Source organism: Nelumbo nucifera, chromosome 4 (assembly GCF_055504915.1).
Source record: "Nelumbo nucifera cultivar China Antique chromosome 4, China Antique-T2T, whole genome shotgun sequence".
NCBI lineage: Eukaryota > Viridiplantae > Streptophyta > Magnoliopsida > Proteales > Nelumbonaceae > Nelumbo > Nelumbo nucifera.
The window spans coordinates 23,882,130-24,026,308 of NC_142652.1; the positions used below are offsets into that span (position 1 = coordinate 23,882,130).

At 37.1% G+C, this 144,179-nt stretch overlaps 4 protein-coding genes, 1 long non-coding RNA gene and 1 pseudogene across 10 annotated transcripts; 2 read left to right on the forward strand and 4 right to left on the reverse strand.

Moving 5' to 3' along the window:
- Positions 1 to 611: 611 nt before the first annotated feature.
- On the forward strand, positions 612 to 13,517 carry LOC104603088 (putative isoprenylcysteine alpha-carbonyl methylesterase ICMEL2). Of its 2 annotated transcripts, none has more exons than XM_010267034.3 (11): positions 612 to 1,152; positions 3,129 to 3,205; positions 3,407 to 3,476; positions 3,594 to 3,674; positions 4,819 to 4,893; positions 6,078 to 6,179; positions 6,258 to 6,395; positions 10,482 to 10,547; positions 10,653 to 10,796; positions 11,447 to 11,537; positions 13,057 to 13,517. In XM_010267034.3, the coding sequence occupies exons 1-11, from the start codon at positions 749 to 751 to the stop codon at positions 13,216 to 13,218; spliced, it is 1,410 nt and encodes a 469-aa protein (XP_010265336.1). In that variant the 5' UTR covers positions 612 to 748; the 3' UTR covers positions 13,219 to 13,517. The 2 variants fall into 2 exon arrangements, with proteins under 2 accessions (XP_010265336.1, XP_010265337.1); XM_010267035.3 differs by having other exon boundaries at positions 687 to 1,152; positions 3,134 to 3,205.
- Positions 13,518 to 18,053: 4,536 nt separating this feature from the next.
- LOC148792091 (uncharacterized) lies at positions 18,054 to 20,531 on the forward strand. Its single transcript, XM_088886579.1, has 2 exons — positions 18,054 to 18,180; positions 18,360 to 20,531. Exon 2 carries the CDS (start codon positions 19,562 to 19,564, stop codon positions 20,252 to 20,254), a length of 693 nt encoding a protein of 230 aa, XP_088742705.1. The 5' UTR covers positions 18,054 to 18,180; positions 18,360 to 19,561; the 3' UTR covers positions 20,255 to 20,531.
- Positions 20,532 to 27,590: 7,059 nt separating this feature from the next.
- On the reverse strand, positions 27,591 to 62,903 carry LOC104603087 (uncharacterized). Of its 5 annotated transcripts, none has more exons than XM_010267030.3 (8): positions 62,668 to 62,903; positions 61,157 to 61,346; positions 60,942 to 61,037; positions 57,430 to 57,517; positions 38,371 to 38,455; positions 38,161 to 38,224; positions 37,968 to 38,057; positions 27,591 to 27,916 (listed from the first exon to the last, which is right to left on the reverse strand). In XM_010267030.3, the coding sequence occupies exons 2-8, from the start codon at positions 61,265 to 61,267 to the stop codon at positions 27,869 to 27,871; spliced, it is 582 nt and encodes a 193-aa protein (XP_010265332.1). In that variant the 5' UTR covers positions 61,268 to 61,346; positions 62,668 to 62,903; the 3' UTR covers positions 27,591 to 27,868. The 5 variants fall into 5 exon arrangements, with proteins under 5 accessions (XP_010265332.1, XP_010265333.1, XP_010265334.1 ...); XM_010267031.3 differs by lacking the exon at positions 62,668 to 62,903 and adding an exon at positions 62,493 to 62,630; XM_010267032.3 differs by lacking the exon at positions 62,668 to 62,903 and adding an exon at positions 62,237 to 62,370.
- Positions 62,904 to 66,071: 3,168 nt separating this feature from the next.
- Positions 66,072 to 67,583, reverse strand: LOC148792092 (interactor of constitutive active ROPs 4-like; annotated as a pseudogene).
- A 33,493-nt stretch (positions 67,584 to 101,076) lies between these two features.
- Positions 101,077 to 102,080, reverse strand: LOC104603086 (uncharacterized). The gene is made up of 2 exons (XR_736150.3): positions 101,848 to 102,080; positions 101,077 to 101,335 (listed from the first exon to the last, which is right to left on the reverse strand). It is a non-coding gene; the product is annotated as an uncharacterized LOC104603086 (long non-coding RNA).
- Positions 102,081 to 105,978: 3,898 nt separating this feature from the next.
- Positions 105,979 to 111,319, reverse strand: LOC104603085 (ABC transporter G family member 21-like). Its single transcript, XM_010267029.3, has 5 exons — positions 110,802 to 111,319; positions 109,859 to 110,657; positions 108,759 to 108,950; positions 107,537 to 107,715; positions 105,979 to 107,015 (listed from the first exon to the last, which is right to left on the reverse strand). The coding sequence occupies exons 1-5, from the start codon at positions 110,979 to 110,981 to the stop codon at positions 106,365 to 106,367; spliced, it is 2,001 nt and encodes a 666-aa protein (XP_010265331.1). The 5' UTR covers positions 110,982 to 111,319; the 3' UTR covers positions 105,979 to 106,364.
- Between the last annotated feature and the right edge of the window lie 32,860 nt (positions 111,320 to 144,179).

Here is a 144,179-nt window from a genome sequence, read left to right on the forward strand (position 1 = left end):
GTGTATGGAGCAGATCCCCAATTTTAGCGAATGGACCAGAACATAATAAAAAGGAAAAGCTGAAAGCCTGAAACCACCGATCCATGATTCTGTGTGGCGCTGCACCACTAGCCGATAGGTCACCTTCATGTCCCACTTCCAAATCCAATCAAATCATTCTTTTACTTTCTCTGTCACATAAAATTCCCTTTTTTAGATATATTTTCTCTCTCATAAATCGCTTTGGCATAATTACAAGACCCTGCAATCCATCGCTGCAATTGCTAACCGTTGAACCAATAATAACGTCCCACGTCATTCATCTACGCGAATCGAGAGAAAAATTGATGATAAGTTTTGTACTTATGTTAAACCTTGTTATTGGTTAAACAGCACTTAACATAGCCATCAAGTGCACGAAAATGATGAGAAGAGACGTGCTCCTTTTGTATAATAATAAGACCCACAAAACAAGGAAAAAATAGGAAAAAAGAAAATAAAATAATTAACAGGCAAAACAAACCTCCCAAAATGAAAATAAAATAAAAACAAGCAAAGCAAAGCAAAGCAAATCAGCAAGCAACACCACATAGTAATACAAAAAGAAGCCAGAGAATTCTCGCTGGTTTTTTTTCACTTTTTCATCAATCAACAGAACAGCTCTCCTACTCAAAAAAAGAAAAAAAACAACAGGACAGCTCATTCATGCTCGCATCGATCTCTGCGTACTCCTCTAACCCATATCCGCGCCTATTTCATCCATCTCCATATGCAACCTCAGATCCTTCCTATATCTTCTTCTTCCTCCTCCTCTTCCTCTTCTTCGTTAGTTTCTGTAACGATGCCCGCGGCGACGGCCACGACGGCAACCATGGTGTTAAGAGGGGAGGAAGATCAAAGACGTCTTTCCTTCCTCTCTTCTTCGTCATTTGAAGATGAGAAGAATGTTGAAAAGAGACCCTTTCTTTTTCGGAATTCTAGTTATACAACTAACGGCACCGTTAACCAACTACACCAACAGCAGCAAAGGAGGCGGAGAGTTGGAAGCGACACTTCTCTTCCTTCTCTTTCAACAACCAGGCGACAACACTCTTTTAGAGACGACGTCACCCACGCCGCTTCCGAGACATTTTTGCTTACTCGCCTTACTTTCATTCTCTTGCGTTATCTGGGGTACTACCGCCTTCCTTCCCCTGTTCCTCTGTTTTCTTTCGCTCTCTTGTTCTTTCTTCTTTCTCTGTTGGCTTTTTTCTTTGAATGCTAACCTCCAATATCGGTGGTTCGATTCCTCGATCTGATAGAATTTATGTTTGGATTGGCATATGGTATGTTGCCAAATGCTCTGCTTTAATGGTTTTGATTGATTGGAGAAATGGTTCTCATTGAAGGAGAGTGAACAGGCAATTGATTTACAATTAGAGTAGGCAAATCAAAATTATAAATGGGCTTGTGATTATACTTCTTCCACTTGGCTTGAATCTAGATAACTGTTTTACACCTTCCTGTTGATTCAACGATTCAAGGATTCTCAGTTTTAGAAAACTTGCATCGAGTGTTTAGACTTGACAGCATTGATGAAATACGTGGGTACAACAGTCTGGAGTTTGATGGAGAAATTTGTGTACGACAAACTGATTTTATTGTAATATTAATGCAACAAATATCTTCTGGTTTGCAATTTGAGGCACTTGCAATTTTATTTGCATTTTCTTTTTGCTACTAGATTCAAAGGGCTCTAGAAGACAACTTATCGAAACAATGTTGGAAGTTCCGTGGTGGAAATGCTTGCGGCTATAGAGTCTCCCTTCCTAAGTTCTTCTACAGTAAACTTATGCCTGTATATGTCGGTGTTGATCACAGTGGCTGGCATGGCTCAGCTCCGGTACAAATTATTTGAACCCATGGGGTTCCAGTGACAACCTAATAGGAATTTTTTAGTTGTCTTGACCTAACCTTATGCAAGGCTTACATAGGTCTGGGGAAAGAGAGTACTTGATATTTTAAAACAAAAAATGGTCATTGGGCAGCTCGTATGTGCTGAGAACTGGTGACTTTTATGATGGCTGTTGATGTGCCACTTGCCTGTGGAAGATTGTTAATCGTTGGTTAACACGACTTCCTCCTCATCTTTTAGCAAGTTGTTCATGGCAGACGTTTCTGAGATATATGTGTGGGTAATATCTATTTGGGAAGTATTGACTCCTAATGTAAGAAAATCTGGTGATCCACTTAGCTCATTTTTTCTGCCACGAACCCAATGCCCATGTACGACTGTCCAAGAAATATGATGCTTGGTTGCTAAGGTCATGAAGAATATTACAGGGATATCCTAAAAACAATTGAAGGGGGTCAGTGGGATCTCAATTGGTGTTTCTCCTCAATCACCTTCACCTGAGTTTTCTTTGGACTCTGTGGTTGTGTTGCTGATCCACAAAAAAAAAAAAAATGCCAACCTGCAGCTCCTGTTGCAATCTGTTTCTTTTTCATGTTCTCTGACAAGTGACTTGGGACTTATGGCCCTAGGAAGGAAGATTTATAATTTGTATTTGATGATTGAACAAAAGTCTCAGTTCCTGTGACTTAACTTTGTCTTGTTGATTGATAGGAGTTTCTTAATACTATCAAAAACCTTGTGTTAGCCTTTTATGCTTTTATCTGCTCATCATATGGGACCACCACTAAATCTGCCTGGCCTCAATGTATCATTTAGTTATTTACCTAGGAAGCTACAATTTCCAAGGAAAAAGATACAAGAACAAGTACTTGTGTTAACTGCAGAAGTTCCCACTTGCATTGCTTTTGGAGATGCTTATTCTTTAGAGAAGGAACGAATTTAACACATAATGATATAGTCATGTTTGTCATATTGATAGTACAAAAGACAATTTTTTTTTTTATGGTTTTTATTAGTATTCAAGTAAGATTATCATATGATTATGGCAGCTAAATTGGCTAGGGCTGTCCCTAAGCTGTATCCAAAGCAGGATAACAGATTGACTTCTGTAGTTGAATTTCTTAAAACAATTAAATCATGAAGTATACTATTCTTTTTTGTTGACATTAGATAAGTAGTTCCCATAACTGATATTTCAGATCTGTGATTTGTAATTGTTGTTTGATAGATTTTCTGATCATTTGTTTTTATTCAGGGTAGGCTACAGGTGGATCACAAGATTTCTTGCCCTTAGTTGTTATGCTATGCTGCTTATGCCGGGTTTTATTCAAGGTGTGTTTTTGGGAGGCTCAATTGCCCAAAATGTTTTTGATGCATTAGTGATTGCTCACACCAACTTTTCTAATATTTATGACTGATCATTACATTTATTTCTCTGATGAATATTAGATCTTGTATAGGCCATAATTATTGCCTTTCTTTTTTTCTTTTTTTACTTTTTGTGGCATAACTAACCTGCTTAGACATTCACAGTTGGATATTACTATTTCTTCTCAAGTCAGGTTCGCAGGAGTATAGTTTATGGAGATCAACCAAGAAATAGGTATAGTTTCCTTTCTCTGTAGCCATTTGTTGACATTCATCAGATGCAATTACTTGCATGTCTTTTTGTTTCTTAGAGTGCTGTAGTGTATAGCTTATGGGGTTGTTCTTTTGGCAGGCTTGATCTATATTTACCCAAAAATACAAATCGGCCAAAGCCAGTTGTAGCATTTGTTACAGGTGGAGCCTGGATTATTGGGTGAGCAATTAACTAGTGATTGTTTTAAGCATATAGATTCTTTTTTTTTTTTTTTTTCTGGGTGGTGGTGGTGATGGTGGTGGTTGGATTAATGATTATGAAGGTAGTATTTAGAACTTAAAAACAAAACAATGGGATGGAGTTCCAGTGTAAAGTAGAATTGAGTCATTACAGTGCTAAAGTTGAAAACTCCAAAGTTTTGGAGCATCACTTAAGCTTGTGCTAACATGTCTATAAATATACATAAGCAATTATATGTACTTTGTAATTGATTGATTGACTTTTTACAAGAAGATAGGACATAAGTGAAAAGTATAATTACTTGGAAGGATATACTAGTCGTTTAGACTTTTAATTTATGTTTACTTCTTTCTTTCGAAGCTTATTTTCATTTTAAATATTTAAAAGCTTTAGTAGCATGGTTGAAAGCATTACGTAATTTGAAGATTTATTTCATGCAAAAGAGCTTTCTTTATATATATATTTTTTCTTTTCTTTTGAAATTTTAGCTCAATCATAAGATGGAAGTGTAAAAATATAACATCAGACATGAAGTACATAAATGCTGTATCGGGTAGTATAAATTCCATATCAGGTAGGAGAGAAACATTCATGTTCCCAAATTTGTAAACATTCTTATGTATAATTTAGAAACTAAGAAGCCATATTTCCCATTTACTACATGTGGAGCAATAGACCAATAGGGAGTAAGGCCTTTCGATGGTTCTGATAGCTAAAATTGAGCTGACAGATGCATCTGTGATAGATGATTCGAAAATGAGGAAAAAACATCATCTTCAGGTAGTGCCTTAGGGTTTAGTAGGAAAAAAAAGGAGTTGAGGGAAGCATGGAAGGATGTTGTTGACTGATGACTTGAGATTGAGGTGCTACTAAAGATCATGGTTGGAGGGGAGAGGGAGAGAAAGAGAGAGGGGCCATGACTGGGCGGATTTGTTTGGAGTGAACAAATTTTCAAGGGGGTTTGTATTAATTTGAAAGAGTTAATAGAGAAAACTTGATTGTTGTGAGACAAAAATGAATTCGTATATGTCTCTGTCTTTGCTGGTCCTGTAACATTATTTTGCATCATCTCAAGTTGTTCGTTTTCCATCATTAAGTTGTTGCACTGTTTTTATTGATGCAGGTACAAAGCATGGGGCTCTCTTTTAGGAAAGCAGTTAGCAGAAAGAGACATTATAGTGGCATGTATAGATTACAGGTAATATATCCTAATTGAAGCTATTAGTTGAAATGCATGTTACCCTGTTTTGGATGAAGCATCTAAATTGGAAAGACGGCTTATTGGCCCATATAGTAGCAAAGGTCCAAGTGAAACTGAAGCTAATAAAAATACCATCTATAGAAATATAATGGAGAGCATGAAAAAAATCTGTCTGAGTTGGTTTTCTCTGTAAGTGTGCCATTATCCCAAAACACCAAAAGTATTAACAGTTTTCCATCCTAGTCTTTATTCTGCCATCTCCTGGCCATATTTTATAATGTATCCTATATTGTTTAATGTATCTCAAAATGATCAGTTTGTGGATGGTGTGGCCAACTAGCTGCAATCTCCATTCTCAACATGGCTTTTTACTCCAGAATGTAGATGGGGAGCATCTGGGGCCTTTCGTTCATAAGGGCCACTGCTTCTTGTCAAAAAGAACATGCAAATTATACTTTTTATTAAATTAACGTTAATATCTTCATTATGGCTGTTATGGAAGGTGTGCAATGTGCAAGGAATATGAATTTTAAGAAGATAGTCATTGAGGGTGATTCAAGGTTGGTAACAGGATGTCTGCAGCTTAGAGAGGCTGCATTATGGCAATATAGTAATGAATTAAAAAATTCAAGTGGCTGACTCAAGACATTGAAGTGAGAATTAGCTGGGTAAAGAGGGTTGCTAACAGCATGCAGAAGCAAGGGGTGGGGAGAGAACAAATGTTTTGGGTGCAATTATAACTGAAAAAGAGCAGAGGTAGCAGTTTCCATCTCTCTAAAAGGAATGTTGTACATATGTACCTTTTTGTACGCTCGTATGTTTCTCATCTAAACATGAGAAGACTTAGGAAAATGATTTGTTTCCTATTGAAGATTATTTTCCAAGGGAATCATTTGTTTTCCTTTGTTATACATGCTATCAAATGCAGCCAACATGAAATGTTAGCATCCATGTATAAGAACCTCTTAACATATTCAATGAACACATTGAAATTAAAAAGTGATGGGGATATGTATCGTCCACTGCATTTTCTTTGGTGGTTGGTGCATGTATTTGTCCCTTGTCATTTTCTGCATCCATGCAAATAACTTTGTAAGGTTACTTAATGAGACATATGCATAAAAGTAACCTACCCATATTATGGCATATGCACACCTCTCATGCATTATACTTGTGCCTAGGAATTTTCCTCAGGGGACTATTAGTGACATGGTGAAAGATACTTCTCAAGGGATCTCATTTATATGCAACAATATTGCTGAATATGGAGGTGACCCTGATAGGTAAAAATTTTCTCATTCTTTATCATGTCAGTTTATTTTCACTGGATATGACATTGTTGTTCATGTTTCTTCTTGTAGGATTTATCTAATGGGGCAATCAGCTGGTGCACACATTGCTGCCTGTGCTCTATTGGAACAAGCAATTAAAGAAGCTGGAGGAGAGAGAATTTCCTGGAGTGTTTCCCAAATAAAAGCTTATTTTGGTTTGTCTGGAGGGTAAATAGTTTTGATATTCCTGATGTTCTTTTTTTTTGATCAATAACACTTTCATTAACTCATCAATAGAATATTTACAATAGGAAGACAAACACGCTTATCTTCCAAGAGCAACAAAGAACCTCAAGAAAAGGAAAAAAAGAAAGAAAGAAAACACACTATAGTTACAGCTTAGCCCAAAACAGTGAGTCCCTTTCTGCCCCTTGTTTAGCTAAACCGTCAGCTAGGGAGTTAGCCAATCTTTTAACCCAACATATCTTAACTTCCATCTCCCGCACCAGCCACTTGAATTTCCTCCTCTCATTATTGTACTTCCATAAGCCATTGTGATCTTTAATCAGCCACCCTATCATCACCTTTATAACCCCTTCAATTAAGAGTTTCCTGATGTTCAACTCCTTAGCTTTTTGGACTCCTTCCATAACTGCAAAGATCTCAGCTCTAAGGGAGTCACCCACTCCAATTGGGCCTGAGAACATGGCAGAAATGACCCCATTTTCATCCCTAAAAACACCCACAATCCTCTATTGTCCCGGATTTCCCCTGCTACACCCATCAAAGTTTAGTTTCACGAATCCACCAGGTGGAGGGGTCCAAGCCACACTCATAACTGACTTGGGCTATGTGCAACTTGCAATTTCACCCCACTTCCTCAACATGTCATCCACAGTGTAATCTATGAAAAGCTCCAAAGATTTCAGCCACTGTACCGCCCTAATATGAATGAAAGCCCTCAGATCTGTTGCTCATCTCTGAGCTCTTGAGAATATCCTGGAGTTTCTTTCTTCCCAAAGTGTCCAACATACTGCAGTCCTTAGTCCTCTCCACATTGTCCTTCCCCTTTTTATCCGCCACCTGAAAAAAGAAGGGGAAAAAAGGCCCTGCAAGTCTGATGGGGGATTCCAGCCACATCCAAATAGGGACAAAGCTCATTCCCAAATTGACCTCGCAAAATGGCAAGACACCAGTAGGTGAAAACCAGTCTCCCCATCCGCTTTACAAAGAACACACCATTGGGGTGACAAACAAGTATTGGGTCTCTTCTTTTGGAGTAGATCACCAGTGTTGATTCTTTCTAGATAAGCTTCCCAACAAAAACTACCAACCCTAGGAGGTATTGCTCTGCACCAAACCTCATCAACAGGAAAAGGGGGGAAGGTAGGACTGGTGGACTGACTTAAGACTTTGAAGAAAGAAGCACAAGAAAAGATGCCGTTGGGGGTAGGTGTCCAAATTCTAGAATCCGCCCTAGTGGGGTCTAAGACAACGTTATCAAGAAGTGCTAAAAGGCTCAAAATATTGTCAAAGTCTGAGTCCCTCAAATCCCTTCTTAGACCCAAGTTCCACCCAATCCCAAAAGTGGAAGAGGACGGGGTGGTGAAAGACGAGATTGGCTCATTTTTCAAATCAGAAAGAGCATACAAAGACGGAAACTGATCCTTTAGAGGGGCACTCCCCACCCAGGTTTGTTCCCAAAAATTTATAGAGTTACCGAAATTCAAATCATACCTGATATTAGGGGAGAAAACTGGTAACAGGTCATGAATGGCTTTCCAAGGAGAATTGCTTGTGGTCCTAGCTCTGATTCCAGCGTCCCATCCATTATGCTCCAGCCCATGTATACTTGCCACTATTCTAGCCCATAGCTTCTCCTTCTCCAAAGGGAATTTCCACAACCACTTTCCCAACAGAGTCATATTCCTTCTCCTAATATTCCCAAGTCCCACACCACCACAGGTCTTACTCCTACAAACTATCTCCCAGCTAACTCTATGATCTCTTTTTTCCTCTCTCGGTTCCCACAGGAAATCTCTCATTATCTTCTCCAATCTATTAACAACCTTCACTGGGATTTTAAACACGACAGGAAAAAGATAGGTAAATTAGCAAGCGTGGCCTTAATAAGTGTAATTCTCTCACCAAGAGAGAGGTAGTTCTTTTTCCATGAAACTAGTCTTTTTTCAAACCTTTCCACCACTGGGTTCCAAAAGCTCTCTCATGGGATTATCACCTAAAGGCAACCCTTAGTAGTTCAAAGGCCACCCCGAGACTTCACACCTCAGCATTTCAGCACTCTCCCTGATCTCTCCCTCCTCCAAATTCACCCCCACAACACAGCTTTTCCCAAGGTTAACCTTCAAGTTGGACATTTTCTCAAACAATTGTATCACTGACTTCAAATTCCTAATAAAACTCGCATTACCGCCTTCACAAAACAGAATCGTGTCGTCAGCAAACTGTAAGTGAGTAAGGGGGTTTCCATCCTCCCGACTCTCCAGCCTCTAATGAGCCCCCTAGAATCTGCTCTATGAATCAGTTTCCCCAAAACCTCCGCAATTAGAATGAACAAGAAAGGAGAAAGGGGGTCTCCTTGTCTTATACCCCTACTGGCTAGAAAGAAATCTACCACTGTCCCGTTCACTAGCACTGAGTAATGTCTGTGCTAGTGAATAAGGGGGGTTTCTTGATGTTGATCTTTTGACTCCCCTCTCTCTTTCTCTGTGTGTGTGTCTGTGCCTGCATGTATCTAGTTGTTAATGTTCTTTCCATTAATCTCTTGACTTTTTCTTCTCTTTCTCTCTCTCTCTCTCTGTGTCTGTCTGCTGTGCAACCTTGTCAACTTTCTTTTGATCCATTTGCCTCGTTTATCATTGCATGTGACCAATGACACCTGAATTTGGCATTCTCGTACTTAAATCTGTTATATGGCCCTATCACTTTAAACAATTTTTTTGTTGGAGAAGACACAAAATGGGTATGCGTAAGGGATAGTTCTGACTCAACAAGTTGGTATCTGTTTTCTAAATCTAAGTTTTGATGGATTCTACTTAATTGGGCATGCCCCGAACAGAAATTATTAACTTGCTAATAAAGAAATGGTTTCCATTAACAGTTGAAATTTAAATTATATGCAATACCCAATAAATGCCCCTTGACAATTAATGAAATGTGGATTTTCAATATGTTATTATGTTGAGGAATTTTAATTAACATTTTAGACAAGTTTTTTTTTTTTTGCATTTCTTTGTTGTTCATATTTTTTCCTAGATATCAGTAACTCAATGCATCTAAATGGTAAGCATAACATTTAGATTATTGAAGAATTAAATGTTTATTGTCCAATAGATAATGTTCCCGAATATTCATACCAATTGGAAGATCAATCCCATCTGAGTCTTTGTATCCCGAGATTTTTGAGTTTAGACAGTTCTGATTCCTAAACTTGCATCTGCACACTTTACCTTGTACTTAGAATCCATGAAGTATAAGGCTATTGCTCCTTTCTTGAATTGTTTGGACAAACATTGGATGCGATCGTGCCTGTTCAAGAGGGTTGATTTGCAATTTCCCAACTAGGATACATTGGAATGTAGATTGTGCCCCATCTGCATGTGCACCAGTATATGGCACACAATGGACTGAAGGACTTCCAAAATTTTTCCTTCCTTGCCTAAATGCTCATTTACAAGTATTTGTCTTTCAGGTTGTAACTTGATTCTAGTTTGCAGGGTAGATCATTTGACAATGGTCTGTTCCAATGTTGTTAGACTTGGATGAGACAGAAAACTAGAAAGCTCACTGGCTCATGGTTTTACTGGTTAACTGGCTAGTTGGACCATTTAGATGAGAAAACCATCAAATAACTGGGAGTTAGCAAGGCCACTGGGTGACCAGATCAACTATCTGGTCTGGTCTGAGTCTGACAGCTCTGGGTCTGTCCTTTGGTTATGATTTTGTGGTTTTATTGACAATTATACTACTGCAGTCCAAATAATGATGCTTTGAAGTAATATTACTTTTTGAGCTGCACTATCTCTATTGATTCTGGTAAAGTAAAAGCATATAACTTGTCCACTTTTAATTGAGGAAGCATGGTCTAGTTATTAGAAAATGTTACTGCAGTGCATAAACCTGGATAAACTGAAGAATACTATGTTATCCTTGTAACTTCATTTCTTTTTCTGCTGTACAATTCATGCTGAATTTTGTGAATCTTGTCAATAATTTTGTGCTGTTGCTATCCTTTCTTTGGTCATCATTTGCTTATGTGTATTTAATAGTTTCTTTCTTCCTCGTTTTTAACAGCTACAACTTGTTTGATCTCATTGATCACTTCCATAGACGAGGCCTATACCGTTCCATCTTTCTCAGGTACCCACCATTCCATTTTTTTAATTGAAATTTGTGGTTTCTTGTATGTTAATACTTGTCATGCCTTAATCTCATGGAAATAATGGTTTTGAAATGTCATTACAGCATAATGGAAGGGGAGCAATACCTGCGGCGAGTTTCTCCTGAAGTAATGGTGCAGGACCCAAATCTTAAAACTGCAGTTTCTCTCCTTCCTCGTGTTATTCTTTTCCATGGAACTGCAGATTATTCCATACCATCGAATTTCAGGTTTGAATCTCCTTAATGAACTTCTTGAATTTTGTGTTAATTGCAAATATAGCTACTTATGCCAGTTAGAAAGTTGTATTCCTGCCTGCAGTTTCTCGTAAGGTATCCCCCACTAAAAAGGGAAAAAAAAAGAAATCTTGTTGCTACTGAAAAGCCTTTTACTTGTAACTTATTTATCTTTGATGACTATGCCTTATAAGAATAATTAACAGCATTGCTTTGCATAAATGATCATTTAATCAATTGAAGGGACAAAATGAGTTGGGGTCTCACAATTTGACAAAAGATAGTTTGGTCAAGCAGGGAACACTTGTATTGGGCACAGCTGTAATCTGTTTTTGGTTTTGATTGTGTGGGGAGGTCACAGCTCACTTTTCTCCTTGAGACTCTTGTACCTGATTTCATCCACTTTCTAATCAAATTACTTCATTTTATCAAAAAAAAAAAGGCAAAGGATGTGGCCTATTATAGAGTGGAGTGGCAAAAACCCATGTGTTGGTTGACTGTTTTGAGGGGTAGTTGATTGTCATCTTTTTTTTTTTTTTTTTTTTTTACTTCGTTTAGTATTTTCATTGTAATGTTTGCCTTTTGTACATGATATATAATGGATTCACAGTGATTTCCAGATAATCACATTTTTCTTTATGCAGCAAAACCTTTGTGGAGACTCTTCAGATAGTTGGAGGTCAAGCTGAACTAATTTTGTATGAAGGAAAAACACACACAGATTTGTTTCTTCAGGTTAAGATCAATTTCAATTTTTATCCTGTCTTTCTCCATTGCACTTTCAGTTAGGAAATGTTATTATAGCACTCTGATCTCTTGTGATGACCTTAATATTGTAATAGGGAAAATAGATGCTATATGAAGATAGGGATAATGGTATGGGAGGACGAGATGAATCTTTGGAACTGCAGTTGTAAAAAAATATTTTCCATCACTTGATCATGTTTAGGAGTCTGGAATTGCTTGAAATCTACCTGCTTTCAGTTTTTTTTTTTTTTCAGTAATATATTTACTTGTTCTTTTGTATGTTCAAGCATATTCTTTTTTGCTCTTCAATAACTTGAGTTAGTCTGAATGAACCCATGGTCATGCCTACTATGACTGTCAGAACTCAGAAATTTCATGGTCTTAACATCATAAATCTTGCAACATTACCATAACTTGCTTGTTTCATTCCCCTCCCTACACGTTAAGATTGACGTGTCTTAATTCTCATCCAGCTTTCCTGGCTATAACGTACAAGGGGCAGTTATGAGATTCCAATTGGATAGCCAAATTGACAACAATTTCATTGATTCTCTTGATTTGTCTCTTCCTGGTGTGCTTGGTAGGACTACAACTTGGGTAGTGCCAGCGTAAGCCCAGTCCGCCCTAATCTGAGTTTTTACATGGGTTGGGCTTGAGTTTTTGGTCTCCAGACTGGGGCTGGGCCAGAAAAGTTGGGCCTTGCTAAATTTAGCTTGAACCTGGCCTGAACCTATCATCATCATCATCATCTGAGCTTTATCCCAACTATATGGGGTTGGCTACATGAATCCTGTTTTGCCAACCAGTTCTGTTTAATGCCATATCCATTGTTAAATTATAAGCTTAATCACAATTGTGCCAGATCTCATTTTCTCATGGGTGCTGTAGTGGTCTTTATGTTTGCGACCAAACCATCTTATTCTATTTTCCCTCATTTTGTTACCTAATTGAGCTATTCATAGGTTTCTTCAAATGGCTTCATTTCTGACCTTATCTTTTTTAGTTTTTTCGCTCATCCATCTTAGCATATGCATTTTTGCTCATTTTTAACATGTTTTTCAACTGCCCAACACTAACCATGCACAAACATGTTCAAATACATACATATTATGCTTGTTAGTTTATATAAAAGTATTTTTTTTCTAATTATATATATGCATGTAAAATATGTATACACACCAGTCGGTTTGATTAACCATCGGTTTTTCATATTGGTTGATTGAAACGGATCCAGTACCTTCAGTTTTTCTAAAACACTGAACCGACTGATTCGGTTAACTGGATTTTTTCGGTTTGGTTTGGTTTCATCATCTCAGTTTTTTGGTTTTTGATGAGCACTCCTACCCCTGATGTCTGATAGTAGTTAGATATAGATGCAAACCTTTATTTGCACTATAGTATGTAGATGCCCCTATGCGGTTAGATGCTTGATACATGGGGCTGTCACTCTTTCTTTGCAAAGGCTGTTCATGGCAAGATTTTGCTAAATTTTCACTTGCTGCTGCAGGATCCTATGAGAGGTGGGAAAGACGAGTTGCTCGAAAATATAATTGCTGTTATTCACGCGGGTGATGCAGATACCCTGGCTAAAGATGCAGCTGCACCTCCAAGTAGACGCCTTGTTCCTGAATGCATGTTGCAGTTGGCTCGTAGAATCAGCCCCTTTTAGGTTTTGGCATTTCGATTTCAAGGGTTATTGCAGACTGCCTACTCAAAAGCACTTAGTGATATTGTTACCAGGAAGTAAACAACAAGTTTATGCAAGTCTTTGGTACCTCAAGAAATGTGAGATGGATGCCTAATTTTGTTTTTTTAGTGGTATTTTCATGAGTCTCATCATGTTTTGCATGATATATGATATATCCAAGAGTTGCATAAACTCCTTGTTTGCTTAAACTCCTCTATTGTTGTATATAATGCTAGATGATACATTCTATATATATAAATTTTCATTCTTAGGTGTCTTCAGTTTTTCTTGGAGTTCATTTAATGTTACACACATGTAGAAGAGAGGGAGAGAGAGGTTATGTCAAGAAACGATATGTTTTTTTTTTTTTTTGAATTTTGGTGAAATATTTGGACAAATTATTATTATTATTATTATTAAAGGTTTCTTATTATTCTGTCGGTTTAAATTTATGTCATTTATTTAATTATCTTTTTATACTATATCTAAAGTTTTGAACGGAATAAGAGGCCAAATCATGACATCTTGGTATATTCAGCAAAAAAATTATTTAATTTAATTCTATTTGTTATATACAGCATATTCATTCAAAACACACAAAACATACATGCATAGCCAATCTGGGGTGATGGTTTTTTTTTTTTGAAGGATAAAAGTTCTATATTAAACAACAATTATATCTACAAAGTCCTGAGCCACCGGTATCCCAGTGGGATAATCATCAAAACAAAAGGAGTACTGTGGATGAGACCGGATCTTCTCTTCACACCTGGCGCCTCACAGGTGTCTCACACGCACATCCTATCAAGCATTGAGAACATCTCCCGTACTTTATTATCATGGGAGATGTTCCTAATGCACGTGGATGTGCCTATGAAGCACCAATTTGCGTGGAGCAGATCCCGCTTCTCTGTGGGTGATATTTATAGCCAACTGGGCCACAGCATGGGCTGACATTATATTTTTTATTTACATAACAGTATGAAACATTGCTAAGTTTAATAGCAAGAGTCCTAGTCTCATCAAAAGCCAACAACAGTAACTTCTCTTGAAGTGCGCACACCACCCTTTGTGAATCAGAACACAACCACACTCCTATGATTTCATTGCTGCACCCATTCAAAAACCTGCAAAACAGCAAAGAGATCAGCTTGATATAGAATCAAAATTATCTATCCTAGCCCCATAAATTTTCAAACATGATAGATTTCTTGATAAAATAATGACCCCCAAAAGAGAATAAATATCAGTAATTGTCCAAGCATCAATAAAGACAATAATCTATTGTATGTTTAACTTGAAGCACAAATTTTAGCCGAAAGTCTGGTGTACAACAGAGATCAGATTGGGGCCGTCTAGAATTTCGTAATGGCTGGTTAGTAATACTTAAAAGATTCTGGGGCATAATTTAGTGGTTCCTAAAACATTTCTCATTCCGAACAAACTAAATATAATAACAAGCAATAGCTATTCAACCTAAAACATCCGAGAATAATCTGGGTGATGGTTGAGCTATACGTATAGGTGTAAGGTTGGTACAGCCCACAAACTTTTGTGGGTCGTTACACTGTAGCAGTTCGTGCCGATATTGGCCCGATTCTTCATATTGTGCTGTGTTGGCCCATGGTTCTCAAAACTCCCAGCCCAATATAGGGGTTTGGGCCGGGTTGGGTCTGAAACGGCCCATTTGTTACAGTTAGGAGGTTATGCCTGTCATGGCCCAGCCCACTTTACAGCTCTAAAGATAGATTCATTAATACTCTTTTGTAGCCAATGTATAAAAAATATAATTATCTTTTTTTTTTTCGTCTTTCTAAACTGTAACCAGCAAGATTGGCTTCAGTCAGTGCAAGACCCATTCGAACAGCCTTTACAGCCTTGCACTGCCACCTAAAATGAACATAGGAAGATATTCCCAATGCAAGACTATAATGGCTGTTGGAACAGATTCTGCACTGACTGAATCTGATTTCGTAACCAGCACTTGTGATTTCTAAGTACGCCAACAAAATGAACTTTGCATCTCTCGGGCTAAAATATACATACAACTCTTGACAGTAACGGTAATGCAAAGAAATGAAGCATTTCTTGCATTAAAAAAATGGGATATTTTTTTAAATATGATATTTCTTTAAGGGCGTTCTTTTTTTGGATTTTGAGAGGGAGGAAATCTGGTCAATGGATTTTGGTTCCCATTGATTAAGGATCCCATGTTCTTTTTGCAGATTAATGTGGGGACTAGGGAAAGTTTATTTTCCTAGGTATCACTTACCCAAGTAAGTAATACCTATCTCTTAGGTGGATAAATAACTTTCCCACTTGGGGGAAAGTCTCCAACATTTGAATGGGACAAAAATGCCCCTTTTAATAATGAATTTTAATGGTTAAAATGGTCATTTCCTTTTTTACTTGAAAAATAAAAGAACATAGATAAACACACTTACTTGGATAAGTGTTTTCCAAGAAAAACTTACCCAGATAATTACATTTATCTGAGTAAGTAACTTACCAAAAAGCGAATGGGGCCTAAATTTGATTGAAATTTAAACAATGATGTTAACTTTTTTCTTTTTGATAATAAGACAATGATGTTAATTAGACTTGAACTAATCCGACTCAATAATAAAAGCTTTGGTCCCGGTCAAAAAGATCAAAGTGCGTGGACTATAAAAACCCCTTCTTTTTTGCTGCCATAATCAGATTATTTTCAAATTGCTGCATGCTTTAAGGGAGTTTACATCTCCGCCCCACAGCTCATCCCCGCCGTATATTGGGAACATCTCCCAATGATAGTACTACTTCTAATGATGTCATCATCAGGAGATATTCCTACGGCGGGAATGTGCTGTGGGGCATTGTGGGGCGGCTCCTTGTGGGGTGGAGATGTGATCTCGCTTTAAGGCACCAAAATGAGTAACAAACACGATATGCGGATTCTCATGTCATGTGCGTGCGATTGCTCAACGAAATCCTCCGTTGCTTTCCTTGTTGCCGACCAAGGTTCAATTTTCAAGGCATTTTATTTTTGATAGGGGTTTTCAACCGAAAAACCGAACTAAGCCTAAAAATCTAATTAAGCAAATTGATCAGTTTGGTATTTTTTCAAAAAACCACTGGTTCGGTTTTGGTTAAATAAAAGAAAATCAGCGATTAATCAAACTAATCGGTATGTATATATTATTTATAATATAATATATCATATATATATATTGTATTTATTTATAATATATTATAAATATAAAAACCAAAGAATTGAACTGATCAAATTCAAAACAGAAATAATCAATTAGTTAACCGATTGATTTCAATTCAATTTTCGTTCAAGATTTTACAAAAACCAAAGAACCAATTCGATTTCGAAAAAAGCTTTGATACTTATTTTTTAGTTGTTCTGTTCATAATTTGTCTGCATATACAATAACGTGATTATTATAATTTAAATCTATTAAATAGATTTAGTTCTAATATGAATTATTATAACTGGATTTTCGGTCCTGACAATTCCCAAGTTTTGCCAAAAAAACTATTTTTGCACTTTTATAATCCAAGGGGCCAATTTAAATCTCAGATTAAGTTGAAAATGCCATTGTTAGCCCCAAAACGTAAGTATTAATAACATTATTATATTAAAAAAACTGAGAATTATAAGTGGATCCCATTGAATAAAATAAAAATTATTTAATATATAAATTAATAAATATTGAAAATAATATATAACTGAGTCCCATTTCAAATTTCCTCTTTTAAGAGAAAAGTAAATAGGTGGAATATGAGCCCACTTGAGATTACTTCTCCTTCTTCCTCCTCCCATACTCTCTCCTTCACCACCATTGTTGTCTCCGCCGCTCCAGCTTGAGCCCTCCCCAAGCTCATGGATCGTATCAGATAGGGCCACCGTTTAGCCATCCATATCTCAAGGATCGTATCTGAGATACCGAGTCTATGGTTCGTGATGGGGATAACGATACGATGTTTACCCCATGGAATCTAGTTAGGCTTCTTTCGAAATACAACTACAATCAGTTCTATTACATGTGAGGTGGTTGTGACCCGTTGCTGCACTTGCAAAATTTTCATTTATTGTTCAAAAGGACTCTAGAGAGAGAGCCACCTATTAAAGATGAAATCTTAAGTGGGGCCCACATATAATCTCAAGTGGGTCCCACTTATATATTATATATTTTTAAATACTTATTAACTTATATATTATATATTTTTTATTTTATTCTTGTGAGTGGGTCTCACCTATTATTTATTATTTTTTTTTTTCTTAAAATAGGAATTTCAAGTGAGTCCCAACTATTTATTTTTCTCTTAAAAGAAGAAATTTCAAGTGGAACCCGTTAATATATTATGTTCAATATTTATTAATGTATACATTAAATAGCTTTTATTTTATTCAGTAAAATCCACTTACAATTTTCAATTTTTTTAAGTTTAATTATAGGAAACGTCAATATTTCTTATTATTTCATTGATTATTAGCTGGAAGCATGCCCGATAGTACTCAAATCAACTGACCTGTTTTGACATTCAAGAGTCGTTGTTTCATTAATTTTCTAACACCACCACCCACCATAACCAACTATATATATAACTTGGGGAGACTTGACTGGTGACTACTAATTTTCAATTTAAGTCGTGTTTAGCTATATATCGTATTTGTTGACTCCCGGTCGCTTCATAATTGATATTCTTCCACACCCATTGAAAGTCCAGACGACGTGAAGGACGGTTAACATGGACTCCAACTAGCAATAGCCTATAAGTAAGGGTGAGGGGTGGCAAAAGAAAATAGTTTATCAGAAGGATGCTTTCAGACTTTGCATCGTTCTAATTTCAGTTGTTTTCGTCCCATGGGAGGTGGCAGCAGCCCGCCGGGCATAAGCTGGAGCACCGATGGTGACGGTGGCCAGTCAGTCCATGCATCATCTATCCACTCCAGTGAGTAGGAGTGATTATGTCAAATTCATCATTTGCTAATTAATGGTTGGTTGCTTGTATTCATTTAATTTATATATATATATATATAGATATATTATATATTTAATTTTGATAATCAACCTTAATTAGATTGATGCATATTTGATCATCTATTAATTGTATATATATTGTTGTTGCAGAAGAAAAGAGCCACAATAATCAGCACCGCCATGCTGGGCAATTAACCACCCAGTCTCCTCCTCCTCCTCCAGAAATGGTTTATGGGCACTATATATGATCCCATCACCCGTCGCAGAATGTAAAGGATTAATGTCATGGGTTCTGTAACCATCGACATTCCCGGATATCAGACTCATGTGATGTGAGACCATATATAGTAGGGAGATCGATCATGCATGATGGCCAGCATATCTTTATTATGGATCGTTATAATTGAGTTTTTTCTTTTTTTTGGTAAAAAAATCTATATTGAGTTTGTATTTGAACAAGATGTAGATCAAACGCACTGATATATAAATATAATGCATAAAAAGTTTCATCTCTCTTATTATAAAAAATAAATAAATAAATAAACTTTAACACACTCTCTTTTACTCTAGAAGCCTATGGACCTTGTTTGTCTTATTATTTTCCATTTCCTACACTGTCTTTTTGTCCATCCATTCATTTCTTTACAAGGGCTATAATAATAATAAGGGTAAAATACAAAAATCTTCCTTGAAGTTTCTGACAATCATAAAAACTTTCCCTATAGTTTTATTTTAGCAAAAACCTCCCTTTTATTTTTGAAAAAATCAATAAATACCTCCCTTCCGTCAATGACCAAGACAAAAAACGTTAAAGAGATGATATTTTTTCAAAATACCTATTTTACCCTTTTATGGATTAATGTACATCTATTTTTACTAAAATAACCCTGTCTCAGCTCAAACACTATTCATCTTCTTCCTTACGACACCTAGCGGCAGAATAGTGGTGCACTCCATAATCCGTTCAAGAAATCTGTAGGTTCTCACGGAAAAGTAGCAGAAAAGGTCATCCCTTCCTCTTTAAAACCCTTGTAGACCCTTCTCGTCAAACCATAGTTCCCTGCCTTCCTGGATTTCTCTTATCTCTTATCTCTTTGTTTTTTCAGAGATGGAGATGATGAAGAGCTTTGGAGGATCTGCAGCCTTTGGCTCTCTGCTTGAACGTTCTCTTGTGTTGGCTCTAACAGTGCTCAGCTTTCAGCTCTTCACCTACTTGAACGTTCTCTTGTGCCAAATTCGTCGACTGATGGAAGCCGAGACCCCACCTGCCTGCCGTTGGTAATGAGTGGGGTGGTAGGATTTTTGAAAGATCCATTAGGTGCCAAGCCTACAACAAAAGTTTTGTTGGCATTATGCCTGACAGAATGCAATGGCAATGTGGTCGTGGAGGCGGGAGTGGTTACAAAGGTGGTGGAGACAGTGGCAGAGCTAGAAGGATCGATGGCAAAGGCGGGAGCGGTTGCAGAGGTGGTGGAGACAGTGGCCGAGCTAGAAGGATCAGTGGCAGAGATGGTAATGAGATCGGTGGTAGAGGCGGGAGCGGTTGCAGAGGTGGTGGAGACAGTGGCAGAGCTAGAAGGATTGGCGGAAAAGGCGGGAGCAGTTGCAGAGGTGGTGGAGACAGTGGCGGAGCTAGAAGGATCGGCGGTAGAGACGGGAGCGGTTGTAGAGGTGGTGGAGACAGTGGCAGAGCTAGAAGGATCGGCGACAGAGGCGGGAGCAGTTGTAGAGGTGGTGGAGACAGTGGCGGAGCTAGAAGGATCGACGGAAGAGGTGGAAGCGATTGTAGAGGTGGTGAAGATAGTGGCGGAGCTAGAATGATTGGCGGCAGAGATGTAATGAGATGGTACCGAGATCGACGCAGAGGTGGGAGCAGTTGCAAAGATGGCAGGAAGAGGGAAAGAGCATGGGAAGTGATTTTTGGAGGGAGTGGCTCTACTGGAGGAGGTTGGTCGAGCAGTGGTGCTAGCACTATAGGGAGAGTGCAGCGCAAGGGCGAGGAGGAAGGGGGCCCAGATTCGGTGCTTCAAGAGAACGGACGGTAGGATCTGACAGAGGACGAGCACTGATGAATGTTGATGGACTTTTGCTTCTTTTGGCATAGGCAGACCGTAGATGTAGAGTAGAGAGAGAGAGAGAGAGAGAGAGAGAGAGAGAGAGAGAGAGAGAGAGAGAGAGAAAAGGAGGGAGTGGAGAGAAGAAAAAGAAAAGAAAACCCCTTATTTTTTGGGTAAAATACAAAAATAGATGTATAAATTCGTAAAAGGGTAAATAGATATTTAAAAAAAAATGATCATTTCTTTAATGTTTTCCATCATGGTTATTGACCAAAGGAAGATATTTGTTGATTTTTTCAAAAATAAAGGGAAGGTTTTTATTAAAATAAAACTATATGAGAGATTTTTATGGTTGTCAGAATCTTCGGGGAAGATTTTTATAGTTTACCCTAATAATAATTCTAGCTTTCAATAATCCATCCATGTTCAAATGATACATTTTTATCTTTGAATGGGGTCCAACGGTTGAAAAAATGAAGGATGGTAAAGTCATTGACCGCTGATATGCTGATTCCTGATTGGGTTGTGTATCATGCCAACACATCTTTGATTGTACGTAGCAGATCTTTATTGTGCCTTTTATGGTGGGTATGGGTCTCATGCAGTGACTCAAAGCATCAACAAAAACTCTTTTTGTTATATCTAATCTATAAATGTTCGCTAGCTAAAATAGGTCTGATATTTTTCAGGTATTGAATCCCATTGTTAACATTTGAATCATACATTAAAAGGTAATAATATGTCTAATTTAGTAATTAGAGTTAGAGATGGTCCATTGGTCCATGCTTCATTTTTAGACATGTTTCATATGGCTCATCTATACTATATTTTAAAATTTATAAAAGAATTATAAAAGAAAATTAATTATGGGATTCTTTAAACTGGCCTTTAATTCAATTAAGAAACCGAGGCCCTGTTTGGCATGTCTTTCTACATGGGCTGTGGGTTTTTTAGAAGTTTAGTAGCTTGTTTTTTGGATTTTTGGTTTTTTTTTTTGTTTGGTTGGGCAAGATCTTTTTGTTGAAAGACTGTCCCAAAAAGACGCAAGAAGCTCGATTTGAATTTATTTTGGGAAATTAGAAATGAAGCTTCTTACATTTTTTGGTCTTGTCAGAGACGCACAAAAAAAGCCTATCTCCAACCAAATGATCTTTAGACTGTCAAAATCGTTATGTAAAAGTTCACCATCTTTTGACTGTCAAATTTTCCGGAAGATCGTTATGTAAAAAGACTTTCCAAACGATACCTAAATGCAATGTAACATGGGCATCTTTTTAAAACCATCTCATCGCACAAATTCCTTCTTTTTTCTTTTTAATATCACAGAGGCTCCGGAAAGCACGAAAGCAAACTTATTGTTTACGGATATCAACTTTATAAAAACTGTTTCCTAATTTTTTGATATCAGAACTCAGTTTTGTCAAACACCACCTACAATAAGTGGCGAAAGCTGACTGCGATTTGATGATGAGGAGATGCATGCATGGCTTTCTATATATGTATAATTTGCCAGATTAATTGGAATCTACTTATTGATACCTAAAAAGTCTCATCAGCCATCAGGGCCGCAGTTCTGAAGAAAAGAGTCGTATATATCCACGGAAAACATATATTAATTCTCTTGTCTTCTCAATTCTCATACAAACAAACCAGTAGAAGCACTTCTTATTATATATATAATATAAGCCTGCTGGCTTTAACTAACCCATAAACTTGGGCTTGACAGAGGTTGGAGGGCGACCAAAGTAGTGTCCATGAGTACGTTGTTTGTACATCGGTTCAAGATTGATAAACTTGTTAGTACGTGGACTATACATCGGCGGTGGTAGCATCTCTACCTTCGGAGGTTTGTAAATAGGTGGTGTCGCCGGCGGCGGTGGACTACGAGTTCTGTAGATAGGATCGTTCACCCTGACTAATGGCGACGGCGGTGGATTACGAGTTCTGTAGATAGGATCGTTCACCTTGACTAATGGCGATGGTGATGGCGATGGCGATGGCGGCATGGGCATGTATGAAGGAGGTATGCTCTGTTGGGGTGGCTTCTTTCCAATCAGAGGATGAAGAGGATCGAGATATTCAAAGAAATGATCGGAGGAGGAGGAGGAGGAGGGAGAGGCCAGAACCACCACTCCGACGAACAGCACTAGTAAGTGCATAAGGAGGGCCATCCTTGGGGAAGTAAGGTAGTGTTTAGTGTGGTGCATGAAATACAAGATAAAGGCGTGGCCCTTTATAGTGGGCATGGGCCTCTATCCCTTTGCCACGTGTCAAGAGTTGAGATGTTTATTTGTTGACTTCTTGGTCCTTCTAGGGTTCTCTATATAGTTAAATTAAAATGGGGCCACTCCACTCCTATTGAATGAGCAGTTGGATTGAATAAGCCCTCTTCTATGTCTGTCTAGGGATGGCAGGGGATGTGAATGGATCGGGTTTGAAATTTCGAACCCAACCTTAATGCTATTTCTAGAAATGATTTAATGTTTTAAGGTAAACAGGTTGGTTTTCACACATTTGACCCTAACCCAAACTCGACCCATACCCCAATTAAACCTGATCTGATCTTAGGGTCGGGTCAGTGCGGTTTACTACTTAACCTGACCTCAGCCGCACATCCCTATATCTGTCTATTGGAAAAGTTTTCGCCTCGAGTCCTTGACTACTAGTGGATGCAATGCCTATTATGTACACTATCATCCTGGATCCCTTCTTATGGTCATGCATATACAGTTGTATATACCGAATTTATTGGAAATTTCCTTTTGCGATAGATATAGAGATAAGAAGATTAATATCCTCTACTAGAGGTGTAAATCGGGCCGCTCAGCCCGCCCTGACCCAACACAAAATTGGACCGACACAGCCCAGCACAGCATGAAGGCCCATGGGCCGTGCTAGGCCCGATACAAAGGTTCGTGCCGTGTTGGGCCGGGGGTTTGAGGTCCATAGGCCGGCACAACATGACAATTATTCGTGTTGTGCCGCCCGCGGTCTACGTGCCGTCACGGCCTATGGGGCCCGTAATGGGCCGAGCACGGCCCACCCGGAATATAGCCGTTGGGCTCCCCCGTTTCAGCTTCCTGGGAAGTCCTCATGTTGCACCCCCAATTAAAAAACAGAAATACCCCCCCCCCCCCCCCCAATAGTTATAAATTGCCATATTAGGAGGGTATTTGCGTATTTTGCTTATGGGGGGTTAAAAAAATGACATAAATGCCCCCCAATAGCTATATAACAACTAGTTTAGGGGGACATTTAGGGTAAAGTTATAAATAACTTTACAATGACCAAAATACCCCTCCTAACAACTAAATAATAAGTAGTTTTTTGGGCAATTGAATTATGTTCAATTCCTATAAATAGCCCTATCCTCCACCATTCTCATCACACCAATTCAACAATTCTCTCTCTCTCTCTCTCATACTCATACATTCTCAATTCTCTACAATTTGAGTAACTCTGATTAGTTGATTCTTTGATTGTGCATTCTCCAATTCTCAATAAATATTTTCTATTAGTTTTGATAATGCCAACAATAATGATTCTGCAATAAATATTTTAAAATCTCAATTAAGACCATGCTTAAATGGTAAATTATTTCATATAGATGTGCATGTCACATCTTAAATTTATGCATTCAAAATCCTTGAATATTATTTTCTACTCATATTTCAAAAATTAGAAATTGTAGTGTATATATATATATATAAGTTCAAGGGCAAGAAAATAAGAATTTAAATATTTATGTCAAAATTATGGTTTAAAATATAAACATTTTATATTAGATGTAAAGCACAAGTGGAGTTCTATCTATGCTATGTTAGAAAGTTGTATTTCTCATAAACAAATTCTTATTGATTTTTATAATTCAAAAATGCCTAATGATATGATATTTGAGGAAGACTGGGAAATGACAGTCTGTATAAGAGATTTTTTAAATCATTTTTATGATACAACTAATGAATTATCTGGAATTTATTATCCAACTAGTTGTAATTTACCTTATCAATTAATGGTAATTAATGATTGTTGAAATAATGGAAAATAAATTTAAAAAATATTGGGAAAACATTTCTCCCCTTTATTGTTTAGCTACAATATTAGACCCTAGGATTAGGAAAGATGGTTTATATATTTTACTTAATCATTTGTGAAAATATGAATATTGATATAGTAAATAAAAAAGAAGAAATTAATAATTTATTATTTAAAATGTACAGTTTATATGAATCTGGAGTTATGGGAAATATTCCTACAACTTGTACATCTTCTACTTCTGACCTTGAGCCCAGTAGTAGAAGAGAAAAACTTTTTTATTTAATAAGTATAAGGCAGAAATCTACTACTTCTACAACAAGTTCATTTACTGAACTTAATTTTTATTTACAAGCAATTTTTTCTAATTTAGGTGAATAATCAAATAATTTTGATATTTTAACTTGGTGGAGTGAACATTCAAAAAATTATCCAGTTCTCGCCGCCATGGCATGTGATCTACTAACCCCACCAGTATTTACAGTCCATCGGAGTCTTGTTTTAGTGCAAGATAACAAAAGAAATTGCATAAATGATGAAAGCATAGAGATTTGCATCTGCTTCAAGGATTGGTAAGATGCAGAAGATAGATTACAAGACAAAGGAGGGCATGATACTACACCAGATATTTCACCTGAAGCAAAAGATGAAAGCCATGAATTGATTCATGAATTTGACTACTTGTATAGATTTTTTTTAAATTATTGTAAATTTTTTTAATTTTATTTAATTTATTTGATTTTTTTTTAATTTTTTAACAATGCTATTTTGTATTTTCAATTTGTAACTATATTATATTTTTTATATTTCATTAATTTATTCCATTTTCATATTTCATTCATTCAAGTATCCAATGATCCAATCATTATATTTGTAATTTGTACCATTCAAAATTAAATGAAATAAATCATTGTATTTATGTGGAGTGAACATTCATCAAAGTATCCAATGATACAATGTCCTAGGTCTACCACTTTTCATTTTTGTGTTCCAGCCAAATCCGGATCACCTACCAAGAAAATTTGTTCCAACACCCTATCAACAACATCTGACACCTCATATCTTATACATGGCAGGTCTCATTTTTACGGTGGGCCCCAGTTTTATAGCAAGTCGTATGGTGTCAGACCAAGTTGGTAAGGTGTTGGAGCTTGTTTTATTGGCAGGTGATCACAACTCATCCCAGGTGGCGCATGTTTTCTTAATTATTGGTTATGGAGCATTTGAGGATGCAGAGGTCCAACCCAATTTACCAAATAGTCGATGTAAAATAGATTGGACTTAATCTCTAAGGCTGCAAATACGTTGAAATTAACCCAATCATTTGCAAGAATTTGAATTTAGGCTACGTTTGGAAATGATGCAAATAAGTGTGAATGCAAATATGTAGTGTAAAACGGTTCATATAAATTGTAAAGTTGGGTTAATTTTGCATTGACAAATTTATCTTCTTACCAAACAGGCTTTTAGTTGTAATGGATACAAACACGAATTTCACTAAAGCATATGCCTTTTTTATCAAAAGCCCAATTGAATACAAATTTACTTCTTTTTTATTGATGTATTTTTACATCTTATTATCAATGTAAAATTGCATCAGAAAATGTGTTTTCTGTAATTTGTCAATACATAAATGAAATGTTGCCAAACACAGGCAAAAATGAACCAGAATGCAAATTTACCCTGAACCGAGATTTACACTCCATTTGCATCATTTTCAAACGCAGCCTTATGGTTCTTCATATTAAGTGGAATAAACTGATATGTTACAAGTTGAGAGTATAGAAGAAAGAGATAGGGATAGAGATGGGTTAAAATAATTAGAAATGATTTAGGGGTCTACCATTTAAAAATGAATATGACATTGAATAGAGTGGAATGGTGGAAAAGGATTTATGTAACCGACCCATAAATCCTTTGAGATTCGGATAAGTACATGTTTCAAAAATTCATCATAAATGAGATAAATGTATAAGATAGATATGGTGGTAGACCTAGGACATTGTCTTGAGACAATAAATCGTGTCCATCGCAGTACATTATTTTGATTCAGAGCCCATTACAATACAATTGGGATATTCATTGAGACATATGATTTATCTTTTTTACACAACCTCATTTAGACACGTTGGATAGTCAAGGTGGCTTAAGTGAACTCTCTCTCTCTCTCCTTTTTCGCTTCAAACTTGCCTCTGAAGGTTAATTTAATCATTAAAGATAACTAAAAAGTCAGATGAGAAGCTTGAGTTAGTGGGCACTAATGGTGACCTAACATAAGGTAAGTTTTAGATAATAAAAATATCTGACAGAGGGCCTGTGGGGGTTTTGAAAAGTCAGGGTATGTCTAAGAAAATGTGAAAAGGTGACGGGGAACTTAGATAATAACCCCAAAAAGGAAAATTCAAGTTTTTGTATAATGCTGATTAAGAGCCCATCTGGGAGGGTTTCTGCATTGACTCAGCCACTTTGAAGAAATTACTTGAGATAGCTTCACCCGAAAGCCAATTTTGCAGTTCATAAAAGCCTATTTTGACTTTCTGGAATTCTACAAAATACCATGATGTTCCTGGTTTCTAAGCTCATGTAATGCTAGAAGTTAATGCATGAAAGTCTTCTCAAATGGGCACTACGTATCCACCACTGAAGTAATCGGGACTTCGGGAGTGAAGATCTAGTGTAACCTGTGAACACAAGTGTGTGAAACGAGCTCCGTAACCTATCAACAGTGAACACGCCAATGTCCTTAGAATAACAGTTGTGTCCATTCAAGAAGCAAAATAATCTTCATTTGTTATATAACCTGTACACACCAGTTTTTGCAGTGGACCCCATTTGTCCTCATCTAAGGAGTGAATTTTTTTTTTTTTTTTTTTTGGTTTGGCCTGTGGAGATGGATGAGTTGGTGGAAGACTGAAAGTAGGGATGCTTGAATAGGCCCACTGGCATTTACTAGGTGGAGAACCTGGATCAGGATCTGCCCATCATCCTTTAGTGAGATTGTTAGAGCGTATAAAAATAGACCGCATAATTGGACCGAATCCCGCCTGCACCTGGGTTGCGGGGGTTTACGGGTTTGGGGATGGGCTACCAAGAAAGAAAAAATTGTGTTCGTCTGGTTCTTATATGCTGGAAGGTGCATACCCATTAGAGATCCAACAGGCAACAGGGTATCCTGCCTTAGGTAAATATAGTAGAACCTGCCCTTCCACGGATTCAAACCCATGCCCCCTCAAAGGGACATCCCTCTCAATCAAATGGCCATTTGCCCTGCAAATATGCAGGGTTAAAATAAGCAAGAAATATCATAATTGTAAGATAAATAAATTCCAATATACACTCAAATCCAGATTATACATTTCTCTTTCAAAAATCTTATGAGAAGAAATAAGGTTAGAATATGGGTAAATAATGAGAAAATCAGAGCAGAAAAAGCCTCTTGACATTATATGTTACATTCAATATAGCCAAGGAGAAATTACTCGTGACAAAAGGCATCACCCTGACTTTCTTCGGAGTTACACAATCAGCTTGGAAAACCACAATCCGTTCAAGATTTTCAAGGTTCTCCTATACCCACCATGAAATAGGACCCAAACCATCATAATCAAGTGATCCCTGCCAACGAATTGAAGATTAATGATTTAAAACACCATTTTTATAGCAATGTAGTCTTGACTCTTGTGCCAAACCACCATTGAAGAAGAAAAATAATTTCCATTCATCTATTATACACAGCATAGTGTAATTTTGTAAAATCCTAAATTCCTGCTATATATACAAATTCATAGGTCTTTAAACCAGATAATCTAAATGACCTGGAATCCAAATGGCAACCTAGGGCCCCAAGGATTTTTGTACTCAGGTCCAATTGGTGGAGTAATTAGGGATGAGAAAGGAATTATACTCTCATTGTACTCAGGTCCAATTGGACAAGGTGGTATACTCAGATCAGAATTTTTGGCAGCAGTTTGTGGGGTGGAGAAAGCAAAAGAATTGGGTATTGAAAGACTGATTATTGAAAGGCACTCGAGAACAATTGTGAGTTGGCTGAAAAGGGGAGAAGGAATAACTTGGAATCTAAGGAATGATTATAAAAGGTTCAAATAGCTATGTAAAGAAATGATGATTCAAGTCAATTGGGTTAGAAGATCTTCAAACCATTTGGCAGATGGTCTAGCTAAGCAAGGGGTTCAGAGACAGCCTATGTATTGGGCTCATTTGTAATTTTGTTTTGTTCTTAACTCAGGAAATCAATTTCATTAGAATTAGAAAAACAGTACAACCAGAAGTTGTGAAGGAAACAAAGAGGACACCAGATTTCCAAACCCCCAAAAATTACATATAGGCCCAAAACATTGACTATCTTTGTACCCCTTGTTTAGCCAAACTGTGGGGCTCATTTGTAATTTTCCGGGTTAAATTTGTCTTCTTGGGTCTGTTATATCTTTTCAAAACTTCTTGTTGTACCTCTTTTATCTAATTTTAATGAAATCTTTTCTGTGTTACTAATGAAAAAAAAAAAAACCCTAGGGCCCCAAGGACTCCTCTCTTCCATTCCATACTCTAAAATCATGTTATAAATCTCAGCCAGAGAAACTAGCCATGTTCTCCAAATAACCCTTTTTATGGGCATTTGTTGAACTAAAAATGAAGGGTCCTCTATATGATGTACAGTCTGGATTAGCCACAGCATTTTTCCTTAAAAAAATAAATAAGAAACTTTATTTCATAAGAAATAGAAGGTTACAAGGGTGGGGATAAGAAATCACCCGAGATAGAAAACAGAAAAGAGAATAGACCCACATCACTAAACCATCCCCCCTCCTATTGAACCTTGGAATGTCCAATAGAGGAGCAAACCAACCCTATGAAAAACAGAACTTGTTTCATCCCAGATATTCAACTCTCCAAACCCAAATAACATTCTACCCTTTGACCCAAAATCGACAAACCCTACCACAAAATACCCTTAATCCCATAAAACCACAAGACCAAAAATACCCAGTTACTTTTCTTGATTATCTTCTTTGATTTCTTCACCTCTTACCAGGACCCATCCCGAATAAACCCCCTTCAACCTGGCAAAAACTTTTGACACCTGGACTGTTCTCTGATTCTTTTGACTTCTGAATCTTCCAACTGTGTTAGGTATCCTGATGCTGGAGAGTCAAAATTGGGATTTTATGAAATTTTATGTATTTCTGTGTTTTTGGACAGAGGGGTATTTTTGTTATTTTTACAATTTTATGTAGGGAACAATGATAGGGTTTAATTTGTCCAGTTATAGTTTGTTTATGTTTAAAATTCCAAAGTCATTGCATACGTAGGATTATAGTTATCGAGTCTTCTTTGAATTGAAATAGGATATGACAGCTTAGTTTGAGTCCTACTAGGATTATCAAGTCTAAAAGTTTGACTCCTAAAAGACTATTATGAGTTTAACAGTTTGACTCCTAGGGTTATTACGAGTTTAGAGTCTATAAATATGTATGGGCATTTTGCACAAAGGCAATGAATTATATTGAGCTTTCTTCAGCTTATGCTATCTATGGTGAGTGATTCCCATGCCCTAGAGTGATTCTAGGCACCCTGTGAGTGATTCCAGGTATTTTCTCTCTTCTTTCTCTCCCTATTTTCTCTCTTATTCCTTCAAGAACCCATTACAGCCATCAACGGCCATAAAATTCTGATCCAAGAAGACCATTCACATTCTCTAAGGACAAGAACTGAGCTGGTCCTACATCATATCCTCTCCTCGACTCCTCCCCAGGCAAATCCAACTCTTTAGCATTTATCCTTTACAATTCCAAGATCACATTTTTCTCAAAAATATACTCTGCTTTCACATCACTGTCCTTGCAACCACCTGCACCCTTCTCTTGAACATCAGTATTCTTTGCAAAAGAAACTTCCGCATCAGACTTCATAATGTTGTCCTCTTTACCTGTCACCATCTGGTGAGATTTTATTCCAGTTTTCTAAAGATTTTCTAGCAAAATCCTCTCCTCCAATAAAGTACAGACCCTAAATTTTACTTGCCTTCACTTCTGTGCTCACCACTGTCTTCAGATCAATGGACCTCCCAATTTCATGTGTTTCATCCATGATAATATCTTCCTTATCAATCTCACTAGCGATATCATCCTCATTTTGAATCACCCCATCTGCACCTTTGTTTTCGCTTTCTTCCTCTCCTGTGATTGGTCTTGTTCTATACTTCCTTTTCCTTCCATAAACCTTAGCCCCATGATCCTTTCATTCTTCTTTCTATACACAACCCTTCCCTCCTCCGTCAACCCCTCCTTTCTCCAATTCTTCCTGACAATCCCATCCCTTCCCCGCATCGGCCTTCTCAGAAAAATTGTCTGTAGTAACAACAAGGCCTCTTTCAACATTCTCAATCTTATCTCCTAACCCTCTTTCCGTCTCCTTCCTATGTGTTTTCCTTATTAATCCCTCCTCTTTCCCATAAATTTCAACTGCTCTCTCACTCGATCTTTCCCCCACCACTAGGATTTCCACCCCTTCTCCCTTCTCCTCAAGATTCCCCCTTTCTACCACTTCTTTAGACCCTCCTTGATTAGCCACAGGATTTCTCTACATGGCAGAAATTTGTGGAGTTGTTTAGGGACCTGCCTACTTGATCCGGTCAGCAAGACCTTCTTCCTCACACGCAGATACAAAAATAAAACAAATTTATTTTGATAGGTTTTAAATAACAATATTTAGTGTTTGATTTGCCTAGATGGATGTTATAAAACAAAATTAAATGGGATGGGGAAAGTTGCCCTCAAGAAATATCAGACACGACTAATTGCTTCATCCACCTTGCTGTGTGCATGCATACAATTACCAACTATTTACTTTCTGTTGCTCCCTTATTAGATTTTAAATGGAAATGTGGCTGGAGGTAGTAAACTTAATTGTAGTAAAAGAAGTGATAGATTTATACCATGCTGCTTAATTGACACACACATTATACATGCACTGTCATAAATGAAAGCATACTAAGCTAATTGAGATTGCAATTTCACAGGAAATTAAAGCATCTTAAATAGAACCAATATAATACAGTATGATGTCATGTATTAAAGATAATTACTCAAGGGTTTTTTTTTTCTTTTGAGTACAAAGTAGACACTAACAAAAACAGAACAGAAATATAAAGATAAGTAACAATTGTGGGCTATGGGCCATTCGGCCCATCTTCTCTACACTCCCCCTCAAGCTGAGCATACATGTCAATCATGCCCAGCTTGCCTGTATCATGTTGTAGCTTGACATACTTTGGAGACTCCCTTGGTAAGAATGCCAGCTAACTGTTCTTCAGATGGGATGAAAGATAGGCAAACTTTTCCAGAAGCCACTCTTTCTCTAATGAAATGTCTGTTAACTTCAATGTGTTTAGTTCTATCGTGTTGCACAGGATTGTGGTGGGCAATGTTAATGGCGGCCCGATTATCACAATACAGCATCAATGGTCTATCATACTCAACACCTAATTCCTCCATTAGGGATCAAAGCCAAAGCAACTCAGAAACTCCATGAGCCATAGCTCTATATTCTGCCTCAGCTGAAAAATCTAGCAACCATAGATTGTTTCTTGTTTCTCCAAGAAATAGTATTACCTACCACCATACTACAGTATCCCGAAGTTGACCTCCTATCATCAATGTTGCCTGCCCAGCCAACATCTGTATAGGCCTCCAGTTTCATATGACCATGTTTAGCAAAAAGAATACCCGTCCTTGGAGTACTCTTCAAGTAACATAAAATCCTCTTTGCTGCTACCATATGTGTATCTCTGGGAGCATGCATGAACTGGCTATGGCTAATGCAGCTAACAGCATATGCAATGTCAGGGCGAGACATACAACGATATAGCAGTTTCCCTAGTAACCTTTGAAACACTCCCTTATCCTTCAACAGTTCTCCATCAGAGGCAAAAAGCTTGTGACTCGTATCAATAGGGGTAGCCACTGGTCTTGCACCCATTTTTCATGTTTCAGTAAGCAAGTCTAGCGCATACTTGCGTTGAGAAACAAAGGTTTCATCTTTAGACCGAGCCACTTCAATACCTAGGAAATACCTCAATTCCCCTAGGTCTTTGATCTCAAACTCTGTATGAAGTAAGGATTTAAGATTATCAATCCCTGTCACATCAATGCCAGTCACTACAATGTCATCCACATAGAATATAAGATATACCACCAATGAACCTCTCTTCACAAAGAAGGTATGGTTAGATCGAGTCTGTGTAACCAAAGTTAACAAGAGCAGCTCTAAACCTTTCAAACCAGGCTCTAGGTGACTGTTTGAGCCCATAGAAAGACTTCTTCAGCTTGCACAACTTATCCTCCATGTTTGTGCCATACATCCTTGGTGGAAGGGACATATAAACCTCTTCATGTAATTCTCCATTCAAGAAGGCATTTTTCACATCTAGCTGATAAAGGGGCCAATCTGAATGAGCTACCAAAGATAGTAGGACTCTCACAGAGGTCATCTTTGCAACAAGGGCAAAAGTCTCCAAGTAGTCAATCCCATAAGTTTGTGTATAGCCTTTTGCAACCAATCAAGCTTTGTACCTCACAATAGAGCCATCAACATGATATTTGATGGTATACACCCACTTACAGCCTACTGGCTCCTTCCCTTCAAGCAAATCAACCACTTCCCATGTGTGATTCTTGTGTAGAGCCTCTATCTCGGTTCTCATATCATCCCTCCATTCTGGAATAGAAAGAGCTTCTAATACAAACCTAGGTATAGGGTTAGAAGCAATAGAGGAATAAAATGAATAATATGAAGGAGAAAGAAGGCCATGGGAAAGATGTTTAGAAATGCAATGTGCAGTACACTTTTGTTTACCTTTCCTAATGGCAATGGGAACATCAAGGTCTGGGAAGGAAGGATGCAAGGGTGTGACGTTAGTACCTGTTGTCTCTTCAGCAATTGGAAGTGTAGGAGGCTCATGTGGCATAGAGGAAACAATCTGCTCACTCCTAGTCTTTTGCCACCAGTATCACTTGTGAATAGGAGGAGGATGAGGAGGCAATGGAGGAGAAACAGGAATAGTGAAGGGGTCCAGAGATGATTGTTCCCTCCTGGACTCAACAGAAGGAAACTCAAGTGAAGAAGACTCAACAGGAACAAGAAGGGGGAGTGCAAACAACTGTGACAAATACTCCCCCTATGAGCGATGCTCCCCCTGAGATGAACCATAGAAAGGAGTGAACTCAGCAAAAGTGACATCCATTGAAACATAACGAGTCCCACTACTAGGATCGAAACAACAATAACCCTTCTGTGTGGAGGCATAACCAAGAAAAATGCACTTATGGGCCTTTGGTTCAAATTTATGTCTTTGGGTACTAGAAATGTGTATATAACAAGTGTACCCAAAGACACGAAGGGGAAGAGAAAAAAGGTCCTTATCTGGATAAAGAAAGTCAAAAGGAGACTTAAAGCCCAAAACTTTGGATAGCATGCAATTGATTAGGTATGTTGCAGTGAGAACAACATCCCCCCAAAACCTTGTAGGAACATGTGAGGTAAACAAAATGCTTATTGCAACTTCAACTATGTGATGATTCTTCCTCTCAGCTACTCCATTTTGTTCCGGAGTACAAACACAGGAGCTCTAGTGGATGACCCCAAATTTAGTGAGATAAGAGGTGAGGTTTTTCTCAAAGTATTCTTTTGCATTATCAGACCTAAATATTTTGATTCTTGTATCAAATTGGGTAAGAACAAATTCATGGAATTGTCTTACAAGCTTGGAAACTTCATCACGAGATCTCATAAAAAATAACCAAATATACTGAGAAAAATCGTCAATGAACAAGATAAAATATCGATAACCACCCATAGAAGGCAAGTGGTATGGCCCCCACACATCAAAGTGCACAATATGAAAAGGAAAAGTGGATCTCTTATTACTTAAAGGATAAGTGCTTCTACAATGTTTTGATAACTCAGAAGACTCATAATGAAGACTAGACAAGTTAATTCCCTTAAACAACTCTAGGAATAAATGGCTCAAAGCAGAAAAAGGATAAATGACCCAAACGAAAATGACATAATATGACACGACTAAAAAACTCTAAAGAAGTAAACCCAAAAGCAACTCTTTCAGGTTGTCCTTGGCTTTGTCCAAGAGTATCTAGTAGATATATTCCATTCGCTTCATGGCCACTCCCAATCACTTTCTAAGACTTTAGGTCCTAAAAAACACAATAAGAAGGGAAGAAGGTTACACTGCAATTTAAGGATTTAGTTAGGCTACTCACTAACATCAAATTGGTATGTAGTCTAGGGACATGAAGGACAGAAGCAAGGGAAAGGGAGTTTGTGGCCTTGATGACTCCCTTGCCAGAGATTGGAGCAAGAGAGCCATCAGCTAGGGTAATCTTATCATGGCCAGAAAGTAAGTCATAAGAGCTAAACAGAGAGGAAACGCTGGTCATATGATCAGAAGCACCAGAATCAATAATCCAAGGGATCCTACGATTACCTAAGATGGCTGCATGGTTGGAAGTAGCACGTATACGTGAATGAGCAAATGTAGACGTAGTTGGGTCGCCTGAAGAGTTCGAGGAGGTGGCTACACTCTCAAGGTGGCTGATCATCCTCCCATATTTCTCATACTTTGCCTTCATAACAGCTAACTGCTCACTAGCAGCCTCCTCATCTGTGGCACTCCTGTCATTATCTGAAACTGTGACTATATTGGCACTCCCAGTCTTCCCATTTTCGATCTTCTTTTGAAAACGAGGTGGAATAAGATCTGGATGTAGCTTACAACATTTATCCTTTGTATGTTTTGGTTTCTTATAGTATTCACATATAACCTCCTTCTTCCTTGTACCACCTGTAGTCATCTTAGATTTCAACCCCATATTAGCAAAATGGTCAACTAGAATAGTTCCTTGAACCTGAACCAGCCTTCTGCTCTCTTCACTATTCACCATGGCATAAGCTTGAGACAAAGATACATTGTCTTTAGCTAGGATATTCTATCTGATAATATCGAACTCTGGATTCAGCCATGTCAAGAATTCAAAAACCCTATTCCTCTCAACTAATTTTCTATTTCTCCGCATCATTTGTACTTTCCCAGACAACTGTTTCCATGAGATCTATCTCTTGCCACAAGGATTTCAGCATTGAAAAGTAGGCTGCTAAAGGTCTCTCCCCCCTGCCTCAGATTATTCATTAATTCACATCACTTCTTAACTTATATGCCCTGGCCACATTTAGTTTCTGTGAATAGGTTTCAGCAACACTATCCCATATTTCCTTAGCAGAATTCATCCACAAATAGTGCTGACTAATTTGTAGTTGCATCGAATTCACTAACCACCCAATAACAGTGTAATTCTCTTGCAACCATTTCTCATAAGATGGGTTATCTTCCTTTAGTGCTTTCTTGCTCTCGGAAATATACCCCCACTTGCCTCTACTACAAACATGTTTCTTTACTGATTGTGATCATGCTAGATAGTTAGTCCTATCAAGCTTGATTATGGTCACAGCCAATAAAGAGTTTACAAGTTCTCCCGAAACCTGTCCGAACTCTAAACCCAACTTACTTTCAACTCCAGAGACATCCATCTTCCTCAAACAACTCTAAAAACAATTTTTGGTGACAAATAAGGAAGACAGGAAATAGCAAACAGCAAGTACAACCTTTACAAATCCCTAACAGCCAACTGTGTCTCACCCAGAACCTGGGAGAAATAGAAAAAAGGCAGCCGCTCCCTGTAGGCTTCACAGAACTGCACAAGCTTGGATTGATCTTCAAGGTAAACAAAAAAACCACTACCAATTGGGCTGAATATCTTCTTCAATCAATCATTTGATTCGGCTCTCCATACACACTGTGTATGGGAAGAAAAAATGAAAAAAGGGCAAAGAAAGAAAAAGGACCTACTCTGATACCAAGAAGAAAACAATCTCAAAAGAATAAGAGAACTGATTAAAAAAGGGGAAAACAGAGGAGACAGCAGCAGCAAGAAGAAGAAGAAGAAGAGAGAAGAAGAAGAGTTCGGTTGTGAGAAAGGTGAGGAGAAGAGTTGTTCGTACAGCCCCTCCTTTCCTTAATCTTTTCATTAAGGATTAATCACTAATTTCTGAAATTACAAGTAGGCCCTTAATTGGGCGGCCAGCTAATTAAACAAAATAAAAAAGTTTAACAGGCCCGTAAGAGAAGGCCCATTAACAATAATAGAACAGAAATATAAAGATAAGTAACAACTGTGGGCTATGGGCCATTCGGCCCATCTTCTCTATACTTCGTAAGGACAACAAAACTGTTTCATAAGGGATAAAGACCTATGGAGGTGACCAAATACAAGAGCAACTGAAGATCATTTTGGCTTAGCACAAAGACAAAATGGCTGAAACAGAAAACTTTTGGTTTTTTATGTAAACTAGAGAAACATGTTAAAGGCCATTTGTAAATCTGTTATATTTTACCATTACACCAAGTAATGCTACCAATTACTCTTCTTGCCAGCCCAAGATGAATAATTGGCAACGTTTCTGTGCTGTTTTAAGTTGAAGATTAGTAGTTTATTAAGTTGTAGGGAGGCATCAGTTATTTGAGGTTTTGAGTTTTGATGAGTAATTGTTGATCACTCTTGGCTGATTCTCTAGCTAAGCAAGGGGTAACTAGGGATCAGATGTACTGGGCCCATTTGCAAATCTGTTATATTTTTTTATTAAAGAGTGAGGCTGCACCTCGCACCTCACACTGGGATAGATGTTATCCTTTGATTATAATGAAATTAATGAAATTCATTTAGGCTCCATTTGGAAGGAGTACAAATACAAATATGTAGAGCGCAAAACCTTATATTTTATACTATTTTTTATGTATTTGTACTGTACATATTTGTATTTGTACTCCTAAACTGAGCCCTATCAAAAAATTGTTGATTACTCTTCTCTGTTTGGATGGGGTAAGAATGTTCCGAGTGTGAGGGAGAGGGTTTTGGGAGTTTTTATCGTTTTTAAGGGGTGACTTTTTATCGCCTTTCTTGCACTCTTTCTCCTTTCTCCTAATAAATTTCCTTTTTCTATCTACTTCCAAAAAAAATGGCCCCTTAAAATAGAGAAACATGGCACCTGGATCAACTTCAGCCCTTTATGCATGTTAAATGGACTCCTTCAATGAAGAATTTGTAGGCTGTTATGGCTGTAATAGCTGCATGCAGTACTAGAGAGATGGAGAAAAACCTAAAAATCATTTAACAAGGGCCTCAAATCATTCCAGAGCATGGGAATTAACCGGACATTCCTTAAATTATTGATGCTTAAAACTCCTTACATGTTTATAGACTCTAGACCAATAAAAAACCTCATAAAATTAAGGAACTTTAAATTATACAATTGCTACCTTCCTACTTTAATTCAAAGAGAACAACTCAATAACTCCTTAACTACTTGTGCAACAATTCTTCCTTCTAGAGTCTTCAGGGGTGCTGATTGATACCTATTAGGGCAATATCCTTCTAGAAGTATTAAGGCATCATTCAAGATTACACCAAATATTTAGCTTAGATTTTGGTATCTCTTAGCAGTCACCTTTAATTTTAGAACACAAATTAATGGCACATGGAGCAAGAATCATCAGAATATGAGTTCAACAAGATCAACTTACAGTGATCACCATAGGAGCAAATGGCTTTGCTTCTTTTTCTTGCTCAATTGGGATTGGAGGATAACTAATACTATGAACTCGGAATCGAATCTGCAATTAATTGCAAAAGCTAAGTTAAATCATTATCCAAAGACTTGAAATTTTGAACCAGATTAAATTAAGACAAAAGGACTGCCAACACAGCAATGCAAACCTCATCTTTTCCATCTATTGGGTATTGTTCATCTTGAAATTCCCATGTCCATATGCCTTCATGCCTGTATCCCCATTACCAGATGAGTAGTTTACTTGTATTATTAAAAGCAAAGATATGGAAGGATAAAAATGAAATGATCTTACCAAAGATCATACTGCAGGATTAATAAAGGCCTAAACAGCATTAGTTGTAATACAACATTCTTACTTGTTCTCTGGGTCGAGTGTAAGACTGGATGGATTAGGCAGAAGATGGACAGGTATATGGATGTCATCAAAGAAACCAACAGACACTGCCATGATAAGATTGAATATCAGGTCATAGGTACATGAAATAGACTGGCTGATGCAAGTCAACAATGAGAATTGTTTCATCACAAATGAAGTTATGTAACAAAACGAAATATATTTTCAGGGAAGAAACTTGAAAGAAGCATATATAATACAACCAAAAATAAGAATTGCAAACCAAATTTTACAAAAATGACAACCAATTCAGGATCTTTTAGTGGCATGGATTTTTTTATCTTACATGCTATTTTTAATTAAAGATCTATTTATTTTGCAAATAAGAAGGGAAATGCATGTAGAAACAAATAGGTCCCATGGCATAACAAAATAAAAGGCTCTACCAATTTATTTATTAGTGTCGAATATGTAGGGGTAGTTCTGTCTTTATACTTATGTTTATGTGCTGATGTGTAAGAATATGTTAGATTTAGTGTCCCTTACTTAAGTAGGGGCATGTTATGGTCCCGCGCGTAGGATCCCGTCACGGGTCGGTCCACGGTGCGAAAGCCCTGCTTTTCCTTGCGCCTTTCCTTGCGTGCAGACCCTATTGCGGCAATCGCGTGGGTGATTTGTCCAAGAGATCACCCGAACTCTCCTAATGGGTGATTTGTCCAAGAGATCACCTGAACTCTCCTTACTCTCTTTCTTGACTGCGAAAACTCCTAATTTCCTACTCAAACTAAAACTCATAACTCTTACTTAAGAAGATAAAATAAGATAAGGATAAGATAAGGGATAAGGGATAAGATAGGGATAAGGGATAAGATAAGCTGGCGGCGAGTTGGCTTGACGTGTCCAGATAAGGGTGGGCCCACCCCTATGAGCTGTCGTGTGGGCCCCGCTCTGCTGCTGCTGCCGAGTGCGTGCGCGCGGCTCATGGTGCCGCTGCCGTGCGGTGCCGGGCGTGTGCGCGGTGCGTGCTGCCATGCAGTGCGTGCGCTGCGCGCTGCTGCCTGGCGGAGCGTGTTGCACGCCATGGTGCCGCTGTCGTGCGGTGCCGGGCATGTGCGCGGTGCACGCTGCTGCCTGGCGGTGCGTGCTGCTGTGCGGCGCTGCCAGGCGGTGCCTGCTGCTGTGCGTGCTGCTGCCTATGACTGCGCCGCAGTGCGCTGCCGGATGGTGTGACCATAACATTACACCCCTCCCGGACTACGAACTTGTCCTCAAGCTCATATTCCGGATACATGGCTTGGGACTCTACGAATGGATCAAACGGCTGCACACTATTTCTCAGTCCACCAACAGTATGAACAACAGGGACTGCCCCGTATCTCAGTGCATAAAGTTGGATTATTTGATGCAGACCCCAGCCACCTTCTTTAGTTTCCAGCTCCCAGGCGTAACCATGGCTTACAGTGACTATACGATCTGCTGCACTCAGTCCAGCCGCAAGGACATTGAAGTATTCCCCACCTCCTGGGTCATATAGTTTGAAGTAGTTTTTTGGAAGATCCACATAACAAAAATCGCGTACTAGACCACGGCGCCGGTGTGCTTTGTCGTGGATCACAGGAACGCACCGGGTATACTTATAGAAGAGTACCTCAAGAGAAGCCTTACAGAAGCGAACCACGCGTTTTAAGCTTGAGAGGAAGTTACCTCTATATTGCGGAACATAGGGTTGTCTATGAACACAAAATCCATGCCATTAATATAAGCTTGAGAGGAAGTTACCTCTATATCCTGCCCCTCCACCTTACATCTCTTGCGCACTCCTGTTTCTTGGATTTCTGCATAGTTACCATACTGTGGTGCTGCAACCATAACTCTATGTCCACGCCGAGCCAAGGCCTTCGGTAAAGCCCCAGCAACATCGCCAAGCCCACCTGTCTTCGTCAAAGGAGCGCATTCTGCAGGTTCTATTATAATGTTCGTGACATTGTCCCCGGCCAAAGGAGGAGACTTTACGGTTTCATCCTCCGTGCGCTGATCCTTGGAAATAACTATGGCTGTAGGGGCAGTGATCTGTGGTTCTGCTAGCCTATGTTCCAGTTCGTTGATCTTGACTGATAGCTGCTCCATATCGCCCATGACGTTTGGCTCTGATACCAAATGTTATGGTCCCGCACGTAGGATCCCGTCATGGGTCGGTCCACGGTGCGAAAGCCCTGCTTTTCCTTGCACCTTCCCTTGCATGCAGACCCTATTGCGGCAATTGCGTGGGTGATTTGTCCAAGAGATCACCCGAACTCTCCTAATGGGTGATTTGTCCAAGAGATCACCCGAACTCTCCTTACTCTCTTTCTTGACTGCGAAAACTCCTAATTTCCTACTCAAACTAAAACTCATAACTCTTACTTAAGAAGATAAAATAAGATAAGGATAAGATAAGATAAGGGATAAGGGATAAGATAAGCTGGCGGCGAGTTGGCTTGACGTGTCCAGATAAGGGTAAGCCCACCCATATGAGCTGTCGTGTGGGCCCTGCTCTGCTGCTACTGCCGAGTGCGTGCATGCGGCTCATGGTGCCGCTGTCGCGCAGTGCTGCTGCCGCACAGTGCGTGCGCACGGCTCATGGTGCCACTGCCGTGCGGTGTCGGGCGTGTGCGCGGTGCGTGCTGCCGTGCAGTGCGTGCGCTGCGCGCTGCTGCCTGGCGGTGCGTGCTGCGCACTATCAGCGGTGCGTGCTACTGTGCGGCGCTGCCAGGCGGTGCTTGCTGCTGTGCGGCCTGCTGTGCATGCTGCTGCCTATGACTGTGCCGCAGTGTGCTGCCGGATGGTGTGACCATAACAGGGCACATGTGTCTTTTCCACAATATAAGTAATATAAATTAATTCTGGCCGGATGGGAGAGTGATCTCTTTCTCTCATTCGAACCAGCTCTCTCTCTCTTTCTTCTCTTCTCTTCTTCTTTCTCTCTCTCTCTCTCTCTCTCTCTCTCTCTCTCTCTCTCTCTCTTTCTCTTCCTTCTTCTTGACTGTTATCAGCTTAATAGGATTCAAGGGCAGGCCGAATCCTAATATGGTATCAGAGCCAAACTGAGTAAATCAGACCTGCCCAGAATTCTGTTCTCTATGCACCCAGCCTAGGGTTTTCTCTTGGTTTCTTCGCCATCTGTTGGAGATAAGGGAAAGGGCTGAAATAGTGCCTAGGGTTTTTTCTTGGTTTCTTCGCCATCTATTGGTGGTGTACGTAGATGATATTGTTATTACCGGAAATGATAAAATAGGCATTGACAGGTTGAAGACTTTTCTACAGGAACATTTTCAAACAAAGGACCTTGGTAAATTGAAATATTTCTTGGGGATAGAAGTAGCAAGGTCTAAGCATGGTATTAACTTGTGTCAGAGGAAATATGTCCTTGATTTGCTGGAAGAAACAGGTTTGTTAGGTGCTAAACCAGCTGAAACACCTATGGAAACTAACACTAAGTTGAGCAGCGATATGGGTGAAGTGTTTAAAGACCCTGGCAGATACCAGCGACTTGTAGGTAAACTGAGCTATCTAACCATTACTCGGCGAGATATTTCATTTGCAGTTAGTGTGGTAAGTGAGTTCATGCAGAATCCTCTGGTTCCACATTGGGATGCGATTCTAAGAATTGTGAGGTATTTAAAGGGAGCTCCTGGTCGTGGTTTGATATGCAAGAGTGGTGGAAAACTTGAAATAGAAGGATATACTGATGCCGACTGGGCCGGTTCTATGTCTAATAGGAGATCTACCACAGGCTATTGCACTTTTCTTGGGGGTAATCCGGTGACATGGAAAAGTAAGAAGCAGATAGTTGTGGCAAGAAGCAGTGTAGAGGTAGAATATAGAGCTATGGCACATACTACTTGTGAATTAGTGTGGCTGAAGAACCTCCTACAGGAGATGGGATACACTGTTGACACTCCAATGAAGCTCTACTGTGACAATCAGGCTGCAGTTCATATTTCTTCTAATCCAGTGTTTCATGAGAGAACCAAGCACATAGAGGTTGACTGTCACTTTGTGAAAGAGAAGGTGCTGAGTGTAGTGATAGATACTGCATATGTTAACACAGGGAACCAGTGGGCAGACTTGTTTACTAAAGGGTTGAGTCGGGGAAGAGTGGACTACATATGTAACAAGCTGGGATTATATGATATATATTCTCCAGCTTGAGGGGGAGTGTTAGTGTCGAATACGTAGGGGTAGTTCTATCTTTATACTTATGTTTATGTGTTGATGTGTAAGATTATGTTAGATTTAGTGTCCCTTACTTAAGTAGGGGCACATGTGTCTTTTCCACAATATAAGTAATATAAATCAATTCTGGCCGAATGGGAGAGTGATCTCTTTCTCTCATTCGAACCAGTTCTTTCTCTCTCTCTCTCTCTCTCTTCCTTCTTCTTGACTATTATCAGCTTAATAGGATTCAAGGGCAGGCCGAATCCTAATACAATTGAGTTGAATCAACCTATTTGCAACTTGCTCAGAATCAGAATTCTAGTATGAACCAACATGAGAAGAATACATAATTTTAATCCTCCTATTTTTAGATTGTCATCCAAAATTCTTGTTTACCATGACCTTGTTCTTCTGATACTAATTTGAAACCATGATCAGCACCACCTAAAGGTGCTCATATATACAAGTTAGTGGTTTCTTCTACATCAAAAAATAAGGTGATACATCTTCCTCATTGTTCTGTTTTCTCTGAAGGTTTAGGTGAAGCACTAGTTTATCTACTCTTCCGTCATTCATGAAGGCTGACATACATCTCTAGCTTTGGCTAAAGTCATCCATTTATGCTGTTGGACTTCTCAGACCAGAGGTCTAATTTGTCCTAAGAGGCAAAGTAGATAAGTAGTTGATCAAGACTACAGTCAGTCTTGAATTCCAACAGATTTCGGATTGAGAAAAGTAGAAGAAAGAGGAGAAGAAAGGAGAAGCAGAAGTGCACAAGGGTTTTGAAAAGAGGGACAGATCAAATGAATCTGCCGCCGCCACTCTCTCAATATTTATAGTTTATGTTCACTAAATGTAGGAAAGGACAAAATTGCCCTTAATGCTTACATGGCAATTAAAACAAATAAATAACTGAGATAACAAGCTGTCTAAGATAACTGCCAACTAACACTGACAAACTAATCAAATGTTACATGTGCCGTCATACAAACATAGTGGGGACCACAGCCGTGGGGCCCACATCAGTGTTCCCTACACTCCCCCTCAAGTTGGGAATAGATATTTGTCATTCCCAACTTGAATAGGTCTGCCTCTAACTTCTTCCTTGGAACGGCCTTGGTGAGAAGATCTGCGAGCTGCATGTTGGAGGTAATATACGGGAGACACTTCTTGTGATGAAACCCTTTCTCTGACAAAGTGTCGATCAACTTCGATATGTTTAGTTCTGTCATGCTGCACCGGATTGTGAGTATATTAATAGCCGCCTGATTATCACAATACAACATCAAGGGCTTCTCATAATCAATACCCAACTCTTCAAGTAGTGACTTCAGCCATAGGATTTCAGCCACTCTGTTAGCCATTGACCTGTATTCAGCTTCGGCACTAGAGTGGGAAACAACACTTTGTTTCTTACTCCTCCAAGAGACAAGGTTACCTCCTACAAGGGCACAATATCCAGAGGTAGACCTCCTGTCATCAGCACTCCCAACCCAATCAGCATCTGTATAGACCTCCACCTTCATGTGATTATTGTTCTTGAATAGTATACCTCTACCTGGGCATCTCTTCAAGTATGCTAATATTCTCTCAGCTACAAGAAGATGTGTAGTTCTAGAGGAATGCATGTACTAGCTGACAACACTGACTGCATAGCTGATGTCTGGCCATGTGAGGCAGAGATATAGGAGCTTTCCAACCAACGGTTGGAACATAACTTTGTCTTCGAGAGGCTCTCCACCCTCTGCACTGATCTTGTGATTCTGTTCAATGGGTGTATTGGCAGGCTTGACACCTAACTTTCCAGTTTCCTCCAACAGATCTAGAACATACTTCCTTTGAGAAATAAAGATCCCATGTTTAGATCTAGCAACCTCAATACCCAAAAAATATCGTAGTGCACCAAGATCTTTCACCTCAAACTCTTGATGAAGGAGCTGTTTGAGGGACTCAATCTCACTATTATTATTCCCTGTCACTACAATATCATCCACATATACAGCAAGCAAGGTCAAAGAAGAGTTCACTCTTTTAACGAACAGTGTATGATCTGACTGGGCCTGTACATAGCCGAATTTTCCAAGGGCTAGTCTGAATCTATCAAACCAAGCTCTAGGGGATTGCTTTAATCCATACAATGCCTTATTCAATCGGCAAACCTTCTTACCTGTCTCTGTATGATAGAATCCAGGGGGCAACTGCATGTAGACCTCTTCCTGTAAGTCTCCATTCAGAAAAGGCATTTTTAACGTCCATCTAGAACAAGGGCCAAGAGTAACTTGCTGCAAGGGCTAATAGAACTCGAATAGTGGTCATCTTTGCTACTGGAGCAAAAGTCTCCAAGTAGTCTATACCATAAGTCTGAGTAAACCCTTTTGCAACCAACCGGGCTTTGTACCTTTCAATGGAGCCATCAGCATTATGTTTCACAGTAAATACCCATCTACATCCAACCGGTTTCTTTCCTCTGGGTAGGTCAACTAGCTCCCAAGTATTATTTTTCAAAAGGGCATCCATCTCAACTTTTATTGCATCTTTCCACTCTGGAACTGATAAGACTTCTTGCACTGTCCTGGCGATAGGGATATCGGCAATGGAAGTGAGATAGGACCTGTAAGAGGGAGACAGGCGATCATAGGATAGAAACTGGGAAATGCAGTGAGTTGTGGATGTGGTGCACCGCCGTTTCCCTTTACGGACCGCAATAAGGAGGTCAAGGTCATTTGAAGGGGGGGAAGAAGCAACAGTGGAAGGTATCTCAGTGGGCCCTGAGACTGTAGTACCTGGATCTGGATCCGTAGAAGGAACTGGAGCTGGCCTGGACTGCCGATGACCGAGATCAACCTGCCTGCATCGCCTGTGATAGACTTTCAACTCCTGATCCCTCTGACAACCATCACCATTACAGCCTTCATTCAATGGAATGGGTAAAGGAACAACCTCAGATGAGTTAACCCCACTCTCACTGCGCTCCCCCTGAGGAAAAAGACCAAAATTCTCACTACTCTCCCCCTGAGGAGAAACCCTAGGATAATAGGGTGCCTCCTCAAAGAAGGTGATATCCATCGAGACAAATCTCTTCCCTGAAACAGGATCATAGCAGCAATAACCCTTTTGAGTTTGTGCATAACCGAGAAAAATGCATTTGGAGGCCTTAGGGTCAAATTTGGAATGATGAGGTCCAAGAAGTTGAACAAAACAGGTACAACCAAAGGTTTTAGGAGGAGCAGTAAACAACTCCTCTTCTGGGTATAGAAGGGCAAACGGAGGCTTCATATTCAAGAACCCAGGAAGGAACCCGATTAATGAGATACACTGTCGTGAGGATAGCATCACCCCAGAAACGGATAGGCACATTGGAGGTAAACATGATGCTTCTAGCCACCTCCAAAATGTGCCTATTCTTCCTCTCAGCAACCCCATTCTACTGTGGTGTATGAGGACAAGTGCTCTGGTAAATAACCCCATGATCAAGTAGATAAGAGACCAGTGGCTTAGCAAAGTATTCTTTTGCATTATCAGATCTGAGGACTTTGATTTTGACCCCAAACTAGGTTAAAATCATCTGATGAAAGTTTTGGGTCAGAGCGAGAACCTCATCTCGAGAACGCATAAGGTAGACCCAAGAAAAACGGGTATGGTCATCAACAAACAACAGAAAATATCTGTACCCACCCATAGAAGGGATGTGATATGGCCCACAAACATCGGTATGCACAATATCAAAAGAATTATTACTTCTTTTATTACTCAAGGAATAAGATGTTCTACAATGTTTGGCAAGCTCACAACTCTCACATCTCAACAGACTCAAATAAAGTAGGAAACAGACTCTTCAAAGACCGAAAAGATAAATGACCTAATCGATTATGCCAAAGCATAACCGGACTCACAAACTGAGAAACAAAAGACTTCTTATCCACTAGCTCTTTCCAATGAAAACTCTCTCCAAGCAGATAGATCCCATTCGTCTCACAGCCAGTCCCAATCACCTTCCTCGTCTCCAAGTCCTAAAAAACACATCGGTCAGGGAAAAAGGTTACTAAACAGTTCTGATGTTTGGTAATACTACTGACTGAAAATAAATTAGCATCAAGTTTAGGAACATGCAAGACTGAGGATAAAGAGATAGTATCAGATAACTTGATGTCACCCTTGCCAGAAATGGGAACAAGGAGCCATCAGCAATGGATATTTTATCTCTACCAGAAGATAAGTGATAAGTAGTGAACAATGATGGCAAGCTGGTCATATGGTCAGATGCACCTGAGTCTATTACCCAACAGTGTTCAGTGTTACCTGAAGCTGAAGCATGGTAGGCTGAGGCCTGAGTACCTGAATGAGCAAATGCAGATGTGGCAGTGGCTAATGGTGACTGAGATGACTGAGCTGAATTCCCAACCTCCTTTTCCAACTGTATTAGGGCAGCCCGAACAGCAGCTAAGGTATCTAGGGGCGTGCCTTTTGTGCCTGACAAGGATGCAGAATCAGTATTCACAGCCATATGAGCATTACCCCTTTTATTCCTCAGTTTTGCTGGGACTAAATGAGGGTGGAGCTTTCAACATGTATCTTTCGTATGCTTGGGTTTCTTGCAATGTTCACATACCAGATCCCGTTTATCTTCCTTCTTCATGTCCCTTTCTGTATCACCCCCAGACTTAGGTTTAACTGCTGCCAGGGCTGGGGGAAAGGGTTGATGTTGCATCATAACCTTCCTCCTGGTCTCTTCACTATGCACCAGGGAGTATGCTTGAGAGAGGGTCACACTATCTCTTGTCAGTATCTGCTGTCTCACGATGTCATAATCTGAATTCAGGCCAGCCAGAAATTCAAGCACCCTATTGGTCTCGACTTGCTTTCTATGGGTCTGTGCATCTTTTGGACTTTCCCACTCAAGAGTCTCCAGATGGTCAATTTCATGCCATAGGGATTTCAAGGTAGAAAAATAAACAGAGACTGGTTTCTTTCCTTGTTTAAGATTATTCACCTCACACTTCAGTTCATAGGCTCTAACAACATTAAGGGGTTGGGAGTAGGTCTCTTTCATGACATCCCATATCTCCTTGGCTGTCTTTGCCCACAAGTAATTTCGGCTAATATGTGGTTGCATAGATTTGCACAGCCATGTCATAACCAAGTAGTTCTCCTGAACCCACTTGGTATACATTGGGTCCTCATTGGAAGATTCTTTCACATCTCCCAATAGGTAGCTAAGTTTTCCCCTTCCCCCAATAGCCATCATGGCTGATTGGGCCCATTCCAAGTAATTGGATCCGTCAAATCTCACAGTTGTAATCTGAAACGCAGTCTCAGACATACTACCAGAACTGCTGTTCCCAAAATCACCTCCCTGATTTTTGAACTCCATTCTTGGTCAAGAATCAGTAGTTAAGAACTATCAAGGTTACTACAATAGAAAACAGCACTTAAACAATCGATCACAATCAGAAATCTATATGAAATAGTTCAGATCTGCTCTAAAACCAATCGGCAATCAGAATATATGCAGTCCGATAACAGTTCTCACCCCCAAAACAGGCTCGGAAGCCAAAAACAGGTCTGAAACCAACTTAGAAAGCAATCTGTAATGCTGAAGCAGAATTAGGGTTTTAATCGTAGGGTTAGGAAGACCTTTGTGAGAACATAAACAGTGCTCAACCGCACTTTCCAAAAGAATTCACAGTCAAGTCTAGCCGTAGGGTTAATGACAAACCCTAAAAAAAAACTGCTCACCTCTGAGAGAAAATAGGAGAGTTCGGCCGCTCCTCCTAGATAGGTCCAACCTATCTTGACTGACAGCAATCTCAAGGGAAAAATAAAGACTTACCCAGACAACTCTGATCGCTACCTTCAATCGTGGCCTGAACCCTAACCTTCTTTGATTCTTCCTGATTACCAAAACACTCTGCAAGCCTCGACAAGTCTTCGAACAGCTGCTAAACTTTTCTGGTAACCTCCAAGAATCAGCCAACGAACAGTCCTTTGTAAGCTTCCAGCCCTAAACAGTTCTCATGTGGTTGGCTGGACTAGACTCACATGAGAAACCCTAGATAGGCTCTGATACCAAATAGTCGATCAAGACTATAGTCAGTCTTGAATTCCAACAGATTTCGGATTGAGAAAAGTAGAAGAAAGAGGGAGAAGAAAGGAGAAGCAGAAGTACACAAGGGTTTTGAAAGGAGGGATAGATCGAATGAATCTGCCGCCGCCACTCTCTCAATATTTATAGTTTATATTCACTAAATGTAGGAAAGGACAGAATTGCCCTTAATGCTTACATGGCAAATAAAACAAATAAATAACTGAGATAACAAGCTGTCTAAGATAACTACCAACTAACACTGACAAACTAATCAAGGTTACATGTGCTGTCATACGAACACAGTGGGGACCACAGCCGTGGGGCCCACATCAGTGTTCTCTACAAGATATAAATTCCTAGTAAATTGCATTGTCTCTTGTGCCTAAGACACCATTTTTCTGATTCGTGCTCAAGTGCTCAACATTTCCCAGTACACCAACTTCTATGGATTCATTATTTCCCATCTCCTTCAGAAAATAACATCCCACGACTCTTTTGAACTTTAACAAGAAGTTTCAATTCTTTGGCATAATCCATGTCATCATTGGAAGAAGATGTTTGCCATCTGCCTTCCCATTTGAAAAATGATTTGCATACATGGACAACCTTTTCTTTTCCCTCAAAAACTAGGAACAATATGAAGCCTTTTTTTAATAAAAAAGTAACATTAATATGCATAGACATTGTTACATGTTGACACATCAATGTTTCCATAATGGGAGGATGCTTTAGATCTCATTTTTGTCATTTATAAGACTGCTTAAAAGAAGCAGCCTTGAATTCTTCATCTGCAATGGACAATAAGTAGTTTTCTTTTCTTTTATGAATTCATTGTTCATTATTGGATACTTTATTAAAAAAAGTTAGAGCCTTTCTTGGACTGTTTTCCATGCATTGGCTAATTTAGGAGCTTTGTTGAGGATTAATTTTTACAAAAATTGAGTTTTCCACATTGATTTGTGTTGTACAACTAATTATCAAAGAAAATTAAGGAGAATCTAGGAAAGCTCACAACTCAACAACCACTTGTTGAAATCCCCAAGTCATATTTCTTTATAAAACAAAATTAGCAAACTAGTAGCTGAAGAAAATGAAGAAAATTAGCAAATCTGACTCAAGTGGAATTAAAAGGGGCTGTTGGGCCGAATAGGCCTGGCCCATTAAGTTTGTTTCAAGGGGACTTAAAAAGGAAGTTGTGTGATCACTTAACTAATCACGTGACTACAACAAGAGGTCGAGAGTTGGGGGACCAATGTTTGGGTGTATCGTCGTCCCAAACCAAAGTTGTAGCAGCATTTTCTTCCTCCAAACGCAAATCTCCAGTGGCAGGCTCGATGAGAAGCTCCAGTTTGGGGCTTGCTTGGGTGCCAAGACTGGTTTCCTACTCTACCAGTCCAGGGAAGCTAAATCCAAGGTACAATAGAACAAAGAACAGGGATGAAACAAAAGATTCAGGGTGGATACGTTTAGAGGACAGTACGGAAGAAGAGAACTCTGAAGGTTTTAGCTTCGGAAGTGTTCAAAGTAAGTCCCATTCTTGGCATAGGGAAGAAGTGGAAAATGGCTTGAGACTACTGTTTGATGACGAGCTCTCTACCACACTTCCTAGACTCTTGATCCAGCCTGACAAAGAGGAAGATTAGGCTCCACCACGAAGTAAAATCTAAGACAAAGAACAGCAGAGATCTTTGTTCAAAACAAGACCAAATACAGGGTATTAGTAGGAGCTGTAAAGTCAACCCAGAACCTCTTCGTAGAGCTACAAACTGCCCTGTTCCCACGGCTAACTATCTAGAGGGTGGTTCTAAAGGTAACACCTCCGGCTTTAGCCCCAATCATTGGGGTTAAGGGGTCGCCAAATCCTGCAGTAAATCCTACCTGTTTACAAAAGTCTCTTTTGAACCCGGTTTTTCTTGCTACTAATTTCTTCTAGTCCTATGTATATTGTGCCTACAGGGGAGACTAACCCAACCTTGCAGTCTGCCAATCAGAATGATCAAACACAGGAAACAGAGGTGATTGTGTTTTCGGAAATTGTAGACATGGAGATCGGGGATAGAATTTGGGAGCTGATTATGGAACTGTTTAGAATTCAAGTGGAGGAAGAGATGGCTGAACAGATTGAAAGGGATGAGGAGGGTGACACTCCTAGTCCTATTGTTGAAAAGGAAGTAAAGGGTTATGGCAGATTAAATGCAGAAGCTGACTCAAGAGAAAGAGAGAGAGAGAGAGAGAGAAGGGGAAAACAAAAAGGGTTCCAATAGAAAGAAAAAGGGGAAACAGAAGCTAAAGGAGCCTAGGTCTTAAGGAGATGATGTAAAAAAGCAGAGAAAAAAAAAGTTAAGTGAGGTGGATTATGATAAAGGGAGTGTTGGAAGGAAGGAGAGGAAGAAGTGGTGAGTGGTTTGTTTGTTTAGGGAGTATTTTGTCGCGGTCTCCATGAAATTGATAAGCTGGACTGTAAGAGGATTAGGAAGCTCAAGAAAAAGAGGAGTGACTAGGGATCTGTTGAGAAGAGAAAAACCAGACATTGTGTCGATTCAAGAATCTAAGTTGCCTGAGTTAGATAGGACATGGGTAAGAAGTATATGTTCAGCTAGAGACATAAGTTGGGCATATACACAATCTTGGGGAGCTTCAGGGGGAATTATAACTTTGTAGAAAAATGCAGAGTTGGAGTGTACTGAGGAGTTAATTGGGAAGTATTCAGTGTCCATAAAGTTGAAGAGGAGGGTGGATGACTGGGAATGGGTTTTAACTAATGTGTATGGACCCACCTCTTATAAGTAAAGAGAGGGACTTTGGGAGGAATTAGCAACAGTGAGAGGTCTATGGGAGGGTCCCTGGTGTTTGGGGGAAGATTTTAATGTCATAAGATTTTTGAGTGAATCAAACAACCCAAATCACTGGATTACAATGAGTATGAGGAAGTTTAACCTCTTCATAGAGACCTTTGAGTTGCGGGACTTACCTATTCAAAGGGTAAATTATACTTGGTCAAATTTTCAGGAGGTTCCCACTTGCTGTAAGTTAGACAAATTCCTATTCACAACTGATTGGGAAGTGGCATGGCAGAGATTAGTAGTTACAGCACTACCAAGACCTATTTCAGACCATTGCCCAATAAGTCCAACCCAAGAGAGGTTGGGGGTGGCCCCTACCCTTTCAGATTTAAGAATATGTGGCTACTGCACCTTGAGTTCTTGCCAAAAGTGAAGAAGTGGTGGGAAGAAGATCAAGTGGGTTTCAGATGGAAGGGTTCTAGATTCTATAAGAAATTGCAATTGCTGAAAGCAAGAATTAAGGTGTGGAATAAAGAGATTTTTGGAAAGATTGAAAAAAAGAAAACAGGAAATTCTCAATAGAATAGAGGGGCTAGATGGTGAGGAAGCTGAGAGAAGTTTGAGTTCAGAAGAGAGGAAAGAGAGATGGGGGTTGAAAAAGGATCTAGAAGACATTCTAAGAAAAGAGGAGGTTAATTGGAGAGAAAAATCTAGATGTCAATGGCTTAGGGAAGGGGATGGCAATACCAACTTTTTCCATATGTTGGAAAATGTGAGAAAGAGGAAAAACTCGGTGTTGAAATTGGAATGGAATGGGCAAGTATTGACAAGAGATAAGGACATAGCCCAAGCCTTTGTGAATCATTTCAAAACACTCTATGAGGGCCCGAGGAGTTCAAGAGAAAATTTAGAGGGCCAGGATTGAAGGGTTGGAAACAGAGAGTTGTTGGATTCCCTGGAAAAGAAATTTGAGGTTTAGGAAGTGAAAAATGCAATCTTCTCAATGGAGAGATCTAAAGCCCCAGGACCTGATGGTTTTACAATGGCTTTCTATCAAGATTGTGGGAGATAATTGGGGGTGACTTGATGGAACTTTCATCGCTTTGATACCAAGGAAAGTGGATGTAATCCAGCCAAAGGACTTTAGGCCCATAAGTCTGATAGGAAGCATGTACAAAATCATTTCCAAGGTTTTAGCCCTAAGAATAAAATATGTACTTCCGTCGATGATTTCTCCAAATCAAGGGGCTTTTGTGTTTGGGATACAAACGATGGATCAAATTCTCATCGCCAATGAATGTGTAGAGTTTAGAAGAAGGAAAATGCAAAAGGGACTGGTTTGCAAGTTGAACTTAGAAAAGGCTTATGACATGGTGGACTGGGAGTTTTTGTTGAACATTCTTAAGTGTAGGGGTTTCGGAGAAAGATGGTGTAAATGGATGAAGGGATAAATTTCTTCATATCACTTTTCAATTTTTCTAAATGGAGTAGCAAGAGATTTTTTTCCAACCAAAAGGGGCCTTAGACAAGGAGATCCTCTATCCTCTTTCCTTTTTACTCTGGTAACTAATGTATTGAGTGAATTGATCATAAGGGCAAATGCCAACAATATGATTAGAGGCTGGAGAGTTGGAAGGGACTAGTTTGGTGGTTATACACCTACAATTTGCAGATGATATTATCCTGTTTTGTGAAGGGAAAGCAGAAGAAATTATGAACCTAAAAAGGATAGTCCATAAATTTGAATGGATCTCCAACCTTAAGATTAATTGGAGCAAAAGTTGTGTGGCAGGAGTAAATTTAGGGAGTGAAGAGGTGATTCTACTAGCTAGACTATTGGGGTGTGAAGTAGGGGATTGGCCATTACAATATTTGGGACTACCATTGGGAGGAAATCCTAATATAGATAGTTTCTGGTACCCAATGATTGGGAGGTTTACAAAGAGACTTGCGAACTGGAAGAGAAACTACATTTCTTTAGGAGGTAGGATAACCCTAATAAAGTCAACTTTGGCTAACTTACCAATGTACTTCCTATCTTCCTTTAGGATACCGATGAAAGTGGCAAACCAGCTAGAGAAGATCATGAGGGACTTCCCTTGGGAACCAAGAGACACCAAAAAAGACCATCTAGTGAAGTGGGAGGTGGTTTCTAGAAGTAGAGATGAAGGGTTCTAGGAATAGGAAATATTAGGCTAAGAAACACAACATTATTGGAGAAATGGTTTTGGAGATTGCCATTGGAACAGGGCAGGCTTTGACATAGAGTGATTATTAGCATTCATGGATTGGTAAACAATGGCTGGGATGCAGGAGTCGACCCTAGGGCTTCTCGATGCTCTCCATGGAAAGCTATTCATAGTATTTTACCTTCGTCCTTCCTTACTTCAAATTTGATGCTTGTGCAGAAAATAAAGTGTTGTTTTGGGAAGATGTTTGGATTGGAGACATTCCCCTTAGTGAAAAGTTCCCTTCTATTTATTCACTGTCAAAAAATAAAAGAAAAGTGATCTCAATTTTTACTAATAATTCTTGGGACTTGGGTTTGAGGAGAGGTCTAAGGGAATTGGAAATGGCAATGGTGGACGAATTAATTAACCTTTTAGGGTCAATCTATCTAGATCAATCTTGTTTGGAGAGTAGAATTTGGAAACCTTCCCCATCTAATGCTGATCAAAAAAAAAAACTTCCCCATCTGGCATGTTAACTTGTTCCTCCTTCTTTGATGTCCTCATTCAATCATCAAACCCTACAAGGAGCTTTCCTTCAAAGGAGACTTGTAGCCTCTGCTTGGGCTCTAGTCAGATAGTCAGACGACCACACACCTATTAATTTCTTGTCCATTCGTGTGCTTTATTTGGGTTTGGTTCTCTTCTATCTTTGGTTACAGGTGGACACCTCCCCCGGACATGGCAAGACTTTTTGTCCCAAGCTTTTTCAGGCAACCGAAGAGATGTGGAAGATTAATGTGGAGATCCCACAAGAGAAGCTATCTTATGGTCAGTTTGGGAAGAAATGAACAATAAAATCTTTAAAGGAGTGGAGAAATCCAAGGAGGAAATTGTAGAAAGGAAAATTATTGACTATTCAATGGTTGAAAACTTTGGATTTGTTTAAAGACTTCTCAACTGAAGACATTTATAGGAATTAGTGGTGGCATCTACAATTTCCATAAAACCTATTGTGCAGGAATTGTGGTCCCCACCAATACAACAAAGAGTAAAACTGAACTTTGGCAGGAGTTCTAGAGGTAACCCGAGCCCTTCAAGTATAGGAGGAGTATTTAGAGATGAAAATGGCAAAATTGTGGCTATGTTTTCAGGACCAATAGGAGTGGGGGACTCATTGAGAGTAGAGGTGATGGCCTTGCTTCAAGGTATAAGATATGCCAAACAGTTGGGGTTACACCAAATTGACATAAAGGGAGACTCTAAATTGTTGATTGAGTGGCTGCAATCTGATAAGTTGGGAGCCTGGATTTATAGACAGCCCATAAGGGAAATCCTCAACACAACAAGGGAGATTGGTGCATGCTTCAAATGGACAAGGAGATCAGCTAATGGTTTAGCTGACACGTTGGCTAAACAAGGGATTGTGAGGGAGAGAATGTTCTGGGAGTTTTGTAAGAAAGATTACTGGGGGCTCAACACCTGTTTAGGGGTTGACAGCTGTACTTAACCTTGGAAAGTTATACTTAAGTTGTATTAATGAAGTTACCATTTCCAATAAAAAATTAATGAAAAGAAAATCTACATAGTAAGATCCTTGCTAATTTATAACCACTATTCATCTTTTTAACTAACTTGTATTCAATTTTTCCATACAGAAGATTGCTATACTATAAAATAATAGAAAACAGTAGCTATTCTCAAGATTACAAGATGTCTTGTGGTTTAATTGAAGTTATAGAAAACCATGTGAGATAAGACATGTACAGAAAAGAAATAAATCCACCGAGGTTTATATTGCTGAATGTCTAGCTAGGATCCAAGGTTCAAAATATCACAACGTATAAATGTGTATTGTACAATAGGTATTGGTTTTTTAACCCACCGAAACGCTGAATACAGGGATTTAGGGGGGGGGGGGGGGGGGGGGGGGGGGGGGGGGGGGGGTCCTCTTTGTGTTTAAACATTAGAACTCCTCCTAACATGTTTATTGTAAAAACTCAGACTGAAGAGCTAAAAAAAGGAATATATATGATCATCCCTTTGAATTGCATTGTGTATCACATGCATTGATACTTTGAACCAGTCTTGGATCACTCGCTAGAAGGCCCAACTGTTAGTCCTTCAGTTTACAATTTGTCTTCAACAATGACCAAAGACATTGAATTAGATATGTATCTCTGTTCAATTAAGTATCACAAGATTTTTTTTTTTTTGGGGGGAAGCCTAAGGTTCAACAAGATCCTAATTGACCTTAGACATGCACAGATACTACAGCCATACAGTGAACATGGATAATGTCCCCATCAATAATGAGTCAATTCTCAGTTTTAACTTAAGGCAAGTATTGATGGAATGGGGGAAAAACTTAAGAATTTCTACTGGTTATTGCATCTAGCTCACCAGTTTTAAGTTTGAACAGCAAGTTAGTGGTCTAACAAACTAATTACTGCTAAAACAGAGAATGCATTTTTGGGGTGATATCGATGCCAGACTAAAGAGCAGGGACAATCATTCCAAGACCTGGCCCAGCCTGAACCCTGGACCTGAAATATAAGCCTGGGCCTGGCCCTATATGAGCCTTGGCTTTCTGAGCATACATGCATAGGCCTAGACCCAAAAATTTGCTTACCAAGCCAGGACTGCTAATCCCTACTAAAGACAACAAGAATTGGATTCACATGGAAGTTATAGTTCAAGTACAACAATTCTAGGCTAATACAGAACAGTAAATAATATCTGAATAAAACAATTAAGCAATGAAGAATTCAGTTTCTGAGAAAACTGTAATCATAAAATCTAGTCAAGGCAGATCAGTTCAGGAGACTCAATCAGAGCATAGATCATGGTTCTTCTTCATGGAGTAAAGATGATTTATCTTAGGATTTCACCAGGATGGAAATTGAAGAGGACTCATAGGTAATTTAATGGATCAATGAGGGAGGGAATTAAGGAATTATGGCATTTGTGAAATTTTACTAGGGAAGCTAAATTGGCTTCCTGAGTGAACCCAGATCAGTTAAAACCAGATGTTAGTGTGATTAGTGAGGTTTCACAAGATCTAAAGACTTTTTGGGGCTTAGCTCTAGCAGGATAGTATTTTGGGCCATACATAAGCTTCTCTACTTTTCTTTTCTTTGGATATAGATGATGAGCTAATTAAGGCCAGTATTGGTTCTTGTTCATTGCTGGAACTTTCTTTCCAGGTACTTTTCTCACTATGAATGTAACTCACTGTTACTGATCAATATAAATATATAAATACACAAAGGTATACATTAATACATATCTATATAGACATATACACCTATATAGACATACATATCTGTGTGTGTGGGCCCAGGAGTGTGTTTCTGCCAATCAGGTTGTTTAGTAAGCTTCCCTGAATGACCCATTAATTTTCCATGTGGCAATCCAATTGGAAGCCTAAAAAGGGCTCAACATGTTTGTCTTGCTGGACTAGACTCATGGGGTAAATTTCAGCCTGAAAGTACTTGCCACATGTCAATAATAAATCTTCTTTTCTGGACAAGTTTACAATAAAAAATTGTAAATTCAAACTGCTAATATTTGTTTGGGAAATTGATAACAAAAATGTTTGGGAAACCACCAATACAAGGTGGAATATAGGGCTGCTATGTCCTGGAGAGTTGAACACTTGGCCAATCCAAAGGATCCTTGACACTCTGGACTGTTTGAATATGTCAATCATCCCTCCACATGGAAAAAATAGGGTGAATTGCGTAGGGAAGTACCTACTTAATCGTTTTTTTTTTTTTTGTTAATAAAGAAGAAATCAATAAACTGAGGCAGACTCAAATAGAAAGAATATTAATTAAACCACCTACAATTTAAACCATTAGCATCAGATGATTTTAACTTTCCAACAATAATCTCTCCCACAAATGGCCGAAACATAATCAATCTGAACTGCACCTGCCAAGATATAATGACATGATGAGTCATATGAAAATGGAAAAAAAATAAGCAAAATATTAATTGTTTCTTGATTCTATCAGGGTAAAATGAGAGATCCAATCCTTTTTCTAACAAGTGCAGTATTACCCTTCTAAAATGAATTACAAACCCCTTGGTTGTTATTTTTTCATGCAAACTTGCATTCTGCCACAAAGAGTATTACAATAAGACTACAAAGTAGAATTTTTGTCCTTCTTAACTAATGAAAGATTCTTAGAAAATACATGAACATGATGCACATATTCCTCAATGAGCACCACCAGCACTATGTGAAGTATAAGAGATAGTTTCCACGACATATTTCCATTTCCACTTCCAAGGATAGCAACATGAAATTTATTGGAATCAACATATTCCCCAATGAACACTACCAGCACTATGTAGAGTACAAGAGATAGTATTATAACATAAGTTGGTAACAATATTGTATATATGTAGAATAACAATGCTATTGCCCGCCTAACTTGATTACCACTTTGAGCTAGCTCAATATTCATTACATGAAGTTAAATATTAGTTTTTATTTGTGTAATAGATTATTTGGTTGATCTATTACAACCATTTACACTTTCTATGAGTTTAAATTTTGCTTTAACCCATCCTATCATGAAGCTCTGAATCTTAAGGTTTACAGGGCAATTTCAGAACGTATTCTTTTGTCTATAACCTTAGTTTCTTAGCTTTGTTTAATGAATTGGAACAAGATAATAATCTAAAAAGGTGTGCCTATGCTTCCTTTATTATTCCATAAATTATCATTCTATATTTTGCATATTTTACAATGTTACCACCATGTCTATAATTTTTACAATATTTCCATACGATATTTTAGACATTTCTAACATGTTTCTTATATTTTGGACGACCGATATTTCCACCAATACCGACATTTTAAACCTTGAGAACGTTTTTAATTAATATCAACTTTTCCTCCTTTGGACAAATATTTTCCTTTCTAGGATGCCAGCCTCCCATCCACCCTCTCCACCACCGCCTCCCAAATCTTCTTTGAAGTGCACTTCTCTCTCAATGACATGCCCAAATATCTTTTAGGCAATTTACCTACTTATAGAATAAAGGATATCTTCTTTCCTTTGAAGTGCAATTTTTTTTTTGTTAAATAACATCAATTCCATTAAAATAATGAATGGATACAAGAAGATCCCCTTAGAGGCGCGAGGAGCAGCCTCTCCAAACAGCAAATACACAAACTACAACAGAGAAAACATGAATGTTGAAATTAAAACAATAGTTACAATTGTGCCCAGAACAATGTTTCCCTATTTATCCCTTGTTTTGCCAAGACATCAGCAAAAGCATTAGCTGATCTCCCAACCCATTGTACTGTTATAGACATATTTCTTGTCAGCCATTTGAATTTCTTTAACTCATTTTTGTAGCCCCAAATGACATCCTCTGGATTATTTAACCAGTCCACCACTGTCTTAGAGTCTCCTCCTTCAATCAGAAGCTGCTCCACGCCCACTTCTTTTGCAAGAAGTATTCCTTGTATTGCAGCTAGCAGTTCTGCCCGGATAGAGTTCCCAACTCCTAAAGGGCCATAGTAGATTAAGACAACCTCTCCAGCCTCATTCTTCAGTACACCTCCCATCCCAAAGGGACCCGGGTTACCCTAGCTACTCCCATCAAAATTCAGCTTCAAAGAACCAAGAGGAGGGGGGCCCAGCTAGTCACTGCCCTTCCCTTGTAGGAGGAACAGCTTGCTACCAACTTCCAATCCTTCCAACAATCAGCAAAAGTAAAATGGTTAAATAATTCTAGAGTCTTTAACCAATGTAAAGACCTGGACAAAATGCAGTCCTTTAAGGTTTGACTGCTTCTTCCTTTTTCTTGGAAGATTCTGGCATTCCTTTCTTTCTCATACTGTCCATAACAATGCTGCTCATGAGCATCTCCACATTTTCCTTTCTCTTTTATGGGGCCAAGAGAAGAAAGAAGGGTTAAAGATTGTGCTTACTTCTGCTGGCATATCCCAACTAGACCCAAACAAAGATAGAAGCCAAGCCCAGAGCTCTGCAATGACACTACAAGATAAAAATATATGATTACAATCCTCACCATGAGATCTGCAAAGAATGCACCAGTTTGGTGAAATACAAAGGACAGGTCTTCTCTTTTGTAGGTTGTCCATCGTGTTTACTTTACCATGCCACACTTCCCAACACAAAGCCATAACCTTGGGGGGGACCAGCCTACACCAAACTTCTTTGAAAGGGAAACTCTGATGAGAGGGAGATTGGCAGAGGAACTTGAAAAAGGAACCACAAGAAAAAGACCCTTTGGGGTGAATGGTCCAAATCCTTTTATCAGGTTTCGAGGGATCCAACCAAACCTTATCAAGGAGACATAGAAGAGTAGACAAACACTCAATTCCCTCATCTCTTAATCCTCTACGGAAACCAAAATCCCAAGACAAAGTTGGTAAGGATAAATTCGACGGAAGGAATTTTGAGATCACCTCATAGAATCCTTTGAAGTGCACTTTTCCTTATAGAATAAAGGATATCTTATTTCCTTTTAATTAAATTTTATTTAACCATAAGAAAGGATCTTGCGTTGTTGCTTTTATCCCGTTACATTGTCAAATTTTGTATGCATTCCCATAAGTTAAGATATTGCATATCCACCTAATGCCAAAAAAGACAGTTAAATGTCATTGCTTTAGGATTGTAAAGTGCAAACAACCAAAATGACCTTAGTTTTTATACTAAAATTACAATGATGTCAATGATTAATGCTAGTTGTCATTTGCACTATAAAAAAGAACAAAAGTAGGCGGTTTTCCCTGTATCAGGGGCATCCAAGCCACTCTTCGTTCGAAGTAGACACACTAAAATTTATCTTGATTGGGATTATCTTTTTGTAAGGTCATAGAAAGATCTTTTGATGTACTTGGATGTTTGTAAAGGGTCAGATATATTTTATCCTTGTACAGAATCTCATTGTCCAGAGGCTATCTTTGTCCTTTTCTGGATTTATATATAAATGAAATACTGTCTTACAGTTTCAAAAAACAAAATAATTAACCAGATATAGAGGCATAGATGCAAAATGTCCAACAACGAAGATCATAACATGCCACTGTAACTCACATATACTAACTGAACAAAAGTCAGCATTCTAAGCATATTGAAAGATGTAAAGTATCAAAGAAGATTATTTTAACGAGGAAGATAAACAAATAGCATGCCCTTTGCTAGATATCCAAGGATCCACCAAAAGAACCATTACATCAATAATGTTTCAATGAAAGAACTACAATGAGAAATAAAGGAAACACTAATGAAGAGAACATCTTTTTTTGTTTTTTTTTTTTTTTTGGTAATTAATAATGAAGGGAACATTATAGATAGATAAACACCGTATAGGTTGAAGCACCATCTCCAGGATAGATGAAGCCATCTTTAATATCTCCAATGTCATAAATGGAGATGCAAAGCCCCAAATTCGGGATAACCTTCATCAAAACATATGATGCAAGTTGTTAAATGTTGCATTATTGATCATAACTTCAAATAGCAGAAATTTCAATAACAATATGAAAAGAAAAAGAGTCAAGAAAGAAATTTGACAAACCTTATCCAAGAAAAGTGCCTCGAGTTCTCCTTTAATTGCTTCATCCAAAGGAAGTTTAAGTAGATGAGGGGGCAAACGCAAAGTATGCTCAATCAAGCTAAGGAAGAACATCAAGCTTTCTCCAAATTAAAATTTCAAACTGAGTGTGTTAAGCACCAAATAGCTTGTGACATAGGTAAATGCTTATACCCTGCCCACAAACAGAAAAATGCAACATATTAGTAATCCCAATGTTTTAAAAGTGCAAGGCACAAAAAAAGCACAAAGGGCATTTTGCACTTGAGGCACAATCAGGCAAGGTGAGGTGTGTGCCTTTTTGAAGCAAGGCACAAATTTAAAAAAAAAAAAAAATCTAGAAAATTAAAAAAATGTAAAATTTTGTAAAATTGTAAAAAATAAAATAAATTAAGAAAATATTAAAATATAAACTTTGGTTTTAATTTAAATATTTTAAAAAACTTACTAGCTCAAATTAAAATACATAATCATAACATATAAAACATATTCAAAGTGAAAAAGCAAACAATAAAATCAAATATAGCATATAAAAGATATTCAAGTATGACAAACTTTCAATTTCTTTATTTCTTTCTTAATTGCGCTGTTTCAAATAATCCAATAATATAATGTTAAACATATTTCATTCTTAATTCTATGAGCCGCCTTTGTACCAAGCCCTCAAGTCAAGCCCAGACAAATGCATGTTAGGGTAATAGGGTCTTAAATTCTTAATATCTACGAAAATAATTTTACAATTTTAGCTACCCTTTAGAAAATATCATTTATTAGGAAGAATGAAAAAACAACATTAGCATTAGCAGATAGGGGGTTCTCAGAGCTTAGGTGAGCGAGCGAACCGGAGAGGATCTCTGAGAATGAACAAGGAAAGCAACTAGAAAACTACAGCAATTTCCAAATAACTCCATGAATACCGAGAGAGAGAGAGGGGGGGTGGGGGGAAAGGGCTTAGTTTAATCCCAGACCAAGAATCAAAGAATGAAAGAACGCAAGGAAGCGGGTTTAAATAATTCGTTTGAAAACATCAGATCATCGGAGCAGAGCAGACAAACATTCATGTACCCACACACTGCAGTACGGGTGAGCCAAGTGATTAGGACTTGAGAGATGCCAAAAAAATTTTGAAAAAACGAAGAACCGTGCCCTGGTTGAAAAAAATGAAAAGGAAATCTAGCCAATCTGAGAGAGAATGGAGATCATTCCTACCTACGTTTTTACAGTTTTCCTTTTTAACATGGAAAAAAATGAGCTATTCATTCACGTCTTGTAAAAACTAAAATACTAAATCAACTCCAAGTCAGCACTGATCATTCATTACCATGGAAGACAAAATCCTAAATCCTAAATCGAGCGGATTAACGTGCAAAATACAGAAAGGATGCCATTCTGATGCAGCTCAGGTTGTATGCTACATCACATTCATTCACGTCTAGTAACAATTAAAACCCTAAATCGACCTAAAAACACGAAAAAAATGAGTAGGTTTCATTTACCTTTTCCAATGATTGTTTCCCGGGATGTTTGAGCAAAGAAGAAATAGCCGCCGGAGAGTGATAGTTTGCTCAGAAAACCTTGACCGGAGTCCGGAGCTTTTACGTTTGTCGTTAGATCGATTTCAGTCGGGTTGTGGACTAATCGGGTTTGCCCATCTCGGTTCGTTAATTATATCGGACCATAAAATGTAGTCTGTAGACCGGTTCTATCTCGGTTCGTTAATTATTGTAGTCTGTGTAGATCGATTCAACCCAATACAAAATTTTGAATCCTCAATCCGTTCAGGTTCAGTTTAAATTTGATTCGGATGGATCCAACCCAAATTCGATCCATTGACACCCTACCGTGGATAAATTGCCGTCCTTGATTAAGTGGGTGCAGGTGAACACAGATTTCCTACTCACTTTTCCTACCCACTCTCCCTGTTTTGAATTGCAAGTCACACATCTCTCAATTGTGAACACAGATTTCCTACTCTCGGGCAGAAACCAAGATATGTACTTTGTTAGATGCTTTGGTAGGGGTGTAGCAAAAAAAAAACAAAAAACAAAAAAAACGAATCGACCAAAATCGAACTGAAAAATCGATTAACCAAATCAGTCGGTTCGGTTTTGGTTCGGTGTTTTTAAAAAATCGAAGGTACCTGTTCGGTTTCAGTTAATCAATATAGAAATCCATTAGTTAACCAAACCGGCCGGTATACATATATTTATATATATTTTATATATATTTATGTATATTATATATATTTTATATTTTTTATATACTATAAATTAATAAATATGTAGTATATATAAATATATATTTATAATATATGACATATTATTTATTATTTAAAATATAATATTATATATTTTTATAATATATATTGTAAAAATTAAAAAACCAAAAAACTGACAAACCGAACTAATTGTTAACCGATTGGTTTCAATTCGGTTTCGATTACCAAATTTTCAAATCGGTAGTACCGGTTTGGCTACAAAAAAAAGGTTCATGGTTCGGTTAACCGAACCGTGAGCACCCCTATGCTTTGGTAAGAATAGCAATTTTTCCCATTTTTATATTCTCACAGCCCTGCTCATTCGAGGGTAGGAATTGGGATGACTTTTCACTTACAGAGATAGGATAGGGGAATTTTTCATTCCCATTTGTGGGATTGTAAATTTTGACTATTTTATTTTTATTTTTTTAAATAAAATAAAAACACAAAAACAAAATGATTGATATCATAAAAAATCACGAAGAGTGGGAATCCCCATTGAAACAGGGATAGAGATAACTTTATACATGACGGGGACAAGAATAGGGATTTTCATGGGGATGGGAATGGGGACTCCCCATCCCTACCCCACCCGTGTTGTCATTCCTATGCATTGAGAATTAATGAAATAGCCTATATATAGCTGATAAGGGCACCTTTTGAACCCTAATATCAATAAAAATAATACTTTTAATATAATTTGTAAAATAGGTTAACTTTTTAAAAAATATATCAAATAAGGGCAAAAACACTATTCCTGTTCTTCCTCTTCCAAATCACTTCCGCCCCAACACAGCCCTGCAAAAATGACCACCATCCTCCAGCGCCGCCTCTGACAACGCCTTCGCCCACCTCCAGCAACGCCACCGACCACCTCATGTCATCTGATTGGCGTTGCCGAAGGTGGGCAGAGGCGGAGGCGGCAGTGGCGGTGGAGACAATGCTTGTGGATGGTAGTCATTGAGATTTGCAGGGCTGGGGCGGAGGTGGGCGGAGGCGGCGTTGGTGGCTTGTAGTCATTGAGATTCGCAAGGCTGGGGCGAAGGTGGGGGGAGGCGGCATTGTCAGCATTGGGTGGAGGCATTGCCAGAAGTTGCCGGAGGCGGTGGCGCTGATGGATGGTTGGTAGGAGGAAGAAGATGACAATATTTTTACCCTTATTTGATATATTTTTTAAAAAGTTAACATATTTTAGAAATTATATTAAAAGTATTGTTTTTATTGATATTAGGGCCCAAAAGTTGTCCTTATCAGCTATAATCCCAAAAAGATAAAATCACACTAGACAATTGGACATAATCATGTATAACATCAATGGTGATATTAGTCGGAGGAGTTAGGTGGCTCAGCCTACACCAAACACTCACACAAATAAATCAGATTTTCTACTCACTTCAACCACACAATGCATTCAACTGTGCATTGGGAATATCTTTCGTACATCATATATTTTATCATTCATGCGGAGATTATCCCAATCAGGTGTTTCAATGCTTAATAACTTCTTTTTTCAAAATTGTTTCAAGAGGTCAATTTTATGCATGTCTATCCCATAAAATGCACTCGGGATTTCCTACTCACTTTTCTTACCGGAGACATGTTGATTCATAAAATTCTTAAACTCACTTTTCCTACTCAGTTTTATGCATGTCTATTCTTAAACTCCAATTCACAGCGGATAGAGAGTGGGTAGGAAAAGTTTGTAAGAAATCTGGGCTCCATAAAATTCTTTTTATTTGAGATACCGGAGACATATTGATTCGATATGATGCATCCGATAGTTGATAAATACATTGTCTATACTTTGAACTTTGGGAGTGAGGAGCAAATCTAAATTCTTGTGGGAGGAATGCTAATCCTACTCTAGTTGATCATTTTTAATTGGAGAGCTCATCTAGCACCAGCTTAGTTTTTACCTTTTACAAGCTAACGCTATGTCTAGATGCATGCAAAACAAAATGAAAGTGGATATTTTGTAGGCTATAGGGAATGAATATTCAAAAGAAAAGTCAGTGATTTTCTAAATTGTGGTATCTATATATTAAAGGACAAATTTCTTAAAGTACTCATAAGTAGGGGTGTCAATTGGACTGGATTTGGTCCAATCCGGTCCAGTCCAATGTGAGTCCATTACAAATGGACCTGGTCCAATCCAGTCCAATGAATATTTTGGACCAATCTAGAGATTGTTCAATCTGTTCAAATTCCTGTTAATTTAGATTGGTCTCAATTCAAACCTGGTCCATTGACACCTATGTTCTACTCTTCTATCAATGGACCAGAAATTGGCTCAATCCAATATAAATTCATTATGGAAGGACCATGTTCAATCCAATATGTCATATTGGTCTTTCTAGTTCGTCCAAATTCAATATGTCTTATTAGTCCGTCCAAATGGATTTTGATTTGGACGGAATCCAACCCAAAACCGGTCCATTGACACCCCTACTCCTAAAAATTGACTAACTCTACCCTTACTATTATATTGTCCTAAAGTATTCCAAATTTTTTTTACAGTTGTCTAAAACCTACTATTCCGCCACACACAATTCACATGTGATATCACGTGGTTGATATATTTTTTCAAAAAGTTCAAAAATTCCCTTTTCTTTTATGATAAAAAATGTTCTTTCGATTTGGGCTTCAGCTGGTAAAGCAACACACAGAAACTGCCCATATAAGCAACTAATTCGCAGTTAAGACACAAGCAGTAAGCTTAAAGCACCAAGCACAAACTTAGTGCAGAGAGAAAGAGAGAGGCATGGGTATGATCTATTTCTACCCCTTCTTCCACAAATCTCCAAACATTCATATCCTGGAACCCTTCCAAATCCATCATCTAAATCATTTCCCATCATTGGAGAGTCCACAAATCCAGTGTACCCTCCCATTCATCTCCACTCCACCGGCTAGCACAACTGTAGCTGCATCTGCATCTGCTGCTTTCCTCTACTGCTCTGTCTGCACCCTCAGCTTCTTCATTTCTGTCTCTAATGCTGCCTTTGCTCCCTCCTCCTCTAATTGCTGGTTCAGTTGAGTCGCATTTGCCTTACTCTGTTCTAGCGCCTTCCCCATTTTATCCAACTTTAGAACAGTTTCTTCCCTCATAACTAGAAATTAAATGCAGCTAACTCCACTACTGCATCCTTTACTTTCCTTTTCAAGAGCTCTTTCTCTTCCCGAACCACCTCCAATTGCTTCTCCTTCTCAGCCAATTTCTCTTTGAGCAACTTGATCTCTGCATTCACCAAGCCCAAGTCATCTGATGGTGGTTTCACCGGCTCTAGCACTAGTGTTGCTTCATCAGTTTCATCAATGTCACATCCAACTTTAGCTTCACAGGCTTCATTCTCTTCTTGCTCGGTCATGTTTGTAAGCTCGCTCTTGGGTTCAGGGGGATCTTATCTAGTGGAACTTCGAAAACATCAGTTTTTGAAAAATTCTCTCTTGGTAGATTCTATAGAAGCCTAACTCCTCTTCAAGTTTCTTCAACTCTTCTTGAGCCTAACCCAATTGAGATTCCAGGTCGGTAATGCGGGTGCCAAGCTTCTTTTGATGCAACGGATCAAATTCCCTGGGATATGTAATCATATAAGCAATCTTGCTTTTCTATATTATTAAAAATTTAAAACTGATTTGTAATTAATACTGCAAGAACATCGAAATAACATTAAACACAACCGAGTGACTAATCGGGATTCATGTAGCCGAGCTTGTATAATGACGATGATATTTATTAATGAAATCAAAATAGGGTACGGTTGCAATTCAGCTGGCTAGGTTGGTACTTTGTAGAAGTTAAAGGCCCTATACTATACCACTTTGTCCGGGGATGATCTTTGGACATAATGACGTGGGTTAGTACTTACGTATATAGGAGTACAAATTTTGGCTTGTTTGAGTTTGTTTAATTAATTGCAGTGCGAATTTTATTTTAATTGGTATAAATGCACGGGAGTGCAAGTTCTGGTTTGTTTTTGCTTTAGATTTGAGTTTATTTGAAAGTAAAATGGCATAATATGAGAGGAGAAACCGAGCAGGGGTGCCCACGGTTCGGTTATAGGCCTTTTTTTTTTACCGAATATCAGTTTTTAAAAAACCGGTAATCGAAATCGAACTGAAGTCAATCGGTTAATCGGTTGATTGATTCGGTTTGTTGATTTTTTGGTTTTTTAATTTTTATATATAAAATATTATATTTTAAATAATAAATAATATATCATATATTATATATTATATATATACACTTATATTTAATGTATATTTATTAATTTATAATATATAAAATATATAATATATAATATATATAAATATATAGAAATATATAGAAATATGTGTATATCGATAAATTCGATTAATCACCGATTTTCTATATTGGTTAACCAAAACCAAACCAGTATTTTTGACTTTTTTAAAAACATCAAATTGAAACCAAACCGATCAGTTCGATTAACCAATTTTTCGATTCAGTTTTGGTTTTTTTTTTGCTTACCCCTACCTAGGACTCTAGGAGAAAGACTATTTGTTTGGGAGAAATTAGGTAATAAGCAAAATGATAAAATCTCAACTTGCGAGAGAGAATCAATATAGGAGAAAGGTGGTGCGAAATTTGTATCAATTTTTTTTATACTACCAATGATTAGTTTATTGATAACCCGTTTGGGAGGACTTCTACGTTGATTGAGCTGTATTGACTGAACCGCTCTAGAGAAGCTTTTTGATATAGCTTCACTGGAAAGCTGATTTAATCACTGTTTTCAAAACCGGACCGGACCAGAAAAACCGAGAACCAATCACCTGATGGGCTTCGTTTTTCTCTAAAACTGTTTTTTCCCTCAAAATTGTTGATTTTGGTCAGCAAACCGCTGAACCGTTCAAACGGTTTTGACCATTTTCCAATTTTTAAATTTTTTTATTTTTTTTGTCAGAATGGATCAGCCATTTAAGTCAAACGATCGGACCATTCAAACCGATAACCAGACCCCTAATTGATGTCACCGATTCGTTTTTAAAAACCATGGATTTAATGATTCATGTAAACCTATTTTAGGGTTTCATGTAATATATCCTAAGCCGCTGCCTAGAAAACCCTCCCAAGTTGGCACAATTAAATCCTGCTCTTTTCTTCTTTCAGGATACAAGGATACAGTAGTACATACTGCATACTGGTCGTCCGATCTTTGTTCAGTACAGTGATCTCAAATTATTATCAGATAATTTTCTTGAAAAAACAAGTGGTCGCCGAATCAATTGCAAGTGCCAAAAGCTGAGTAATAAATCTGGTCCCATTTTGTTTTCAAAACAATCACCTAGACTTTTTTTTTAAGACTTAAAGCTATGTTTGATTTAAAAGAAAAGGTAAGAAAAGGAAGAAAAAGTAAGAAAACCTATATAAGATTTGTAAAAATTTCCTTACCTTTTCTGCATCTATTAATTGTCTAACGGCCAGTTTGACTTAAAGGCATGTTCGGTTTGATAAAAAATAATACAGAAAGTCTAATAAAGAAAGTTCTTGACAAATTTTGCAAAATTCCTTAAAAGCTTTGTCCTGTCAAACACGGCGTAAATGTAATAAATCTTGGTATCAAATCAAGGCATTGAATTAATCCATATCAGTTTTGAAATTTCAAATGTGGGAACAACAATAATCGATAAGGAGTCTAGGGCCAGCACCGGATCGGAGATTCGGAGTCAGGTGACAAAGATAAGGAGACAGGAGTCAAATAATAAGTCTATGGGGAGGGAGGTGCAATTTGAGGAAGCGCCTTTCTATATATTGTCAGATTGGAATCTATTTGACAGCTAAAACCCATCAAGATCGATCATAATTCTGGTGGCGAGTTGCGTACGTTGGGGAGAAGTTTAGCACCCCATTAACGAGCGAATGACTAGCTTTACTGCACTCTCACATGACTTGATAGGCATATGCGATTAATTAAATTATATACATATAAAGCATCTGTTTAATTCAACCAAATGAGATCCAAACGCGGCCAAAACTCACACCAACATCTTGATCTTCTATACTCTCTCTCTCTCTGATCCGTAGCATGCATGGTTAGAGAAGCAAAGTTGGGCGACAGAAAAAATAGCACTGAAATAGAAGTAGGACAGAGAGAGCAATTGAGATATAATATCCTCATCCAAACAAACAAAGCATGCATACACTGATGAGAAATATATAACATTCATGAGCATTATTACTTGGTACAAGTAGTAACTTGGGGCTTCTTGCTTCTGCTTGAGAACTAGCAATCAGCATAATAACATTGAAAAGGAAGCAGTAGAAGCATTCTTTATTATATATATCTATTATATATAATTAAGCAAGCGCTCAAAGTTAGGGGTTGACAGAGGTTGGAGGGTGACCAGGGAAATGGCCATAAGAAGGTGGCTTGTACTTTGGTGGAGATTTGGGAGGCTTGTGATATACCGGCGGTGGCTTCTTGATTGGTGGATACTTGTATATGGGTGGCTTCTTATAAGGGGGAGGCTTGTAATAGTCACCCAATGAGGGAGTGGCCAGCAGAGCCACCACTCCAATGAGCAACATCAGTAACCGTGTAAGGAGGGACATTTTTGGAGTTAGGATGGGGAAGCAAACTGTGTAGTAGTGGTGCAAGAAATAGAAGATAGGGGGGGTGCCCTTTTATATTGGGTATTGGCCTCTACTTGCATGACAGGTGTCAAGATAAGATCGTTATTTTGATTATATATATATATATACACATTTAGGTGTTGATGACTTGGTGGTCCTTCTTTGTTTGAAGTTTATTGGGCCAATCTAACCTACCTAAAGTTTGTGCAAATAAATGAGTAGATTGAATTGAATGATCAATGAACAATGACCCCTCTTCCAGCTAGCTTGGTCTCCATTTTCATGTGCCGCGGCTAGCTGGAGCCTGGACTACTACTAGCGGTAGCGGATGCACGTTATCGCAATGCCGATTCTATACATCGTAGCATCCCAGCCCGATTCTTTCCTTTTCATGAACATGTGTATCAATGAATGATTTTCATTTTTCATTTTGTTTTCCATCAATAAAACAATCAAGATATATATAAAATCTTCTTTTAGTGGTCCAACAAAGTCGATTATTATCGACTGATAGAAAGAGCCAAGGTTTTGGAAATCTCAAGAAGAGTTGAGAAAGATTTAACCGGGTCCAGGTGCATTGATATTTGATAGTGATGGATTAATGGTGCATTGATATTTGATAGAAAGAGCTAAGGTTTTCTTTCTTTCTAGCCTTATGTCACTTAGGACGTCAAAAACACATTTAGTCCAAATTTTGGTTGGGCTTGAGTTGAGGAGCATTGGGGTTAAGTTGTGTAGTTCGTTCCTTGTGCATGTCTCTATTGCACCACCAGTGAATTGGGATTAAGTGTTGAAGCCTCAAAAAACCTTCAAAATCCAACACCACGAATGTCTATTGCATTTGATGACTTTCATTCAAACTCTTCTGAATGAGTCCGGATCTCCTACCAACATGATCTGCACTGCATACATGGTGCGTCTCACTTTTATGGTGAATCCTAATCTCATGATGAGATGTGTGGTCTCAGACCATATTGGTAGGTTGTTGGAAGGTGTCTTGTTGGCAAGAGATCCCACCTACTTCTCTAGCTGCTTCTAAGGGTGTCAATTGGACCGGTCTCAGACCATATTGGTAGGTTGTTGGAAGGTGTCTTGTTGGCAGGAGATCTCACCTACTTCTCTAGCTGCTTCTAAGGGTGTCAATTGGACTGGGTTTGGCTCAATCCAGTCCAGTCCAATGTGAGTTCATTATAAATGTATCGGGTCTAACCCAATCCAATAAATATTTTGGACCATTTTGAACCAGTCCAATTCAATGTTTAGACCATCCAATCTATTCAAATCTTTTTTAATTTAGTTTAATTCTAACCCAAACCTGGTTCATTGACACCTGGCATATTTTACTGTCAATGAACCAGATATCGGCTCAATACAACCCAGTCCAATATAAATTTATTATAGATGGACCAGGATTAATACAATCCAACAAGACCATTAAATCTAGACTAGTCCAATTTGTCCAAATTGATTTTGATTTACACAGGGTCCAACCCAAAACCCATTCACACCCCTACCTACTGCTATACCGTGGCTGAGAGCAAGCTAGAGAACCCCTACCTCCTTGGCTTCTTCCAAGAATCCATTCAGATATCTGGTCGGTGAATAGTCATTTGTCATACGCCAAAAGACATTATGGAAAATATCATGTATAAATATTCTTTTCAAAGAAATATAATATATGGTCGAAATTTTAGTCAAAAAAGAACAATAAAAAAACTGAAAGACGATTAAAAGGATATCCTTTTAATTTACTACTGTTATTTTGTAATTCGTTCAGGATAAAGAAATATGCTTTATGGATTCTACATTCTTCCACCTACCATTCTTTAGAGCATATATAAATAATGCAAAATCACGTTTTTTTTAATATACATCGCTAAACCTGGGGTGCAGGAACGATGGACCCATATCCGGGTTTGGATCGGAGATCCTTCTTTAACTTGCAACCTCTTCCATGTTTCAAGCATGGGGACCCACGACCCACCACCGGATTAATCCTACGTGATAGATCAGCTTGACCAAAGAGATTAATCATAATCTTCAGGCTAAAAATTCCCAAAATGGATGGTCAACGTATGCAGATTATTGGTATGTTTATTAATTAATTTTGATGGAACCCAAATCAACATTAACTCTCATTCTTAACTATTGAGTAGTGTGTCTCATGCTAGCTAGGAAAACAATTGGTCGATCAGAGGATGAGACAATGTTTTTGAATCATGGTTGATTCGGACGGTCAGACTGTTTAGTTCGGAAATCGTTCAAATAATCAGTTTCATTTCACCCCTGATTTGTTTTTGAGTAAAAAACCATTGACTTTATTAGAAAACCACTTACTTGGGTGGTCAAACCATCGATTCATTTAACCCGGACAGCAATTCGCGGTTTAAGAAACTGCAGAGAGGGGAAAAACATTGAATCAAAGACACAAACTCAGATCTGATATCTAGAGAGAGAAGAAGAAGAAGAAGAAGAAGAAGTTGTAGAGATCTAAGAAAAAGTTTCATCTTTCTCAGATCTGTCATTTGCGCTATTACCGCTGTCCGGTGAGCGTCGAATCATTCTCTTCCTCTTCCTTCTTCTTCCCTCCTTCCCTCTTTCTTTCCTTCATTTTCTTTCTCTCCTTTACCTTCTTTTTCTTTTCTCCCTTTCTTTCTTTCATTCTTTTCTTCTTTCTCAACCGACAAAAGACTCTCTTCTCCACTTCTCCTTTCTCATATACTATTTGCTATCTTGCCCTAATGCAAACCATCCAAACCGTTTGACCTAGACGGTCGAACCGCTGACCCAAAAACCAGTAGCTAGAACAGTTCCATTTTTTGGTTGGTTTTTAAAACATTGGGATGAGAAACGTGTGGTTAAACCAACAATATTTTGAGTCAAATCTTAACCTTTGGATCCATCCGTACTGTTGGCTTGTTTGAGATGATAAAATCTGATTGTGCTTGTCTCCCTACTGATGAGGGCCACTTGTCCATTTTGATTTTCCATGCTTCTTATTATTAAAGAAATTCCCATATTAATAAACCAAAAGAAAAATGAAATTCCCATATTACCTATTGTGAGCTCCAAAAAGCTCATGATTGACCTAATAGAGTTGCCACCCATTTTTGTTTAGGAGGAAATGGGTACTCTTTTCATGTTAAACCATTCAGATTATTAGACAAGTAGGGACTCTACTCTTTCATCGGCCTAAAAACAGAAATTCAAGAGTTCATTTTACTTAGTTGCAAACACAACCCAGTTTGAGGTCTATCTAGGCTTCTAGGAAATAAACTAGACTTTAATCAACAAACAATACTAGAACACAAGGAAGGGCTGAAGGATTGTAAAGTTCATGGAAAATGATTTCTTCAAAAAAAATGTCAATTTAATGGGGATGTTTTTAGGGAGTGGGTACTGAATTCCCCAAACCCCTCACCTCACTCCCTTAAGTACAATGATTGGTAAAGCTAAAGCATCCTTCCATGAACCTTAAATTCCTTCAACCTTACCACAACAATAAGCAAGCAAATGAATTAAAAATCAAATAAATTACTAAAAATTGAGCAAAATTATTGACAACCTCTCAAGTGTAGCCTTGACAGAAAATTTCCAACAACTAAGACGACATTTGAAATGCACGTTGAGGGTGATCCTCGTTGGTAGTTCAATTCCAAACGTTCTTGGATGGTAGGAAACAGATATTTTAGAGTTTCTTAGACTTAGCTATGTGTTAGGAATGAGATTAAGAGAGTTGGAATGATTTAGACGAGTTACTTTGAATCGTGGGTGCTCTCCCCCCCGTTTTTTCTTCCTTTTCCCTTAAAAAATGCACTATTTTTAGAGGATAGAAGGAAAACCACGTATCCAACTTCTTCTCTACGCTTCCAAGACTTCATAAGGCTTTCTCCATGCATGAAATCTTGAAGACTTTGCTTGTAGAAGCTTCCTATCATCATTTTTCGGTGGTTCCCCATGAAGGATTGAAGAGACTTTGGGGTTTTTGACCCCCCAATGAGGTGGTTTTTGTGTATGACCTTGAAGGGCTCGAATTAGGCATGCTAATGGCAGAAAACATAAATTAGAGATGCTCATAATGGCCTTTATGTTACTTACTAGGTCCAAGAAGGAATTTTTGGGTTTTTGGGTTTATTTTGCCTATTAGGAGCATGTTGATTGGTCCAAATGTTTAGAGGGGCTTCACATATGTGAAGGAATGGCATCAGCCACTACCTCCTTAAAACCCTAGATCAAGGCCAACTAAGGGCGATTTAATCTGGAGCACTGAAATAAAATCTTTTTAGTTTAACGGTCAAATGGAGGAGTTAGATCGTAAAAAATGGCGTATAGGGTTTTTTTGGGTCTATGAACATGGTGCTGAGGTCCGATTGGTCAAATAAATCTGGGATGATGGAGATCCATAGCATGATGTGATCTAACCAATGAGATTTGTTGAAATAGAACCTCAGCTTGATGGTAGGTCAAATGAGGGAATCTCAAGGTGAAATTTGGTGGGTAGGCATTACTAAACATCTTGGATTTGATGGAAAAGATGAATCTTTGATCAGAGATTTAGATTGGAAGATTTAGCTCAGATTAAGGTGTCAACTTAGAATCTTACTAGTTTCGGAAAGAAATGAGGGAATTTACAGTTGAAATTGAATGAGGGGGGGGGGGGGGGGGGTTAATTTAGGGTTTTGGAATTACCGAGAGGATTCAGGATTACAATTCTTGGTGCGGTTGGAATATTTGTCAGTGGGATGATCAACTACAAAGATTTTGAGTTGAAATGTAAATTAAGTTGTTAAATCTTGTGAGGTATTTAGATTTGGTCATTGGGGCTTATCATTTTCTATGTTTGATTGTCGTGATTTTTGGATGGGATGTAGTAGTTGACGTATCTCAATAATTTTAAAGTTTGGGAGCGAGAACAAAGACGTAAAGCAAAGGAACTGAGCAAAAATTGGGTAGTGACACTTACTAAATTGGGAAAAATCATTTAGGTAATTAATAAATGTGGTATATATCAAGGGATCATTCAACATAAAAACTTAAATCTCGATTTAATTAGTGGGCGGATTATATCCTTAATATCTAATACCTCTCTTCAATCTTCATGGTAAAGTCTATCAGGCTTAAAGTGTGAACAAACATAAACCCATCCACATTTTGTACTTAAATTTAATTAATCATAATATGGGAAATAAGGATTGGACACCAAACCAGAAAAGCTCTTACAGAAACAAACAAGTATAATAAAATGATAACACGAGCACTTCATACAAATAGTAAGTACAACCAGCCAATTGGGGATGACTGGTTGAGAACTAAAGCATCACCAACAAGTTGCTACGAAACCATAGGAGCACTCTTTTATTATAGTAGGCATTTGCCTATATTCAACCATAGGTGGTGGCTTATATGGTGGTTTCCCTCCTTTAGGAGGTTTGTAAGTGGGTGGTGGCTTCTTTATTTGTGGAGGATGCTTCTTCATCGGAGGTGGCTTGTATTCAAGGACATGTGGCTAGTTTCTTTTATGTGGGAGGCTGGCCGTAGTCCCCCAGTGACAGTGAGGGAGTGGCGAGTGGCGACAACCACTACTCCGATGAGAAACATTATCAAGTATGAAAGGAAAGACATAATATTGAGAGTGTTGACTTGAAGGATATGGACCTCAATGCCATAAAAAAGGATATAGGGGTCGGTGAGCTTTTAGGCCCTGTTCATTTTTCGGTAAGTTACTTACTTGGGTAAATGCAATTACCTGGGTAAGTTTTTCCTTGGAAATACTTACCTAAGTAAGTGCATTTACATTGTTCTTTTATTTATCAGGTAAATAATGTAATGACCATTTTAGTCATAAAAATCCATTATTAAAATGGACATTTTTGTCCTATTCAAGCATTAGCAACTTTCCTCCTAAGTGGGAAAGTTATTTACCCACCTAGGAAATGGGCTGGGTAAATGATACCCAGGAAAATAAACTTTCCCTGGTCCCCACATTAATATGAAAAATAAACATGGGATTCTTGGTCAATGAGAAACAAAATCCCATTGACCAGCTTTCCCCCTTCTCAAAATCCAAAAAAAAAGCACCCCCTTAATTATAGTACTGAGTATGAGCCCTTATAAGCTTGCCACCTGTCTACATTTGTTTATAGTAACACGTACATTGTAGCAATTAACTTACAAACAGGCTTATGTACGGGCCATGCCCACCACCATGAAGGTGTGAAGTAAATGAAATTTGAACTCACATATGATTATATGAATTGCCTTTGCATATTTGCTTTCATTTCTGTCGGCCAATAAATTTATATAAAGAAATAAATTTACCCATAAGGATTCAGTGCTGATACAAGAGTTTATTGTCACGTACATAAAAGGATTCAATTCTGATACTGTATATGATGGTACTCACTTTGGCTTTTGGATTAAGACAGGATTTTGGTTGGTGGGTACTGGGTGGTAGATAATTATCCATGCTCTTTACCAAACCTTCTTCACATGCTCATGCGCTATAGATTAGATAGGATATCCATATTCCATACGAACTGGATGATACTGGGCCAGTTGTGGTGTCCCATATATATAGTGTAGACCCATAGAGGATGTATATGGCATGTCGTGGTTGGTATGATATTATGATCGAGTAAATCTGCAGAGGATTTGTGATCTTAACGTCTATCAGATAACTTTGGGAACGGCCCATAATATAACATAACGATAAAAGTTGGGTTACAATTTTCTATTTTAGCCATGGGCCACCATAATCTCGTAGCGCACTCCTGATCTGCTATTTATAAATTGTTCCTATATCCTCACTCACAGAACATTACGACCATGTAGTGAGAACATCTTCCCATAAATTAAAAGGGAGATATTAGGAGCTGTATATATGTCTGATGATCGATGTAGGAAAAGATTGTGGATAGTAGATCCAAGCTCCTAGCATAAGTGAACTCATGTTAGAATTAGGAGTTGTAGAAAGAGTCCAGATCTGCTCCTAGCTAACAAAAAGGCTTCCAACGCACTTCCAACATGATATATCATATATGGGTTTAGAAATGATTGTCATCTCAAAAATATGGCCCCATTAATGTGTACAAAACATGTTGAGATGTGCCAATATAGATTATGTTGGAAGTGCTTTTTGTTGGGAGCAGATCCAGATTAGTGATTCACGGTTTTAGCCTTGGGCTGATTTTGTGGGTTTCTCTGTTAATAAGGGCCACTTGTCTGTTCTGTTTGTCATACAAAACATGTTTAGAAGTTTAGGCCCTAAGTAAGACCATCCCCAAAGTGTAGGGTAACTATTTACAATTTACCCTAAATCAAATGACAGTTCAGAAAATCATCGTTAGAGAGAGAATATGAAAATTTTATTGCAAAACCTAAAACTAAAAAAGGTTAAGGAATTTTCTAACTTTTAGGCAATGTGATATGGATGCAAAATTTGACTATGATACCATACAAACTTGTATATGGGTGGCTTCTTATAAGGGGGAGGCTTGTAATAGTCACTCAATGAGGGAGTGGCCAGCAGAGCCACCACACCAATGAGCAACACCAGTAACTGTGTAAGGAGGGACATTTTTGGAGTTAGGCTGGGGAAGCAAAGTGTGTAGTAGTTGACGTATCTGAATAATTTTAAAGTTTGGGAGCGTGAACAAAAATGTAATGCAAAGGAACTGAACAAAAATTGGGTATTAACACTTACTAAATTGGGAAAAATCATTTAGGTAATTAATAAATGTGGTATATATCAAGGGATCATTCAACTTAAAAACTTAAAGCGTTGTTTAATTAGTGGGCAGATTATACTTTATTATCTAATACCTCTCTTCAATCTTCATGGTAAAGCCAATCAGGCTTGAAGTGTGAACAAACATAAGTCCATCCACATTTTGTACTTAAATTTAATTAATCATAATATGGGAAACATGGATTGGACACCAAACCAGAAAAGCTCTTACAGAAACAAAAAAAAAGTATAATAAAATGATAACACGAGCACTTCATACAAATAGTAAGTACAACCAGCCAATTGGGGATGACTGGTTGAGAACTAAAGCATCACCAACAAGTTGCTATGAAACCATAAGAGCACTCTTTTATTATAGTAGCCATTTGCCTATATATTCAACCATAGGTGGTGGTATATATGGTGGTTTCCCTCCTTTAGGAGGCTTGTAAGTGGGTGGTGGCTTCTATGTTTGTGGAGGATGCTTCTTCATGGAGGTGGCTTGTTTCTTTTATGTGGGAGGCTGGCCGTAGTCCCCCTGTGACAGTGAGGGAGTGGCGAGTGGCGACAACCACTACTCCGACGAAAAACACTATCAAGTATGAAAGGAAAGATATAATATTGAGAGTGTTGAGTTGAAGGAGATGGACATCAATGCCATAAATAGGATATAGGGGTCGGTGAGCTTTTAGGCCACGTTTGTTTTTCGGTAAGTTACTTATTTGGGTAAATGCAATTACCTGGGTAAGTGTTTCTACCTAGGTAAGTGCATTTACCCATTTTATTTTATTTATCAGGTAAATAATGTAATGACCATTTTAGTCATAAAAATCCATTATTAAAATGGGTATTTTTGTCCTATTCAAGCGTTAGCAACTTTCTTCCTAAGTGGGAAAGTTATTTATCCACCTAGGAGATGGGCTGGGTAAATGATACCCAGGAAAAGAAACTTTCCCTGATCCCCACATTAATCTTAAAAATGAACATGGGATTCTTGATTAATGAGAAACAAAATCCCATCGACAAGTTTTCTCCCTTCTCAAAATCCAAGAAAAAGAGCACCCCCTTAATTATAGTACCGAGTATGGGCCCTTATAAGCTTACCACGTGTCTACATTTGTTTATAGTAACACGTACATTGTAGCAATTAACTTGCAAACAGGCTTATGTACGGGCCATGCCCACCACCATGAAGGTGTGAAGTAAATGAAATTTGAACTCACATAATGATTATATGAATTGCCTTTGCATATTTGCTTTCATTTCTGTCGGCCAATGAAATAAATTTACCCATAAGAATTCAGTGCTGATACAAGAGTTTATTGACACGTACATAAAAGGATTCAATTCTGATACTGTATATGATGGTACTCACTTTGGCTTTTGGATTAAGACAGGATTTTGGTTGGTGGGTACTGGGAGGTAGATAGTTATCCATGCTCTTTACCAAACCTTCTTCACATGCTCATGCGCTATAGATTAGATAGGATATCCATATTCCATACATATCCATATTCCATACGAACTGGATGATACTGGGCCAGTTGTGGTGTCCCATATATATAGTGAGGACCCATAGAGGATGTATATGGCATGTCGTGGTTGGTATGATATTATGATCGAGTAAATCTGCAGAGGATTTGTGATCTTAACGTCTATCAGATAACTTTGGGAACGGCCCATAATATAACATAACGATAAAAGTTGGGTTACAATTTTCTATTTTAGCCATGGGCCACCATAATCTCGTAGCGCACTCCTGATCTGCTACTTATAAGTTTTTCCCGTATCCTCACTCATAGAACATTACGACCATGTAGTGAGAACATCACCCCATAAATTAAAAGGGAGATATTAGGATCTGTATATATGTCTGATGATCGATGTAGGAGAAAATTGTGGATAGTAGATCCAAGACCCTAGCATAAGTGAACTCATGTTAGAATTAGGAGTTGTAGAAAGAGTCCAGATCTGCTCCTAGCTAACAAAAAGGCTTCCAACACACTTCCAACATGATATATCATATATATGGGTTTAGAAATGATTGTCATCTCAAAAATATGGCCCCATTAATGTATACAAAACATGTTGAGATGTGCCAATATAGATTATGTTGAAAGTGCTTTTTGTTGGGAGCAGATCCAGACTAGTGATTCACGGTTTTAGCCTTGCGCTGATTTTGTGGGTTTCTCTGTTATTAAGGGCCACTTGTCTGTTCTGTTTGTCATACGTACTTACTGTTATATTAATGGTATGCCATCTTTCAATTATTTGAAAAAATGTTTTATGCAAATAAATTAAAGGGGTAAATTGCAGATAAGTACCTCATGCTTCTTCGAGGGTAGTCTCACTCAAATGTGCCATATTAGTACCTGAACTTCCAGAGGTATACATTTAAGTTCACATCCATTAAACTAATGTTATGGTGAGGGATAGAGTTTTGAAAATGTTCATATTCTGGCTCTCTCTCTCTCTCCCTCTTCCTCTCTCTTTCTCTCTTTTTCTTCAATGTTCATCTTCTTATACCTCGGACTTCAGATGCAAACCAGTGGCAGAAAAGTAAGCTTACCCAAATCTAGGGGTAGTCTCACTTTCAGATGCTTACTTTGCTATTATTGGTTTTGTCTGAAGTCAAAAGGTAGAAGAAGGTTGAACAGTGAAAATAGAGAGTTGAAACATGAGTATATTTCAAGTGCTAAAGTGGCACATTTAGAAGTTTAGGCTCTAAGTAAGACCATCCCCAAAGTGTAGAGTACCTATTTACAATTTACCCTAAATCAAATGACAGTTCAGAAAATCATCATTAGAGAGAGAATATGGAAATTTTATTGCAAAACCTAAAACTAAAAAAGGTTAAGGAATTTTCTAAATTTGAGGCAATGTGATATGGATGCAAAATTTGACTATGACACCATACAAACTTGTAACCAATCAACCAGTATTATAAAAGTGATAACCAATTAGGTGATTCTTTAACAAAATTCACTAGGGGTTTTGTATAATAGTAGCCATCCAACCATGTATTAACTAACCTACAACAAGAGTTTGGAGGGTGGCCAAGGTGGTGACAATGGTGGTATCGTACAGAAAAGTAGAATGAATGGTGGTGGCTTATGCATTGGTGGAGGAGGGGGTGGTGGGCTGATCGGAGGGAGATTAGTGCCATTGTGTGTGTCTTAAGGAAGAAGTGGCCAAAGCCACCACTCCAATGACAACTAAAACTAGCAAATATGTGAGGGAAGAGGAAGACACTTTTGGGGGGTTAAGGGGAAAGGGGTTTTGATGCTACAAAATTTTGGAGATAGGAGTGCCCTTTTCATAGCAAACTAGAGAATGATCCCCCCTCCCCATACTTAAAGCTATAAAGTAGGTCGTGCCACACTTGTGGGCCAACATGGCACAAAGCCTGCACAATATGGGCTATGCCAATCCACTAAGGTTGCATTTGACATTTCTTATTTTAAGGAATTATCTCCTTTTGTGGGTTAAAAACACAATGTTCATAGGGGCATTTTAACCTCAAAAAGGAGAAAAGTCCTAAAAACAAGGAATGCCAAAAGGTGGTCCCCAATGGTTAATTTTTGCCTTTTGGGGTTTTATATATAAATACACCCCAACAGCTATAAACGACTACTTTGGAGGGGAGGGGGGTATTTATGTATTTGGGTTTTGGGGGAGGTAAAATAACAATAACGCCCCCCATTAGTTATACAATAGCTAGTTTTAGGGGTGCAAATGCATTGGATAATGATATGATTTGATCCTATTTTGTTGGATTCGGATATGTTTCTATAATACATGTATATATGTGATGAAAACAGTTAAAGAAAATACTTGCATTTTTTGTTTTTTCTTTATATAAGTTGTTATATATTTTTTTAATTTTCATAAATTAAATCGGATCGGATCATATTTGGATATCCAACATTATTAATGGATTCAAATTCGAATATGTATTTATGAGATCCAATCGGATTGAATCAAATCTTTGTACTATCAGATCGGATTCAGATTTCAGATATACCCTAATTCAATTCCGATCTGATGCATTTGGATCCCTAGCAAGTTTGGGGGCATTTTGGTAAAGTAATAATCAACTTTCTGAAAGACCTAAATAACCCTTTCAAAAACTATAAACCTACTACTTTTAAGGATATTTTGGTTAATTGAATTAATTCCAACTCCTATAAATACCCTTACCCTCCCTCATTCTCATTACACTAGTTCTCATACTCTTATATACTCAAATACTCTCATATACTCTCTCATATGCTCCCATATTCTCTTAATCCCTTGCTCTCTAGTCCCTAATTACTCTGTTCAAGTTTCAACAAGAAGAAAGTTTGTTTAAGTATCTCATAATCTCAACTTAATAATTTGGGAGGCTTAGAAGCTTCATTAGTTGAAATCAAGTTGGGATTCCGGACCATCGGACTAGGTAAGTTGCAATTAATTTTCATTTTTTAGGGTTTAATACAAATTTTTAAAAATGGTTGATTCCATTCAAAGTCCTTTTAGTTTTCCAAATATGTTTGACTTTGAGGAAATACAGTCATAGTATGCCAAAATACAATCCACCTACTATTACTAAGCCACCCCTAGTACTATTACTAAGGGAAAGAAAAAATCCAGCCTAGTTTGGGAAATGTTTATTATAAAAACTCTCGAGGGGAAGGGAAAAAAGTTGTTTGCGTGAAATGCAAAAGTGATTTAAGTTATAGCAGTAAAGGTGTATTGGCCATTTGGCTAGACATATGGTCACTTATCTAAAAAATAAAAATAATCAAAACTAAACACAAATTAAGTATGAGTTTTTTTTTAAGTAAGTTTGAATATTCCCAAGAAAAATGAGATAATAATTAGTTAAATTCATTGTACATGTTGAACAACCATCTTTATTAGTTAAAGACCTTAGGACAAAAAGATTTTTATAACAATTAGTAAATCCTCAACTAAAAAAAAAAAACAGTTTCTAGATATATAATTAGAGCAGATGCTTTAAAAACATATTTTAATTTCTACATTGTTAACTCTTAATTCTAAAATTTTACTTACATATGATATTTGAACTTCAAAATATAATATCAGTTATATTTGTCTTACGGGGCTTTTATTGATGAAAATTGACTTTTACAAAAAATAAATTTAAGTTTTACAAAATTTGAATGGCCATATACTAGTCCAACAATTGTTGGTAGTGTATTAAATACTTTACATATTTGTGGATTGAAAATAATTTTTTATTAATTTTGATAATTCTAATAGTAATGGTTTAACAATAAACATTTTAAAATCTCAATTAAAATCATGTTTAAATGATAAATTATTTCATATTATTAAATGTGTTTGTCATATCTCAAATTTATGTATACAAAATGCTTTTATTTCTACTCACATTTCTAAAATTATAAATTGTATTGTATATATTAAAAGCTTCGGAACAAGAAAGCAAGAATTATATATCATGGTTATGGTTATGGAGTATCTTCTCTCACCAAATTTGGAGGTGTTGGTTTATCATTTTAGTCTTTTTAGATGAAGGCATTATTGTGTTTGGTGATGGTGGGTGATTTTACCATTTATCTTATTTGTTGTTGCTCTTTCGGATTACTGTTTTAAAGCTGGATCCTCAACTCAGTAGGAGATAATAGGCTTTTGGCTTGGTAACTTAGGCCGATTATGTTAGAAGATTAATCTGTTTTGGATCAGCAATCCTACTCACCCAACACGGGTTTATTTATCCATTTCCCTGATCCATCAACTGTCCTGTGAATCCAGATATGCTTATGTGTAAGGCTACACATCCCAATCACAAGCAAACACATCAGCCTTCCGTACTGTTATCAGATGTAAATTAACTGCATGTTTATTTGTTCTTGGGGTTGTGTACTGTGCTACATATCGCGTTTCTACAAAGTATAGAGACGTTTATGGCATGCTTTTTTGCACTCGCTGACTGTGATAGATTTGTAACATGGTTTTTAAAAACGAATTGGTGACCGAACCGGTCAGAGGTTCTGTTACTGGTTCGAATGGTCCGATCATTCAACCCAAACGGCCTGCCCGTTTGATCCTTCAATGAATCATGCAGCTGAAAGATTTCGATCACCCAGATAGTTTTGAATTGTTAGAACTACTGTATTAAGTACTTTTCTTCAGAAAACACAGCAGTTAGTCTAAGTACCCAAATCTTTTCTCAATTCAACTCAGTCGCCCCTTATTCCAAAGCCATATTTATTTTGTGTTATCAGATAGTTTTTGTACAAAATCAAATGGTTACCGAATCAACTGCAAGTGTCTAAAGCGGATCAAAGATAATCCAGTTAACTTTCCATTTTGTTTTCAAAACAATGATCTCAAGACTTTTTTTTTTGGCTTAAGGTATCGAATTATTGCTTCTATTTGATTATCTTTTTTTCTTGGCAGGAAGAAAATAGAATTATATTAAATTTTGAAAAAGTCTGTACATCACGTCCATCCAAATAATTTACAATATCATTTGGATGCTGTAACTACCTTACAAGCAATCTGTATTAATTAGAACTTAATCCGAAGCATCAACATACAAGGAGTAAGAGATATCATTTGGCATGTATCCTGAAGTTGAGTAAGAAGTTTCTATATGAGCAGCAACTGATTGAATATATATCTGAATTCTAACCGAGGGTGGAAAGCGTCGGAATCTGAAAATTCAAGAGATTTTTGTCATAAATAAAAGTTTAGGGGGATAAGTGCCACAACCCCAAAGTATAGGGTGATAATTTATAATTTATCTAAAAATTAATTAAAAATCATTGTTTTATTATTCCCACATCTCTCTACCCACCGCCGTGTTAAAAAAATTCTTAACAATTTTTTAGAAAATTTTCCTCAACTTAATTTCATAGCCTGAATGCAATCAATCTTGGTATGAAATCAAGGAATTGAAAGGAAAAGTAAGCCTAAGAAGTCAAATGAGCCTAACGGGGGGTAGGAATAATGCGTATTTGGAATAATATGGCAATGATGGTATTGGTGCAATTTGAGGAGGTGTCATTCTATATATTCAATTGTAAGATTGGATTAATTCGGTGATGGGTGGCAAATGGGTAGATTGAGTTGGGTTGGGTGACAAATCCCATTCATTTCATTGTTGCATTCAAGAATTTATTAGTTGAGATCCGTGCAGTATACAGGCTTTGTCAATTTGCAATTCAAATTGTAAGTGTTAATTTTGGGTTATATCTAATTGTGCAAGTGCAATTCAAATTGCAATCTAGGGCTGTAATTGGATCAACTTGAGACTTGATTCAACGTAGCAATATGCTCCAATTATTGAAAGTTTAAATCTGGATCCACTTGCAATGCAAATAAGTTTGCATTGATACAAAATCATGGCAGTGCAAATGATTTGAGTGTAAATTCTGACCTATTTTTTATTTCAAATTTTAGCTTATTTTATTTGATTGCAATGCAAATGAAGTAAATTAAGACATGAAGCAGAATAAAGTAAAATATAAAACAAAATTAAATAAGAATTTGCATTTTTTACATTTGCACTCCCATAAATTTGTACTAGTGCAAATAAATTTGCATTACAACCAAACACATTTTGGGTCTGGATTGAGTTGTGTGTGGGAACTGGGAAATGAATCTCAAACCTCAAACCTGCAAATTTTAAGGGATAAGGGTGACCTTTTATAGACTCTGAGCCTCTCAGTCAAAATGAAAAGTTTCTAAATTTGGATTGTTTTTTTTTGTGGGGTGTTCTGTTTTTGGATTTTGAGAGGGGGGGGGGGGGGGGGGGGAAGTTGGTCAATGGGATTTTGGTTCCCATTGACTAAGAACCCCATGTTCTTTTTTTAGATTAATGTGGGGACCAAGGAAAATTTATTTTCCTGGGTAAGTGATACCAATCTCCTAGGTGGATAAATAACTTTACCACTAGGGGGGAAAGTTTCCAACACTTGCTTGGGACAAAATGCCCCTTTTAATAATGGATTTTTATGGCTAAAATCTAAAATGGTCATTTTCTTTTTTACTTGGGAAATAAAAGAACATGGACAAATACATTTGCCTGGGTAAGTATTTCCCAGGAAACACTTATAAAAATAATTATATTTACCTGAGTAACTTACCAAAAAACGAATGGGGCATTGTAGTTATCTATCATTGGGATAAAGTTCCAATTTTTGACTTGTAACCCATTTCTTTCTTTCTTTCTGTTTTCCCTCTAATCTAACCCAACATCCCCTTCTAATCCACCCAAACTAGCTTGGGCTGCACATGGGCACAGAAAACCCATTATATCGAGTTTTAAGTGAATTATATGGGCTAAGTGATATGGTTATCTAGGTATTCATTGAATACTACATTATATTGTCATTAACACATCATACAAAGTTCCAAATTCTTATCCTCTATTTCTTCCCAGCTCAGTTCAAGTTGATGGGTGCGGGTTGAACCGGTTAAGTGTGTATAAGAGAGGGTCATAGATCCATACCTATTTAGGGGATGTTCTATAGTGTGGATGAGAAATTGGTGGGTGTGAACTGGTCTACACCACACCCTGTGGTAGGGACCAATCCACATCACACCACAATCCACAATTGTTCTGAATTATGGACAAACTGTGTGGACTAGACCAGTCAACACCCACAGTGGCGTTCTGTAGCATGGTGTGGACTATCCCCCACCACACTTTTTTTATTCCATGTATCTCATGCACATTTTGGAATGATATACACAGTTAATCATAAATATTTAATTTTTGCATTTTATAATTTATATGATAAATATTTTGAAAATGCATCAATGAATTAATGTTAACCAATAAATATTAATTTTTTTATAAAACAATAGTAAAATAATTAAAAATTAAAAAATATATTTTAATTATTTAAAAATATTATTTTTTTGATAAAAACATTAAAATTTAAAAAATAAGTAAAATAATTAATATTTTTTAACAAAAATGTTAAAAATAATATTTATCTCTCTCCCTCTCATATTCTCTCTCTCTCTCTCTACCAATACAAGGATCTACTACTCATCTCCCTGAACCTCTCGACATAGCTAACTAGTAGCAGCATTTTTCTCCCTTCGGTCACTTTTCTTGGACTTATTTCCTCCCATTTTCTCTTACATCCTTTCCCACACTTTATCTCTCTCATGGCCTTCTGGCCCCCTCCTTCTCCTTTCTTCCCCATAGCCACTACTGCAACTCTCAGCAGCAGCGACAACACGCCTGGATTTTTTATCCATCTTCATCGTTCATTCCCTTCTTTTTTATCATCTTACCTTTCCTTTACATTTCTTTTTCTTTCTCTATCTCTCCAACCGTCTCATTCTCATCTTCGAGTTGCATAAATGAGTAGAGAGAAACATAGCGAGAAATAGAAACTAGCGAGAAACATTCATCAGGTTGTCTGTAGAAATATGATCTAGCAAGCGGAGAGAAACTTATCAGCGATGGTGGAGAGTTGCAGCGGCAGAGACCTCAATGACAGACAATAGGATTGCAAATGGTTGAAGAAATACTTGTGAAGCATGGGATCAAATATGAGTTGTGGAAGGGACACATCCATGATATTTTATCGTTTACGCTATTTTGGGGTGTGGACGGGACTGGTCCATGCTATATTGGGGTGTGGCGTCGACCAATCCCATCCACACCCAACCGAACGAGACTAAATCCCATGGATGGGACCAAAACGGGCCCCCGTCCACAAGATTTACACAGTTCTGAACACCTCCTTAAACTCCACTTAAATCCATGTTTAAATGAATGAATGGGTTGGGGGCTTGTAGATCAACCCACATAAGGAGTCGGCCTGCACCATACCTCTTTTCCATGGTTTTCAAAACTATATTGGATTAGACGGTTAGACCGGAAAAACCAGTAACCGGTCAGGTGACCGGTTCCATTTTATCCCAAAATCATTATTTCCCCCAAAACCGTTGATTTGGTCAGCAGGCCACTGACCTAGGTGATCAAACCATTCAAACCGTTCAATGGTTTGGCCAGTTTTTATTTTTTGTCAGAATGGGCCATCCGTTCGGTTCAAACGATCGTGCCATTTGACCCGGGAACTGGACCCTTGACCGGTTCGTTGTCTAGGTCTGTTTTAAAAACCTTGCTCTTTTCTTATTTGTTTTTCTAAAGGTTGGATGTCAAGATTTTTTTAGAAATTTAGGTTATAAATGTTATCACCTTATCATAAAAGTGATAACCAATTAAATGCCCTGTTTAGAAAGAGTATAAATACAAATATCTACAGTACAAATACATACAAAATAATAGAAAATTCAAAGTTTTGCACTCTATATATTTGTATTTGTACTCTTTCCAGACTAAACCGTAGAGATATCTATTAATACATGGTCTTGTGGAGAGGAATGTGGGAAGAACTTGTGGGTAGGAGATATAGAGCATCTTAAATCACCATTCAATCTACCAAAATATTGAAAAAATGGCCATAAGTCTGGACTTAAAACTGGACACGTGGCTCATACATGAAAAAACACATAATTCTAATAGTGCAAATCATGGTTTTTAGTCTTTTTCAACTGATTTTTTTCTGTTTTTCTTTTTCTAGATTAAATTAAAGGGAAAACTCTCGATTAGTACCCTGTACTTTGGGCCTAGTGCCACTTTGGTCCTCTGAACTTTAAAATGCGATAATTTAGTATCCGAATTTTCAAAATGTGTCAATTCAATACCTGACGTTAACCACCTGTTAAGTGGCATTTGAAAAGACACACCTTTTGAGTGTCATCTAATTTTCATTATCAACCATTCAAATGTTGATAAAAAATGAACAGTGCCAAATCCTTGCCTCTTCTATTTAAGAAAGTCGGGGTCACGTATTAATGGTTGTTGCATTTTGGGGCTGTTCATTTTTTGTCAATATTTGAATGGTTTATAACAAGAATTAGATGAGACTCGGAGGGTATTTATGTCTTTTCCATGAATTAAAAATACGTTTCTTTGGATTGGTTTGTACGTTGTATCAATTGTCCTGAGATTTACCAAAATCAGAAAAAAAAAAAAACTTATTGTTATTATTATCCACTATCCACTTGCTCCGAAGATATCTAATTTAGTATGGTTGTGGTCGTTCTTCGGATTAGTACTTTAAAACTTTAAAACTGGACTAGATAACTTGGTGATCGCGTCAAAACCAGGTTAGATGGGTCATCAACTCACTTACTGATAATGGGTTTTTGGGTTGCTAACTGAGGCCCATTATTCTGTGAGAAGATTCTACGAAGATATTTACTTTGGAATTTAGGATCACTACTCCAGCTCTTACTCTAATTAATTATATTCTCCACTACGTCCTTTTCTATATCACATATCCACTGGATTTGTAGGTAGATTTGCTGAGTCTTAAAGTCCGTCCTTTAGAAAATGATGAAAGCTAAATGATTCAAGACTTCTGCACATGTTCCTCCCAACATGGACGATTTTTTATTGGATCGCCGCGGTGGTTTATCTGCATCACAATCTATCATCTTCGAATCTCTCGTCAATATAGTGTAAAGAAAATCAGGAACAAGGAGGGATCATGTTTTAGTCACAACATGAGCTGCATTATTTCCTGCAAAAAGACTAAGAAACGATTATGAGAATGAAAAGTCTGCAGAAGACTTCTGCAATCTATCTTCAGCATTAAGGTATCAATTTTAATTTGACCCGTGATCCTTTTTGTTGAAGCCTTGAAGATAGAAAATGGAGCTACACAGCACGGCGCGTAGCAGGTCCCCAGAAATTACAAAGTGATATGACGACTTGATGAGCACCTCAAATTTTGATCATTTACGTCATGTGCAATCTTCTTACATTTAGGGGTGTCAATGGATTATGGACGGATCGGACGGTCTAAATAATCGTATGGATTCGGACCAGTTCAAATTTAAGTGGTCCATATAATGCGGAACAACGAATTTGGACAAAGCCACTGAATCAAAAGGTTCGTTCATTCGTTTGAAGTTTTCTTTAAAATTTTTCTCGAAGACCTAGCTAGTGTTCTACACCTCCACCGCTCCCTCCGGCAATTGAACGAAGAAGAAGATTTTTCTCTCCTTAAACTCCGACAGTACTTCCGGCAATGATTTCTCTCTGGCGATGGTATCTCTCCGGTTTTTGGTTTGTTTCCTCATTATTTTAAAACCCAATCCGGAATTGGAATCATTTTGGTTACCAGTTTTTGGGTTAATGCTTCCTCATTATTTCTTATAATGTGTTCCACAACATGATTTTATATTTGAAAGCAAAAATAACTGCCACATCAGTAAAATTCTATTATTTTTGGTAAGGTGACAGTTGTTTTTGTTTTCAAAAGTAAAATGAATCGTGTTGTACAACCAGTTCGGATTTCCTACTAAATTTATCTGCTCTCCTCTGTACTAATCCAATTAACATTTCCAACAATCCACCAAATGTTAACCTCCGTTACCTATTATTTTTTCAAAACAAAATATCTATTTTTTATATATTAATCTTTTGGGAATATTTTTCAGTTATTCACAAAAATAAATCCCTATGTTTCAAGTTTGGGTCACCGGATCTGTTCAAACTGGCAATTGGCAACTGGTATATTGGTTTCCTATCAAGAATAAGACTGTCGAATGTCGTGGGTACCTAAAAGGTTGGGATTTATTTTTCCGAAAAGATTAAAAATATATTTTATTTAAAAATAATAATAGATAAAGGAAATTAACATTTGATGGGTTGCTGGAAATGTTAAATATTCTTGACACATGGTATAGTTTAATTGGGTTAGTAGAGAATAAAGCAGAAATAGATTAATAGGAAATCCGAACTTTTGTAGAACACCCTCTAAATTTGCAGTCCATGATCTATCCCCAAATTCTCCAATGCGTGCACTTCAATCTCCCCCAATCTGTATCATTTGAGAAAGCTTGAACCTTGTAGACATCTCATGTGCACACCTCGCCACCTAGGCTTCGTAGTGGAGTGAACCCAAAGAGCTAACATGTCTAAAACTTCACCCATATATATGATTTCCTGCTAATTGCTATGCAACCATTCTCTCCTCTCAAGGAAGGGTGGATTCAGTCCTCACAAAATTGCGTTGATACCGTTCTCACAGCCCTTTTCAATTGTGCATTGAGAATATCTTCATATTTGTATCTTTTTATTCATGGGAGATGTTCCCTATGTATGACTATAAAGGACTGTAAGAATGGTGTGAACATAATTTTGTGAGCACCAAATCTGGTTTCCTCTTAAGGCCTCAAAATTTATTTTGATCGAGTTCTATTCCTATGTGATTTTCTAGATTTGAAAATTGGGTGGGCTTAACCCTAGCCCAGTCTTAGATTCATCCTAAACAAGCTATTGCAAGAGAACCACTTCTTTTTCTAACTCTAAGCTAGCCTTGGCCATACAAAGCAATGCCATCAGAATTGTATTGGTAGAAAAATAAAAAAGCTCACTAGGTCACAGTTTTACAGGTTTAACCAATGTTCTCAACCTACTATTGATCTAGATGGCTGAACTATTAGAACTATCACCTCACCATGATTCTAGGTCTGATTTCTCTAAAACCCAGAATTTGGTCAAAAGTCATTGACTTAACTCGGGCAATTGAACCATAGACCCGTTCAACCTGGTCACCTAGTCATGGGTTGAAAGGTTCAAAATATCGGAAATGTCAAGTGTATCAAAAAGGCAATTTTAAGAGACGTATCGGGATACACCTTAGATACATATGTGTATTGGAGAAAAACTAAGGTACGCATAGATACGCTTGGAAACACTATAAATGCTTTAGTAAATCATAAAAATACATCAACAACACTGAGTATAAGACCTCAATGAGGTGTATATACATTAAATTAAGATATTTTAATGGTTTTATGAAGAAATATATTGTAGCTAATTATAACTTCATTAAAAATCCTATGCTTAACTATAATTTATAAATTATAATTCTTAAGTTTTAATGTTTTATAGGATGGAAAAAACCCAACTCTCCTATCCAACCATAAAACATGCATTGGCACAACTTCTATGTGAAAATATAATTAATAATTATTTATTATTTAAATAATTATTATTTATCATTTATTTCCAAAAATTATAAAAAATAAATAAGCATCATATAATATATTCAAAAAATAGTTACTATAGAAGACATTTTAATTGCTTTGTGGATATGATAGATCATCTATAGAATTATAATATATTCAATCATTGTGATCAAATGATAAAATATAATTAATTATTTATTTATTTTTTAATTCTAAAAATATAAAAATAAAAAAATAATAATAATTATTAAAGAAGAAATTTCAATTGGTCTGTGGATATGATATCATCCATGGAATTATAATATATTCAATTGTTGTGATCAAATGATAAAATATAATTAATTATTATTTATTTTTTAATTTTAAAAATATAAAAAAAAATAAAAAAAGATAAAGAAGAAATTTCAATTGCTCTGTGGATATGATAGATAAATCCATAGATCTAAAACATATTTAGTCTTTATAGGCAGATAAAAAAATTACATTTTCAAAATTTTTGTTAATTTATATTTTCCCCAAATATCTTCATGAAATTTCCATAAATCTATTGATAACACAAAAAAATTGTGATTTTGAATGTAAGAAATGTAGATCAACATATATTTAAACATTCAAGAAAAAGAAAAGAAATCACAAGATATTATAAAAAATTGAACAAAAATTACCTATTTTTGCCATATTTTTTTTCAAAATTTGAAAATTCTTAAAAAATATTAATGATTCACACTTGTTTCTTGCAAACTTTTGCAAATTTAGCATTATAGGAATGAAGTTTGGAGTTTTAGAATCGTTTGGGGTTGAAAGAAGGCTTATTTCAGGGAAAAGAAGCTTGCTTTCCCCTTTTAATTTTTGTAGTTTTTTGTCGTATCTTTTTTGTCAATATGCCCCCGATACACATGAAAAAAGATGGAACTTCTGATTTTTATGTGTATCCCGTATCTGTTTTTCAAAGATACAATATGTATCGGGCATATCGTATCGAAATTCTAAACCTTGATGGGTTGCACACTAAATGTATAAAATAATTAATTATACATTATTTTATTGATATATTAATAATTCATAACAATTGAGAGGTTGAGGAGGGTGTCACCCAAATAATTAGAATAGGATGGGCAAAATCAATAGGTGCATCTAGACTTTTACGTCATCTACAAATATCACTTAGATTAAAAGGAAAATTCTATAAAATAGTTGTAAGGCCAGCTATGTTGTATGGAGTAGAGTGTTGGGCAACCATCAAACAAGAAGTCCAAAAAATCAATATGGCAGAAATACAAATGTAAAGAAGGATGAATGGAAAAATTAGAAATGATAGGATTAGAAAAGAACTTGTTTATAAAAACATAGGAGTAGATTCAATAGGTGAAAAAATGAGAAAGAGTAGACTAACATGATTTAGACACATGCATTGAAGACCACCGTCTACACCAGTTGTAAGAAGTGATTTATTACACATTGAGGGGTCATTCCCTCAAACTAGGGAATGCCATCCACCAAGAATGGGAATTGAAACCCCATTTTCCCCAAATAAATTATTGAAATTAGACCCTAAGATTTACCAAACCCTATGTTAGAGTGGAGTTTGAAGTAATAGGTATCTCCCTTTTCAAAATTTGGCCATCTATTACTTGAGCAGAGCCATAAATAAAATGTTATTATATTTTTTAGGAATACCATGTAATTCTACTCTGTCTATCTGGATTAGAGCTGTAAGCTGAGTTTGGAACAATGGTAATGCATCTTTGTTTTTTTTGAAGGTAAAGTATTAAATTAAGAAAAGCATATAAGACATATACAAAGGGAGGCAAAGAAAGAAAATTGTCCCAACCAACGAAAAGAAAAACCTCTAAAAAATCTAGACTCAAATCCAAATGGCACCAAGACAAGTCCTAAACAAACAAACAAACCCACTAAGGAACAAAAAAAAACTACAATACAGGAGACCAACACAACGAAGCACACGACAAGACTGGTTGAAACTAAAAATAGCCTACACCACCACAAAATGCCTACTAAGCAAACTCCACTTTGCCCCTTTCTCTTCTACCCCTGCCTTTGGTACTGTGACTTCCTCTACCTCTAGGATTTTGCACCACCACATCATTGTAAAATTCCAGAAACTTTTTGGATCTTTAGCAACTTGGTAGAAAATCTAAATCATCAAAGGAAAGATCAAACAAAGCACTACTAGAGACTGAATCCAATTCCGAGTCACAACAAGAACCTTCAGAGTGGGCCTTAATAACAGAGGCTTCCTTAGCTCTCAACCATTCACTAACTTGGTCCACTTGCTCATTTGAAAAAGACACGCCTAAGAACTTACTAAAATCAATGGCTTGAACCACTCTTTGCTCCAAATTCAAGTTCTGAATATAGGACCTATCTTTAGACCATGCGCCCCCCTCAAATTGCTTCATTGTCCAAGCCTTGAGACTAGACTCCAAAGAAGCTAAAACAAAGGTGAAGCTGCTTCCCAAACCTTTTCTGAAGGGAATAAGGTCTGAAAGTGAGAAAAAAACTCTATACTTTTAAAGAGGGGCGGGGGACACAGTGAGAAGAAAGCTCCAGACCTTTAAAGAGAGGGTGGGGGACACGGGTTGCACCTCTAAAAGAGGAACCACATTAACTTGGATTGAAATAAAACCCATTACAAAAGCCCTTGACAACATCTCTAAAATCAAATTGGATTTCCTGCTCACCTCTTCCTCCTCTCCTCTCTACTAACCCACTTAAATCAGACCACCTATCCCCATCCATCTATCAATACATTTAACCTATCCAACCTCCCAACAAAGGTCTAATAGAGGTTAACCCTCCATTAACTATTACTTTTTTAAAACTAAATTATTTTTTATGCTTTAATATTTTGGTAAAAAAGATCCCCATTTTTCAATTACCCACGACACAAGACATTTTTCTTCTCCGTTGGAAACTAGTATACCAGATCCAGCGGATAAAGCTTAACAGGGGCCCATTGTGAAAACAATTACCGTGTATAGAGTTGTTGACTCTGTTATCGTGAATACAGTTGCTGTGTACTCTGTTGTCGTGAAAATTGTCGTTGTGGAAATAGGGCTCTACCCTATTGTGAAAATAATTGCTATACCCAGAGATGTTGACTCTGTTGCTGTGAAAGTAGTCTCTGCCCCATCTTGAAAACAATCACTGTGTACAGAGTTATTGACTCTATGGCCTTGAAAACACCCATCATGATAACTGGGGCTCTGCTCCATTGTGAAAATAGTCTTTGTGTATAGAGCTCTATTGCCAAGAAAATGGCCACTGTGAAAACAATCACCGTATACAGAATTGTAGATCCATTTACAATGGTTAAAATTATAATTCAGTATTTAGTGGACTCATGTCAAGAATCAAGATATGTGCTAGATGCCAAAATCCACAATCCTAAAAGAATATTTTTTAGACTCTCTAATCCCTTGTGCCGTAAAAGAAAATTAGAGCAAGATTGATCTTATTGTTTCTAAAAATGGAAACAAAATGTTTCACTCACTTACCTAGGATTGTGAAAAGGACTCACTTTGTTTGCAATAGAAAGGAACAAGCTCTCTCTCCTTGTTCGTGGGATCTATTAAGCTTTATTCGTCAGATCTAGTATACTGGTTTTCAATGGAGAAGAAGAATGTCTTGTGTTGTGGGTAATTGAAAAGTAGGGATCTATTTTCCCAAAAGATTAAAGCATAAAAAATAATTTAGTTTTAAAAAACTAACGGTTAACAGAGGGTTAACCTTTGTTGGACCTTTGTTGGGAGGTTGGACATGTTAAATGTATTGACAGATAGATAGGAACAGGTGGCTAGATTTAAGTGGGTTAAGAGAGAGGAGTGGAGGAAGAGGTGAGCAGGAAATCCGGTTTGCTCTAAAATCCGCTCATGAATGTGAGAAGGCACTTGTTCAAAAATTGAAAAGCATGTTGAAATATCCCCAAATCCAATGGAGGAGAACAAAACCATTTGGAGGGGATCCATAGAACATCAATTCTACCACTGGTCCTGGAACAGATACATCTGCAATGGGATCCATAGAACATTGGTTCCTCCTCCGCCTGTGACGGAATCGGCACCACCTCTAATTTTTCCTACATCTAATCTCACCAAGAGCAGGGTTTGCTCACCAGAGGCAGCGTCATTCCCAGCCATTGGTGTAACATGATTGAAGAGGTTTGCACAATCTAGTTTCTCAAAACTTTGAGGTGGTGTTTGCTTAGACTTGCGACTTACCATTCCACCGAGAAGCAGGGTCACCCCTTTCCTTTCAACACCTTCAGCAAACTCAATAACTATCTTGAGAATGAACCTCACACCCTTTACTACCAACTTTAGGGTTTTGGGAACATCCCGTAGAGCTCTGCACCAAATAAGAAGATGCAGGGACTCTAGATTTCTCCAAGAGAGGTTGGACGGATCCGCTGTGATGAAACCTCCCATTACATCTCCAATCTCTTTGAAGATAGAGGGGCACCAAACCTGCAAGAGAACCAAACACACGAATCCACCAACGACCATACCCAAACTCCTATCTTTCTAGGCATCTTGCTGGTTTCCAACAAGACAGGGACACAGGTGCCTGTTGAACCAAACCGGAATGCAGTCCTCACAATCTGGACAATAGCCTGAAAACAAAACTACCAAGCAACACAGAAGGAACTCTTCTCGCTCAAGAACCCCTTCCTTAGAGACAAAGACCTAATTAAGAGCACCAAACACACCAACTAAACCATTACTTACCTCTCTCATAGACTCCCAGAGCAGCCATTATCATGTAAGGTTATGTTTGGTTTGAAGGAAAATGTAGGGAAAGGAAGGGAACGGTAGGAAAAAACTATACATAGTGTATAAAGGTTTCCCTCCCTTTCCTGTTCTTTTCCTACTTTTTCCTTCAAACCAAATACAGCCTAAGCGGCTTACTCAAGAGCCAAGTTTTGACTTCACATAAACATTGTATAGATGATTTGACTTTAATCATTCAAAAAACATGTTTGGTTGGGCTACTTTTGATTTTGAGCCACCATACTACAATTTGTTATATACGTAGGGGAGACCAAAGCTACCATCTTTGTAAACCCCTAAATTTAATGCAGGTGGAAGGACAGAGGACAGTCATCATCTTAAAAATTATTAATTAACCATTATCAAAATAGAAAGAAAAATAAAATATATCGCATGCGCCATTATTTGACATGCGTTCATATCAAGGGTATTTATGTCTTTCAAATCATTCCTCCCGACTTTTCTACGTCCTCTCTCTCTCTCCCTCTATAAATAAGGATTTAATAACTGAAGAAATTCAAGTAACAAAATTAAGATATTTCTTGTTGCTTTAATTCTTTTGGTTTCAATTGCTTTCGTCCCAAAGGAAACAAGGGGTAGAGAATTAGCAGTGGTGCGATACACAGGTGATTATTAATTGTTTCTCTATATTTTTTTCCCTTATTTTATTTTATTTCGCTCCATATGGGGCTTACACAGAACCAGCAGACGGGATTTGACCTCAAGTTTTCGCAACAACCAACAACAAACAAAAATCCTTGCCACCTTATCCTTGTTATGTTTTTGTTAAAATTAAAGCATCTTGTAACGGAAGTTGTTGTTTCTTTCTCCAATTAAAATTAAGCTTTTTGTTTCTCTTTCTAGAGAACCTTTGATGGTGATCATGATGATTAAAGAGTAGGGAAGTAGACTTCATTTTATCAGTTTTATGATGCAGTGAAGAGAATTTTTCTTATATCGGTTCATTTTTTTTTTAAGATATCATGCGTTCTCTAGGGATGACAATTTTTTCGGGGAGTGGCTTACTCCTACCCTGACCTTGATTATATATCTAATAGTAAGGCCATGTTTGGGAGTGTTTATGTTAAAAATAAGTTCTTAAAAACAAACGCTTATTCGAATAACCACTTTTAAGCACTTATTTTATATTGGACGTTTGGTGGTTTTTTTCTCCAATAAGCATTTATGACTCTTTTGTCCTTCATTTTCTTTCAAATTTTCAAAATATCTAATCCGAAGTGAATGAATAAAAGTACTTTAATAGAATTGCTTTCATAAAAGTGATTTCATAAAAACACTTCTGTAAAATGCTTTTGTAAAAGTATTTTCATAAAAGTGCTCTTATAAAAGTACTTTCATATAAGTGCTTTCATGCAAAAGTATTTTTATAAAAGTGTTCTCGTAAAAGTGCTTTCGTAAAAATAGCAATGTTGTTAAAAATAACAATACTGAAAGCATGGTTTTTAAAAATGAAACGGTCAGGGGTCCGGTTATCGATTCAAACGGTCCAACCGTTCGACCAGAATGGCCAGCCCGTTCTGACAAAAAAATAAAAAAAAAATTTAAAAATTTGAAAAACGATCAAAACCGTTCGAACGGTTAACCGACTGGTTCAGCGGTTTATTGACCAAAATCAACGGTTTTGGGGGAAAAAGCGGTTTTGGAGGAAAACGGAACTGATCAGGTGACCGGTTCCCGATTTTTCCAATCCGACCATCCGGTCCGATTCAGTCCGATTTTGAAAACAATGATTGAAAGGATATAATTAGTATTGTTTTGCTATACTATTATTATTAATTAAATGACTATATAGCCATTATTTTTATTAATTAATATATTCAATTTCTTGTTGCAGAAGAGAATGGAGGCAAACAACCGCCAAAGCCATATCCATGTTCTAAGATTTATAGTTGCGAGCCACCAGCAAGCCCTTATCCATGTTCTAAGATTTACAATTGCGAACCACCGTCAAGAAAATAAGAGATAGCTTAGGGCTTAACTTTCATGGAAGCCCAAGAAATTATCAACCCTCCTTTCTATATTGTTATTAATAATAAGTCGTTTGCACTTTGCAATGTAGTAGTAAAGTAGAAAGCAGCATAGTCTCTTAGCTTCTCTTATTCCAATGTTGTTCTATTCTACCTTTGATATATTCTACAAATTAAGCTATGTAGGTTATGTCTCGGTGCTCTCTCTCTCTCTATATAGCTATGTTGCTTTTTTTTCTAATATGATGGGTATCCAAGAATCGACGATTAGATGATTGGGGTTTTATTATGATATTGAGGAAATAGCCTTGCTTAATTATGAAATTATGCCTGAGCGCAATCGTACTTTCAAATTCCAAATATAACAAACTTCGCCAATTAACAAGAAATAAAGATTAATTTAGGTTTTATTGAAAGTTTTATAAACAAGATGCAAATGGGAGGTAATGACCTCATGCCAAAACACCTTGTCAAATATGCAAACTAATGTTCTATTTGGATAAACATCAGAACTTGTGCTTTTAAAACCAAAACTATAAATCCCCAAAATTAGATTTTGTATTTTGAATGTAGATTATTACATTTTTAGAATCAACCTTTACCAAATGTTCAAACATTTATTAGTTCAGTTTTTGATCCCACGGTCCAAGAGTTCAAAAATCAAAGTCTATACTATATTATAAAAAGTATGAATGAGGGTGTGGAACTTTTTTTTTATGAAAATGTCTATAATTGTTATTTAATTTATCTCTAATTATGAAGGTTGAAAATGTAGTTTCAATTAATGCTTTTTACCTCATTTAATCCCTCTCATTAACTCTTATATTTAAGGTATTAACTCGCATTCCCTCTTATTAAATTCAATATTTAAGTTATCTTTTCACTAATAAATGCTACTAATTAGATTTATGTCTAAAACTTTTAACAATATAAACTCATATGTTTTGAAACTTTCTCAAAAACAAAACCATTCTTTACCCATGTGATGACTAAGGAATTCAATCATCCAAATCAAATTGGTCAACTCGTGAAGTCATAGTTAGATAATAAAATTTTTAAATAGAAATTAATATAGAAAATTACAAAAAATTGTTAGAAAAAATAGACACATTTATGATATTTTTATTAATCAAATTAAAAGATAAGTGTAATAAACAAGAATTATTTTTATTAATGATGAAAATGAAATACATAATCTAAAACTAACCAAAAATGAAATTATTTCTCTATTTAGCAAAGACCAATAGTTCAACTTTTGGGTCAAACCTGTTAATCTTTAATGTCATAATTAAACAATAAAATTAATAAAATATAAAAAACACAAAAGTAAAAAAAAAAATACATAACTTTTACAAAAAAAAAATTAGGCACATGTATAATATCGTATGTTTATCATATTAAACAAAAAATAAGTGTACATAACAGTATTATTTTTACACACGTAGAAAAAAAAATTATAGAAAAAATTGAACACATCTATAACTCCATATTTACACTACTATTAAAAATATAAATAAGATTGTGGAACTTTTTTTAACTAGAATACCCATTTTTTGAATTTAATCCCTATTTAATTGTGATATTTAAAATGTAGTTTGAACTATAATTTTCACCTCATTCAATTCCCTCTCTTTAAATCTTACATTTTTTTATAACTGAAAAAAAAATACACTAAAAAGATAAAACATTACAAAAAGAAGAATCCAGCCAAGTAGGTAGGCTGTCAATGATACCCAAAACTTTGCAATTCAATATGAGGTGCTTACATAATCAGATTCGAATTTTGCAATCTGCATCTTATTAATAGTGAAAAACAAAAATATAAAAAAATAAAATAATATATTATATTATATATATATATATTTATATAATTCATATTTATGAATTTATAATGTATAGAAAATATATAATAAATATCACATACACAAAATATATATAAATATATGTATACTAGTCGATTCGGTTAACCACCAGTTTTATATTTTAGTTAAAAGAAACCAAACTGATACCTTTGGTTTTTTTTTTTAAATGTTAAACTGAAACCAAACTAACCGATTTGATTAACCAAAATTTCGGTTTCTCAATCGATTCGGTTTTTTCGGTTTTTCTTGCTCACCCCTAATGATATGTTTGCTGTGGTTTGTTGTCATTTGTCCTAGTGGTGTGTCTTAGTTTTGTTCTGCTGTCTTTGGCTCTTTGTTGGTTGTTTGGTCGTTTATTAGTATCCTTGGGATCTTGGTTGGCTTTTATTTGGCATGGATTAATATCACTTGGGTCTTGGGCCCCCAGACCCAGAATCCTTCACAGCATATTGGGTCCACCATTGATATCTATTGGGCAGAAAATTAAAACCAGTATGAAACATTATAACAGCCATGCCATGTGGTTTTGATGCGCATATCAGGGCAACAAGCCTTTGGAAAACCCAATAAAGTGCATCATCAAATCATGTGGTAAATATCAATATTGTCATGCCAATTTTCCATCTGTGCCTACAGTGGGAGCCTTATATAAGTAAATGTTTCTTTTGTTTTGTTTTGCTTGTTTTTTTTTTTCTTATTACATTAGGCTGAGCCTAACAAGCAAAGTACAAGGAAAGACATAGCAATCCAACAGTTACAGTAATTAGTAATCCCTTAAAATAACAAGGACATGCAGCCTTAATTCCCCGATCTCCTCCTCAACTCTCATGTCCATCGGGCACCGGAGACCACCTTATTTCATCCCTCTACTTAGTTCTTTGCTGCAGGCTTGCCACCCTTTGCCTACAAAACCCATTAAATGGCAAAATCATATCAAAACCAATTACCAGTGAACACAGAACAGGTTTCATAAGAGGTTACAATTAATTCCCGACCTCCTACAATCTACCTCAGCCTGCCACCGAACCATCCAGCCTGAATTAATTTATTGACTGGTTATGGACTATGGAGCCAAGCCAAAATCCAGGCCAAGTATGATTTTGGCTTGTTTGTTTTTCGGAAAAAGGGGGAGAGAGGTTGTTATAATTAATACTCTCTTAGAGGGTGACAAAGCACTTACCCACCACATGGATTCTCATGTCTTAACTAGGTAACGTTTCGCCTAGCCGAACATTGTATTTGTAAATTGTAAGTACCCGGGCAACATTTTCCCGGGAATCACTTGCCCGAGGAAACGCGTAACCCGGCCAACCCTGTTTGGCCCAAATGACCCAGTGATGCTATAATGTTTTTCTTGCTAAGCAAGTTCATGTACAATGGTATATAAAGCAAAGGAGTATATAAATTATAAATACCTTCTTTTTGGGCTCTCGAGGCTTCTGTTCTGCCTTCTTTGGGGCCGCCTTGGAGGCCGGAGCCTTGGCAGCAGCACCCTGACTAGCTTTGGCAGGCTCCTTCTTGGCCTGCCCAAAGAGTTGTGTACCAACAGGTTTCTCAGCCTTCATTGATGCCATTCTATTCAAGAGTCAATACACACGATTGTATAGATCACACAGGGAGCTTAAGAAAGCTGGCTACCTTGTTGCTCTCTCTCAAGTATCACCAACCTATATTTATAGAGTTTCACCATTGTGAGTTGTGGCAAGCAACGATAAAGGTGATTTAGACAAAATTGAGATGTCGGGGAATGGAATATTTGAAATGGAGGAGGTGGAGGGAAGATGAATATGGTATAAGATGCTTATTTAGTGTTCCTCCATCGCCCAATCTTAAAGCTTATACTGATGGGTGGAGATGGATTGCAGTTGCAGGATCTGTTTATTCCTTTCCAGTTTACTACTCACTCAAATGGTATAAGATTGTTAGGCGTTCTGAAACAGAAAGAAATGAATTTGCTTTTTTTGTACAAGTAGTAATTGTGCAAGTGTGCAACTATGAGGGGTTGTGGTTAACACTAACAACTCAACACTCAACCTTCAACTAACCCAAATGAAAAGATTGCAGTATTATTCAGATACCAGAATAAGAATATAATAAGATGGGCATACTTTATTCTGTGCTGCTGCATTATTTACCCTGTTTTCTGTTTGGATGTTGTTTCATTTCATTCATTACCCATTCCAAGTGTAACACGTAATAGTTTCAGATTGGGGAAAAAGCACTAAAGGTGTGTTGTGATGCCTGAACAGAGGAGCAGCACCATCCACTTGACTTTTCATTGATCCAGGATCTCTATTCCCTCTCCAAGAAAAGAAACCTTTACCCCTAGAAATCTGAAATTTTCAGAACTGCTGAATTTTTCCATCCACAGTCTATATTGGATCTGGGTAGCTTTTTCTTGAGCCCAAACACGTCATAGCAATGTATTAGCACTGAAACCATTCCATGTTTTCTCCCCACCAGATTCTATTCCATAGGGGCTAGACCAAGTGGTATGTGACTGTGTCTGTGTGTCAAGAAAGAAAAACATAAGCTGATTCCAAGGGAGACTTTGGATTAGAAGAGAAAAAAACACATTGACACAAGGGAACAACTGTTACATACTGAATGGGACACAACAACTTGCACACAGAACAATGAATGGGACACAACTTGGAGACAGAACAATGGTTACATACTGATGATGATTCAAAGGCGACACATTCATTCTGGGCTTTAACAAATTTGATAGAAAATAGATTTTGAATATCACTAATCAAAACGCGGAAAGGTACTCTGGCTATTTGCATCAATATTACAAGTACCAAGTCGGTTTCAGGCATTTCAATTAAACAGCAATTTAGACTTTACAGCCCAGAAGTCACACTCAACTTCATATCATCATTGCACTATTAAATTAATCCTCTATTATAAGCTTCCATTTATAAGCCCAGACTTGGCCTCTAATCCTTGGAGCAATGAAGAACAATGACGACGCAAGGATTTAAGGATAAAGAGTTATGCAGGTTTGTGGTGATTATAGCATGAAAGATGAAGGACAATGAAGAGGAAATCAGGTAGTGCTTGGCTTTCTTTCAATATTTTTCCAACTATTTGAATATAATTTAATGTACTGTCTTTTGAAGCTCGTTTTTATTTAAAATGATTGGGATTTAGTAAAACGATTGGGGGTTTCTTGACGTATAAGAAAAAGAGTTTTCAGGCATTTTTTTTGGGTGATAATGGTGAGTAGGGCTGTTCATAACAAGACCCAAACCGATCAACTCGGTCTGATCCAACCCGAGTTGGTTGGTTTTTCTTCATCATCGGTCAGTTTCGGGTTACAAAAAAACATAAACCGATGGTTCGGTTCAGTTTTGGTTTTCATGTGTGAAAATCGAAATCGAACTGACCCGAACCGACTTAGATATATATTATATATATAATATTTCAGATATTATATATATATATATCAACTTTATTTCAGAAATATACATATTATATATAAAATTTCTGATATATAAAATATCAGTTTTAACCCATCAAATCATTTTTAATTTTCAGGCATCCAGCCTTTGCTTTCTTAAACTTGAATCTTTTACCGTTTATATCGAGAGAATCATTCACAAAACCGACCCAAACCGACCATGTCGGCTTTACTTAGTACTGGATCGGTTTCGGTTTCATTTCTAGGTAAACCGACCAAATCGGGTCAGTTGGAAAAACGCCAATAAACCGACCCAACCCGACCCGTGAACAGCCCTAATGGTGAAAGACTTGAACCCAGGGGTGATCATGGGCTGCAGGACCGGGCTGGGCTTAGCACCTATGATAAGGGCTACAGCCCAGGCCCATCCAGGCTAGGCTGTGTGTATAATATGGATAATTATGGGCCAGGCTCTCTATGGAGGGTTCCCTAGTTTTGGGTTTCAGGGTGTGCACAGTTTATATTCCATGTTACGATTATTGGGTTTTCTATGTGGGAATCCTCTTTGAGATGTCAGAATCCTTGGCTATTTTGAGTTTGATTTATAGACACAGAGGCACATGCTATCGAACTGAAACCAACTTAAAACGAAATAGAACTACGGATCCTGATTGGAGGCTATACTAAGAGATTCTTCAGTTTCACCACGTCACCTTTGATAAAAGTTTTTCATAAATGTCACTGTGAATATTTTTCATTTATTATGTATTCATGAAACTACCTTATGATAGTCATAGTTTCAAAGTTACATAACTCATGACCTGATGCAACATCACAAATTACCTATTTTTCTTATCTATTCATCCAAAACATTTTTATCCATGCCTCTTAGAAGTAGCCAAGTTACATAACACCCAAGCGTCTCCAGGAATTGTTGGCTCCTACCTGGACTGAGAATTTGTCTCCAATCAAATGCATTTTTCAATTAAAATTTAGGGTTTAAGGTTCAAGGTTAGGGTTTAAAATTTAGGATTTCTATATAAAAACCAAGAGGTGGTCGGACGAAAGAATCTGACCATAGTAGGACTGAAAATATGCTCAAGCATATCCATTTATCTTAATAAATACATCTAGAACAAGATTAAAAGGAAATAAAACTATAATTTAGGTTGTGCTTAGCTTGATAAAAAAAAGAGAAGCAGGAAGTAGTCAAGGAGAAATTTATTAAGAAGTTCCTCAACTTTCTATTCCTCTCTTATTTTCTCAAATCAAACATAACCTCAAGGCCCCGTTTTCTTTTCGGTAAGTTATTTATCCGAGTAAATGCAATTACCTGGATAAGTTTTTCCCGGGAAACACTTACCTAGGTAAGTGCATTTACCTATATTCTTTTATTTTTCAGGTAAATAAGGCAATGACCATTTTAGCCATAGAAATCTATTATTAAAAGGGGCAATTTTGACCCATTCAACTGTTGGCAACTTTCTCCCTATGTGGGAAAGTTATTTACCCACATAGGAAATGGGTATTACTTTCCTGGGTAAGTGATACCCAAGAAAATAAACTTTCGCTGGTTCCCACATAAAGCTGAAAAAAGAACATGGGGTTCTTGGTCAATGGAAATTCCATTGACCAACTTTCCCCCCTCTCCAAATCCAAAAAAAGAACACCCCCTAAGAGTTTTGCTTGGTAAATGGTTATGCTCAGCCTGGGTTTGCTTGTCCCAACCCAAACCTGACCAGGTTCACCTCCCCCACTGAAATGAAGTGCAAGTTCTGTAACATCCATTATTGTCTTACTGTAAGTATGAAATGATATAGAGTTATGCTTCCAGGTCATGCTGTGGTGATGGAGATGAGAAGATTACAAAAGTGATAACGTGATCTGTTTTTTTTGTTTTTTGTTTTTTAATTTACATCACTAGGATATGTAGTTGAAAGTTCACCTGAAAAAGCAATATCCCAGTTGGTTGAAAATTAAAGGGTACAGTTCTTCAATCTAAGCCAATACTTTCAAGGATTTGCTCTGTATGGAGTTCCTTTTCTTTGCCAATGCTTTACACCACAAAAGAGATTTTAACAGAGAAAGAAAGAGAATCTTGCTGATTCTTGGAGATATAGACAACAATGGATCGATCATGTTTCGTAATTGAGGTTCCTCTTAAATCATTTCTTTTTTTTTTTCTTTTTCACCTTTATTTAAACTTCTTTTTATTGCAGAAGAAGAAACACTCTGACAAAATTACAAACATTCATTTAAAAAGCATAGACTTCGTGGGGAACTGAGTCCCATAACAGAAATTCAGTACAGTGAAAGCAAAAGCAACATGATGAACATTTCTTCTTTGATGCAAATAGAATTTACATCTGTTAATTAAGAGAGTCAGCTTCAGAAATCTCAGGCGGCCCGACCATACGAGCTTAGGATGATGCATGGCAATTTAGCCAAATTGGTAGAACATTTGTCTCATTTTCTGTAGCATTGATAAGTACACCTTCAGTCCCTTATCTCGGTTATCTTTCGCGATCAATGAGGTTGCCCAATCCTCAAGGCTACATAAGCAATAAGCCTGTATCCCACCAACATCACTGTTAAGGCAGCAACATCTAATCCCATGTTATTGATACCCAGATTCTTTACAGCAGGGAAGTTGAAGATCTTGCAATGGAGCCCAATCCCACAGTCATAATAATCATCCTCTGTGTATTGCACTCCAACCAGAAGCTTGTAACAGTAGTGACTAAAGGAAGTGTACTTCAACCAAACTATGAAAGCTGGAATATGTTGAATGTAGTATCCACTGGCTAGTAGGAACACAAGCATGGTCACAGAAGCTAAGGTTGTTGCTTGTTTCAGTTCCATTAGAATGGCGCCAAGGGCAAGGCCTAGTCCTTGAGACACTAGAACGTTGTAGAGAATGATCAGGAGGGTCAGCAGAAAGTTGACAGGGGAGGGCCTGAGACCACCCATCCAGTATGTGACAGATACAAAGATGGTTGGGAGCACAAGTTCCATTGGTAAATCCCCAGCAATTCGCGCAAAGTAGTAAGAGGATAAGCGATACATTCCCGATGAGCGTTCCTTGATTAGCATTGGCCGCTCTTGAGGGAAAGTGAATATGGCATTGAACATGGGAAAGAATCCCCAGAATATGGAGAAGAAGAAGAGGAGTCCAACCTGCCCAAGTTCATTGTCATTGGAAGTTGGTAAGAAAAGAGATGTAGTTTATTATTACATAAGATTATTTCTCCATTAGATTCTACACAAGTTAACAAAGAGAAGTGAAAGATTGGATGTGTTCATACTATGCTAATCAGACAGATCCACTGTGGCAAAGAAAAAGAATGGATATTCGGTTAAGTAATTAAGCTGCACTTAGCTCTTAATTTCATCTCCTTAGGAATTCAAGTAACCTTTTAGATAAGATATTCCTCTATCTTGAAATACTCTGTTTCTTTGGAGACACACACTGGGCATATTTATAGATATAAAATTAGCAGAAACAGTGTATCAGCTTCAAATTGGATCAGGTAGAAAAGATCAAAAGGGTAATGAGTCCAGTGAAGGAAGGGGAAAAGAAAAGGAATTGCAGAAGGTGACAAATATTCAACCCATAAAACTCATGAATTAAATTGAAAAAAAAAACATAATTAATATAGAAAGAATCATATAATTATGCCAATTTTTCGAAGGAATACCTGATCCTGTATGTGAGAAACGTCAGAGTGCCACCATAATAGACCCGAAAGTATAGAAACTGAAATGACCTGAAAAATCCGCAACCCTGAATAGGATTCATGTTTTCTCTCCTTCAAACCTCTACTTAACAATACCTTGAATTGCTCCCACCAGCTCGTCATCCACTGCTCCTCAGAACCTGAGAGAGTCACATTGGTTAGAATAAGCCTCTTTGAACATAATCTTTGGTTTGCGGGGATAGGGGTCTGGAACCATAGGAATTGGAATGGTGCATTCTGGTTCCAACTGTTTGGTTAGACGGAATCAGAATCTCATTTCCATTCCTAGTGGAATGGCATTCCCCCATTTGAGGGACTCTCTCCCTTGGGAACGAGAATCCATTCCAGTCAACTGTGGTTCTAATTCTGATTGAACCAAACAGGTGAGGGGAATAGATCATTCTGATTCCGATTCCAATTCCAAAAGATTCAGATTCTGATACCGATTCCAATTGTAAACCAAACAGACCCTTGTATTTTACTGTTTTTTTTTTATTTCTTTGTTGTGTAATGTTTATCTTTTACTCATCAAAGAAAATGTAGTAACAGAAGCTACAGAATGCGATTCACACCAAACCACTGTCTTATCAGTGGGTATCTGGATCATGTTCATGACCCGAATGATAGGGATTCTGGTCAGAATCTATTCTCGTTCCTCTGTCCAAGTGGGTCTGAATGGGCCTTCTTGTCACCCCGACAGTCATCAACTGATCGTTCTTTTTAAATTTTAAAGGGGGTGAATAAGAAGAGGGTCCCAATTATATATAGATGTCATGGTGGGCTTTAAGTTTCTGTGTAAATTAATTCAAGTGGAGTCATATTTCGCATAGATTACATGTCTAATACTGCTTGGGCCTTGGGCCCCCATAATTTGTCACATGTATATTCAGAGGCTATTTATTGGGTCCACCAATCACCATAGATATTTTATTGGACAGAAAAACCAACATGAAACATCATTATAGCCATGTGGTTTTTCTGCATATATTGGGGCCAAGATCTATATTAGAAGCCTTGGAAGGCCCAATCTGGCCATGGCCCAGCCCATATATACGCTTCAAGGCTTCAGTGGTCGGTTTTATAATTACATTGTAAAAATTAAAATTAATCGCTTAATCTGGCCAATAATGCCTAATTTGGCCCAATCCATTACACAGGGGAGAGAGAGAGAGAATCCACATACCCCTAAATGATGTTGTTCCTGCTAGAAGAGACTCTGAAACCTGAGAAGTGAGGCCCAACTCAGCCTTCACCATGCTATGTAGATTCTTTTTGTAAGATGATATTAGACGCTGCTTTATAGAATTAAGATCCCCATGGTCCGACCGACCATAATTATCCGGTTGATCACCTTGCTTTGATTCAGGAGCCACACCTGCACCTCCAACGCTAATGAAAATTAAAACGATGAAACTTTCAATAAAAAAGAAGAAGAAGATTCTATGAATCCATGACATTGGACGACATTACACGTTACAGATATAAACTCAATGTCTTCAATTGAACAACTACCACCCACTTTAGATGTTTAATTAAAAAACCATTTGGGGTTCGATTACTCCAACCCTGTTCAACCTTTTTTCTCTTAATTGATGATGACAGCACATGCCCGTGAAGCACTTCTACTGTTCATGTGAAGGAACATTCTGGCCAGATATAACTTGCTAAAGCAATTAATGTGCTCTGCACAAACGTATGGTTGAGGTTTAAAAAGTTCGGTACTGAGATTCATCTATGCATGTCATGTCTCATCCTCCTGTCATGTAACCAAGGTTACATGCACCACCTATACCCCACCAATCACAACCTACCAGAACGTCTGTTATCTGCAGTTACCCATTCCATGCTTTTTATCCTGATAAGTGATAACACCTATACCACGAGTTCATATCGGCGCCCCACAGCACATCCCGACCGTGTAGTGGGAATATTTTCAAAAGGACGCTGTGATGTGCATGTGAGGCGCTGAATGATGTGATCTCCCATACCCTACCCTTCAATTGTCAGTCGGGCCCACATAAAACCAAACCCTAAAATTCAGTGGGGTGTTGATCTGTGATTGGTGGTTACCGGAAAAGTCCGTAACCATGAACACAGGCCAGGTGGCCAACTCTTGAGGGCACCTCTACTCTCTATAGGAGACACTGACAGCGACCCTAGCCAACAAATTTTTAGGGTATTTTGGTCATTCCAGATCCTACATTCATATCATTTTAACCTTTTTCACTCGGAAAGAAAAAAAAAAATCAAACAACCAGGAGATACTAGAGGAAATGTGCATACCATTAGCAATATCTAGCAGAAAATCGGCGGGATTGACAAGATGAGCCCCCGGCGCATAACCGATAGAAGCAAAATAATCCAACGCCCGAAACGCACTACCGCTGTATATCGGGTACCCATCCGATAAAACCACCACCTTATCAAACGACCGAAACAACCGACTCGAAGGCTGATGTATCGTCGTGACCACCGTTCTTCCGCCCCTTGCCAGCCCTTGCAATGTTGCCACAATACGCTGTGCCGTGGTGGAATCAAGCCCAGAGGTTGGCTCATCCAGCAACAAAAGACTAGGGTTCACCAGCATCTCTTGCCCGATACTCACCCGCTTCCGCTCGCCACCCGATACGCCACGCAATAGAGGTCCACCCACGATACTGTTACGACATATCATCAACCCAAGCTCCGCGATCACTAATTCAGCTTGCTCAACCTTCTCTTCTCTTGTTAGTTTATTGGGTAACCTTAACAGAGCGGCGTATGTCAGCGTCTCCAGCACAGTGAGGTGGGGATATAGAACGTCGTCCTGTGTCACAAACCCTGTCTTACGCTTAATGGAGCCGGAGAAGGGCCGACCATTGTACGTTATGCTGCCGGAGAACTTTCCTGGAAGCCTGCCTGCAAGGGCTGTCAAGAGAGTGGTTTTACCGCTGCCCGATGGGCCGAGCATTGCTAGGAGCTCGCCCGGCCGGACGATCCCTGTAACCCCATTGAGTATGGTACGTTCAGGCTTGGGGTCCGGCGACGAGAAGCAATATCCGTCGGACTTCTTCAGCTTTATACTATAGACCACATCTTCAAACTGGAAAAGAGAGAAACCATGAATCATGAATGTGCGAGCACAGTTAGCTAGAATCCAAGGATCCATACAATTGATAATTCCAAATTCTAGCTGGGTACTGGGTACAAGTAAAGCCATAATTGATATAACAAGACATAAGATTACCTTGAGGGTGACAGGGCGCAACGATCTACGTAGAATCGAGCACTCACCCATTCTTGCCTTCAGCTGCTCGGCCATCCGATCCTCCAAACAGGGGCTGACGTTACTGGACAAAGCAGGCAGCTCAGCGAGAACAATATTCGACCCACTAGTGGCTCTAGTCTCTTGCTCAGGGGGCATCATCTTCTCTGCAGACTAGAGCAGTGACAAACAGGTGGGCTTATGACAAGTATGAAGTAATGAGGTTAATTTCCACCCCTTGTATATATATGCAGAGAAGCCAGAGGTGGTGGTGGTGGTGGATGGAAGAGTAGAAGAGGATCAAGAAAGAGAGCTTAAATGCCCTAATTAACCCCAGTAGTAGAGCTGTAGAGGGTCACATGCACAAACAGGACACGTGAGCTTTTTAAAGTGAAGGAAGGGGCACGAGATCAGGTCATCTGGTCATCAGGTCCGTCTGACTCATAAGTCATAACACCAGCCTTGAGAAGTAGACGAGAGCAAGAGAAGCATGTTGCACTGGAAGCATGGAGGGGGTAGGGAGATAAATAAAGGGAATGGATAACATGTGCTTTTCCAATTTTCTCGGTGACCCCCCTGACCCGCTTAACTTTGGTCTTTGGGTCAGGGTTTTGAATCTTTTTTGATAGTTTAGTCATTAGTGGCTGTGGACAGACCCGAACCGAACCGACCCGGGTACAGGCCACGGCACCTTTTTCTGGTCCATGTAACCTTAGATTTTAGTTATTTTCATTGGACGGATGGTATCTCTACTTTTATGGGTGTCCAAACTCCAAAGCGAAAGTGCTGGGTTCCCTCTCTGACTTTTCTACGTGGCGTGTGGTAATTCCAGAGGGAGATAGTGGCCAGGATCGTGTCGTGTTTCCTGAAAAGGCCGGGTTCAAGGTGGTGTCAGCATCAACGAAAGTTCATCCCTTCGTGCTCTAAATAATATATATTGGAATCAATAGTAGGCACCCCTCCCCTCCCCTTGTGCTCCTATGCAAGGAAGCCGGAATTTTCCTCTCCGTTATTTAATCCACTGAGTCAAAAAGATTTATTAGGTAAACTCATTGGATTTTTTGTGAGAATTACAATTCATAAGATTGTTGATGATGATGTTAATGTCGTGTTCAGTTTCTATTGGATGCAAACACATGACATCATAATCCATTTTAGACACACTGGTCCCACTTCTGGTTTCTGAATTCTGATTAATATTGTTTGAAAACGATCACAGATAAAATGGTTTAATTGGTCCCAAGTCCAAACCCAGCCAACTCCTGTTGAACCGACTGCCCTAAAATACAGGAAATGAAATGATTTTCCATCCAAAGACAGAATTTATGCGATCAATTGAGTAAGAGTTGCGGGAATTTCTCCAAGTGTTTGATAAAACGTTCCAGTAGAGTGTTGTATGTCTACCAGTTGCACAATCATCTCAAGACATGAAAAGTATGTACCAAATTTTATTTTATTTTTTTAAGTTAGCCTATAAGACGTACCCCTTTCATTGTGATAAGCTAATTAGTTCACTAATCACCTGGAGTTTATGCGTTCGATCGACGTCAGCTTTGTCTACGATTTGGCTCATCTACACCTAACTGTTGAGTCACTGTATTTAGTTACATATCTGTCCGTTCATAATCGACCCCATTGGCACAAATTAAAGGGTTCTATGATTATTAGTGTTAGATTAAGTTGGACGTAATAAATACTTGTTTATTCCTATACCAAGTATAAAGAATTTATGCCTTTTGTAAAAAGATCAGAAATTAAGATTGTTCCATTGCCAGCACAACGCTGTAACCACTAATGCCTGTCTTAATCATGCTAATTTGGATATTTTAGGCTGTTACGGAGTAAGGAATATAATATTGCTAAAGAACATCTCAAAGAAGAAAATGAGGGTCCAAACCTATAGCTATAGGAATCTTCCGACCAACTAAAGTAATTTCTTCTTTTCCTTCGGAAAGCAAATATCTTCATTGCCGATTACAGTGAGCAATATTCAATCCATCGGGTTCTTTTCCTAACTTTTGGTTTGATCGTCATCCACTCCGGAACCTGTGCTACTGTTTTTCCTCATCTGCTTCCAAATTAATATTTGATCTCATCGCTTCTTATTCTTTATCACTCTATGTAAGCTATCAATTTTGACATATATGAACCAATTTAAGTTAATTAATCATCTTAATATATTAGGTGAACCGTTTAGGAATTGGTTGGCTTAAAACAGTTAACAAGGGTTGCCTACATTAAACCAGATTATTGGATGGACCCACCATTCTAGGTGAAGCATATCACAAGACATTAGGTTTCACTTGTACACAAAATTATGAGAAAGAAGGTCTCATTGGTACATAATTAAATAGGCACTTAACAAAGCACCCAAATAAGAAACCCACCCAAGTAGTTGCCAACACCAACAAGGAAGCAAGCAGAGATCAACAAGCAAGAGTTCAAATTGAAAAGAAAAAAAAAAAGGAAACCTTAATTGGCTTATCTTGCTAGCTATGAGCAGATTTAAGGGACACAAGGAGATTGCTCCAGCCCAACTTATTTTGCGTTGGGTTGCAACAAAAAACGCACAACATACAGTAGAAGAGATGGGACGACCGACCAATACTATTTTTCATTTAGTGGGTAGCACAAAGTGTGCTTACAAATGTTCTCTCTCTCTCTCCATAATGAATAAACTAAAATGAGTCGACTAAGGTCGCTATTATAGTACAGTGAGTGAACTATTAGTGATTTAGTGGTTCAATTTGGGTTGGCCACCCACTATCGTGGAACATTTTGAGCATGACAATTTGGACGGTAGACCGTAGAAAGAAGCAAAGAATTAGATGGATCAATCTTAAAGCTTGGCAATTATATAGCATGCTCGAGAGTGCATGGTTCATGAATGTTCATCTTCCGAACCGAAAAAGATTAAGAAAAATGGGCCAAGAACAACTAGGAATTTCAAGCTGCATGCTGCTCTATCATCTCATCTGAAACTCTATTAGAATGCGATTCTTTCAACTCCTCCACATGTTCAGAATTATTTGTTGGGGGGGGGGGGGGGGGAGCTTACGTGTCAATATCGAGCATTGACGACTTTGCATTATGTGTAATCACCAGTCTGGAATGTTCTATGAATTGGGTCAACCTAACATCATAAGGGTATCCAAAATTTTCAAACCAGAAACTAATTATATTAATGAAAATGGAATAGATGGATTGATAACGAGATTTATGTTATTCATTGAAGTGAATCACCTACAGAATATATATATATACATACAGAACCCCACTTTGTTATAGACCCGGACCAGTGGCCCAGAAGGGTTTACTTCAATCGGACCAACCCGGCTGAATAGTGGCATCAGAATCTGATCCTGTAAACATGCGATACATAGTAAGGTCCAACAGTTATATATGAAGGGAAAATGTTTTGGAAAAGACTCCAGTAAAATAAATTGTTTTATTTATTATAAAGTGACGAGGAAGAAAAAATAACTTCAAAAGTTGCGGCTCCATATCATGCACCACGCGCACCCACTACTATATATTGTATTTGCACTGCATTGAGAAGCAAAATCAAAATCTACTACTAAATTAAGATAAATAAAAATTTAATGAATTAAAGATTGCGGTGCATTATTGTCCGTCCATGTGCATTTTGCACATTACCACTCAAACTCATTAGCATCAGTTGCAAATTTGCATAAGCAACATAAGCTTTAAAAGAAGTGTATATTTGGGTTATTTGCGGCTCGTCGATCGGTGTGGGATGATAAAAGTCAATAATAGAGATGATTATGAACAATTGAAGAGACAAGTGGTAAACCTAAACCTGCACTGATCCCAGGCTTCTCTCCATTTAATAATACAATCGTTTTCGGGTTGAGTTGGGTGTCGAACCCGACCCGATCCCACCACCACACCAGACCAGACAGGTCTTAGCCTCTTAGGTCTCACCTAATCTTATTATTGCCTATGCCAAATTTGAGCTTATAATTAATCAAGCGGTCTCCATTGTTTTTTCTGTTTCCTTCTGGTAATTATTCCTTTCCTGTATTAACTAAACATATATATGTATGGAACAAATGGATGGATAAATTTAGCATTCTCCAGATAAGTTATTGGGTTTTTACCGACTCCCCTCACATAAATTTTTATTGGTTAGTTCAGTTGATAATAGTGGCAAGTAGGGAAACCTAATAAAACACAAAGAGGATATGTATCATAAATAGGGGTTTTGATTTGATAAATAAAACCAAAAAATCAATAAAAATTGTAAGGTGGGACAACCGGACAAACCATAAATTTATGGTATAGAAAAATAAAACACAAATGGGCAAACTGATTTCAAGCCCGCCCAGCCCAATTAATTTCTTAAGTAGAGCTCACCATCTGGATCTCATGTCCACGGAAAATCGACCATGTGCTACTACTATATGCATGTAGCCATGCAGGTTTCGGTTAGACCCCGTTTGAATTAAAATTAGTTTGATCTGTTTGAATTTGAATGGACCAATAAGACACGTTGAATTAGATCGGTTTAGATTTAATGGTTCAAAATATTTATTAGATTGAATAGGACCTGATCCATTTGTAATGAATTATATCGATGAACCAACATTCATTCCATTGACGTAAGATAAGAATACATGGACCAGGTTTGGATTGGACTTAATTTAAATTAAAACCAATTTCAACAGTTTGGACAGTCCAGAATGATCCAAACTCCAAAGTATTCATTGGAGGATTGGGATTGGTAATTGTGGATTTCTGATTCTTCACTTTCCACACGTCAAACTTCTATTGCTGTTTCAAAAAGAAAGAGAATTCCAACCTCCTTGCTGGTTGCCATAATAGCTCAGAAGAGGAGTGGGAGACTGGGAGCAATAGTCAAAGGCACGCGTTCAGGCAGGCAGGGCCACATCATTGATGACACGTATGATGTGTCACGTGGTGCTTTTGAAGGTTTTAACTTAAGTAAGCTAAGTAGCTGACGTGTTGACCTCATTTATTTTCTTCACCTTTTTTCTCTTTCTAACTTTATTTATGCCTCTTGAGCTATTGCATCCTTGAACCTCCAAAGTGTAAAATAATTACGCATACGTGTCCCTTTTCATGGGCTAACCGTACAAGGACACGTGGGTGGTGATGAACCGGAACGGGTGTGGATGGATGCTTATATTGTCAGTCCCACTCCCACTCCCTCCATCGAAATCTAATGTCAAAGATCTTTCTGTCTTTTCGGTCGCCTACTTGTACGCTTGGATTAGGTGGCAGTCATATCATGTGGGACACGTGATCATATCTCACGGCTTTAAAGCTTTTTTACCCCCAATGCTCTCTAATTATTAACAACAAAGTACAGAGAATGAAAGAATGCTTGTGGAGTTGTGGGTTGTGAACTTGTGATCGCCTTTTGCGCCCATACTGGAATTTGAGTCTAATAGAGAAATGGGGCCCATAATTCTAAATTCTATCAAGCCCTTTTATGAAATCCATCGCGTCCATCGATCCTGTAACCCTTCATATATATATGACACTGCAAGTCATCATTCCTCTGCTTGTTCTAAACCCTCTACTTAATTTTCTATTTTTTTTCTAAATTTTGTATTTTTATAATTTTATATAATTATTCATTAAACCAATAAAAAATAAAATAGTTTTAACTATTTCTAACGACGAATTTGCTTTTCTAACATCTAGCCAAGTGGCATCACTCTTCCACTTTCTCCTAAATTTTCTCTAATTCCTATTCCTCAATTATCTCTAATCCCTATTTATCTCTTAAATTATTTCATGTAGTATAGTGATTCCCTCATAAACTATCTCTAATTTCTATTTATCCTCTCTCCCACTTTTTATCTACACCTATCTAAAGAAAGTTTCAATTAAAAATTTTCATAATTATTTAAATATTATAACGAAATTAAATACTAACTTTAAAATATTTAATCAAAACAAAAAAAAATAATTATAATAAATTTAATAATATTCATATTATTAATACTTCTATATTTTTACAAAATCCATCATGAAATTATATAGCAACAATACAAATTATAATTTTACAATTATATAGTAACAATTATTAATATATTATTAATCTATTAATAATACTGATTATTATTAAAAAATGTTAATAGAAAAATTTAATTAGTTAAAATTATTTGTTGAAATTACCCGTTTTAATTCAGACAATTATAAACTATTAATTTCTTAAATTATTATTTACAGAATAATTTTAATTACACTTTCATTGACGACCTTATTTTTGAGTAATTGGTTTTTTATGTTTAATAATTTTTTTTTTTTGCAAAAATCCAAATAACTTTTCATTTGCAATGCTAACCATTTTATTTTTCTCTTATTAAGTTTTCCAAAAGATAAAAAAAAACTAAATTAATGATATTTACCTATTTTTATCAAGATGTTGTCATTGATGATGGCGATAATGATGAGTCAACTTTTTGAAAGAGAGGGGTACTAATAATAATTAATGACTTCTAATTAACTAATTTCAGCTATTAATTACTAATATAATAACTCACCGATAATAATTAATTACTGACAATAATTTCTTATAATAATTATTGCTAATACTTAACCACTATTATTAACTAAGTACTGATAATATTTCTCATTATTAATTCAGAATGATAATTAATAATGATTTTCATAATAGTAATTAATCATTCCAAAATAATAATTTTATATTTATATTAACTCATATTAATTATTTTGAAAATAAATATTGAATGTTAATTATTTATATTAGAATTATTATAAAAAATTATAATTCATACATTTATATGAAATAATTAATTATATTATTATTATTATCGGTAATTATAATTAATACTTATATTAATTAATATAATTATATTATTATTATCATCAATAATTATTATTAGTTATTACTAAAAATAATGATTTCTGATAAAATTAATTACTGATTATAATTACTTATAGATAATTAATTCCTTAATTATAATAATGATAATTATTACTTTGAAGTGTTATTTAATTAATGATAATTAATAAGCATTTTAATAATGTTAATTATTAATCGGGATATAATCATTTTATGTTTATATTAATTCATATGAATTTTTTTATAAATATATAATTAGTGTTAATTATTTACATTTTTATTATTATAGGTAATTATAATTAATAGTTCTCCAATAAATATTTCATTTAGTGAAAGTTAAATTATAAACTTTCAATTATTCATTATTGTTAAACTAAAATAATTATAAAAGCAATTATTATTTCAGGAATTAACTTAAAATCGTAATTATTATTATTATTATTAATTTAATATTACTGAATTCAAAATCAATACATACATAATAAGAATATATTATTACTAAATAATAGTAATAATAATATACTTATTATTATTAGTGATTTCATAATTATTAATATACTATTAATCTATCTTACTCAATAAAGACATGGAATAAAAAATATTCAAATTACCACTAAATGAATGAACTAAAAATCTAGGAGTATTCTAATTGACTAGAATTTGACACATCAAGATGCCCAAACATTATAATTTCAACCTACATTTTCTATTTCTATCTCCCAATTCCCATAATTCAAACATACCATTAGGTTATATACAGGTTTCCCTATCTTTTCCTCTGTTGGATGGGCTTCAGAATCTTAATTATATTATCAGTTGAATGTAGCCATACATGATGATGATTTGATTGTAATCATATATTTTTCATCTCTTACTTTAGAGAACCGATGCATCTGCAAATGTTGTTTGGCACGGATTGTTTTTCTTAGCAGCTCTTTGAATGATTTTCTTCCTTCTTTGCCTCTTTGAATGGATATCATAAATGTTTTTTATCCATTCATATGTCCCTAAATATTAAGCAGTATTGGTGATATTATTGTAAACATCCATCTAAGTTTAGTATTTTATAAATAGATTAATGATTTCAAGGTTAGTGATACTTTTTTAGGGGTGGATTGCTTAACAGGACATTGATTTTTTATTGTTAAATAGTAAATTTCAAATTAAATGATACTATAATTGACCCTTAGTATGAGATCATTGTCTAGATAAAACATGGTAAGTCTCTTAAATCAAATAAAGAGCCTACCCTAAATGTCTATTATAAATAATTAAAAAAATGAAATAATTCAGATTAAATCAAATAATTACTTACTCAAAATTACTAATTAAATAAATAATAATAACAATCATCAAGTACTTATTTAAGTAAATAATAAAAAATGAAATAACAATCATCAGTTATCACTAGTGTTTATTCAAAGCATGCCCCATAATAATTACCAAATATAGTAATTAAACCTTAAATAAGAATCAATATTTATCAATAGTCATTAAAATTGTTAAGTCAAATCATTAATGTTTATTCTTAAACAGAAAATATGAATTAACAAATCTATTATCTAATAATTATACTCGGTTGGAAAAAAATTATTTTAAGTAAATATTTAAATAATTAAAATTTTCATTGATATTATTACTAAATAACAAAATTTTAAATTAAACACTAAAATAAATTAATAATAATAATAATTGTTAAATAAAAGTAATAAATGTTTCAAGTTTATGTTAATGACTCGTATGATTTAATGGGTTTCACATATAAGGGTCAATTTATGTGGACCCATAGATTGCATGAGTGTCTTAAAAAATGGCAGTTTATAAACAGTAATAAAAATCATTAATGTTTATTCGTATATATTCATATATATATATATATATATATGATTAACTTTCTCGTACTTGGTAAGGGGTCATTCACTGGTTAAACCAACAAAGAAATAACATAGGCTTAACTATTTCAAACAACGAATTTAATTTTCTAACATTTAGCCCAGTGGCACCACTCCTCCACTTTCTCCTAAACTCTAATTCCTATTCCTAAATTATCTCTAATCCCTATTTATCTCTTAAATTATCTCATGTAATACCAAGATTCCTTCATAAACTATCTACACATAAAAATTAGTTCTAATAGATTTGATAATATTCATATTATTAATAATTTTATATTTTTACAAAATCCATCATGGAATTATATAGTAACAATGTAAATTATAATTTCACAAATTCAAATAATGAAAAAAATTTTAAATATTTTACATATTATATAAATATTTAAAATATGAAATATTTAACATGATTAAATTTTAAGTAGTTAAAATAACGAAATTATGTAATAAATTTTGAAAAAATCTTAAAAGTAGAATATAATCATAATAGATTTCATAACAATAATAACAATAATAATAATTTAATATTTTATAAAATTATCAATGAATTATGTAATAATAGTACTAATTATAATTTTACATATTATTAAATTCGATAAATAATTAATATTTTAAAATTTTAAATAACAATATAATTTAAATAACTAATTAACTGATAACAATTAATAATTATAGAAAATAACTTTCAAAAAAATATTTATTAGTAATGATTTTACAATAATAGTGTATATTCATTATATATTCATATATATAATAAAATTAATATTTATTTTATTTTTAGTAAATATTTATTGTATGTTTTGATAAATATGTTTTCAATAATTATTTATAAATCTATTTTTTGTTTTTTTATTTAACAGTAATTTGTCAATAATTATTGGAGATTAAACAACTATTATTTAACTTTTGAAATTTAATTTATCATATTTATTATATTTATTGTTATAAATTTATTTTTAGTAATTATGTATTTTTTATAATTCATTGATTAATATTTATTAGATATTAAACTATTATTTGAGATTACACTATTTATTGAATAATTTAATATATTTTCAGTATTTATTGTATTCTTATTAGATATTTATTGTACTTTCATGATAAATTTATTTTTAATAATTATGTATTTTTGCAATCAATTTTCAATAATTATTGGAGATTAAACTATTGTTTTTTATTAGAGATTAGACTATTAATTTAGCTAAGATTAGGAGTGTTCAATGATTGTTTCAATTCGATTGCAAGTTGTTTCGCCAACCAAATCGACCTAGTTAGGTTGGGAGTTTGTCACCCTAAACTAATTGATCATTAGTGAAAATCCGCCAACTCAGGATGTATTAGTTTGGGTCTATTTTTCGGTTTGGTTTGTTTGTTCAAAAGATCTAAATTTAATAAATTATAGTAGTATTATTAAAAAAATAAATTTGTGGTATAAAATATTTTAGACTAAGAAATAAGGGAATTTTACCATTTTCTTGTAATAAAAAATTATATTTAAAATATAAAATAGTAATATATAACTATGGTCGATTCGGTTTAGTTTTGGTCGGTTTACAAATGGCCAAATCGAAACTAACCTAACTTGGTTGAGTTGGAAAATTGCTAAACCAAAGCCGATTGGAAAATACTAGAAAACCGACCAACTTGGATCGAGTTCGATTGTATTGGTTATTAAAAAGTTAAAATATAAACCAAATATATACTCCTATGTATTTCTATTGTTTAACTTTCGCTTAACAAAGTCCGTGCATCGCACGGGTCCCTACTAGTATATAATAAAACTGGACGGTCCATGTGAGCATGCCTCTCCTTTGAGAGAAGCTATTTGTATATTTTCTCCTTTTCTGCATTTTTTTTCTATTTTCCTTTGTTTTAAAAATATAAAAAGTAACCATTGCCCATTTTGAGTATATCAATAAAGTTGCACACTATTAGAAAGAGAGAGACCTTTGGATTTTCCAAAGCCTCTTATTTTAATGCATGTTATTATTACATTTAAAAAATATATTTAAAAGATATATATATATATAGAGAGAGAGAGAGAGAGAGAGAGAGAGAGAGAGAAAGAGAGAGAGAGAGGTAGGGAGGGAGGGAGGGATTGAGGGAGTAGTAATAATAATTATTGTATTCTGAAATTTATAGTATTAATAATAATTACAATATTTTTAATAACTAACAATAATTTTATTAATTAACAATATTATTTGTATTTATTAAAAATAATGTATTTATTAATTAAATGGTATTTTTAATAATCATAATATTTTTCTATAATTATCAATATTATTAAAAATAGTATTAAATAATGTATTTATTGATAAATATAATATAACCTATAATTTATTAAAAATAGTATTAATAATTACAATATTTATTAATTAGCAGTATTTAAATAGTTATAGTATTTTATTAATTAAAATCAATAACTGTACTTTTAATTAATATAGTATTTTTAATAATTATAGTAATATTAATTAATTAAAATTATTTATTAAACTACTAAATTTATTAATTAATAGTATTTTTAATTAATATAGTACTTTTAATAATTATAGTACTTTTGATATAGTATATTTTATTAACAGTATTTATTAATTAATAGTGTTTAGTAAAATGTTGTATTTATTAAAAAATATTAATATTTTTTATTAATTCATTAATTAACAGTTTTTTAAATTGTTAATCAATGTGAGTTATAATTTAAATTGTATTTTAAACATCATTTAAATTATATTTGAAACAATAAGCAATATAATTATATTTTAAACTATAAATATAAGTAATTATATTAAATAGCAAAAAATTACATTTAATGAACATAAATTAGCCAAGAAAATAACGAAAAATAAAGTACCAATAACTTTGTCATAATTAACAAAAATTGTTTAAGAAATTACCATAAATGGATTAACATGATTTCCAATAAAAAATGATAAATTACCAAAATTTAAAAAAAAAAATATAACTGTTGGGGTCCTAGCTGAGCTGACCCAAAGAGACACGTGGCCGCCCAGTCTTCGCTCGACTACGACGGCATAGCTCGACCACGTTGGCTCAGCTCGGCCACATCAGCACAGCCCAGTCAAGCTATGTTACTATCGTGGTCCCCCACCTTATCCCTCCAGCCACGCCAGCTACACGCCACGCGGATAAGCCCGACTACGGATAAGGGTGGTAAGACAATTCCACCAAGGAGTAGGACTCTACCCCGGTAACCTCGGCGGAGCGTTCTATCCCGATTATCCAAGAACCCTAATCCGACTAGGAGACAGACCCCCGGCTATAAAAAGGTACTCCATGCTCAAGGTAAAGGATCCCAACTTCTAGCACCCATTCTGTTACTTTGCTCGAACCAACACCCTCATTGCTCAGCCCAATCATTCACTGCCCTCTCACTGACTTGAGTGTCAGAGTGTCTACCTGGGTACAACTCCTTGGGCCTCTGACTTCTCTTGATCACAGGTTACATAGCGCGGCACCGCCCAGTCAGTAAGGATTATCTGGTTGCTCTCCTCAATTCGTGTACTACCTCGGATTGAGCAGCATCAGATTGGCACCGTCTGTGGGAACGCACAAAAAGCCTTTCCGAAAACAAGAAAAATCCTTTGCCGCGTAACCTCAAAACCGATCGAGATGCCTAAAAACCAGTCTAAACGATCAGCAAGTCGTTCCATATCTTGGGAGAACCAACATCACAGCTCCTCGCATCAGGAAGCCCTGCAACCCTCAGCTGTAGTGGACTCAGTGCAATTTTGAGCTATGTAAGAGAAGGTCGACAAGATCTTTGAGTTCAACCGGGTCATCCCCCCTCATGCCCTGACGTGCACGAAGGACGATCCTCGGATCGAGGACCCCAAAGTACGTTGGTCGGATGTGAGGGGAGCGCGGTCCGAGCGAGAGAGGCATGACGCGACCCGAAGACCCACCCCTATTGCCCGCTCCCGTGAGCAGGATCACTATAGCCAGACACGCCAGTCAATTCGAATCCCCGCCAAAGAGAGGCTCGACAAGAGGATGCCACCCTTCGTGGTCTCCATTGCCGAGTCAAGCTCAGTAAAGGACCGCCCTGTGCGACCTAAGAAAGAGAAGGCCACCCACACTACGGCCCCGGATGATAGAGATGTTGAGATCAGAGAGTTATGGCAACGTTTAGAAGAACTATAACACACTCAGACCCACAAGAGCATGACGCCCACCGTGGACCAGCCCGCATGGGCTACCGCGCATACCGCCAAGGAGCCACCTTCGTCTAGGACATCATGGACGAGATGCCCCCTGTTGGATGGTGAGCCCCCCAGTTCGACAAGTACGATAGGAACACCGACCCTTTCGACCATGTCGTGGCACTCAAAGCTCAGATGGTGTTGCACGACGCGTTGGAAGGACTGATGTGCAAAGCCCTTGTAGCCACCTTGCAAGGTCCAGCTTTGGCGCGGTACTCCTCTCTGCCATCACGCTCCATAACGTCATGGAACCAGCTGGAGACATAGTTTCTAGCGCAGTTTACCACTAGCCAGAAACATTCAAAAACTTCGGCCAGCCTCATTTAAATCTGACAGAAAAGGCAGAATCCCTCAGAGATTACCTGGCAAGATTCAGCAGGGAAGCACTCCAGGTCAGGGACTTGAACCAATCAATTACAGTTACGGCCATACAGCACGGACTCCACCCTTCCCCGTTTAACTTTTCCATCTCCAAAAATCCTCCTCATACGCTAGCCACACTAATGAGCCATGCGCAGAAGTATATCAACGGTGAAGAGGCTCAGGCACAACTCAGAGATGAAGATGAGAAGCCCGACAAGAAGATGAGAGATACCAACGAGCGGAAGTTTCAGAGGTCAGACAGAGATCACAAGAGACAGGATCGTCGACCAGAGCATAGACCTCGGACCCCTCCACTGACCTACCGGAATTTCACGCCACTTAATATTCTGCGGTCTAAAATTTTGATGCAAATCCGTGACCGAAACTACGTTAGGTGGCCTAAGAAGATGAAGACGGAAAGTAACAAGAGGAACTGAGACAAATACTACGAGTTCCACAAGGACCACGACCATGACACGGAGAACTGTTTCGACCTGCACAACCAAATTGAAGATTTGATCAGGCATTGTTACCTCAGCGGCTTCATTGACAGAAGTGAAAAGCCAGCCCAAGAAGAGCGGAGAACGGGTGAAGATCGACATCCGCCGCCCCGAGGGCCCCCAGCCGGCGTTATCCACATCATATCAGGAGGAACCGCCGCCAGAGGGGAGAGCAGCTCGGGTCATAAGAGATATTCTCGGATGTGTGAGATCGACGACCAAGATCACAGGAAGAAGCACAACACATCTATCACCTTCACCGACGATGACCTTCGAGGGGTCCAGACACCATACGACGATGCCTTGGTCATCACGGCCGAGGTGGCTAACTTCGAGTTGCGGCGGATCCTAGTCGACACAGGGAGCTCTGCCGACGTACTGTTCGAAGATGCATTTGAAAAGCTCAGCATCGACATAGAGTAGCTCACGCCAGTCAGCACGCCCTTGATGGGATTCTCGGGAGAGTCCCTCCTGCTCACTGGGAGAATAACTCATGCCCTCTTGATCAGACACGGCGATGATCATGATAGACTTCATCGTGGTGCGCTGCCCCTCCTCTTACAACGTAATCCTCGGAAGGCCGACCCTCAATGCCTTGTAGGTTGCAGTGTCGACATACCACCTTGCCATGAAGTTTCCAACCAAGTACGGCATAGGAGTGGCACGCAGAGACCAAAGAACAACCCGACACTGCTATTAGCTCTCCTACCGAGGACCACATCCAACCCCCGAGACACTGATGGTGGAGGCCTATGACTTACGCGACGAGGTAAAGGCACAACGCGGCCAACCCGTGGAAGACCTCGTCCAGGTCCCCCTCTCTGAAGAAGATCCCAAAAAGACAGTCCAAGTCGGCTCCCTACCACACGACCACCTCCGAGATGGACTCGTGCAACTAATAAGGAACAACGCTTACGTATTCACTTGGTTGACAGCGGACTTGCCCGGGATTAACCCTGAAGTTATCACACATTGGCTAAACGTGGACCCCCGCTACCGACCTATAAAGCAGAAAAAGAGGAACTTCACCACAAAGCGGTGGCAAGTGATAGCCAACGAAGTACAGAAACTGCTCGACGCCAGCTTTATTCGGGAAGTCAAGTACCCTGATTGGCTGGCCAACGTAGTAATGGTGAAGAATGAAGAAGGCCAACGGAAAGTGGAGAATTTGCATCGACTTCATCGACCTAAATAAGGCCTGCCCCAAAGACAACTTCCCCCTGTCGAGGATCGACCAACTCGTCAACACAACGACGGGACATGTGCTATTGAGCTTCAGGGATACCTTCTCAGGTTACAACCAAATCTGGATGCACCCAGATGACCAAGAACCAACAACTTTTATCACCGACCATGGCATGTACTGCTATAGAGTAATGCCCTTCGGCCTCAAGAATGATAGCGCCTCTTATCAGCGGCTAGTGAACGAGGTATTCAAAGAACAGCTCGGCCAAAATGTAGAAGCATTTGTCAATGATATGCTCGTAAAGAGCAAGAAAGACGACTATCACTTGGTCGACTTTTGCGAAGCATTTAACACCCTCAGAAAATACAAGATGAAGCTAAACCCAACCAAGTGTGCTTTTGGGGTCGGCTCTAGCGAGTTCTTGGGGATCATGGTGACACAGAGAGGGACCGAAGCAAATCCGGAGAAGATAAAGGCCATCATTGACATGCCATCTCCCTGGACACATAAAAAGAAGCAACGACTCATTGGAAGAATAGCCGCCCTTATCAGATTTATGTCCAAATCCGCTGATCGTTGTCTCCCTTTCTTCAAAGCCCTTAAGTAGCGAAAATACTTCCGTTGGACCGAAGAATGTGAGCAGTCTTTCCAGGAGCTAAAGTAGTACCAGAGCTCGCCGCCCCTCCTGACTAAGCCGAACCCAGGGGACGATCTATTTCTCTACCTCTCGACTGGAGACGAGGTCATCAACTCGGTGCTAATTAAGGAAGAAGACCAAGTACAGAGCTCGATCTACTACACCAAAAATGTCCTCAGTGGTGCATAGACCCGGTACTCCAATGTGGAGAAGTTAGCCTTAACTCTCGTCACAGCCGCCAGAAAGCCCAGACCCAACTTCTAGGCCCACAGCATCCGAGTACTTACCGACCAGTCCCTTAAGCAAATACTACAAAGGCCCGACCGTAGATCAAGTGAAGCGTTGAACTAAGTGAGTTTGACATTGAGTACGCACCCCGACCGATGATCAAAGCCTTATCCCTAGCAGACTTCATCGCAGAATGTACATTCACCATCGAGGAACCAGCCCCACTACCCCTAGTATGGACTTTACACGTAGAATGCTTGTTAAACCAGTAGGGCAGCGGCCTCAGCCTCATCCCCCTTGGCCTAGATGACGCAGTGTTGGAACACGCCCTCGGGTTCGAGTTCATGGCGTCCAACAAGGAGGCCGAGTATGAGGCCCTGATTGTTGGGCTACGCCTTGCCTTTGACCTCAGGGCTCGAAGAATTGAGGCTTTTAGTGACTCACAGCTAGTGGTAAACCAAATCCATGACCAGTTCGAGGCTTGGACCCCCTTAATGGCGAGTTATCTACAAAAGGTGCAGGAGCTCATTCAGTAGCTCGAGCATTTCAATATTCAGCAGATCCCTCGAGCCGAGAACACCCGAGCTGATGCCCTCTCGAAATTAGTTAGCTCGTCGTAGACCGACGTTGAGTCAACCGTCCGACTGAATATACTAGCCCAGCTGAGCATCGCACCAACAGCCCTTCTCGTCCTTACAGTACAGCACGACCCATCTTGGATGGACCCCATAATCGAGTATCTTCAAGAAGGCACTCTCCCAGAAGACCAACTAGAAGCGAAGAAGCTCCAACATAGAGCGGCCCGGTACTACCTAATACAGGGCCAACTCTACTATCGTTCCCACACTCTCCCATACCTGAAGTGTCTCTCCTTAGCCGAAGCAGATTACGTCCCCAGGGAGATACATGAGGGCATTTTCGGAAATCACCCCGATGCATGCACATTAGCCCATAAGGCACTCCGGTAGGGCTACTTCTGGCTGACGATGAAGCAAGATGCCACCCAATTAGTTTGAAAGCGTGACAATTGTCAGCGGCACTCCAATCTCTATCACCAGCCTACAGCCCTCTGAAGCTGATTACCAGCGGTTACTTAGAAGAAATTCCTTCTTGTAGCAGTGGACTACTTCACGAAGTGGGTGCAAGTCGAAGACTTGGCATGCATCAGCATCCATAATGCCCAGAACTTCTTCTGGCAGGGTATTGTCTGCCGCTTTGGCATCCCTCGCATGGTCATCACGGACAATGGGGCACGGTTCACCGACAAGAAGTTCGAAGCTCTTTGTACCGACCTAAGAATCGATCATCGGACTACCACATTGCACCGACCCTAGAGTAATGGGCAGGCCGAGGTAACCAACCGCACTCTACTACACGACCTAAAAATGTGACTAGATCAAGTCAAGGGAAGATGGGTCTAGGAGCTGCTGAGCATTCTCTGGGCATATAGGACGACCCCGCGGACCGCCACTAGAGAGACCCCTTTTAGCCTGACCTACGGAGCCGAAGTCGTAGTCCCCGTGGAGATAGGCTCCTCAACTATTTGGACCGAGCTATTCAACGAGGGGCAAAATGACAAAGATCTACGTGCAGAGTTGGACCTAGTAGAGGAAGCCCAGGACCGGGCACATGTAAGAATGGCCGCACAATAGCAAAGGATGGCAAAGCACTACAACACCAAAGTCAGAAGACGCGAATTCAAGACAAGCGACTTCGTTCTACGCAGAGTCATAGTCCCCGCACCTGGAGAGGGCAAGCTCGGACCAAACTGGGAAGGGCCATACAGAGTCACCAAGGTCCTTGGACCAAGTACTTATAGACTTGAAAACCTCGAAGGCCAACCAATACCGAGGAGATAGAACTCGGGAAATCTCAGGATGTATTACCAGTAAATCTACAAGCAATAAAAACCTCTTTTCTCAAGCTACATCTCCGACCTACACATGCCCACCACACACACTACACATGCACAGGCCAAGCTGCACTACCGACCATGTCGACTCCGCCAACCCCCGGACGACTGAGCTTATAATGCCCAGATCGACAGCGCATCACCGACTAAACTACATGACTCAACTGACCACAACTAAGCCTAAACATGGAGAAAGAACGCCCTCGCCTACCAAGGCTTGAGGGCGGTCGTGGAACTCCACACGACCGCCGATTAACAACTGAGCTATCTAGGAAACGGCTAGCCCTAAAAGGGCCCCAAAGGCTCCCGAGACCAGAAACTGAGCATCCCATGGCTGTGAGGGATTTGCTTCTCTAATGTCACCACTTTCCCAAACTTCCTTCTAAATTGTCTCTAATTCCTATTTATCTCCTAAATTATCTCTTAAATCATCTCTAATTTAGTAGATAGATTCTTTCCTAAACTATCTCTAATTCCTATTTATCCTCTACCCCACTTTGTATCTATATCTATCTAAAGAAAGTTTCAATTAAAAAAAAATCCAAAACTATTTAAACGTTATAACAAAATAATATACTAAATTTAAAATATTTATTCAAAACACAAAAATCAATAGATTTATTAATATTCATATTATTAATAATTCAATATTATTACAAAATTCATCATGAAATTATGTAGTGACAATATAAATTATAATTTTACGAATTATTCAATTTAAATGTTATTAAAATACTAAAAAATTAACATTAAACAATAAAACATTATTTAAATATTTCAATAACTAAAAAACTTAAAAAATAAACATTAAAAATAGCTAAATAATATAACAAAATATTTAGTATTACGTAATAGCATTAAAATAACTAAAATTCAAATAATGAAAAATTTTAAACATTTTACATATTATTTAAATATTTTAATACCAAAATATTTAACATGAAAATTTTTAAATAGTTAAGATAACGAAATTATGTAATAAATTTAAAAAAATCTTAAATGTAGAACAATAATTATAATAGAATTCATAATGTTCATATTAATAATAATTTAATGTTCTACAAAATTAATAACGAATTATGTATAATAGTACAATTATAATTTTATGGATTATTAAATTCAATAAGTAATTAATATTTTAATAATTTAAATAAAAATATTATTTCAATAACTAAATAATATTTCAAATAACTAATTTAACTTATATCAATTAATAATTATAGAAAATAACTATCAACAAAATTATATTTATTAGTACTAATTTTACAGTAATAGTGTAGGTTCATTATATATTTATATATACTATATATAATATTTATTTTATTTTCTGTAATTATTTATTGTTTTTTTATAAATATACTTTCAATAATTATTTATAAATGTAATTTTATTATTTAATATAAAATTATCAATAATGATTGAAGATTAAACAACTAAAATTTAACTTTTGAAATATAATTTATTGTATTTTTGTTATAAATTTATTTTTACTAATTATATATATTTTTTATAATTTATAGATTAATACTTATTAGAGATTAAACTATTATTTAAGATTAAACTATTTATTGACTAATTTAGTATATTATCCATATTTATTATATTTTTGTATTTTTATTATAAATGTATATATATATATTAGATTTTCATTATAAACTTATTTTCGATGATTGTGTATGCTTGCTATAAATTCTCAATAATTATTGGAGATTAAAATATTGTTATTTATTAAAAATTAGACTATAAATTTAGTTGAAATTAGGAGTGTTCAATGGTTGGTTTAGTTCAATTGCAGGCTCTTTCGTCAATCAAATCAATCTGATCAAGTCCTCAATTTGTCACTCGAAACAGATTAACCATTAGCGAAACCCACCAACACGGGTTGTATCGATTTGGGTCTATTGTTTAACTTTCGCCTAACAAATCACAGGTCCCCATCACCATGCCTCCACTTGCTCCATTATCCCCATTCTGCATTCTCTTTGACTTTCTCTCCTCTCTCCTTCCCACCACTCCCATTAAGCCATGTCACCCAATTACCTAAAAATATTCCTATAATCTCTCTCCTAAGGTATCTCATTTAAACCAATAAGAAAGTATCATGTCGCCCCACTCCCTAATCAATTCCTAAAATGCATCCCCTCTAATCTATATCCACTCTCCCTCATTTAAAATATTCATATTAATATTTAATCCCACCCATATTCAATGAGTATTAAATATTGTTATTACCAAAAGTTAATAAATTACAAAAAATTAAATATTCTTATTAGTACGGTTAGTGAATTACCAAAATTTAAAAAAATATTGTTATTAATTAACTCATCAACAACATTTCATAGAAATTGAAAACTCTTTAGCTAATTTCTATAAAATTGAGAATTATATTTAACAATTATCAAAAAGTATAAAATTTTAGTTATTGTTATTATTATAATTAATAACCAAATACAAATGAGGGAACAAAATATTATAAGGTTAGAAAATGAAATTATTAATTAATTTATATTGAAAAATAAAAAATAAATTAGTGTAATTTTGTTACTAACTACCAAATAAAAAAATATATTTAATAACAATTTTAAAAATTTCAATAAATCCCCATAGTTACACAAATGTAATAAACTTTTCAAAAATTTTCATAATACTATACTTTCGTAAAATAACATTTTTGAAATTAAAAGATATAAAGTATTTGAAAGTTTATTTAAAATGCATTAAATAATTATTGAAAATTATTAGAATATTTTGGAAATTTTATTACATTTGATAGATTTTGAAAAACCATTGAAAAATTATGTAATTTTCATTGCAAATTATTGAAAATTATTAAAGATAAATGACTATGGGAAATGGAAAACTATAATTTGAACAAATAATTATACAAATTATTAAAATAAATTAGTCTAATATTAGAAAAAGGAAATTGTTGGTTAATTTATATTAGAAATTATAAGATAAATTAGTATAATTCTGTAAGTAAACCATTTAGAAAGAAAATAAATTATTTAATAAAAGTTTAAATAAATTTTAATAAATTTTCAAAATTACACAAATACAATAAATTTTCCAAAATTTTCATAAAATTACATTTTTGAATATTAAAGGCAATTTAGTGTACTTTTAGAAATTTACCATGTGGCTGATACTCAATATATCCTTTTGATCATTTCTATCATCAAATGAATACTAGGTTGACGGGGACAGTGTTTTCAAAACTGGATCAGACTAGATGGTTAGATTGAAAAGTTGGGAACTGAACACTGATTGACCTCAAAACCGCTTTTTGTCCAAAAACCATTTATTTGGTTAGCGAACCGCTGACCTGGGCGGTCGAACCATGAACTTGGACAATAGTTTTTTGCCTTCTTTTGTTTTTCTAATTTTTATTTTTTTTTGTTAGAGCGGGTTAACCGTTCAAACAGAACAATCAGACAATTTAACCCTAGAACAGTTCCCTATCCGGTCCAATTTTAAAAACCTTGGACGGGGAGTGGGTGCCTTGCCTTGAGCTTGGCTTGGTGTGCGGCATGGCTTGGCCCAAGGTTCGGCCCATGGACCAACCCGACCTACGGCACGGCACGGGCCCATGCTGGCTCGAGCCATGAGCCATGCTGAATTGACCCCCAAATTATCCTAGAAGAGGGAGGCATGGCATGGGCCCGTACGGGCCACATGCAGGTCGTGTCGTGCCGACCCAACACTACCCGATTTACACCTCTACTTGAACCTGCCCAGTATTGGGGTTGGGGCAGGGAAATTTGAGGATTTTCCATCCTTGACGAGGAGTGGGGTGCCTTGCCCTTGAACTCACCCGACATTTAGGAGTGGTTACTTTGCCTTGAACCCGCATGACATTGGGGGCAGGGTGTGGATGGGGTAGAGTGTCTTGACTATGGGGTAGGGAAAGGGATGGGGTGCCTTGCCTTGAACCCACCCTGTTGTCATTCCTATATAATTGTTAATTATTAGTGGAATTAATAAAAAAGTTAGCTTTTATAATTATTTTTATTTATTTAAAATTAATCAAAATTTCATTTAAAAATAATAAAAATTATTAAAATTACTGCAATTTATTAATAAAACTAAATTTATTAAAAATATTTGTTCATGTTCAATTAACAATAATTATTTTTTATAAATCACCATTAAATGAAAAATAAAATTACTAAATCTTTCAGATTTTCCCGTGCATCACACGGGTCCCTACTAGTTTAAATATTATAATCTATGCCTATGATGATATTAGTTCATAACTTCATAGTGTTACAATGGAAAATAGAAAACATGTGTTTACTATTATGCATTTCCATTATTTCACCTTCACTCATAATAGCCCATGCATTGCACGGGTACCCTCTAGTATCAATACAAATCCGGTCTTGTTGTGAATATTGAATTTGGTGTGTCAACTTTATAGGAGGGGGCCTGGTAGGAATGCAAACGGATCGGATCGGATCATATACGAATAAGGGTATATTCGATCTAACACTGTTCATGGTGGATCTAGTCCGGTCTAGTCCAAAGATCTGATGGATCTGATAGGCAAGGATCTGAATCCAGTCAGGAAATTGGATTTTCGGATCTGATACGATCTGATTTGTTTTTTTTTTAAATTAATAAATTATTAAAAGAAAAATAAAATACACCAATTTAAGTAACGAAAAACAAAAATACAAGTATTTTTTAATTATTTTATATATTTATAAATAAATATATAAATAATTTTTAATTATTTTACATATATATATTTTATATATATATATATATATATATATTTATAATATCCTATTATTCGATCTGAAGATCAGAACAGGAGTGACCCGAATTCACTCAAATAGGATCGGATTGATCAGATCCATTTGCACCCCTAGGGGTATAGACCGACCATTTCACGTGTCATCAATCATCTAAGCCTTTCCCAGGAGTGAGCCTAATAATTCCTGTTTCGACATTTTGTTCAGTATTATATCCCTTATTAATTAAATTATGAACGCTTAAATCATTTTTTAGGGTTCAACTATAATGCTAGAAAGATACGATATCGATAAAAACTTATAAACGATCAACCAGCATCATAAAATCAGTAACCAATCAGATGGACATCAAAATTTATGTCAAAGTTTTGGTGTTAACATATTTTTCCAGCAGTACAGATTATTCCCATTTCTTAATAATTTCATCCAACTCCATTTTTTGTAATGATTTTCTGTGCATGTAATCAAACCATTTTAATCTATTTTTTCTCATTTTATTTTTTGTTGAGCTATTCCTAAATTCCATTTTAGCCCTTTATAACCTTTACCATTATAAAATTTGTTTGACAATTGTAACCTTGGATGCATATTTGGTGGGTCCAAATAGCGAAGCTGACTAAAATGAAACCATTCAATTTTAAGGGATCTTCTCCAATATATTTATGTTGTATTTGGTGATGTAAAAGTTGATCAATAATCATATTGCGAGACACTCTTTTAGTGATGGTCATATTAATTGATCAATAATCAATTCAGTGTTCTTCATGCATAATTACTCAATAGTCAAAACACCACCAGCTTAGAGGTTAACTCCATAACTCCATTGATGGGCCGGCCCTCAGCGTAAAATCCAGTTGTTTGGAAGGTTTCATCTGATGAGGCTTCTGAGCCTAGTTGGTGTTCTAAGTTATAACTGATGGTTGAACCGGGTTTTGCAAGAACCAATCTAGTTTTTGTGCGTGCTTTGGTCTCCACCAAGGTTTTAAATATTCATACAAGTTGATACGTTGGATAGGGTGTAATGGCCTATATATTTGACCAATTTTTTTTAGTTTTTTTTTTAAATTAATTCAGAAAGATCAATTTAAGGTTTGTCTACTGCTTAAAACAGATTGGATCCTAAAATACTTACTGTTGGATTTTAGTCTCATAAGAGATTAAATCCAATGGGTTTGATTGGTCAATTACATGAAAAATTGCATCTGCACAATTGATTGAAAAATTAACTTTTTTCTTACAAAACCTAGTTTTGAACTTGTCCCACATTGAAAAATTATAATCTTTGTTTTCAGTATTTTAATATTTGATTTACACTCCTTATAAATAGTAGAGGAGAGTATGGGGATTTGATACCACGCAATGTGCGTGCATGCGTGTGTGTGGCGCAATGAGGCACACTTTGCTTGCATCCGTGTGGCTCGCGAAGGGCGGCTTTGGTTTTGGTGCAATGCTGACCGTTGATGAGATTAATGGTCACGATTTGATCGGGTGTGATCAAGAGGCACAATTCAAAGTTAACCGTCATTAACTGTTAACTATTTTTTAAACGGTCACAATTTCAAAACTATTTAAGGAGCATGAATTAGACTTCAAAAATTATTTAAGGAGCATGAATCAGACTTCAGAAACACACATTTTCGAAATCCACATTTCTCTCTCATTCCGGCCTGTTACAGTCTCACAGAAGGTTTCTTCGGAGATTCTTCAATTTTGCTGGTTGTAGATTCTCGCCCAAGACTCTGTTGTATCCTGGGAACGGATTTGCTTGTAACCCAACAGCAAATTCAGTAAAACTGAGTGGGGACAAATAACGTTGTAAAGACAGTGTCTTCAGACACGCTTCAAAACTTCTCCTCCAAAATTACAGTAACCCCATTTTCCAACACTTACTACACTTACTGTGGAAACATATCAAAGGATCCAAAAACACTAACGAAATTTAAATCCTTAATTAATCTTCACTTTAGAATTACTGTAGGAACATATCAAAGGAACCGAAGGGTTTCGTACGTGTTCACCTATAAACCCTCGATTATAGGCTGTATCTGGACATGAATGCATGATTGAAACCTTAAAGCTCTCTCAACCCTGCCCATATATCCGTCGGTAAGGCATCTCCTTTTATGTAAAGGATGGCCTCTTGTATTCATGCATGGAATAATGAAGAAAAGAAATTAACCAATGTGTGAGAAAAGCTTACAGGTACTAAGCATCAGATTCCTCGCATGGAGTTAAAAGGTAGAGCTAGTGATCTTTGCGTGTGTAGTTTAATTGGAGGAAAACATGACCCTATATATCCTTGTGCTGTTATTCTAGTGGAAAGGCGGATCGAAAGTTGATATACTAAATGATCCAAGGTTCCAAGTATCAATACTCTAGATATGCGATTAACTGGTTTCCACGTATTAGTTAGTTATCTTATTCCAACAAAGCGTGGGTATTACAAACTAGACACGTCCTTGGGTAAGGTGGGTTAATTATGTCCTCTCCTGTTTTTTCGAGAAGGGTGTTTGGAGCGAGTGTATCTCCTCATCTCCTGTTGCTGTTTAACAATTCAACAAGTGCTTTCTGTTTTGGTAATTCCATAATCAATATTACACCATTTCCAGTGTAGTTTCCCTCTCTGGAATTCATTGTTAGGTCAGTTGGAGTGGATCCTCGTGCTGCCTAACAGTGCTACAACTCCATTCAGCTTGTGGTGTTTTGGCATGTTAAGACAGATTATGTTCTTGGACTTTAACCCATCCAAAGACAAAGAGTGGTCGGGTTCACTAATCAAGGGGTATAATGGAAAATATAATTTTTGCAAAAGTAGACACTCAGATATGGAATTCTAAAGTAAAGATCGGTTTCTTTTTCTTTTATTCTTTCTTCAAAGATGGAGTTCTAGTACTCGTGTTTATAATGTTTTATTTTCTTCTACTTTCTTATATTTATAATGGCTTGATGTAGATCATAGTAAAGTTAAAAAAATCAGTAAGCATTTAATATAGGCTACTTTTTTTTTAAAACTCTACCCATATCATTGTTCTTTTATAATTCATTGATTTTGTACTTCTCGGTTAATATAGAAAAAGGTCTCCATGAAGCTCCATTGAAGCCCCAAAAATACTTTTATAATCAATCATCCCACATACAGTCCTAGAATCACAGTAGATTAAGTTCAACTTTTTCACTTAATGCTCTCTTCAATTCTTTGTAATATCAAGTCCACACTAGACTTTATAAACTACATGATTCATCAAACATAAATCACTTACAGGTACAGGTAGGGCCTATCTATGAGTCCAATTTGATCCAGTCTAATATGAATGGACTAAGTCCAATTCAGTCCTATAAATACTATGGACCATTAAGTCTGGAATGGTCCAATTCAATGTCTTATTGGACCTTCCAACTTGTTGTTTAAATTGGGTACAATCCAAACCGAGTCCATTAACATCTCTACTCTTATCTTCAGTTAATGGACCAGATATCGGTTCAACACCCCTACTTAAAGGAAGGCACACAAATCATGCATGCTCACAGTACTCATGTGCTGTTATTGGTTTTGTTGGTTTATCGCCTCACAACATCTTTATTGCAGCAGTAGGGTCATCATCTTTGCATAGTACAAGTGTATATATTTGTATTCTTTCCAAACTCATTCTAATGTAATGGCTCATATAATAATCAAAAGAACCCTATTACAAAATCATGTTAGGCCCCATTTATTTGTCACCAATATTTGTCAAGGGTTAAATTGGTTAAACACACAATTGACCAGAATCCTTGTGTTCGTATGTCTCAATATTGGGTCCCATGATAAGCCAAGATACCAGAAGACTATTAATTATCTAAGTACTTAATACCTTCTTAGAAAATGGGTAAATAACTTATCCGCACATGCTAATAACATACTCTCCCTCCTGCCTCTTTCTTTACCTGGATAACATGTATTATTACACAAGAATGTTGAAACCTCACTTACCCGAGCTTGAATTCTTTTTAACAAGTGACATGGCTATTTTGAACGTCTTTTTTGCCAAAAAAGAAGTAGATTTGTATAATATCAAAGATAACGTGTCTACAAGACTTGAGAGATCAAAATGCGCACGTAAAAGCCCGAGCTCGTGCTCGCTTTCTACGTCATTGGCCCTTCTTTTTTCCAACGATGGCCATAAAAGACGTAAAGGCAGCACAAATGAGCTGAGATACTTGACTGGGCTCTGGGTCTGTTGACGATAAACTCTGATGATAAGAGGGAACAAAAAGAGGAGCAAAGCAAACGTCAAATCTTTCTTTTATTTTCATTTTGTTACTGTTCTTCTCTTCATCTGACGTTGGCCATAAAAGCCGTAGAAGTAACACAAATGTTCATTTTTGTTATGTCGGTTGAAATTGATGAATTATATCATCACCCAGACCCTCCAAAAGGGAAAACTTATTGTAAAGAAACAAGAAGCCATTAATGGAAGTGCCTACCGACACTCCTAGAAAGACCCCCCCCCCCCCTTCTTTTCTCAGACAACCCTAGCTAGTTTGGGTTGGGCTGAGGTCAGATCAACAACCCTGACTCAACCCAAGTTGTTACCCAAATACTGACTCAATCAGATATTGTCTTAGGGGTCAATTGGGGTTAGAAAAGCCCAAATTCTGTTTTACAATGGGGATACAATTATAATTATTCAGGTCAATTGGGTACAAGCATATTGGTCATGATTGATGTGGATAGGGTCGTTCGAGATTGACCTAACCTGGATCAACAGGGCCGGTCCAGGAAAAGGTTTGGCGTGTAGGGTGATTCCATGCGACGATTGCCCCCACCACAGAATTAGTGCAGAGGCATCTAACTAGACTATTATTATTATTATTAGTGACTAAAATGAAGTAGTGTAAGGAACAAGGTGAACGGTCTCCAAATATTGATGTATCCCTGATGCTTATTCCCACTAATTGTTCCTTTGACTATGGAGCTCTCCCAATTAACGAAATTCCGTTATGAATTTTGTTGGATGGTTGCTCTCATCAATTCTCCACTCTCCACCTCTGGTCTTATGCTTTTCACATCCCATGAAAATATCATGGTCCTATAATAATTGCAATTGCTCTACCACCCATCTCAAGTCTCAATTGGAATTTGAAGTAACCAATTTGGATAGTCCAGCCAGCTGGCAAGATACTACCGTGCCTCACGCGTCGAGTCTCAATTCTCAAGGCATTGGAGACCGTTTGGGACTTGGGAGGGCTTCTGTTGTAGTTCTGTGTTGCTTGAGTACGCCACATTGATTTTGCGACTTCTACAAGTTTATTTTTTCGACTTCTCAGATTTTTATCAAATATATTTGAACCAGTGGAACATGGTTCGACCGGTAGGTATATTTGAAAACTGGGTCGCCTAATATACATTGAACCAGGACTGTCTTAGGAGAGAATGATTATCCTAGATTTAGAATACCTACTACCCATGGGATCGATTCATCACATCAGAAAATGATAGTTGTTTCATTTCTTTTTCAAATCGTATATGTTTGTGAAGAATAAAATCCTTTCTGAAAGGTTTTGTTTATATTTCAATTTCAACTCATATGTTGGTTGAATTTGAGAGGTTTCTGAGAAGTAAAAAAGCTTTTTTAAAGTTTAAAACATGCATGGATGACTTGAGATCCGATTCCTGCTTTCTGCATTTATTTTCCGTTGAAGAATAGGTTTTTGGTTCTGGAACAATTAACTAAATCCCATGCATGGTCTAGGAACACAAAACTCCTCTATTTTTTTTCTACTTTTTTGGGCTATACAATGAACATTTTATACTGCTCTGGGCTCGGGCTCCAAATTGGATCCATTTAAACTTTGCAAAAATCTCAACCCAAACCCGGCTCACGGACAGGTGAATTAGTTTTCATTGTTTAGCATGATATCATTTATTTCACACACACATTGGGAACATCTCCCATAAACAGCAGATGTTCCTTATGTGTGGCTGGATGCCATTTGTTTTCCAATGTAAAAAGGGTGCAGCAAATTTTTTGACCGTAAAATAAGCACAAATATAATTGAAATTTTTACCCGTCCAATTTACATTTAAACAAATTGGAACTTGGTGATAGAGTAGACCAATCAAACATGAAATATTTATAGAAAAGAATAAAGTATTCAAATCCAAAGGGTTGGCAATGGAAACACTAGCAACTATGTGCTGCCAATACAAGCAGCCAATCTAGATATAAAAATGTTCAAGTCTTCAAAAAAAATGTCCAATTAATGGATCGAAGTCATGGATCTGCTAGTCACAAAACACTACTGACTACCCACACATTGTATCCACAAGGCCTTAAAGCAGCGAGATAGGTTTAGCTGAATACATTAACTGTTTAAAAGGCTGTGAAACCATTATTAATATTCCACACCAGTCATTATTAATAGCCCACAATCATTTAACCTTTTACTGTGGCTCTATATAATTTATCACTGGCTGGGGGCATTATCATATTCTCCACAGCTGATGATGTACATTGGGTAGTGTGTGGGCAGCATCTGGATGGTCTACTCAGAAGAGCTTGGCCTTTGGGCCTTCGCTTGTTCATCTTGGATACATGATGACTACATCTTATAGCCAAAACCTTGGATCAGGGCTTTATTGGACCGGTATACAGTCCGACATGACTTGCCAGTTGGCAGTAAACAGAAAATTAGACCTGCCAAAAAGTTGATTCAATCCGTGAAACCTATCCAATCCCATAAAAAAAAGGGTTAAAGTCTGATATTTAGCTTTCTAAATTTGAGAATGACCTGACCCGATTCAACCCAGGAAAACCTGAAATGGGTTGGGTTGGGTCATGGGTCAATTTGCTGACCCGATTGTTAAGTCTAATTGACACTATTTAACTATTCTTAAAAGTTTTTTCTCTTTTGTCTTTACTATTTAGTCTTTACTTTTTATCCTTACTTTTTGAATTGTTGAATATGCAAATTTTTTATTTTATGTTTGGAAGTTTAAGGTTAATTCTTTTAATTTGGACACTTTTCATGTATTTTTTCTGTTATTTTTAAGGATTATCCCAATTGACCCATGGGTCAACCCTAACCCGAACATTTAGGATTAGGTTCTAGCATTTGCTGACCCAACATGAATCAACCCACAATATCATGACTCAACCCGAACCCAATCCACCCAACCCAATTGTCAGGTCTACAGAAAATCAAGAGCCGCCTTTCAACAAAGTTCCACACGACAACTAATGGGTCCAACATTAGATTGAATCATGATCAATCTAACCCAGATCTGCCACTCAGGCACTCACCCATTCGAGAGAAGTTTCCAATGTATGGCTATAATGTCTTGTGGGTAGAAGACCCGAGTTATGATTAATCATGTGGTTCTGACATTGTTAGCTTGTTGCATTATATTTAGACAGTGGAGAGAAGTTTTATTGAGAGTTCAAATCAGCCCCCCACAAGGAGGTGCCCCACAATGTCTCATAGCACATTTCGGCCATGTATTGGGAATATCTCCCAATGATGGTTCGTTATTTCATGTACCATCATCGGAAGATATTCCCAATATACAGCTGGAATGTGCTGTGGGACGTTATGGGGGGCTGATGTGACCTCTAGCTCAAAATCAAGAGAAGTAAGATCTCAATGATTAAAAGTCATCTTGATCATTATTTTTTTAGCCCATGAAGAAAAATGTTGATTTCTGTGACACATTAGGGGTTTTATTAAACAAATATAAATGTTTTTGTCTTCATTTATTTTGGAACTGTTACATCAACAAGAATTAAAAACATCATTAAATTTTATTTTTGTTTAAAAAATAAATTTAAGTTGATTTTGTTTCCAAAAAGCAATACAAATTTTTGAAACCATGATTTTTAAAACAAAATAAATGTCATAATAATTATAGAACCTGAGGAAAACGTAGTCGCTAAACCAAAAAAAATCAAGACACAGTTACATGATTTTTGGTTTTGATTTATTTTTAAAACTTACACAAGGAAATACAATTTAGATTGGAGAAAATCCACCTAAATTTTCCGGGCCGGGATTTTAGTCTCAAGGCTTCGTACAGGTAATAGCTTCAGTCCATTTAAACGGCCCAAGCAAAAAACAGAAGTTAAAGCGTGCGTTGTGCAGCGGGCTAGCCCATGTTGCATCCCTTGTTACTCGTTCGTTAGCTAATAGCTGTAGGCTTCATTGTTTAATTGTTAATTTAATTTAATTAATGTCTCGGTGAAGAAAGAGTCAACAGATAAAGGAAGATTATGACTGGTACTACCAGAACGATGAGCCTAATTTCCAACCGTTAAATGACACTTGATTTAAAACAATCAATAGTGTTTTTCGATCACGACGTGGGAAAAACAAGTTTTGATCAATCAAAATCTACTCATAAATTTTAATAAATAATATCTAATTGGCTTCTACATAATTTTGGGAATGCTTTTTTCAATGAGTTCAAATCAGCCCCCTACAAGATTGTCCTCACAATGTCCTACAGCACATCCTTATCATATGTTGAGAACATCTTTTGATGATGATATCATTATTTCTGATATTATTATTGAGAGATGTTTTTAATACATGACGGCGGAAAGGGATGTACTGTGAGACATTATGGGGGGCAATTTTGTGGGAGGCTGATTTGATCTCTTTTTCAATAGTCTTTTTATTAGGGGTGTAATTTGAATGGGTTCGGATTGGGATTTTAACAAAACCCACTCCAAGCTGAATGGTGGCCCCTCCTGCATGGCATACAATATGCCCACCATTTGAATTTAAAAACCCTGGTTTGTTTTTTTGACTCAGAAAGCTTGGTAAAGAACTTTTACATGGATGGCGAGGAGGATTGGTTTATTCAACCGATAAAGCAGAGAGTCATAAATTCTCCTACCTTTTTTTCTATATAGTATGTGTATCCCATGTAAATAGAGAAATGAATCATGAATTAGCATATAATGCATATAAATATAATATAACAGTAGAAAATGTTCTTAAAACGGTTTTTTTATTAAAAAAAAAACCATTGGAAAAATCAGAAAGAATTTCATTTAGCTTTTTTATATTTGCAAGAAGTTATTTTGAATAAAAATGATTACCAGCCAAATGCTTTTTCAAAATCGCGTTACTCCAAATGCTGGTCTAACTGTCTAAGTTGTGAGAATTATGAAAGATGCTAGAATCATGAACGTGTTCTTCACGGATAAAATTTAAATAAAATTTTCATTTGTGTGTAATACAGCACAGCGTCAGGGTGGCATGTATGTGTAAGGCTGTAATCATATGGGATTCATCTCCATCCAAATTCAATTCCACTAAGTATTCAAAACCATTTTATGAGAAAACTGTGTTGTACGGATGATTTTTTTTATTTGGCATCAATACTGTCACATATAATGTTTTTCAGGAAACAGTCATTTTGTTTGGTACTAATGCTATATAATCATTTTCAGCATTGGTCTACATTATCCAAACACTTCATATGATGTTACATTGTCACGTCATTGTACCATTGGTAGTAATGGTTCTAAGGCATGATCTTTTTCTTTGCATTTTTTAGAGAAACAGTCCCAAACAAGTCTGCAATTGTGGAGCAGTTTTCTGAGGCAATGGTATCAATGCCAAACACCACCTAAACATATGAGACATCCAAATTCAATCCAAAATCTGCTTGGATCTATGAAGTGCGCGTTTGAATTCCAATCCATCAGACATCTCGGATTATTGGATTTAATACCACTCTGGTTAATAGTTAGTTTGAGCCTGTATTTGTAACCATGTTTCATTCCTTACGAGTTCAGATCTGCGCCCTACAAGGGGGGCGCCCCATAACATCCCCACCATGTATTGGGAACATCTTCCAATGATAGTATCAGAAATGATGATATCATTATTGGGAGATATTCCTAATACATGGTGGGGATGTACTGTGAAACGTTGTAAGGCGCCCCAGATGTGAACTCATTATTTACACACATCTAAGAACTTTGAACTTGGATAAGAATATTATAACTAGATTAGAGAACAAAACAAAAGTGCTATTGCTTGAGTTAGAATCCCCCTCCTCTACCATGAAATTAATGTTGAAATCTTGATAAAATGATTGTACAAACAAATAAAAATAGGAAGAGACGTGAAAATGTGGGTTTGTTCGTCTAGACAGAGTGGGAAGAGAAGTTTTAATAAGATTTAAAAGAAAGAAAACACCTTTTTAACATCTTTGAATATTGGAAGAAAGAAAACATGTTTGAATAAGCAATTTCTGCACCAAGGTTGTGGCGTCTTCCTCACAGCGGTAGAGCTTGGGTTTAACAACGGTGGAGCTTATGCAGAACCTAGGATTTCACGGAAACAGATTTGGGTTTCACAGCAAAAGCATAGCGTAAGGTTTGATGGAAGCAACGACAAAGCTTGGGTTTAACGGCAGTGGAGCTTGGATTTCATTGTGGCAGCAAAATCTAGTGTTAGAGAATAACAGCCTATTCAAAGATCTCACCTACCAGATTAAACTTTTAGGTAGAACCGTTCTTTGAGATGGTATCAGGGTTAGGTTTGACCAAATGATTTAGTATTCAATTTTTATAACCCCATTATAATTAATTAAATTTCAGCATAAAGTATGGATAGATTAATTGTAATAACAAAGTTTGGGTTTCACTGCGGCATATTCACATTTAATAGACTTCGTTTTCACAGCAATGGCAAGTTGAGGAGAATAGGTTGTAACCAATTGGAAGTTAGGCTTAGCCGTTTAGTAATAGATTTTTTGGCTCTAACAAATTTTGCCAAAAGACCAATTTTGATCCTAAGGAATAAAAAAAA

Excerpts from the sequence above, each read along its gene's own strand:
- LOC104603087 (XM_010267030.3), bottom strand. The coding sequence starts at position 61,267 with ATGTTCTTCCTTAGCTTGATTGAGCATACTTTGCGTTTGCCCCCTCAT. Across the intron at positions 38,225-38,370 it reads ACACTCGACCCAGAGAACAA|GCATGAAGGCATATGGACAT; the intron begins GTAAGAATGTTG and ends ATGGGGATACAG. Across the intron at positions 38,058-38,160 it reads CAATAGATGGAAAAGATGAG|ATTCGATTCCGAGTTCATAG; the intron begins GTTTGCATTGCT and ends AATTAATTGCAG.
- LOC148792091 (XM_088886579.1), top strand. The coding sequence starts at position 19,562 with ATGCCTGACAGAATGCAATGGCAATGTGGTCGTGGAGGCGGGAGTGGT.
- LOC104603085 (XM_010267029.3), bottom strand. The coding sequence starts at position 110,981 with ATGATGCCCCCTGAGCAAGAGACTAGAGCCACTAGTGGGTCGAATATT. Across the intron at positions 110,658-110,801 it reads TGCGCCCTGTCACCCTCAAG|TTTGAAGATGTGGTCTATAG; the intron begins GTAATCTTATGT and ends TCTCTTTTCCAG. Across the intron at positions 107,716-108,758 it reads AGGAACAACATCATTTAGGG|GTTCTGAGGAGCAGTGGATG; the intron begins GTATGTGGATTC and ends TGACTCTCTCAG.
- LOC104603088 (XM_010267034.3), top strand. The coding sequence starts at position 749 with ATGCAACCTCAGATCCTTCCTATATCTTCTTCTTCCTCCTCCTCTTCC. Across the intron at positions 3,477-3,593 it reads GGAGATCAACCAAGAAATAG|GCTTGATCTATATTTACCCA; the intron begins GTATAGTTTCCT and ends TTCTTTTGGCAG. Across the intron at positions 10,548-10,652 it reads TACCGTTCCATCTTTCTCAG|CATAATGGAAGGGGAGCAAT; the intron begins GTACCCACCATT and ends ATGTCATTACAG.